General features: G+C 38.8%; 2 protein-coding genes across 12 annotated transcripts; one reads left to right on the top strand and one right to left on the bottom strand.

The window, feature by feature from the left end:
* Positions 1–41677: 41677 nt before the first annotated feature.
* On the bottom strand, positions 41678–121058 carry trv (trivet). 11 transcript variants are annotated; one of them, XM_068299161.1, is made up of 10 exons: positions 108760–108859; positions 102718–103715; positions 88716–88914; positions 59397–59484; positions 56930–57005; positions 56751–56847; positions 50923–51112; positions 50465–50860; positions 49924–50077; positions 41678–48680 (listed from the first exon to the last, which is right to left on the bottom strand). In XM_068299161.1, exons 2-10 carry the CDS (start codon positions 103633–103635, stop codon positions 48672–48674), a joined length of 2127 nt encoding a protein of 708 aa, XP_068155262.1. In that variant the 5' UTR covers positions 103636–103715; positions 108760–108859; the 3' UTR covers positions 41678–48671. The 11 variants fall into 11 exon arrangements, with proteins under 11 accessions (XP_068155262.1, XP_068155260.1, XP_068155261.1 ...); XM_068299159.1 differs by having other exon boundaries at positions 41678–46562; XM_068299160.1 differs by having other exon boundaries at positions 41678–48701; positions 108760–108857.
* Positions 121059–121700: 642 nt separating this feature from the next.
* LOC137583767 (uncharacterized) lies at positions 121701–122575 on the top strand. The gene is made up of 3 exons (XM_068298885.1): positions 121701–122172; positions 122227–122499; positions 122570–122575. Exons 1-3 carry the CDS (start codon positions 121750–121752, stop codon positions 122573–122575), a joined length of 702 nt encoding a protein of 233 aa, XP_068154986.1. The 5' UTR covers positions 121701–121749.
* The last annotated feature ends 13776 nt before the right edge of the window (positions 122576–136351 follow it).

Genomic DNA, 136351 nt, shown 5'->3' with positions numbered 1-136351 from the left:
TCTCTGTCTCCCTCTCTTTCTCACTCACTCTGCCTTCTCTTATGCCGCATACATCTTGATCGGAGCGAAGTAAATTTGCTTGCCACGCCCAGAATGAACTGCGCCAGCTGCTTGGGCTGCCAATTAAAATAACGCCAACAATGAACTGACTGAGTTACCCGCTATCAATCAATATTTCTGCTCGCTTCATTCTTTTTTTTTTGTTTTTGGTTAATTAAAAATATATGACGCTTTCATGTGTTGTAAGAAGAGCAATGCCCGCTGCTACCTATAGATAGGTATGGTACCCAATAACCAGGCCCCATAATTGGCTTAGCATTGGTCTCAGGCCCCTTTCAATTTTATGCGTGTGCAAATGAAAAGGAAATGTTATCGTTTAATTTTATTTTTGCCATTGGCGTCATTCCATAATGGCTGACAGACAGATTCAGAGAGGGTCGAGGCAAATGAGGCCATTCGACTTGGCTCGCGACACGTTGCATCGCATCGCATCTCATTGCGTCGCGTCTTTTGCACATAACTTGATCCTGCCCATCGAAAAAGTGGAGTCGCGTTTAAACATAATTAAAGATAAACAACTGCAGCAACCATCGAGGAGAGGAGCAATACCAAAGGAACACCATGTTCCGGATGCCGTATGTTGGCAATGGCAACGCATGAAAGCAAATATGGGCTATGACCGGATCAGGAGGCATACGGCTCACACGGACCATGGGAATCTTTGGCATGTAATGAAATGGTAACCCACAAATTTTGCGGCATATTTTTATGCAATTAATTAAAGCAACATCTAACGCCTTGCAGAAAAAGGATGTGAAACAGCAGCTTGGCCATGTTTTTACACTCTTTTGTATATTTTTCCAGAGCCTCGGATGAAAGGTGCTTTTCATTCAGATGTGTGACCATGTTTCAGCTGGGACCTTTTTCTTCTGATGCAATGAGGCAGCAATTTTGAACATCATTTTACTTTCATTATAGTTTTAACCTTGCAGTTTGATAGTAGCTGCAGCAGCTGACTGCCATGCGTCAATCTTTAGCTTACCCCTTTGATTCCCTTAGCCATACACAGCTGTGGGTGTGTGTATGTATGAGTTAAGGAAAACATTGCGTGGGCTTGAGCTGAAGCCGCCTATGTGGACTTCCGCTCGCTCGGGCAGCAAAACGAGCAGAAGTTGTTGTTCAATTTTCCATTTTTAGTTGGCAGCCGTTTTTCCCCCAGAGTAAAAGAGAAAACTGAGCACCATGTAAGATAATGGCAAACATGGCCAGAATGAGAATATGTAGAAGAGCAGTACGCATGTGTGTATGTCGGTGTGTGTTGAAAGCTATGCAAAAACTGCAAACAAACAGAATGCGGCTAAACACAAACACCTTTGATAGAGGCACACACCTCCATCTGTTATCATAGGTGTAGCCTCTCAGGACGAGGAGGAGCCAAGAACAAGCAAAATAGTACAGAGATAGTAAGGTTTTTTGACTACTTGAGATTCAAATGAAGGTACCTCCAAATTTATAAAATGGTCAAAGAAGGGCCAATCCCCTATTACTAAGCCCATGATACCTTATATTTTACCATAAAGAAGGGCGACGAGTGAGGTAAAGAGAGCCGGCATTTGTCTGTGTTTATAAAAGTCAGCCAAACACAGTGCCAGAGACTGAAACAGAGGCATAGAAACCACTTGGCGTGCCCCCAATACGCCAGCTGAACAACGTGGCTAACACCTAACCACCCACCCACCGACCCACTACCACCATCAGCTTCTCCTTGCCCACTCAAATGTTCAAAGTAAAAATTATATGCGATTTTTCCGCCATTCCCCTGTTACCTGTCGTTCTTTCTGCATGTCTCTTCTTTTTGCTCGCTCCCTCTCTATCTCTCCCTCACTCTCTCTTTCGCTCTTGTAAAACTGTGCCAACAAACCATAATTAATATACAATTTTTTTTTTGTTCTGTATTTCTTTTGCGAGCTACTTTTTTTCTTGTTTCGTTTTCTCTCTGTTTTATAGTTTGAATTTCGAAAAGCTTTTCCCTCTACCGCTTTGTCGACCATCTTGTTTAAGCTATATGCAATACGAATTCATATGTGTCTGTGTGTATATATTATGTATGTATGTGTTTTGCATTTGTGTGGGTGAATGTGTGTACTTATATACGATTGTGTTTGTGTTTGTATTTATGCTACAATGCATTCTATATAACTCAAACATGTTTAAGAGTTTAAGTGTTTGGTTTGATTTTCAATCAATGAGACCAGCGTAGCGGGAGAAAGAATAAGAGTAAGGGAGATAGAAACAGTGGTAGAGAAAGATAGAGAGAAGAAAGGGAGCGATAAATGAAAATCTGTTAAACCAATAAGTATGCTATGAATAATACCTACCGCACACTCACAAACCCACACACACACATCGAACAAGCATGTTGAATGGTGGATTTGCAATAAAGGAACTTTTATAAAGTGACTCGAATATTAATTATTTACTTAAATTCAATTATCTAATTTTGAATCGATGGCCAAATAACAAAATAATTTTGTCTTCTTTTAGAAAATTTGGAGCCCCGAACAGATAACTTCTAAGCCAACTAGCTTCAAGCGATGACAAATTTTCTAACCATTTTATTAACAGTTTTTAATTATTGAAAATCATAATTAATTTTGAAGAATTACGGAAGTGTTGAGATTTATTGTTCATCTGAAATTGTCTGTTGAGCCATGTGGGTAAATTTTTCGTTTGGCTTCCATTGCACACATTCATCGTGCTCTCCATTGTTCACAATAAACAACAACAAAAAAAATAGAACAAAAATTCTTCGTGCCCGCCAAGGCGTCGTACGCAAATGAAAGACAAACAGAAATCGGCTACGGCTACGGCTCCGGTACCATTCTGTTATCCCGCTGAATCAAGTGGACACGAACGGCTGCGTAAGCGTTGCAAACACACACATACAACAAAGTCAACAGCAGCCAAAAAAAAAAAAAAGAACTGACGGTAGTGACGGTTGCATGTATGCGGTCGTGAGAGGATCCCAATACCAACAAGAAGAGACCTCGTGAGCAGAGTAAGCAGAAGAGGAAGTGCAAATAAAGTTGCAAACGCCAACGTCAGCAATGTCAGCAGCAGCTCCACTACGAACAACAATAGCCAACAACAATATTGACTGACCTTCTACATTGGCCGCAGTAAATTGCGCTGGGTAATTTCCAGTATTTTTGCTTGCTACAAGAGCGAAAGCGAGAGCAATAGTCAAAAGAGCCAAAGCTAGTAGCAACGGCTACAATAACAATATTTCTGCATTTTTATTGATAAAGTCATAAATAAAGCTGCTGGACGGCAGCATAGATGGGCCACTCAAAATGGCTTACATATGCGTATGTCATACATAATCAAAAGATTAGAAACTCTAGCTCTTTCTAACTGCGGGGGCTCCGCAGTTTTGGCAAGTTTCTTTGCCAACAACAAGTGCAGGCAATAAAACGTTTGCAGAACACCAACACCAACAACAATATATAAAAGCATTCAGCTACAAATGCTCCACTTGGACAGGCATCAAGAAAAATGCGAAAGGAAGTTGCCGTCTGTTCCCCTTGAAATTGTAAGCGTCTGTGTGTGTGTGTCTGCCACAAACTGATGCAGCAACAATAAAACAATAAAGGACGCAGCCAGCCAAAACAGAATTCAAGTTGGCCAACATAACACAGAAGAAAATGGCAATGTCGCAAGTGGCAAAGAAATAGAAAGGAATGGTTGCCTTTGAATCTGAGAATGTGAAAGGCAATAGGGTGTCTTAAAAAGCAGCAGATCCTGCGTACATATCCTTAACTAACACACACACACACTCATTCGTACACTGAAACTCGCACTTTTCCGTTTGCAATGAAATTCGGTGCCAAATGTTGCATTTATTTTGTGAGTTTCCGCTTGCTGGGTAAACCAACCGACAGTCTGGCAACTCAATGTTAGAAAGGTAGTCATTTAATGCAACTTTCCACAAGACCTTGTCTAAGTGGTTTCAGTTTTGCCTTTGTTTCGATAATGAATATGACATTATTGTATATTGTTAAAGATAAATGTGATAAATAAATGGTGTTAACCTTTTTAATTGGTTTTCATTTGTCGTTAGTCTGTTTCATTATTTAATTTCATAGTTTAGAACTGAATTTTTCATTATTCTTATAAACTTGGATCAAACATACAGAAATAACCATGACATTTGGTCGAAGTGAGACGACACGTGTCCAAATGGATAAATATTTATAAACTTTGCCAACATCTAGCTTAGTAAAGCGATAAATTTACGGGGACATAATTTAGCAAAGTTATGCTGATAGCCAGCTGTCTTCGAAACAGAGCGGGATAGAGAGAGAGAGAGAGAGAGAGAGAGAGAGAAAAGACATCCCACATGTTCATCAAAGCGTCACGCGTTGACCTTAATGTGAATACTAGTATATATTACTATCTCTGAATTCAAGACTATCCGCTATCTGCACTTAATTTGCGCATTTCTTTAGCCATAGCAAAGACAATTACTGTAAGTGACCGAAATTTCTCCAATTGCTAGACAAGTTTCAATCTCCCGCACACTCCCCCCCGTTCGTCTTTTTCACACCCACGCACAATATCTTCATAAGAGCCTCCCCTTCGTCTCTGAAATAAGTGGCACACTTACACCCAAAAATTCCAGGCCGTTTCTAGTGTGGCTAAGGCACCTTAACCCTTCGTCGTTCGCCAAGCAGCAGCAGCAGCCTTCAGGCACTTTAACCACATGTGTTTTTCTTTGGCAAAGGAGTGAACTAACTTAGTCCGCTTCATGAGTAGCTGTTGTTTGTCCAAATGGTGGGCGAGACTTCATATAAGAAGGCCGAGTGTGAGGCCGGCAGTTAGAAATGGAGAGCGAGTAGGATAGAAACATAAAACGAAGAGTGAGAGAGAAAGAAACAGTTTTCTTTCACAGCCTTTCACTGACTTAACTGGCAGCATCTGGACCGAATGACTTTGTTAAGAGTTTTCGAAGCGCAATTTTCTTTACTCCAACTCTGACCTAATCCTACTTTTCTTACTCCCTGTTTTCTCATTTTCTCTCTACTTGGCTGCGTGTGTGTATTTGTGTGTAGACATTCTCACACTCTGCTAAGTACCTAACAGGACAATGGCATCAGGATGACGAATAAAAGTGTCACTTTCTATGGCAATTTCATAATTGCATAAGTGTAACTGGTCAAGTGCCTTGCAATAGTTTTTCGCCCCGCCTCTGTTCTCTGTCACCCTGGCTTTTGTTTGCTCGGCATAAATTTTTATTTAGTGCCCACTTTTCCTAAAAGTTACTTACAAAGTGAAGTTTTAGCTGCAGCACTCACACATTCTGTGGTCAATGCCATAAATTTCTTGTACTGCCTCTGTCAAGTTTGCCCATCTTTTTTCTCTCTTTACCAACCATCATATACTTCCACCCCCTCTGCAACTCCACCCATTGTGTCTGACGTTGTTCATCTCTTTTTGGGTAAAGTGCTTGGAAGTTTGCATGTCTGTGAGTTTTCTTAGTTTATGTACTGCCTGCTTTGGTTGTTGCTACCATTTTCCGGTTGCAAACTTAAAACTTGCCTACAATCTACAATTTTTATACGTTTTTGGCCTGCCACAGTTTCAATTAACCAGTTAGAGCTTCACCCAGAGGAATAAGTTGAAGACTGTCTGTCTAGGTTTTATGTTTGCAATTATCGACAGTGCACATAAAGATTTTTATATGCAATACCTCTAATCAATTCGCAAAAGAGTTTTGAATATATCTGCAATCAAAGGCATATCGCGATCACTGATGCGCTTTTGCATTGATGCCATTGATTGACACCTTTTGGAACCAACACTTATGAAATATTTGAAGCGACAAGAGAGCAGAAATCCATTTGGGAATGCAAACAGTTTTCAAAGTGTCCACCAGACACACCAATAGGAGAACAAATTGCAATTAACACATCCACAACACCCCTCTCCTCGTAGTGTTTGAGTGTGTTCTATAGATTGGATCCACACTTTTTTGCCTTTGGTCATCAAATGCCAAAAGTGTTCACTCATCGTCAAAGGACTTTGAGTTCCACGCTGAAAGCGATAAGGCAATTAGAAAATTCATCGCTGACCAGCCACGCAGGTGCATCCAAGCGATGTCAATTATTTGGGTTTCCCTTATTTTTCTGCCCCTTCCCAAGCCTTTTTTTTTTTTTTTTTTGGTTTTGGTGTTTGTGAATTTTTTGTCAATATTCCATCGCCGCCGCTGCCACCGCCTAATGGACCAACCGGCTCTGAAGATGACTTGCTGTCGTATCCCTATGTCTGGCCATTTTACTTCTTTGCCAGTTTTTATTTTCCTTCCCGTCTGTTTTTTCGCTGGATTTTTTTTTATTTTGTTTTGTCATTTGTCTTTCACTGATGTTCCGCTGTCGTTTTGTTTCGAGATGAATATGCAAATATTTTGGTAAAAGCAAAAAAACTGCCTTGTAAAACGGCAACAGAGCACGGCCATTTCGCGGCTAGGATGTTGTGCCGCAGGATGCGCATCATTTCCGCTTAAAATGCAGCATAAAACGGTTCTTTTTTTCTTCCAGCTTCACCAACAGCTCCGCAAATTGAAAAAGGGGAACGAACCACACATAATGACAACTAGATACGTGGTAGAGAAAAAAAAAGTTGGAGGCATGCAGAAAGCTTGTAATGGCCCTGCACTTGGTGCATTGGACATTTAATATGCGCCGCATCATTAAACGAAAAATCAAAAAAGACGTTGCAAAATATTTCAAATCGAATCGCGAGTCTTTCGCTAAAGGAGTTCCTATACTCTCTACTTCTGTCTGCCTTTTATGGCGGGGCAAGAATTGAAGTGCTGACCAAGCGACGACGAGCTGTGGCATCTTCTACTCAACCTTCGGCCGAGCTTGGATATGGTTTGAGTTTGTGTTTTTCTGTTGTTGCACGAATTAAATGGGCGCTTTGAATTTTTTACGATGCGCACTAAAAATCCAATTTAATGAACATTTAAAAGACACACTGGGCAACTGCCAAGACGATGCAGGAAGGCCACACGTAAGCCGGCATTGAGATTACTTATACGTAACGTGTGCGGGAAAAAGGGCTGCCGCTGCCTTATCCTTTTTAATGTAATTGCTTTTTAAGAAGTGCGGCGGTTGCCTCTGCTACTGCTTCTGATTCTACTCTTCCTCTTTACAAATATGCGATGATGATCATTGTGATGTTCACGACGATGCCTGCCATCTTACACTGAGCACCACGGATAATTGTTTCTAACAATTATTTAAAAGGTTATTTATTTACACCACTTTACGAGCGATTGGGTTCTCAGAGAGCTTCTGCCACATCATGTTTGTCTTGTTCTACATTCGATTCCACAATTATTATAAGCAGTTATTAACTAATATGTATAAGTAAGCTTTGTTTTATACATACAGGTAAATCTAATCTAAATATTGTTAATACATTTTATTGGGTTTGGGTTCTATAACTAGAATTTAAAGTGAAGGAAAAAACTAAAAAATTCTAAAACGAGACCGTTTCTGAAACGAACTATATGTAGACGTGAATTTCATGTAAGAATACAAACTGATGATCAAAAAGAATTCAATATATTTAATATACATATACAGGAAATATAATAAAACTTTCAATTAAATCTGAGTTTAATGATTTTTTAAAGCATTTCTAAAGTATTCTACAACGCATATGAATTCAATTTATGAGTTTTGTCACATAAACATACGTTTTTAAGAGGAACTTCGCCGTAGAAGGAAAACTTTACTGAAACAACAAAGATCCTAATATCCGATAATAGACAACAGAATTAGTTTTCCGAACTAAGACATGAATGAGTTTGGGAGTGACATAAATACCTTTCCAAGAAGATATTCCACCCACGACCTTTGAAATCTTGTTTTTCTGGCATTTTGATAATGGTTTTGCTGCACGGAAATTACTAGCGGATAAGTAGAAAACTTTTTATGATAATAATGGAAATGAATTGGGCAATGGGAACGAAGAATGCTGCAGCTGCTCCAGGGTCATTCGCATAGTCTGCTCTGTGGCAATTGAATGCAGCTGCAGCTATTTGAAAGCACACACACACACAAATTGATGTAGCCACATGTGGAAAGAGGTTTCATTTCGCAAACGGCATTTCCGCGGGCCAAGACGATTCTTGGCTAATAATTATGAGCCAACATTTGCTGTAGAATTATATGCAATTAGTTGGCACAGCTTTAAATGACTTTCGAGTGCGTGCGGATTGGTATTTAAAAGTTTTTGGCACTTTATTGAAAGTGTGGTCAAATTAGGTAGAGAATTGCAAATTGGAAACCGCAAATGGCATTTACCCAGCATCGAGTACAAGAGGCCATAGAGGAGAGTGGGGGCGAATGGGAAAGAGAATGGGATGGATGGGGTGCGTATCTTGTTCAAGTTAAAGGTCTCGACATAGGCCAGTCAATTAGCAGCTGCCTTTTCTCTTATTTGCTGTCACTGTAACAAGAAGCCAGCCTCTAAAATGAGATAAAATAAAACGCAAATTGGAATGTTGTCAGAGAATGTTGCACTTCAGTGTGTGTGTGTGTGTGTGTATATTATGCTTTGTGTGGGTCTGTACGTATGTGTGTGTATATACTGGGTGTACTGTCTTGTATTTACATGCAAATATGCAAAGCCTTCTACTGAGGAGAAAGCCAAGTGGACGACTGGAGAGGGCAAATGGCAACTGTGTGTACCTTTCACAGTTGTCAATATGCTTACTTAGCTGAAGCTTAAGCTGAAGTCCAAGCCTCTCCTAGGTTGAAGGTTGCTCTGCATCATTCGGCATGCACATACATATATATATATGTGTGTGTGTGTGTGTGTGTTAGTATGTGTATAACATTTTATAACGACATTGCGAAAAAGGGAATAAGATGACTAGAACAGTATTTCATTTCAAAATGTTGACTTAATGTGTTTGAAGCATCGAAAATATACAAAATAAATGTGTGTGTGCACCTGAAATGTATTTCTCTTTTTTTCTACTACATACTATTGATTTACAAACATCGATCGGTAGATTAAGCACTGTTCTGTTTTTTAAATAGGACTTACAAATCTCATTTGTTTGCCACTCTCTATCAAGCATGGAGCAACAACAGTGGCAAAATTAGCATGAGATATTTTTGTATATCCCTTGCGCAAATTTTGACACGTGCAGCCGCACACAGGTTGCCATTGATACACACACACACACATCCACATTTAAGAACATTGGAGCTGGAGGATACGTTTAGCCCACCAAAGTTAATGCCGAGGTCCCCCAATCTTATGGGTTTTCAAGTAGAATCCGCACACATGACGACCAGAAACCTGAATTCATTGAGAGCGTAGATCCTATGCCTGTCTCTCTCTCTACTTATTCGTCGCTTCCTTTTGGCTTGTGTGTGTTTGTGTGTATATGGATTTTTGTGTAATTTAAAACCTCGTAATGTACACTTTCGCCTTGGGCATTTTACTTACAATACACATGTAAACATAGCACTCACACATCCAACAGATGAAGAGGAGCACAAACGCGCGCAGGATTCACTTCGTGTCAGATATAGGCCGTTCCGCTCTGTATACAAAATTGTCAGCTGACGCTTGAGCTTTGCTTACCGAAAACCGGAGAAGATTCAAGCGAAGAAAACCAAAAAAAAACGAAAACCCGTGAAAGTAAACTGAACTGATTTTACCTCTTTGTTGTCATGCGGTAAGCGTAGTGAATATATATACACTGGAAAAGAAAGATTATCAAAGAGAGATGCTAGACCGTATTCTCTTCCCTTCAGCCTCGAATTAACACTTTAGTGTAACAGGCATTATAAATTATATGTAAATAGTAATCAAATAATAATATAGTACTAAATGAAAGTAAACAAAAAAAGGCCTTTTTTGTTTTACAGTGTAAAAGTGTCAATTCCATTGACTGTATGCCTCCATCAGGCTTAGGCAAACACTGCCGGCGACATTGACACCAGTCAACAGTGTTACCCGCAATATAGAGCCACCATAACACTCCATTGCGACCTCCATTTGGTTGATGTTCCTTTACCATCGAGCTGCAAAGAGAGCTAAGTGACGGCAAATATTCAAATATGTTTTTGATGTGATTTGTTGCCTTTCCCACTCAATTTGCTGCGACACTTTTAGGCTCTGGCTCTTCATTTTCATCTTCAGCTATATAGCTTGAGAGTGAGGTCTTTTATTGTTGTTGTTGTTGTTGTCAGCGGCAACACTTCAACCGCTGCCATTAGCGGCAGCTGCAGCCACCGCAGCAACAACAAAGCCAAAGTGGAGAACACTTTTGAAATCGAAGACATTTTGCTAGCCCCGCGGTCATGGTGAGTGGAGTGTTACTTTTCACTTTCCTAGCCGTAAATTGCCAAAGGGATATTACGCGGTTTGCCTTCATTTTATTATATGTATATATACACACGTACACACACTTCCTACATTTTTATCGATGCCGTTGTCGTTGCCCTTGCCGATCCTTTCTTCTGTGTCGTCCTGTCATTGTTTGCATAGCTTTTTTTTGTGGTTTTTTGTTGCCTTTGCTCCTAGGTGGCTGGCAGCCTGTATTTGTTTGGGTCTTCTCTCTTTCTCTCTCTCTCTCTCACTCAGTTTGAAGGTATTGTGTTTATTTTCTTTAACTTTTTTCACTCCTTTTATTTTAATTTTTTGTTTTTCTGTGTTGATTTTTTGTTTTGCCTGTTTCTGCTGTTCTTTGCTGGCTTTTAATTTCCATGCCACAATTACCATGGCCACCCCAAAATGCAGTGGCCGCAATTAATTACAGCGCTGATATCATGCCACTACCGCAGTTGCTCGTCGCTTCTAGTTCGTTCTCTTTTTGAGCCGCATGTCCCTCCGGCGCCCCGTGGATGTCGTAGACCTGCGATAAAACTTTCGCAAATGTAATTTTAACAAAACCGCATCGCCGCCTGCTCAAGACAGTGAATGTTGTCGACAAACGAACGAGCGGGCACCACGACTTGAAACCACCGCAACCTCAAAACAGACCCCGCCGAATGGAATGGAACATCTTGGCTAAATCAGCGCAAGTTTGTTTTAATTATAGCAATCGAGCACATGCAATTTCCGCCCGAAAACCCTATTCGATTCAATAATGAAGCCAGAGCTTAGGCCCCATCAGGATTAGCCGCACACACGCATAGATAGATAAAACCAAAGAATCTAAAGGAAATGGATTTCATAATTCCCGAATTAAGCACTTGCATTATTTCTGATGGATGTTTTACTGTGATTCCGTTCCAAAGTCATGTCAATATCTCTTATTTACGGTATATAGTCGCAATGCCTGATCTAAATGTCGTTTTAAGTTACACACACACACACACATTATATGTGTTCTTAATACCCTTTGAAATGCGGTCATTACATATTGCGTCTATATAACACATTGATAACTATTTCCTTTCTCCGGGCCTGCTGAAGCTAAGTATTTTTTCTCAATAGGCAGAAATCTTTTATTTGACTTTTACTCAAGAGTATCTACGAATCGGTGGGTTGAAAATTGCTATCACGAAACCTTCATGGTTTATATCATTGGTTTCTGCCAAGATATCTGTGAAATCTGTAAGTAAACTGACTTTGAATCAAAAATGGAGTTTCCATCAATTTCAGTCAACGAACCATCGATTTGACAGGGCATGGTTAAATCCTTTGGCCCGTCAATATGCCAGCACCGCGATTTGCGTGAGGCCACCCACTTAAGAGCTCCGTAAGTTGGCTTAAAGCACGGCAGCTTAATACACACACCTAACGGATACTTTATGGCCAAGAGTAGCAGCAGAGAGTAGAGGCAACAGCAGCAGCAGCAGCAGCAGAAGCTTAAGGGGTTGCTGGGGGAATCAAGGTCTTGTCCACCTAATGGAATGCGAGTCAGCTTAATGTGCTGCCAGCTTGTCGTTGATGTTGTTGAAATTGTTGTTGTTGTTCTTGGGCATTTGTAGGTTATGTATTTATTACAGTTGTTTCACACAACTTTGCCAGGAAATCTATGAGCGTGCGTGTTTTGTTGCAGATCGTATTTGTGTATACCCAAGTGGTAAAGGACTACAACAGGCAATACGTAATAATCATAATAATGAAAACACTTTTAGCTTCTAACTTATTATTAGCTTTATTTTACAGTTGTCAGCCAAAGCAACGCCCCCAGCATTTACAAAGAGCAACTTGAATGTGTATCCTTGCCAAGCTCAAGCTTAACCTGAACTTTGGAAGGGGGATCTATGTATGAATGTATGTAATATTGAAGTACCTGATGAAGGTGTGTTTGTTGTGTACGATGTGTGTGAATGTGTGCACGGGTCACGCCCACTTTTTACTGCATTTAATTCTCCAGTGAAGTATTTAATTTTATGACATGAGATCCTTGTGTGCGTACAGTAGCCTTATCCAAGGACCACCAGCAACAGACAGAGAGCGCAGTATACTGTGATAGAGAGAGAGGGAGTGAGAGTCAATGCGAGGGCATGGCCCTTGGAGTACAACAAATATGAAATGACTGTCATTTCTTGCATTTAGGGGCACTTTGGGGAGTACTTTGCAGCATGTAACACCCAATACTTACACACACACACACACCAACACAAACACACACAGCCACACCTGGTACATGCCTGGTTGGCTCTGCTTTAGCCTCGGCATCATTAGCGTTAGCGTTATGTCGCGTTATGTTATGTTCTGCATTGTTGTTATTGCTCCTGCTGTAGAAAGTGAGAGAAAGTTGCAGAAAGGGAAAGATGGAAACCGAGAGAAAAAGACGTGCTCTCACTCATGCCTGTGGCAGGGTTATCTAATAATTATGCAGCATATAAATGTTTTCTTTGTGCCACCATTTTGATTCTCACCCTTCAATCTGTCCCCCACCCTTAAACCCTTTTTATTAACATTCATATGCAAAAGTTTCATAACAATGCGGCAAGTGGGGGTACCATCTACCCCCAAAACCCACTCCAAGCTAAACTTTACTTCTTCTTCATTTCATTTCAGCCTGCGTTGTATCGCTCATTAGCTGTGTGCCTTGTTGAAATTTTTCGGTTTTGCGGCACTTTGAGGGGAGGAAAGGGCAAGGGGTCTTCTCATCGTGGCAACTTTCATTTCTTTGCCATAATTTGTTTCATGCTCGTAAATTTATTTCGATAATTGCCCCGCTGCTTGTGAGTTTCATAAAGGTGCAAATAGAGTTATTTGCAGGCAGTGTACAGACACTCGCTTCTATCCCCATTTGCCTCTTTCCTTGTATTTTATTCTCTTTTTCTGGCCAAGCCAAGCCGACAAAATTGTGTGAAAATATTAAAATAATAGTTGTAATTTATAACCAAATTGCCAAGAACATTAAAACTCTTCTTGCTCTTGTTTTTGTTGCTGTGGACCATTAAAAAAGTGTATGCTAATTAAATAGCTTGTGCCATTCGGTTAAGAAGAGAAGAAGGCTGCTAGACAAGCTACATAGATGGCAAAAAGGCAACAAACAATGCCAAGATAATGATATTATAAAAATTATATCATAATTTACGGGTAATATCCTCCATGTCTTCCATGCCGGGCGTATTGCTCTTAATTGAATTGAATTTGATCCAACTTCATAATGTTCTGGCTAAAAATTTACACATTTCTAATTTGCACTTAATTAAAACTTAAAGGCCAACAAAAAAAGGGCGAAAAATATCAAAGCGACACTCAACAAAGAAAAACGTAAAAAAAACCTCAATGAAGACTGACTCAAATGGAATTTCATTGCACTTGGCCAGCATCCAGAATGTAAGACCAACAAAATTTCATGAACAGAACAGAGCGTCCACCTCCTCCGCTCGCTGTCATAAATATTTATGCGGCAGAGTGTGGCACGGTATGGCCAAATGCAATGCAACGCTAAGCTTTGCCATGGCCCGGAAAAGTGAACAGCCGGAAACGTAAATGAAACTAAAATCAATTTGGAGGCTGCTGATAGCAATCGCTTAGATTGAGATTAAACAAGAAATACCCAAAAAAAAAAAGGGAAGAGAATCCCACGTTTCGTTTGGCCAAAAACAATCAGATTCCATAAGGCAAATATTTGCCAAGAAAGGCAGCAAAAATGAAAACCGAAAGAGCAAAAAGTAAAAAAATTGGTTTGGTTGATGTCCCTATGAGTCTATTGTTTGTATGTATCTTCATTTGGCAGCGTGAAAACGAAAACCTGTAAAAACACTTTACTCCAGCTCCAGATCCACTTCATCAGCTTCCATTTTTTCGGTGGGGCAGCCGTCGGGATAATGCATAAAATTATTTAAATATTCAGAAATTATCATTTAATTTCTAAAATTGTTTATGTTTATGCACGGTAATAAGCAACCAGCAGCCAGCAGCCAGCATCATCCCAGCATCAGCAACCTCATACCAAAATAAAAACCCACCCTCTTCGCACCGCTCTCAACATGGCTCTAGCCCTAGTTACCAGTATACAATTTCAACACACTTCAACTTAATTAAAAATTACTTTACAAACGCGAAATACTTTTAATTATTTTCGGTTCAACGAGAGAGGAATGCAGAAGAAGCTGTCCGGGCTAATGCCAAAGTGAGATAAATATTGTTATAGCTGATAGAGAACGGCCACACCCTCAACCTGGTGCCCACCCCACCCCCACGTTGCCCACAATAATATTATTGTTTTTGCATAGAATTTTCTGGACTACCCAAAACCGCCAAACGAAGCGTGCCACCTCCTCCATTTCCCCTCACTCCACGTCCTGACCAAATAAATAGATGTTTAAAAAAATATAGGAAAAAATTCATACTTTTTTGTTGTTTGAAAAAAAAACTGCATTACTAACTAGGGCTCGGAATTCGCTCTCTTTTGTATTATTTAGGCCATAAAGCAATTTATGAATAACGGAAAATAAAATAAGAAAACACAAAAAAAAGAAACTGTGTGGCTAAAGGGAGGAGGCAAATGCGGTGACGACGATGGCGGCAACAGCAATGGAAATCTCTAAGTGGAAACTCAGTTGATGGCTGGCTCCATTGATTTTCCATTCGATTTTACTCATTCGTTTTTATGATTTGCCTGCAAATCGAAACACTCAACTGAAATCGCGCTCGGTAATGGATGATTGCGCGATAGGGGCTATGCCCTTCATATCAACCGCGAGACCTCTTAGCCCCCCAACCCCCACCATTGATGTGCCCGAATGGGTCACAAGCTCACCAAATACGCCACGTGATTCGCATTATTTGCAATTTTTGGTTTTTACTTCATTTTCTTTTTCCTATTGTTTGCCCCTTTTTACGCGAAGACCCATAAAGACTGCGCGCCGTGACAAAAAAAGGGTCGCGTATTTACCATTGTTTAACCTTAACCGCAAAATGAGTAGCTACATCTACATGTACGATAAAATAAAGCAACTTCTAACAAAAGATGCAGGAAGCATTCTCATAACTTAACATTAAATCAATCAAAGATTGATTGTCAACTACTGTTCCAACTGCAAATCTTAATGAGATTATAATATAAATAAACGCTTTTAAATACAATATGGTGGTGGCTTATACTCATTTGAAAAAACTGCAACTTAAAAATGTTCTTATGGTTCTTGCTAAATGAAAAGCAGTGTGTTTATTCGTTGAAGAGATGTTTATCCAACAGAAATCATATGAAAGCAGAATTGAATTGCACAATACATTCCAATAATAAATAGTTCTAAAGATTTTTCTCTCTCTCTCGCACACTCTATGCCTTACTCTCTATTCAATTACATTAACGTGGGTGTAGAGAATGGCACAAAAGATGAGATCCACACATTGATGAGATAAGGCACACCGTTTTCTCTACTCTCATCGCCAATGTTGTGATTTATCTATATAACCCAACCGAAGACACATTTGCCCTTTCAGTTGTAATTGTATTGAGTGAAGAGGTCTTGTTCCTCTTTACTACTTATGCTCATAACAATTCCTTCATTTCTATTTTCTTATACTTATAGATTTAGTTGATCCGAAAAAGTGGCGCAAGTACAATTGAATTGCATGCAATTTCCGTTCATGCTGTTAGATTTAATAGATTTGATAAATACTAGCAGTGGTAGTGGAAGTAGTTTTGGCCAGAAAACTTGAAGCTCTGTCTCTGAAGCATCTGCGTTAAATGAAAAGCACTTCACACCTAGCTGCCAAAAAACAAAAAAACAAGCAAAATAATAAAAAGGAATATAAAATGGAAAGGGGAAAAGCCACAGAAGCCAAGGCCCGCCACTCACTCAGCTAGCCTGCTAGCTGGCCAAAAATGCTGTACGCTTTTAATTAAAAGTAATGTCATACAATTCCATTACACAAGACCCAAAAATGTGTGCGATACACATTTACATATCAAGCATCCAGAGCTTCAAGCTAGCTAGAAATATCAGGTTGTCGACCATATACTCCTCCAGTCACTGCTTGGGCCTGCTTTGCTATGTTCTGTCATTTGTATTTGTTTTATTTTCCTGCCGGCAGAGCGCACTTCAAATGTTGCCCACTGGCAAAGTGACAACGAAAGTAAATTAATGTGCGTGCATATGTCCCCTTAGACCTTCAGACCAGGAACTCAGAGCTCAACCTTCTGCTGCCTCAGGAAGACTCTGTATATGTGTGTGTATGTGGTTTTTGTCGTTGGCTTTTCAGGTAATTTATTGCGTTCAAACATAATGGAAAATATTTTTGCTACCCTTCTATTACGAGAGAACAGTCGACATAACAGACAAAACTCTAGCACTTTGATGACGATGACGATGACGAGGACAAGACATTAGCATTAGGTTTATATTCACACACAAACACACACATATACATCAACTGTCATCAGGTTGATCACCTGACACAAGTTCTGAAATAAAGGGGAGGGTAAAATACATACATATCGGGTATATTAGTTGACCCAAATATAAACAAATTGCCTGCTCATATGTTTTCATTTCGTCTGATGCATTTAGTTAGCAACAATGTGGTTTCTATTCCACATACTGCCCCTCTTACTACTCCTCCTCCGCTTCCTCGTCGTCCTCCACCGGTTTGAGTGGGCTCTCCCTTATCGATATCTTACTTAAAAACGAATTGACATTAATTGAAGGCATGCCAATGGCAAACAAAACTAAATAAATAACATCGCCTGGCCAAGGAATGTGTGGAACGTTGCTGCTCTATACGAGCACTCTGGTGCTCTGACATCTAGCATTGTTCTCCACTTCCCCACTTGGAGCAGATATCTCTTAGTGTCACTACTGACTGGAGGCTTTGAAGCAAACCAGATATTGCGGCGGCCTTCCAAGTTTCAACATGGCAAATTCAATTGTCGTTTGATGCGGCAGGAGCAAGCAGCCAAACCACAGCATAAGCAGACCACCTCTGTGCCCAACCACATCAAGGAGCAAAAGGTGGGCAGCAGCAACAGCAACAGCATATTTGTTCAATGTCCTGGCATTCACCTGATGAATTTATCACAGCGTATGCTTTCAGAAGACTCACTCACTTCTCCCGCTCTAACTCTTCTCAGCCCCCATTTTTGGACTTGGCGTCTCCATCTTCTGTTCAACGACTGTTGTCGTTGTCTGCTAAATTGGTTTTCTTTTTGTCAATTGGGGATTTCGATTGTTGCAAAAGGCCAAAGCGACGACATTGGTGTCGCCCTGGCCCTCATACCGTCGTGTCGTATAGTCCTAGTCGCTGGATTGGCAAAAGAAATGCCAACATAAGTATTAAGTAAAATAAAATCTGAGAAAAAATGGCTGGCAGGCATCGTAATGGCAACAAACAGAGCCAAGCTACCACGGCTAACGCTGAGACGAAGGCTCGAAGAGAGAAAGAGAGAGAGAGAGAGACAGAAAGTCCATTCTCCTCGACCAAGGCCCGTAGAGACAAACTGCCGGCAAGAAGTTAAGCGCACAAACATGAATGGGGTCAGCTAATGCTGGGCTACTCCACCACTGCAAACCGAATCCCAATACCAATACCAATCCCAAGACCGAGACCAAGACCAAGACCAAGACCAAGCTCAATTGAGAATTGATAAAGTTGAAGGCAGAGAAAATTTTATCCCGTTTCTTCGTGGCGATGGCCCCGAAGGCAATGAGTAAACAATGACATAATGACAAGTGGCGGAGAGTTTAAGTGATAAATAATTAATTGATTTTTGTTGCAACAAAAGCAGAGACATTGGCACTGTAAGGATGCGGTGCGGTGGGGCAATGTCGGTAGGGGGTGAGCAACCATCGAGGAAGAGAGAGAAAGCAGAACGAAGTTCGAATCCAACAACGAGATAAGTTAAAGGTAGATTAAGATAAATGGCAGCTCGTTCTACAAGTCTGTCGCAGCTGCCCAGGCAATGCTCATCCGCTCCCCTGCCACCACTTCCCCCATCTCTCCCGCCTATTGTAGTTGTGCTGTTATATTTGTTGTTGGTTTTTTTAAACACGAATTTGCTAGAATGCCTTGTTTGTTCCTTCGCTTGTTTCGCATAATAAAACAGCAGTCGGATGAGCATTGTAAGAAGAGTGGACAGAGAAAAAGAGAGAGGGAGAGAGAGAAGAGAGGCCGCCGTTTCAACCAGGCCGCTTTGGTCCAGCCTCTTGGGTGCGTTTGGCCAGTTGTGTCCTTTTTATTGGCCCAGAAGCGACACTGTCCGGAAGTTGTGCTGTTTATTTCCGCTAGCCTTTGATTTTGGAATTGGTATTTTTATGGACCTGGTCGTCGTTGTAGCTGCTCGTTTTAGCCTCTGCTCTGGCAGTAAAGGATTTGGCCAGTGCATAAAACATTAATGAACCAAGTTTAGTTTCGTTACGGATTAGAAGTTTACAGGTCGATGAGGTTGTGCTTTAATTATAGCAATGTCTTTTTTGTGCATAAAATATATCTATCTATCTATCTCTCCATCTAAATTCCTATTCATTATTTAGTTCACACTCTTTCCCTGTGCTCCCACTCCCCAAAAAGCAGTCTTTTTGAACCCTGTGAAGCGTGTCCTTAACTCCAAATCGATTTCCCATCACCCAACACTGGCTCACCCACTCACATGTCCCCTAGGACCAGAGCATTTCATAATCACAATAACTACACTCAAACACAATTTGTTGGTTGACACTATGGAAAAACCTTAAGCTTTCCCTACACTTTTTCCTATGGCCTAAATATACGATTTTTAGCTGGTATTATTAGTTTTCAGTTAAACTTTAATTTCAGTATTGCCGAATAGCTCTGTATTTCCAATGAAAACTAGCAGCTGATTGGAGAATTCAAAAAAACTGATCAATGGTAATATGGCTTCTATTGTTAGAGTAAAACAAGCGCTGATTGTTATCTCAATGTCGGCGAACGACAGTAACAAAAACCACGGGGTTTAAGTGAAGAGAGAGGGTGAGTCTCAGTAGGATTGGGGGAGGTGATAAGGGGAACGAAAAAAGGCAAATCGAAAATACAAAAGGCAAACACAAATACGCAGAGTCGGCGACATCTATGGCGAGGTGGAGTAGGCGGAGGAGGACATTTCATTAATTTTCAGCACGCAGGCAAAAAGCCTGAAAGCGTCACCAGACTATGGCTTTGGGAAGGGCGTGAGTACATGTACATACATATGTATGCATGTGTGTATGTGTGTAAGTAACACCTCTTCCCCACCTCCGCTTCACATCTGGTCATAGTCCCAGTCAGTGGCTTGGCCGCAAAGAGGCAAAAAGCCTCCTACACGTGTCTGTGCCAAAATCGGCTGAAGTGTAGTCCCAAGTGAATAATTTGTTATCAGCGCATAATCAACGAGACAGCCACAACACAAACACACACACATGCACACAAAGCACACATAACCGGGTGGAGCCGCTTAGCTAGCTCAGAGGGCACTGGGTCACCAAGTATTCCAGGTATAAAGCAGGCAAGGAAAAAAAGACACCCCTCCAAAAAAAAAGAAAAAAAGGTAAGGTCCTGGTCGTTTTACTTAACGCTGGCGCACACATACACTCTTTGTATTTGTACATATGAATGAATGTTTGTTGTTTGTGCGGTATAAAAAGGTTGCCGCCATCAAAATAATTACGATACAAGTTCAAAATACATGCTGATGTTGTGTTGTGTTGTAGCCCAAGCACCACCTCTTAACCAGTGGGTGAGTGAAGTGTGTGTGTGTGTGTGGTGCTGAGTGCGTTTGTGTGTAGCAATGCGTGTGCACAGCAACAAAAAGTCATTTAGTTAAAAACCCGACTTTTTATTTGCGCTGCGGGCTGCCCCCAAAGCCGACACACACACACCCATCCCCTTCGACACATCACACTCCAGACTTATATAACCTACACCAAATGCTCATGCTCCCATGCAGTGCCCCATGGAGCCAACCAGGCGTTGAACACTTCATCAACTCATCAGAGCGCGCCCTTTTTTGCATGTCCTTAACCATTTAACGGCGTAGGGCATACTCATGAGCTCCCATTTGTTGCCCCGGCTGCTTTTCGTATACAATTTTTGTTTGTTTTTCATGCATCATCCTGCTCCATACGCCGATCCCGCCCATTTGCCCATCCGCCCATCCCCTACTGCTGGTCGTATCACCTCTGACCCTACTCTTAACTCTCCCTTCCCACAACTCTGCTTCTTCCTCTCTCTCTCTCTCTCTCTGGCCTACACATGCATGAAACATAAAATACACAAAATTACTCTTATGAAAATTAATAAGTTAACTTTTTTCTACGCTTGAGTTCTCCAGGTCTCGCGTACTACATACATATATATATACATATTTGTATGTGCGTGTGTGTGTTTATATATTTTCTCTGTATTAATAATATTTTTCCTTTTTCTTTTTTATTCTTTTGGTTTTGTGTGTGTGTGTTTTTTTTCTTTTTGCGCTTCATTTGAACACATTTGCCCCCGTGTAATGAAAGTAATTGAAATTAAAAGTAAAGAAACGTGTTGCAGTGTCTGTGTATATGTATGTATATGTAAATGTCCGCATGTGTGTGTGTGTGTGTGTGTCTGTGCACTTCGTTAGCTGCTCCAAATTAATCCCTAAAGTAATTAGAAAAAAGAAAATTTCCAAATGAGTTCGAGTAGCAAACAGACATGGGAAAGGGGAAAAGTTACCGTTCGCATGGGGAAGGTGAGGTGGCAAAAAGGTTTCGTGCTAAGTGCATATTTTGCACGCGTTTTCCAAAACTTAAGTACCATGGCAACGGTTAATGGTGGCTGTGCTGGATTTGGCCAAGGCGTGGCAGGAATATTTTAATATTTCTAAAACAATCGTCAATGCCACACAGACGAGTGGCAATGATGACAACACGTCACAAGTTTCACAAACTCTGACTTAAGCTGAAATTCTTCAAGTAACCTATGAATACTATAAAGTTACAGGTAGGTAGATTCATATTAATCTTCAAATTATAATATGATTCTTAGACCCTGAAATGGCTTCTAAGAATGTCCTCGTTTCGTCAGGACACTTCTTCTTCACTTCTGCTTCTGGTACTTCTTTGAGGGATATACGAGAAATTTTCGTGGCATTTCGTTTACTTTACTTTATTAATGTCAATTGACAGTTGACATTCCCTGATTATGAGCCGATATCTTTGAAATTGAAGTAGGAAAAAGTGAAAGGTAATATTGCATGCAACAGACTGAGGCGTTGGCGGTGCATTTTAAAGGACCGCACACATACACATAAAAACGTCTGCGTTGCCGCATGTTTCCGGTTTATTTACTTTTGGAAAATGCAAAGTTTAACTGGCAAGCAGGCGAAAGTTGCATTGCTGCAACCAGTCCATACATTTCGGTTTTCCATTTTCAGGTTGCTCTTTTCCCTTTTAGTTCACTAACTGCCTTACCCCAAAAAGTCATAGTTTTTGGCATGCGCGTAACTTTTCGGGCAGCGGCAAAAAAGAAGAAAAAAAATCAGAAATGAAAGAAGAAAGTGGCCACAACGTCGGCAGTGGGAAAAAGTTATGACTGCCAGAGGAAACGGAAACGTTTTGGCAGCGTGTGAAATGCCGAGCCGAAAACTAAAATGTCGCGCTCAAAAAGTTATGACTGTCGTTAATTTTCGCCCCCTTTGCAATCTGCTAGTTTTAGAGTCAATGCTTGAACAAAGCCAACTTGAATGCAAAATGCAAGTGCAGCTCTTAGAGTATAATTCTCATTTAATTTCGATTTCCTCGATCACAGCTTGTGTGTGTGTGTGCTAAGGGTGTTAACAGAGAGTGGGTGCGGGTATTAGCATTGTAGTGACAAATAACCAAAGATTTTCATAGCATTTGGCAGTGTTTATCTGCTGCATTAGGCCACGCTATTGGCCGCTACCAATCCAATTCAGCTGGGTTCCTGGCCACGGCTCAAAGCCGTTTCTCACAATGGTCAAAACAATGCAAGAGGCCGAGAGAAGGCAATGGGGCAAAAGCATGGCGGATGGCGGATGCCATTGCCATTCAACGATAGCTCGCATATTCGCATATTGACGAGCCCCATTGCTTACCCTGAAGCTCACCCAGAACTGGGTGGTCTTACTGAAGAGAGTGCAGGGAGTTTTCAGTTGGTCGGTTAGACAGTTGGTGGCTTCCGCACACAACATTTATCATATTTCGCGTAAGGGTCGTATAGCGAACGATGCGCGTACGCTCGAGTCCAAAGTCCAACATTAAGTTCCAGGTATTTGCAACTCTTCGACAAAGGATTTTTGGCTGCAATCGCGACCATAAATTATCCGTTCACCATTGCGTCCCTGGTGCGTTTGTTGTTGTTATTGTTGGACTTGTAGTTGTTGCCGTAACTGTAGCTGTTGTAATGGTGTCTACTTAGCGCATAATTAGCTACATGAAGTTTGATAAAGGGAGGCGGGGCCATTGTGATGAGGTGCCTAAATTAGCTTTGGAGTGAACAGAACAGAAAAAAAAAGCATCTAACAGAACCTCTCGAAATGATGAATGTGGCAATAATGTTCAAGGAAGCGGAGCATTATTTATGGGGCTCCAAACAAAGGTCGATTTAATCCTCTTTAACTCACCCAAAGGCAAAACCAATTGCCACAAGTTTTCAAAATTAATCTCTCATCATGTAATCGAGCCTTTTTTTAAACCTCAACTAGAGCCGTATGACAGACTGAGTTAAGTACTGTATTAAACAGAATCTTATCAAAACAATATAACTCGATACCCTTTTCATTTCACATTTGCTATAAACTAGCCAACAACTTTAATAAACCGTCCATTTAAGACATTAACATTCTCTTAAAAAATATTACTTATTATTTTTGTTAAAAATTGTAGTTTCTTGGCCAAATAGATTAACCTATCAGATTAACCTATCCCATGGTTTAGCTGGTCATGGTGTTTTAATTTGATATTGTAATGAAATGTAAATCACAAAAATTCAAGAAGTTCAATTTTAACTTTTTGAAAATGATGAAAACTGAGCAGTTTCATTACGATACAGACCTTATATAAATACATAAATACCATAAAGAATCATTTAGGCAATAACGAATTGGGGGGATAAAAAAAAACTCTGTGTGGAGGAGCAAATTGTAAGGAATGAACAACAGAAAGGAAAACGGTAAACATATCCCTTCGATGGATGCTGTTGCCTGGCCACAGATTCGTATGCCATCATTTTGTAAATGTATCTTCTCATGTAACTGTGTGTGTGTGTGTGTATGTCTGGCTGTGTTTTTCTGTGGGTGCGTGTATCGTTTGGTTGTTTGCACTTGAAGGCATTAAAAAGTTTTTCCTTTGAATAAACGTGAATGAAGTCGTGTGAAATCAATTGTAAACAATGTATCAATGCAAACGCAAACACACCCTGTCTGTCGCTTATATTGTTAAAGCAAACACACAAAATATACATGCACACACACACACATATATATATTGGGGATAAAGAGCCGATAATCATAATCAGCTTGCGCTCTCCACGTCAATGTTGTGAATTTTTTTTTTTTGTCGAGTATCAAATGAAATCCGTTAAATGACACCATTTGTGACAATTAAAGCGAGCGTTGCACCTGTCATTAACCAAAGCCGAGGTGGTAATAATGCTGAATGGTTGCTTGGTTTGTTGGTGAGGTTGAGCCTCTGTAGGAATGCAAGTGCAATTGCAATTTCAACATGATATAAATAAAATGACTAGGGCTATAATTTTTAAAGACAAAGGCCATGGCCACAGTCACACAGTGTAGAACGCTTCCGTTTTGTTCTCTTTTATTCCTAGCCATAGCTGGAGCTGAAGCTGGTGCTGGAGCTGGCTCCAGTGTGTGACACACAAATATTGTAATCATAAATTTTCATAAACAATTTGCGCTCGCTTGCAGTCCGGCTGTGACTTTGGGACCACGACATTTATAATAATTAATTGTGCGCAAATATATGCCCGCAAATGGTCAGCGGAGGCAGTACAATCTCGTGCCTTCCGTTCCCGTTCTAATGAAAGGCGCCCGGGTGTCGGCCTCTGTGCAAGCTGTGAGTTATTTGTGTCGCTTTCACATCTCTGTCTCTTACTCTCTTTCTCTCTGTCTTACAACACACACACACACACACTTTTCCACATGCATTGCAATAGAATTTACAGCTCTCGTTTCGGTTGACCCTAGCCGCGTCAGCGGTCAGCAAAGGTGCGCCACGATGCTGTAAAGTCGAAAACGGATGGTAGAAACAACAACAAAAACATAGCATACTTTTGTGCGTGGCAGTGGAAACTGAATACTTCCTGGGGTGAACAGGATGAATTGGATGGAGTGAGAGGCTATCTAAGCAGCCATCTTTTTGGGGACCCGCTCAACGCAAAAACCAACAAATTGCAACATTTATTCTGCAAGATGAATGGATGCTTGACAATTTATATGTGTGGCCATAATTTTGGCCTTCCTGGGTTCTCGTTCTGTGCCTGCGGTATGAGACTCATTCCTGTGCACGCAATGGAGTTTATGTGAGTGTATGTGACACCAACTCTGACTCCAACTCAATTTCCTTACGGCCGTTTGTCGCTTCTCATAATAGCCAAAAATTAAAAACAGTAACCACCACAAGACACACGGCTCGCCAGGGAAATGCTAAAGGGAATGGAATGCTATGCCAAGGCTCGGGCAACGTGTGAAATAAATTGCTAAATAAAATAAACGAGCAAAACACACAACGACAGTTGAGCAAACCACCAAGAAAAAAAAACCAAAACAAACTGCCATCAAAATAATTGTAAGAAAAAAAAAACAAAACAGAAGAGAAAAGAAAATTAAACGCAATTAAAAGCGATAAAAGCAAATGGAAGTGCCTTTAATCGGCATGGCGACAGCATTTAATAGACATCAACAAAAGAGAATAGAGATTCGATGGACAAAAACAAGAAATTAAAGTCCTAAAGGTAGATCTTATTGACATTTGGACCAATTTTTTCCAATTAAATTTTCCACAATTGTCCCATAAGAAGTTAAGTTAGATTTAGCGATTATGTCAGAATCGAATTTTGGTTTTAGCAAAACGATCTGTAATTATAGGTTATTAAGTAATAGTCTCTTTTTGCCTTTCCCTTCAAGTTAATCTTTGAATTGAGATTTGAATTATCTCTATGAGCAATATTTCAAATGCTTGAAATCGACTGCCCTAAGATATGGAATTAAATAAACCTCCTTGTACCCTGTGGGTCTATTTTGAATTACATTTCCCTATAAGTACATAGATTCTATGTTCTATGTCCTGATTACGTTTACCTCTAATGTGTAATTAGTATAGAGTTTCCTATGTGGGTTTAGTTACTTGTGTGGTGTGAGTTATCATTTTCAGTTTCTGACGGCTCAATGGTTCACTAGAGGTAAAAAGAGCAAGTAAATATAGGTGAATTAGTTTAAAATTAACTGAAATAACGTTTGATATATTTAACTAAAAATGTATTAGAAGAGTTCTAAATGAAGATGTATCAGAATCATAACTTTCTCCTTCTGCAGAAGTAACTAAAGTGTTAGGAAACGGCTGATAATGTTTTTGGACCAAATTTCGATCGAACTGACAGTTTTGCTTTTAATAACAAAAAAGTTGTTTAGCCTTTATTAAACTTTTTACCTTAAAAGTGTTCATTATATTTTGTGTTGCTGCCTGTTTCTCTCTCTCTCTGTCTCTCTTTTTCTGCCCCATGGTAGGTCTTGCTTTGTCTTGCTTTCGGCCTGGCATTATTGCCATTTCGGCAGTTAATTTTGAATTGTCACTGAGCACGTTAGGTGTCGCTGTGCCGCTAAACAGCAGGACAGCCAATGGACTAAAGTGATGTGGAGATGGCAACGGGCATGGGGAATCGGAGAAGCAGAGGCATTGACTGTTCATTATTATCGCCGTGTTATGCACATTCCTCGACAATTAACACGCGAGGCACTTAAGCAAACAGCGACGACGATGGCAATGGCGACGGCGACGGCGACGACGACCAAGTGGCTGCATAAATGGGACCCACTTCGATAAAACGTTCGATATACCTGCCCCACACATACCTACATACATCCAAATGTATAAGTATAATGCCCTCCTGTTGGCAGTCCTGGCCGGGCATGCCGGCCTCTGTGCGTGCTGTTGTTGTTGTAAATGCTGGCGTTTGTCTGCTCATGGTTTGATTTATTTGTGTATTTTTTTTTTTAGGTTTTTCTGTTTGTTACGTTTACGTTTCCGTTTTTCCTTTCGTTTTGCTGCTTTTGTTAGCTAAGCCAGTCCTGTAAACCTGAACACCTGTTGTCCTCTTGAGTTAGTCCTGCGTGAGCTGGCGACTTTATTTGGCCTGGATTTTAATTGCCCTTTGTCGTTGTCGTTGTCGTTGGCGTTGTCGTTGCCGTTGTCGTTTGTACGGCTCATTTATTTACATTTTGTTAACATAAACAATGCGTAAAAGTTCGATGGCTTTGCCCAGCGGGGTTACTACTCGATTGAGAAGGCGGAAGGTGGCACCAGTTGTCCACGATAATTTTGATTGCCAGTGCTTTTTTCCCCGTGCGTGTTGGCCTGCTGCTAATAATCTGCTCAACTATTTCTATATCGCTTGGCCAGACGGCCAGGAAATTGGCCATTGTGGCGCCAAATGTGTGTGTGTGTGCGTGCGGCCCTCCCCCCTTCCCAAATGTGTATATAATTTATGCACGCCATGTAAATATTCAATATTGACGCGACTTTTTTGTACCTCCCCCCTAACCGCCCTTACTAACAAAAAAAAGTGCTTGAACGAATGTCAATTAAAATTAATTTGCATTGCTCAACACCCCAAAATGGTTGTGAGAGTCCCGCAAGTCGATGGTGCAATCATGAAATCCCGTTAAGGACAGTCTGTTCATTGGGGTGTAATTCCTGCTTTCTACTCCTTCCTAGTCAGGGACAGAATCCCCAATATGAAAAAAAGGAGTACAAAAGAAATTTGCTGAAAAATTTCGATTCAACTTTCTGTGGTGTTTACGCATCTAGAAAATTGCGCAATTTCCTATGCCTTCCAGATAGGCAAGAGAAATTTATGCGCAATACTTTTTGGCAGATTCATTAAATGTTCTCCCTACGCTGCGCTTGCAAATGCAAATAAAACATAAATTTAATATTAAAAGGCAAAGACGAAAAACTCCACAAGTCAGGGGAAATAAAGCATGTATCTATGTACGTTAGATTGCATTTTTATTGTAAATATATAACTCTACCTAAATATTTTCAATCTGACTGGACTAATTTCGTCTTGATGCACGAATTCAAACTAACAATGAGAAAACATGAAAGATATTCTATCCTAAATTATGTGAAATTTGTTGGTATCTCATTACAGGAAGAGTCTCTTGGGTTTATGTTTGTTAGTAAAATCGAAACGCATGGCAACAGCTCGAATTGGTCAATTTAAAGTTATTTGTAAATGCAACTAATTTAACAAAGACAAAGGGGACAAACTACTCCAGACCTTAATTATAAGCTCCGTTCTGCAAGGGTTCGGGTTCGCCTCCTTTGTTCCATGGAATTGCTTAGAAGGAAATGGAGAGAAAGAGACTGTAAACTAGTGCTCCGATTGAGAAAAATCGGCTTAATTAACAGGAAACTAGAGCAGGCAAATACAGTTTTGAATTTCGTTTGATGTTTTCAAAAGGCGAGCGAGCACAGTTGGCTTTTGTTTTGCTTAGCTGCTTTTGTTTATTTAATGTTATTAAGTACAAGGATGATGATTGCAAATGATGGAATCGAATAGCCAAAGCTGTAGAATGCAATTTCTTTAAGATGCTTTTTGTCACAACTTTCTCAATGCCTCGATCTAAACTATAAACCAAAAATCATCAGGAGACGCTGATAGAATGCAAATGAAAACGATTTGAAGAGGAAATACAGAAAGAGGGGCCAAAAGCGCAAGCGTCACAACGTTGCCAATGGTGGCAACCGCAACAACAACAACATCAGAAGCAAAAATAGCAGGCAAGGACCTTTTGCTTGTTACAGCAATTCGAGGTCTTTTCGAAATTCCTGTCCTTGTTTGCCGTTGTACTACTCGTTGTCGTCAATAAGTCAAAAGTTGGAATTTCATTATGCCCGCCTAAAAGTAGGCAACGCATTTTGGCATACAAACAGGCCGCAAGCTTGGCTATATGGAAGAAGGGAAAAGGATGGCGACGACGACGACGACTAACTGAAACTAAAACCAACTGCCGCGTTGCTATTGCCATTGGTTGATGAACCAACCGCTAAACTGCCTCACTGACTGCCTTACCATGTCAAAAGACCGAAGAGAGAGGGGCGGGCGAGAGCGAGAGATAATATGCGCTGCAAATTTGTCATTTTGCCAAACAGTAGTAGTCTGGGGTTTTGAGTTAGTAACCGACAACTGACTACATAGAAAAGGACGACAAGGCTAAAACCCAAGTCGCGCTGCTGCAACAATAAGCGACAAAAAATAAAACTGAATCAACTTTCAAAGCGGGAAGAAAATAAAAATTGAAAAGGCCTGACATTCGTTGCCAGTTAAATGATAAGGAATGGGGCAGAATGAGTGTAAAACAGATAGCTAAAGCGCATGAGGGCTATAGCGATTGGAAGTGTTTTCATGTTGAGAACGCAAGTGGAAAATTAAATTCTTGTTTCGCACGTCATTTAAATTCGACAAAGCCAATGTGTCAGTGTGTGTATCTGTGTGTGTATGGATAAGACAAGGCGTTTAATTTCATTTTGTGGCATTCTCTGTCTGTCATTCAATGCAGCAGCAACTACTAGCAATAGCAGCAGACGCCAGCACAACTTTACTCATTCTCCATTTGCCATTGCTATTGAGACAGGCCACAAGGCCATAATAGTTCGCGAAGGCTTCGAAATAAATGCAATCAGGCATAAGCTTGACGACAAGCAGCGCAGCGCGGCAAATGGCAAGAGAGACAAACAACTTATATACAATAATGATCAGTTGGGTTGGGCGGGAGGTCGGCTAATGCTGAGTGAGTTAGCGTTAACATTTAAAGTGCGCTTGACACGAAACTTCTTCAACCTCGAACTCTAGCTACCGCTCCACACAAATTGTATCGCTTGTTTTGTCGCAGTTGGCGCCTAAAAATGGCAACACAAAGCAATTATTTGGGTGGCTTGAATATCGCATGGTTTGGGCATCTTCTGATGTTCGGTCACTGCCACAATGATGAAGTCGTAAAGTCGTAAAAATTATTTTGTGACAAATCGTCCACGTACGTGAGCCTCATTTAAATGTGTGAGTCCCCAAAAAATGTTATTAACAATTCAACGAGCTATCCCAAACAGTAGTTCGTTGGTATAGACGGGACAGGGGATGATAGAGGGGGGAAATACATATCATCGTTGAGTGGAATAAAGTCCAATGGTGGATGTTGTTGGTTCAAAAGGCCAAGCCCAAGTCGAAACCGCTGAAAAGTGCGCATCAAACTATTTCAACTATTTTGCCACGCACATGTCGCCTGCCTGCCTGACTACTTTTCCCCTTCCAAGATCCTCTCGCTTCTTCTCCAACTCCTACTTCACTTAGGGAATGCTAACAACAACGTGACATGGCTGAAAAAAGGGCACGACTCAGAGTGAGAAGTGAGTTCCTTTTTTGGGGGAGGGGTCTTTGGGTTCTGATGCCATTGCTTGGGGATGAACTGGATTGGGTTCAGTCACTCAGTGAGTGATGTAATATGCGACTATGACGAGAACTTGCTTACAGTTTGCTAAGCTGTCGCCGTCGACGTAGCCGTCGCCTGCATGTGCCGTTGTGCATGTGATATGAGAATCGACTTGCCCCTTTTATCAGACCAAGAGGAAGGGGGTGTTGGAACGTTTTAAAATAGCGCACGCCACTAAGGCTCTTGCTATACACTCATACACACACTTTTCTGCCATAAGCGTCAAATTGCGTGCCATGGAAATTGTGCGTGAAATGTAAAATATATTCATCCCCACTATTGCCGCAATCCTCCAGCCCACAACTATATGTATATACTGTCCTGCTAAACGCAACCCCAACAGCAACACTGTCATTCACTGCCATTGCTGCATTGCTGGGCCATGGAGTCGGCTCTTGGTTATGTTGCCGCTAAAATAACACAGGGGAAGTTTGAGGCACTCCCTCCCTGCCCCTGTACACTGTATCAGTGGTAGTAGTATGCCAAAGTCCTTGGACATCACATGCACATACTAGACATAAACATACATCGTCCTTTTAAGTAAATTAAGCATAAAAACGTTAAGTGGAAGCCATTACGCGGCCGCCAGCCTTTGGTCAGACAGCATTTGCGTTGACATCTCAACGTTCTTTAGCAGCTCTTTAATTTATTTATCGTCTATTTTTACCATAAGGAAAGTTTTCAACACCCCAACTTTCTCTGTTTCTCATTTTTGTTATTTTATTTTCTGTTTATCTTTGCATTTAATGGGTTAATTTGTTTTTCTAATTGTGTGGATACATATCAATTTAGACTCTGGTTTGTTATTCTACTTTCCCAATCACAGCACAGCTGAGGTATTTGTCTGAAGTCTCGCAAGTCATTTGATTAAATTAACTAAAAATGTAATGAGCTCACAATAACTAATAACAACACCCCGGTAATTAATAGTTTAAGGTGTTTGCCTAAGAGATAAAGTAATGTTTACTTTACTAATATTAAAACCGGTTACCTTTTCTTTTGTGTGGTTATCCTAAATATAAAATGACTTACAAGTTATTTGATTAGGCTCAAGTGAATGTGGTCTAGACAATATTAAATAATCTGTTTGATTCGTCAAATTTATGTTAATGTTGTCTAGACTGAGAATGTTAATTAAAGTATTCAAAAAATGGCATGCATTTTTTGTAGTTAATTATTGTCCAACATTCGTTTCCATAAAAAATCGCATGTGTCTTTTATTCTATTTTCATTCAAGTAAACATTGAAGATAAACCTTGAAGACATAAAACAAAAGAGTATTGTTTTTATAAAATATATACACAACGTTTTCTTTAGACGATTGAGGACTATTTTTGGCCGCCAAAAATACCAATAGATTGCCCTTTTTCATCAAATTAACATATAACTTGAGACACTCAAAGTTAAAGAAAACGAAAGCTATAAAATCTTCGTATTATATATTCTCGTAAACGATTTTAATGAATAATTCATAATTAGGCATTCAGCTAATCCAAAACTCTATTTTAAACTATAAAACAAATAGATAAGTAGACTTCAATGATTTTCATTCATTTTATTTGCCATAAAAAAACGAACAAGTTATTGTCAGTGGCTGGTTTTATTGTCATTATTATTCAAGTTAATAACAAATGTTTAGCATATCTTGGTTGCTAGTCTTTCCACCTTTCCACTCACTAACAACTAACTTTTAGCTATAAATAATGATTATTTCATGACTTACGCCTAACCCTCTCAACTGTCGCACAGTTGATGCAAAAATTATGACCCCTTTCATTCAATGAAGCGTTGAGCATACCATCATAGATCAGGCCCTGTCATGGAACGGGAGGTAGGTAGGCAGGGGAAGGGGCTACTAAAAGTTGGACTAGTTGAGTCAGTCATAAAAACGACCATAAACTTTTTTTCCACTTGTTTCGGCAACTGTTTCAATGCTCATTTAATTTTTTCAACACGAATCGTTTTCCATATCGTGGTAAAAGACTATTAGCCATTGTAACCTACTCGTCCCGAACTGCCTGGCAAACGATGCGTAACGGAAGCTTGTCATTTGGCCAAAATGTTCAGAGTGAAAGAGAGAGGAAGGACTAGGTTCAAAAAAAAAAAAAAAAAAAAGCGGAAGGCGGCTAACGACGTCGACGTCGACGCCAACAAGGCATTGATTAGCGCGTGCCATTTGCCTATCATAAATGTCATAAATTGATTGTCGTAAAGAAATGTAAACGAAAGTTTATTTGTTTTATGCGTGGCGCGGGCATTGACAAAATCAACAAAACATTTTACAGTCACTAAAAATGAAATACAATACGCGACAGACAGGCAGACAGATATTCATACATACTACATACATACAAGTCTTGTTCAAGTAACTTGCGTAATGAGCAAGCAAGCAACTGACTGACTTTGGGGACCCATAAAACCGATTTTTACTGCACATCGACAATGGCGTACATACGCGATAAATGTGAGTATAAATCAATGAAAAATGCTTGACGCGCCTACATGTCGTATACGCAATTAAATGGCCACAAATATTGAACCGAAAATTGTGAAAATGGAAATCGACTATGGCGTGTGATAATACAAAGTGAGTGTGGAGGAGGGGTTGCTGGCGCAGTATGTTGGGGAGAAAATGAAGAAAAATCACCGGCAAAAGGTGGCAATGTTTCAAATTGTCACGCTAATTGTCTTACATGTAACCAGTTTTTGGTTGATTGATTTTGTCGGCTTCTTGGTAGCTGTCGCCCACAGAGGGGCAAAAACGGGGCGTGTCTATTGTATGTGCTATCCAAAGCATTTCGTGTTAGCAATGTTCCTTTGAAGGCAGGCGGCTGTCAGTTACATACCATGACACTTTGGTGACTTTAGTTCCTAATTGATTAACTTTGATTTCGAATTATTATTGGAATGTCTGAGACAGAGAATAGAGAGGGAGAGATAATGAAATAAGCAAAGACCAAACACTAAATCCAAACAAAACATAAAGACCAAAATTCGTAAAAGTATAAATACATTTTGTTGGCACATTTGAAATGCATAATTTTCACATGGACGAAATAATTCTCTAAATTTGAGAACTAAAGTCATAAATATTTGTATATTTCTCTCACATCAGGAATTATAAAGATGCCTTACGGCTTAGCAAAAGGGAATAGATATATGCATGTGTGCACATATAAAATACATACAAATATATTTTTGTATATGTATGTATGAATGTATGTTCTGTTATTGCAAAAAGAAGGTTTTGGGCCAAGGTAAAAGTTTTTAGCCAAATACGTTTTATTAATCAGTGTGAATGTAAATGTGAGAATGTGAGAGTGTATTCTTGTGCATGTTTGCCACTTGACTGCACACACACTCACACAAGGAAAGAGACAGAGAGAGAGACAAACACATGTATGTACATATATATAGGAGGGCAACAACACTGTCTTGACTGTGCTTAAACATATTTATAAATGCATAAATTGAAGGTAAATTCGCAAAGAAAACATTTCCCATCACTTTATATTAAAACTTTTGCGTCCGCCCATTTTGGTTGTTCATCTTTTTTCAACTGACTCTCTCGCTCGCTCGCTCTTTCTCGATCTATCTCTGCGCTTGGCTGTATCTGTATGTGTGTGAGTGTATTTTTCTTATGGCCATCTGCTGCTCCTCCCATCATATGCATGTATGTTTGTGTCCGTGTGTGCATGTGTGTGTGCCGGTTGCCAGCCTCCTCTGGTCTATGTTGTTTGCTTTTAATTTTCGAATTTTGAAATAATGCCTGCAGTTATTTGCTTAAGTGTGCGTATAAAAATCAAGTATACGCACTGATAACGTACCATTTTAGTCATATATGTAAGCTATACATATTTATTATACATACATATGTATATAAACAATGTGTGTGTGTGTGCGCGTGTGTGTGTCTGTGAGTGAAATATCATATCACTTGTCACTGGCTTAGGCTCGGTAAATCTAAACAAAAAAGGGGGTTTTTTCACTCTCTCTTTTCCAGTTCTATGCCACTGTCCATTCTAAGGATGAAACATTTGTGGGGGCAACTTTTTGGTAATCGACATGAGTAAATCACTTCAGACAAAAGGCTCTAGCATCTGCCATGATTCCCATTAAATTAATTAACAAGGCATCAAGGCTGGCAAAAAACAAAGAAAGAACGGAAAAAAATGCATCATGTACAATGCACAATGCCAATACCAAAATGCCAATTAAGTCAAGAATGGTCTGTAAATGTTGCGAATTGTGCTGTTTGTTAAACAAAGCGAAAGAAGCCAACAAACAGAAGTGCATTGACAAACAAGGATAAAACCAATTACTGCCAATATCTGCTAACAGTAAAGTCAAACCGATATGAGGAGCATAAAAACTAAAACCACAAATCCCAATATGAATGCCAATCATTTCTTAATGACAAGCAGAAAGTTTGCGCCAATTTGGCGAGAGCAAAAGGAATGCCAAATGCGCAGCTAACTAATCTAATTAGGCAAACACTTACACACACACTCACATATGTATATGCACACACAGAGATAGAGAGGGCTGTATGTGCGTGCGCCTCATAAAATTAATTTTATGACAATGCATAAAAATGTTGCATGAAATTAATGAGCAAAAACTAGATATGAATCAAAAGGGAATGAAAGAGATAGCCAAGGCTGACATTGAGGATGAGGCAACAACTACTTAAATATTCAATGACCGCAATTGACATTTATTTCGGAACAACAAAGGATAATGGAAATAAATGCAATTAATTGAATTTATTGTTGCATTTGTTGCCTTTCTGGCTGGCAATAAGCTTATGTGCGTCGTTAAAGTCAAAGACAAAGAGAAAGATAAGTAACTCGCATACACACATATGTACATACATACATATGTATGTACACATGCAACAAGGATAATAGCTAATTGGAACTGGGCCTTGGGGGAATAAAAGAGGATCTGTTTTTTTCTGCTTTCTCTCTCCCAATCACTCTGCGTGTGTGTACAAATTTATGGGCTTTAAATTACGCATGTCCTTTCACCATAAATCATAGTCAACTAGTCAGCCAGTCATCTGGTCATCTGGTTATCTGGTTATCTGGTTATCTGGTCAGACAGTCATCTAGTACATGATATGGAATGCCCATTGCCATTGGCCAAATGCAATATTCACATCTATTTCAAGTATTGCCCGCACACGGCAAGTGTTTGGGATACAAATGTAAATGGTGAAGGCAACAGCAAACATTAAAAGCATCATGCTCTAGACATACCAGACTCGAGAGGAGAGTATCACCAAGGGAATAAAAGAGTGAGAGAGGGATACTTTTGGCTTTATTCAGCTTTGCCATTGCCCGCTGACCATTCATCCGGATCCGGCTCTTCCACTTGCAAGTCTTAGTATTCCTTTCCTTTTGCTACCGTCATTGCACATTGTCACCGGAAGTGGCACACAACCGCATAGCAGGACACACATCAGCTCGCACATACGAATGCAAACACACAGATGGCCACAATCCTAGTGTCATTTAGCCGTTGACATGGCAACCCACCGACTTCCTATGGCTTTGGCTTCTTTAACTCCTGCTTGGGCCTTGGTTGCTTTTAGTTGTTGTTGTTGCCTCCATCTCATTGCCATTGCAAATTCTATGCAATTTCTTATTTTGTTTATGTGTCAGCCAACATTGGCATGCAACGCATGCGTGTGGCACATGCCACAGTCTTGGTCGTCTCTACTAGAGCAGGTCTCCTGCATTGTGGGTTATCATCGACGCACTTCTTTGCCTGCTCTTCCCAATCTCCTGAACTATGCCATGGCAAGCGATTAAAGCGGACCGATGAGCATCATCATTTTTAGATATAGCACAATGGCTCAGACCCAAGTTTTTATGGCACGAATTGCGAGAGCCCCATCAAAAGCTGCAAGGTCTGCCATAAAATGCATAAACGTGGCGCGCGGACTCAGACTTCACATTCATTGGTTGCACAATGTCATTACCATTACCGGCTCCAGCCTCTTCACCTGCCGCTGCTGCTGCTTCATCGGCGTCTTCATTCGCCTTTTGCTCACATTAGATGTCAGGCAGGTTTTTTGTTGTGGGACGTTGAATTTTTGCAGCGGTGATAAATTTCATTGTCTTCGCCGCAACCTTGCTAGAATATTTGACTCCACTTTTTTGTCCTTTCTCAGTCCATCTTCCAGCCATGTGTGTGTGTCTGTGTGTGGGCATCGGTTAAATCCAACAAACGACATAGAACTGCCAAACCAAAGCACAATCAGTGTCACTCGAGTTTCGTCGTTTCATCAAGCTCTGTTTTGTCCATCTCTCATTCTATATCCATTTCGCTTCTCCCATAGGGGTTTTTGTTTTTTGCTATTCTCTCTTCCCATTCCCAGCTGCGGGCCAACGAATTTTGACAGGTGCCATTATTAGTTCAACACTCTGGCCATTTTTTTTGTTTGCCGCTTGCTCTTGTTGTTGTTGTCGTTGTGGTGTAGCGGTTGAGTTTGGGTTTTTTTGCGGGTCCAGTGCGTTCTAGAATTTTATGGCCATAAGAGTTTTACTTCTCAGATGGATGACAGCAATAAAAGGACACACCGACACACACATATATGTAGGGAGAAACGAAACCTTGGCCGTTTTATCACACGAACACACATTGCTCATACGCAACGTTAGCCACAGGCTTCCTGTCTTCCCTTGGCCTCGCTGGCTGCACTAATTAAACTTGTGCTTGGCTGTTATTATGGCTGCATTGCATGGCATCGGTTAATGTGAGTTACACCGTCACACAGACATACATTTAGGACACGCCCACAGGCAGCCCACCTGTTTTTATGTCGTCGTTTTCGTCGTCGGCATTGTCTTTGAGGAGAAGCAGACTACTAACTAACCAGAAGCGAACTGGGGAGGCTGCGGTAAGAGCGTTAAGCATTTATGTGTGCGCGTCTAATTAAAATAAGTTCGCATGGCAATGACACTTCAAAGTCTAAATTGTCCTTATGGCTTATTTCGTTTCAGCTTTGGTCAGCCCCCGAGGGCCACAAAGAGTCAGTGAGAAAGAGAGTCACAGAGAGAGAGCGGGAATGAGCGGGAGGGAGACTCATGGGTAAGCGAAACAACATCAAGGGACAACATTAAAAGACCGTGTAATGTCTCTGGGCCTGCATCGTCTGACACACACAAGCACACACCTTAAAAGCAGATACGTAATTATAATATTTTTTATTGGCTTATCTGATATGCCAGCAACAAGGAAATGGCATAAATTCTCTGTGTCTCGTCCTTTTGGCCTTCGTTTCTCGTTTAGCTACAGAAAAAGCTTTGATTTGCCGCACTGGGAGAATAAAATGTAATGAAAACGGAAACATGAATGCTCTTGCTCTTGCTTTGCCTTGCCTTGTGAACCTAATAAAATATTATGTGGACTTTATTTTATATTCGTTTTGATAGTTTCTACGTATTTGCTTCCATTATCATTTACTACTACACACTACTTCATTTGTTGGGGGTATGCATGACATTTGGTTATCTAGGAGTATTATCAAATTTCATCGTCTAGTTAAGCAAAGGCGGGAACGGCAGCCGTTTTGACCAATTCAACATGCTTTCTTTCAGTTAATGGCTCATTTTGTAGTCTGTCCATTTGCAGCAATGGAATTGTCTCATTTTTATGAATTTTAATATACTAAGTATCCTTGTATGTTTCATTTTACTATAAGAAAACACGCCCAGCTATGCTCAGCTTTTCTTTTTGCCTTTTTTTGTCGTTTTATGCCTGACCCAGGTGGGCGCCACAGAGGGCCAGGACCAGAGCCAGAGCCACAGTCGAAGTCAGGCCTTCAGCTCGAGTCACAACAGTTGATAATATAAATGGAAAAACGAAAGGTCGACATTTATTGTAGGTCTTTATCTGCAAAGGACATTTGTTCTCTTTGGTGTTATGAGTCGGAGGACATTTTGGCTACTTATACCACAGTGCAGGACACAGATATTTGTCTGCAAAAAATTGTTCGCTTCATTATGTCCCATTGTTATTATTGTTGTTGCTGCTGGTCCATTGTCCTGTTTAGCTTGTGTTTTCCTTTTCGAGGGTGGCATCAGTATCAGTTTGGGGGCATCATAAGCGTCCGGTAATATGCCAAGCCAAAATATCGTTACACGTGTCTGCCCACTATAAAAAAGGCAGTAAGTATTGCCCAGCCTTACTCTCTAGACCCATAAATTGTTTCCCACAAGTACTTAATATGTTAATGATGGCTGCTAGTTGCCGAAATCTTGATGCTTGGCCAATTAGTGGGACATCTTTTGCAAAATTCACATCTTGGTCTATATGTCTTACCAGAAGAGCAATCGATACATTTTGTGTCTCATTTTCCCCAGTGCCTGGTAAGTGCCGTAGCTGGCCGACTTTGACGACGATGATCTGCCAGCCACTGCCACTGCATGTGGTCCCCGGTGGCCCGTCATGCTGTGTTCCATTTCGTGCTTTGTGTTGAGCTCAAAAATGCTGTTCAGTGCTTTGCTATTTGCGCATTTCCGGTTTCCGTTGCAACTGCACGTTCTCATTCTCCAAGTATCCTTTTATGCAGAGAATTCTTCCTGATTCCTCCCTCCCCCTCTCTCTCACTACTCTTCTTGTTTAAAATGCCAACTGCTGGCAGACAAAATTTTATTAGCTAAACATGTGACAAGACAAAGATGAAGAACTTAAAAAGGTTTATTCCTCATGATCCCAAGATGGATATTCATCCATATGCATTTGATTAGTTTTAGGTCTCACCTAGAATATGTCACTTTGCTTTCGTTTAACTCCATGATATGGCCTACACGAATTTAAATTTCACTTTTTATCCCTGAATGTGGGTCTATCTATAAAAAGAAATTCAAATCAACACATGTAAAAGCCGTCTATATGCATTGGGACAGGCGGGGCATGGGCGGAATGGCGCCTCAGTGAAATCAAAGTCAGATGTAAGTAAATAAAACATATTGTTTCTCTTATAGGAAGACATTTTGCAAAATTGCGTCGATTTGCAATGCAAATCAAACGTAGCACCATTATTTTGCTTACACGCACATACACACAAACAGACACCCATATCCACATTCACAGAGAAATGAAAGTAAAAACCTCGACGCATATGTTGTTTCAAAATGCAGCCATGGTACTGCGAGGGATCATGGGGGAAAAAGAGAGGGAGAGCGAGAGCCAGAACCAACCGAGAACAGATATACGAACATCTGCCCTGTTTGTATATGTTAGTGCTGGAAATCTTTGTGATAATAACGCACACACTCACTCACTCATACACACACACGCACACAGCCATAGAGAAACGCAGGTATACAATAAATATAAATGGTGGATAGGAGTGAGAGTACACGGGTGAGGGAACGACAAGAGTGCGGGCTTTAACCTGCGGCAAAATGCGAAACAAGAAAAACACACAAAGCAGCCGCGGCGCAAAAACAAGACACAATACAGCAACAGAAACGAGAAAATATATACATGGCTATATACTATATGTATGTAGGTATGTAGGTATAAAAAAGGAAAAAAAAGAAATTTGGCAACAAAAAAAATATGTTTTAAACATTTCTTGCTTTTTTATATTTTCTCCGCGTTTTGCATTTTTTTTTTTTTTTTTGCCATTTTCCTTTTTTGGTTATTGTTGTTGGCCTGTTTTTTTCTCGGTAGCATACAGTTGCCGGCAGGCTGGCATTTTGGCGTTTCTTTTTCTGTTTTTGTAAATTTTTGATTTGTTATTGTTGCACGTGTTGTCTTTTGCCTCTGTTATGACAATCCATCCCCCCAGCATCCATCTCAATGGGTAGGCAATGGCAAGAGCTGGTCGTGAGATTGCGAATGGAATGGGTAAGGATGTGGGCTGGGGATGCGGCATTGCGAGTAAGAATGGCATAAATGTTTTTAACGAACTCACCTGTAGGGCATACGCATAAGTAGCAGAACGGCTTCTTTACTGTGAATACTATCCGCGCCCACTACATCTCGCCATCATCATGTCAACTGTACAAAAATAACAACAACAGATGTCCATTGGAAATAAACCAGAGGCTCTGCTTTTATTTATCATCGAGTTGACGTTTTATGTACTTTACCAATTATTCTCTCTGAAATTGAAATTAAAAGTGGATGAAAGTTTTCAGATTTCCAAAAAATTATAACTAAATGGTTAAAAACAATTTTAAATGTTGGGAGTTGTTCTCACATACCTATTGACAGAGCAATCAAGAGTAGAATAGAAAGACTAGAATATTGTAGCCACGCTTACAAATTCTTAGTCCAAATTTTAGTCGGCTAATACTGAAAACTTGAAGTTTACCGCAAGCTTTATAAAAGAAAACCTCTATAAATAATAAAGCCATTTACCTTAAGATGTACTTTTTGAAGAAAAAAAGTATTGCATACTTATGAGCGAAAATGTTCCAAGTGTTCAAATCAATTCAAAAACTTCACCAATTTGCTTGGAGTAAACATTTTAAAATGTTAAAATACACAACGCAAATAGTAGAGAACATCAAATAGTAGAAAAATCTGTCTCCCCTTTTCGCGTATGTTTAGTGTTTAATAACCCATTAACTAAGTAAATGTAAAATGCATTTTTCTATTTTTACAAAATTTTTTTTTGGTTTCATTTATTTGTTTCTCTTCAATATATTTATGTATACATAATATAATTTTTGTTGTTTATTTGTTTGCTTATGTTTTGTTTGCATTTTCTTTTCGGTTTTTTTTTTTTACTGTTCTTTAAAATTATTTTTTTTTTTTTTATCATTGTGTTTTTGTTTTTCTCTGTTGTTGTTTTTATTGCAGTTGTTGTTGGTATTTCTGCTGCTGCTGCCACCAATTGGTGTGTTTTATCCCCTATTTAGTTATGTTTTGGTTTTCGTTTTTGTTTTTGTTTTGTATGTATGTATATTTTCTCTATGCACTTTGCAACTTTCTTGCTCTCTGCACATTTCGCTTACTGTTTGTATAATATTTTACTTGTTCTTATGATTTTGTTATTTTATTTTCTTTTTTTTTTTTTGTTTTTGTTATACATAATGTGTTTTTTTTGTTACTTTTGGCGCGTTGGTATACAAATACGCAACCAAAAAATTTTCTTTCACTTTTTTTCACTTTTAGCTATAAATTTGTTTCATTTTCCTTTTTTCATTTTTTTCTTGTTATTTGATTAACTTTTTATTTAATATTCGTTATTTTGTGTTTTGTTTTTCCCAGTGTTTTCTTATGCAAACGATAATGCCTATGTGTGTGTGTGTATGTGAGGGTAATGTTGATGTTGTTGTCTGTATCTGCCATATTTGTTATATTAATATTTAGTATTATATTTATATATATATATATATATTCTATATATATATATTCTTGTTCTTGCTTCTGTGTATATTTAATACTTAGCTTATGTATTAGGTTTCCAATTTTCGGCTTTATTTTTGTTGCTGTTTGCTTTATAATTCGCTACAATATCTTCGCATCATTTTTTTTCTTTATTCCTTTATCGTTTTGTTTACTCACGTGTTATGTATGTCTGTATGTAAGTATGTATGTATGTATGTAGTTCTTGTCCTAAAACACATTCAAACATGCTTAAATTTCTACAAAATATTTGCAATACTGCAGTCGATATCTATACTTTGTTTACTTTATTTATTTGCTATTTACTTAACATATTTTATGTCCGTATATAAACACATATCTATGTATATGTATGTACTATGTTTTTTGCTTCACTTCTCTATATTTCATTACAGGGAGTCACCAAAGTCATTGCACAGCAAAGCACTTTGATTCCAATGATAGGTTTAAAAAATTCTCAAATTTATATTGGAAATCACTTTTGTTAACAGAGAAAACTATTCTGCTAACAATAAATTTTAAAAAAGAGGTAATTTTGATTCCATTTTGAATGAAACTTAAATATTTTATTCAGATCTTTTGATAAGCTATTAATTTGGATACGACGAGAACACAATTCATTTTATTTTTGTCCCTAATAATTGTAGTCATAATTAAAAACCCAAAAACTATTTGAAATAAAGCGCTTGTGAAACAGTTTGTGTCACTTTTATACATCAGCATTGATGAATTGTTAAATTAGTTGGCAATAAGTTCACCAATTACAAGTCATTTCCAGTTATTAAAACCAAATTGCTCTGCTGTACGTGAACGAAATGGATCAACTGTATGAATGTATATATATTATATCGATATCTCTCTATATATGTTTCTGTGAGTGTCTGCGTGTATTCGTGTATGTGTGTGTGTTGCTGAGTGTTTTGTCGAATAGATTACTTTTAGCCAAAACATTTCGTTTTTGCTTTTTTTGTGTTTGTTTTGCTAGCAGTTTTTGGTTGTTTGCTCATCGTTTTGATTTTTCACATTTTCTACATTTGCATTTGATTTTGTTTACAATCTTACTGTAATTTTAATTGCATAATATGTGCACACACCTACACACTGAAACACTGTGTGTGCGTGTGTGAGTGGCATATGTATGCGTTTGTTTTGGTTTATTGCACAAAAATATGTTTTGGTTAAATTTTCAATTGCCATCATCCTATATATATAATATACATATATATTAATATATAGAATATGTATCTTTTAAGTTTATTTCTTTTGGTTTTGGTTTCGTCAATTTTGTCTGGCTTTTTGATTTGGTTCCAACGGTTCCCTAGCTTGGCTTATATGGCTAGTACATTAAGATCCATACACACATACATAAAGATGCATTTTCGCTTTTGTCTATGTGTATGTATATGTTTGTGTATCTATGTATATACTCACTATAGATTCGACAATGTCAAGCAAAATGCAAATTTCTTTAGTTTTTGCCATGTGAGTTCCTTTTTTAAACATACGAGAACACACACACTTAAAATTCTGGTTAATATTTCTATTTGATGTATAAATATATTATGTACCATGAAATTAATTCTACATACACATTCTGGTATGCAGAATTTTAGGTCTGAATGTATCTTGTGTTTGTGTGTGTGTGTGCGTATATATATTTATATATATATATATATGTATATTGCTGGAGCTTAAATAATACTTGTATTTGATTGATTTTCGGTTTTATTTTTGTAGTTTGTTTTCCTTTCATTCCATTTACGTTTTTCATTTTTAAAACTAACATTTTTTGGTTTTATTTCGTTTTAGTTAATTCAAGCTACACTTTCTTTTCCTCACTCACACAATGAGCTGTCTCTCTTTCTCTATCGTTATCTCGGGCGTGTCTCATAAATTTAGCTACACCTCAAATTGACTAATTCCTAATTGTAGTCTCTAATTGTAAACTATTGTACAATGTACCATGTAATTTAGTGTGTGCAAATTGATAACTAGAAATCATTCAATCGAGAAACTGACAAACGACTTTAAACGCTGAACAAATTAACTTTCATGGTAAGCACAATAATAATAATAATGGAGATGATAACGATGATGACATCGATAATGGTGATGATAACTAAAGATAATCACAATTGATGAAAAAGTGAACTGAATTGTCTAAACATATTGAGTTCAACTGGTTGACTGCATTTATTTTGCTTTATTATGCATACTCTTGCTATTATTCGATCACAAGTTACCAATTTAGTTAAGTGAAGCAAAGTCAATGAATTGGCGTTCTTGTTTCTCTTTGTTGTTAACGTCAATGGATAGTTTAATGAACGGACAACTAGATCATATTCTTTTTTAAGTCTTTTAAGCAAAATTTTACAAGGACTAGGCAAGAGTATGGCAACTGCGGCACAGCCGTTTCCAGTTTAGCTTTGGTTACCTCTTAATTAATATCCCCGGACTTCCTATTTACCTATTTTAAGTTGTCCGTTTTTACTTTTGTTTTGTTTATTGTATATAGACGACTATATGGTAATTATCTTGCATATTCTTTTGCCAAAGTGTATAAATACTTACATATGTATATAAATGTCTTAGCACACTCAAATATATATAAAGTTACACAACATAAATACACTCCTACATATATATACACATACATATATATGTATATATATACGTATGTGTGTATGCGAATATATATGTTTTTTTTTTTTTTTTGTTCGTTTTGTTTTCTTTGCTTAAATTAGTTTTCAACTCTTATCTAACAATTTAGCATTGATTGGTTTAGTTTTTTTTCTTTTCCACATGGTTTCTCTTTTCTTGCCTCCTGCTTCAAATAATCAACTCTTCACTAGATTCTATGTGCCAAACTACCCATTTAACTCTTTACTGATATGTAGCGCAAACATTAACAAACAAACCAATAATATCTTCTTTTTTTTGTGTTTTTGTATTTTTTTTTCTTTTTGAGTATTTCTTACGTTTTATTTTTGTTCTTAATCATAAATTTTGCTTTTGTAAATGTTAATTTTTAATTATAGCCAAATTCTTCATCTTCTTTCATTTTCTCTACAACTTTCAGTTTATCTTTTGGTTTTCTTTCTTTATAATATTTTTTCGTTCTTTGTTTTTTTATTTTTTTTTTTTTTTGCTTTGGTCAACAACGTTTTTAATCATTTTTTTTTTCATTTAGTGTTTTTTTTTTTTTTTGGTTTGTTCAACTTAAAGTTTTGAAATAACGAAAAGAAATAACATAAAAATGCAATTCTCTGCTCATACTTATCGATGAGTTTATGCCTCTTTGACTCTTTTTGTTTCTTTGTTTGTTTTTGTTTGTTTTGGTTAAAATCACACAATCTACATTACATCTAAGTCATTTTGTTGTGGTTAACACATACATATATACCTAATGTTTGTTTGTATGAGTGTATGTATTTTGTTTAATTATGCCTTTGCTTACCTATCTTTCTCTACTTTCATTTCCCGGTCCTTACCATCTTTCTCTGTGCTAAAAAATGTGTTAATATACATACAATACAATACGATCTGCGCCTAATCTCTACAGTTATGTCTGCGTTTAAAAATCTGTGAGCGTCCTAGACTGACGCTAGACAACATAAGAATATACATATATATATATCGCTAATCATAGACATAGTCATGTATGTGTATCCAATTTTTTGTTAAGGGGAATGCCTTTCTTTCTATTCAAATGTACATACAACTTCAAAGTGAAACGCAAAAATGTTTCTGGTTAACTATTTATAAGTAGATCCTATTTAGTTACTCATTACTCGTGACTGGTTTGTATGTGTGTAAGTGGGCGTTTATGTGTGTGTGTGTGTGTGTGGGGCCTGTATCGTTTTAATTGAGTTTGCTTTGAACATTTAATTGGAATTCATTATCCAACTCACATGTTACACATACAATGAATATAAATGATCTTTCTTGCCTTTTAATTTTTATACACGCATCTTTAAATGTGTGTGTGTGTGTGCTTAAATTTGTATGTGTGTGCATTTTTAACTCACGATTTTCTTTTTGTATTTTTTTAAACTTTTAGTTGTAGATTTTTATGACTAGTTTATGTTTCACATTCATGGTACTGTTTGGTTAGCTAACACTTATAGATGCCAGACAAAGATACTTATACACACAGACACATAAACACACAAACAGACACTCAAGGACACACACACACACACACACACACGCAAAGTGACTTGGCTAGTCATGATTTACGGGCGGGAAGGGCTCTTCTAGTGCTATAAGTACTACCAATGTTGTTTTTTTCTGCCATTATCGTTTATGTATATATTCCATAAGATACTTATTCAATTTGAATATTTATATATATATGTATCTATATATATGTATCTGTGTTGTATTGATTAATGTTTGATTGATGTGACTGATATTGAATGCATTCTGTTTCTATTTCTGAATCGGTTTTTGCTTACACAAGCTCTGGCTCCATGCTTCCTCTTTTGGTTAATTATGATTAACATTCCCCTGGCGTCTGTTGCATGTATGTATGTATGTATGTGTATGGTATCGGTGTATGGGTGTATGTATGTAACTACTATGTACTATTGCTTGTAGGTAACTATATAGTTGTGTGGTTGTGGTTATTATTATTGCTGTTGGACACGCTTTCAAGTGAATTTGTTGCTTTGCGGCATTCACATTTTTGAATATGGATAAGTTGGTTTTGCTTATATCTTAGTTAATGTACGAATATCATCTACTATATCCATTTGCTAATAATATCAATTAATATCATTCGATGGCATACATTGATTGTTTTCAATATTCATCATATATATATATATATATATATATATATATAAATACATACATATATAAGTATATAATTATAATTTCTTTTTGCTGAATATCAATTACTGTGTGTTTGTGTGTTTCATACGATTCATTTCGATTCTTTTCGAGTTTTTGGCCTAAACAAAGATAAACGAATTGAGAACTAACATAACAAATTTGCAGCTAACCATTCCTCTTCTGGCAACTGAAATTGAAAGGCATAAACGATTCATAGATATATATATAGAGTATATATAACTAAATAATTCGAGTATATATATGTATATGTATGTATGTATTGACTTTTGAAATACATGGTATGTATATATACAATATATATGTTTGTTTGTCGATTGGTTTTATTTGAAACATTTGAAATTTGAAACATTTTTTTTTTTTTTTTTTTTTTTTTGGTTTTCTTGCGGTTTATACATGTCTCTTATGAAGTTCGTTGGAAATTAAAGCGAAATCATAAACAAATTAGATACGAAACATGAAACAAATGAAAAGCTTTGTTGGCTGACTAACTGTCTGACTGCCGGCTGCTGCTTTTACTTATTACAAAGCCAGAAAAAGAGAGTGAGTTGTAAGTGTGTGAGTATTTAGTTTTTGTGTATTTTGTGGCTGGACTTTAGGCTAGTAGTTAGAATGGACTGCTGCTGCTTCTGCTGGTGGCAATTACATACAATATTACATATCATATTTCATATTTTCAGATACTTTTAAACTGCGAGTGCTGTGGCTATGAGTTATGTGTGTATGTTTTGTGTGGACTAGGAACCGATCCTTTAATTACTAAGCAATCACAAATCAAAGTTGCATATGAGTATGACTAATTTTTCTCTCTTTATATATATATAAATATACGTGTGTGTGTGTGTGTTGTCTAACGAGTTTTCAATTGCATTCTTGTTATAGGAAATTATAGGATAGGACTTGTGACATGGTTAGCCAATATTCTACACTTGGCATGGCAGTTCTCTAGGTGTGTGTATGTGTGTGTTTTGCAGTGCATTTTTAGATAGTTTAGGCTCAACTATTCACGTCACATCTTGACATCGTCCTCTTTAAGTTATAGGCACTAGTGCTAAATGGTGTGCTGACTGGGTAAGAAAGTGTTGCTGTTGCTGCTGCTGCTAAGCTAAGCTAAGCATCTATAAAAAAAACTGTGGCAATACAAAAATTATGGCCTACACTAAAGTAAGTATGTATTGATGGTGATGGTGGTGGTGGTGGGCATTTGAAGGGAGGAAGAATTGGGCGACGTTATTGCCATTAGGAAGTTAGCCATGTTTTGTGGCCCGTACACACTTTACACACAAACACAAACACACACACACACAGATACACAAACACATATATAAATATTTATATATACATATGTGTGTGTGCATGTTCGCGTAATTAATTTTAACGCATTTTTAATTATGTTTATTTTAATTTAATGCTGCGCTTATGTGGGTGAATGTGGTGTACGTGTATGGGTTTTGGGGGAATGAGTTTATGTTCGGCTGGGTTTTTAGGCTTTTTGCTTTTTCGCACAATACACACAGAGAACAACACACAACACATACTTAATTTATGTTTTCTTTCTACCAAATTGTATTTGCCTTTTATATTTATGTACGAAATTTTATATTTATATTTTTTTATTTTTGTTTCTCTCGTTACTCTCTATATCTTTTTCTGCTTTGCTTTGTTTTGCGCTGCTTTCGTCAATTAATTATTATTATTATTATTATTATTTCTTTTATTGATTTTTTTTTTTCAAATATGTACTTGGCATGCTCAACACATTTACATAAAGCATAAATTTATGTTTGCGGGAAACATCCCGTAGACATGTCAGTAGTATTTGTGTGTCTGTATCTGTGTGCGTGTGGCTGCTTGTGTGTGTGTGTATGTTTGCGTGTAAGCAATTAGGCATATACATACATAATAATTGATGGCCTCGCCACTTAGCTGGCGGTTGCTTTGCCCCTTTTTTTATGCAATACTTATTCAATGGCCTTTCATACATAAATATTTATGCTCTAGTTATATTATAGTTAATTAATCATTAGTTATAGATATATGTGAGTGTTTGTGTGTGTGTGTAAGTTGCATTTAGCATTTTGGATTTGGTTTGGGTATTTTTTTTTTGTTGCAAGGATGCAAAACGTCAACCTGACATCGTTTGCTTGCCCTCCTTTTTCACTTTCTCTATATAAGAATATTTACAGCTCGGATTGGTTTTGTTTCTGCTCAGAAGTTTAGCTGTACGTATAAATTTTGCATAATTTTTTTCTTTTTTCTTTTTTTGGTCTTATTTGGTTTACTGTGCCTGCAAAAGTAAAGGATAAACCTTAAAAAATAATATGGGTGTTAGTATAAATTGGAAAAAAGTAGTAGTCGAAAAAAACGTATTTTTGTAATGCAGTAAAAGCAATTCGCGGCATTCGCTTGCGAATAATCGAACAATTTGTGTCTTTGGTGCAAGAGATTAACAAATAAAACACATACATATAGAGTTAAAAGTTGCTTGTATAAATTGGCAGGCAATGTAAATTTAAGTATTTAATAGCAGGAAAGGAAACGAAACGTATCAACGGGTTATAAGCTTCACATTTCATTGACGATTTAAATTATAATAAATTTGGTTTTGATAGCTGCCAATGGAATTAATGTTAGCTCTTATTAAATTACAATTCTTGATATGTTAACTAACTTGAAAGACCGCAAAAGCTACGTAAAAGTAATTTAAATGAGATGATAAGGAGTAACTAACTCCGATAAATAATGGTTAATGGTTGACACATAGTCATATTCATATCAATACCTTGCCGCTTAAATAGCTTAAATCCAGCTATTAAAGCAGTCTCTTATATAAGCTAAAACAAACAAAATTGATTTCAATGACTTTGGAAGATTTTAAGCGAAGATTTTCCAAGAAGGGATAAACTGAAATTTTTTTCTCCATAAATAGATTTGGTGCCAATGGACACCTCCAAAGCCAAGAAAAACCAGAAACAAGTAAAAAACTTAAAAAGTAGAAAACGTTTTATTGCCCTTTGCCTACTTTTTTCTGAATCTTACTATGTAATTTAAGTACACAATCTAATTGACATGCATGTGAATAAACTATTCTGCACATATATTAGAAATATTGTACAAAATATTGTATCCAAACGCAAAAAAAAAAAAAACCATAAAAGCCTGAAAAAATGAAATAGTTGTGCAGTGGACCCCACCACACCCCATTTTTTGATGATTTGGCCAGAAACATATAAACTACGTATGTATGTACCTACGTCTATAAGGTATATAAATATATAGATGAAATATGAAATGAAATAGCAAACAAATAAATAAACAATTCAGCAAACTAACATACCAAATGAAACAAATCTAAAATGCATTCAAAAAACTTTCAACGAACGCACAGAGAAATGGACAAAAAAAAAAAAAATGTTTCAATGTTGACGAGTTGATGTTTATGTATGTGTAATGTATATCTATGTATGAGTATCTGTGTAAAATGAACGATATGGGCATTCGTATACGTATTGGTGTTGGCTTGAACATACCTGTGGGCTCACTTGGAACTGCTGTATGGGATAGGCAACAACACCGGCGGCCTGTGGTATGGCAGTGCCGGCCACGCCTGTTGCCAATTGTTGGGCCGGCGATATTTGAGCCTGTGTGACTCCTTGCCAGGTGGCTGGTATCTGAACCCCCATGCTGCAAATACAAAAAAAAGAGGCAGACACATCAGTAAAGAGTTGAAAAACAGTGCACTGATCTGCAGCTCTGCTAAATTCCCCTTTCCCCGTTTACCGCAGGACACTCTGCAATGGAGGTGTGAGAGGACAATGACAATGGCGGATGGTAAAACCAAAATTTACGCATCTGCCACATGGAAATGGCACGTAATGTTGACACATTCAAACGGTGGCATGTCTGTGTGTGTATGTGTGTGTGGAAAAGTTTTGCAATTAGCAAATGAATTCATTCATCCGTCATGCTGTCATTGCTGATCCCTGGTGGCGATTCCATCATAACCGTAGCCTTCGCCATCCACCAACTAATGCAATTACAATGGGCTAAAAATGTGTCTAGTTCACTTACCCCATGTATCCTTGCTGATATCCACCGTATTGACCGAAGTGATACCCTTGAATTCCCTGCAGGAATTGATTCTGCACAGCCGCTGCACTGGCCGCCGCTGGCGTTACAGCTGTAGCAGTTGCCGAGGACGTCGGATAAGTGGGTGTCGGTGAATACCAGCAGCCAGTGGCGGCCAATTGCTGGCCATAGGCGGCAGCAGCTGCAGCAGCAGCGCCCACGCCATACGGATATCCGGCAGCAGCGGCTGCAGCATTGCTTAGAGCTTGACTGGCAATTGTCTGGGCATTATTTGGGTCACCGCTCTCTTTGCCCCATGAGCATTTAACGGGTTGGGCATTGAGTTCTGTATTATGTACTCCAACGATGGCATGAGTGGCGGCCTCCTTGGTGGAAAAGCTGCACCGAAACAATAAAGATCAACTAAATTCGATCCGCTTCTAAGGCATATATAAACTTACCGCACAAAGGCATAACCCTTGTCCTTAAAGACGCGAATCTCCTGTATGGCACCATATGGGGTAAATGTCTTTTGAAGGATCTCCTCGCTGAGAGCTGTAAGGGCACTATTAACGCCGCCCACATAAACGGTACAATTGGAGGGACTGCTCTGATTATAGACTTCATCGAAGGTCAATGGTTTGACGTTCTCTGCAAAAAAAGTAACCAAAACGAAAAATGTTCATCTTTAGATCGATTACATTTTAATGTCGTTGCAGCCTCAGAAGGGCAATTTATGGACGGCATATATACATACACATAACTGTGGTGGTCTGTACACAATATTTTTGTTACCAACTGCATGATTAATATGCAAATTAATTAACGGATTTACCCCCCAAACAGCAACAGCGACAGCAACATCGAGTAAGCAACAGCAACAGCAACAACTGCAACAATGTGCCCATGGCAGCGTTTTCAACGTTTTGGTAATTAAAATAACCGCATGCACTTAGTCAATATGCTCGTATGTGTTGGTGTTGGTGTGTGTGTGTGTGTGTTTGGGGGGTATGGGGGTGTGGGGTTTATGTGTGCGACACCATTTACCGTTGCCGTTGCTGTTGCTGTTGCCGTTGCTATCGTTTTTGATATTGCTGTTGTTGGTGCATATTTAAAATTGTTGCGGTTGTTATTGCATTTTTTATTATACGTATTTTGTGGATATGCATTTTTCGTACGCCATTTTATTGTCGTTGCTCTTTTTGCAGCCACTGTTGCTGCTGCCCTGATTCGCTATTCACCATTGTCGTTGTCGTAGTTGGCCCTTTATTTCTTTCTTTTTTCTATATGGTATGTATGCACGTATTTGTATGCAAAAGTTACACTAATTACTTCCTTTGAGGTTAAAACAAAATTTGCACTTTTTAAAAGTAATGTCAGCTTTGCGTGTTTATGTCTTTGTTTAGTTCTGAACAATTTTCAGGTATTGTATGCGATATTTTTCGTTTTTTTTTTTTCTTTGGCGGTGTGGGTGGCTTTTATTTATACTTTTTTTTGAGAACGACGACAATAAAAATAGTTTTGGCCTAGTCTGTATCGATATTCTATTCAAACTGCACTTTTAATTCATTATGAAATCCATAGAGTTCAACAGCAATGGCTACCAAAAGTTAAAAGTGGTATAATTTTGCCCTTTTTTTAAAAGGATTTTTTTCTGGTTAACAAAATCTATTATTAAAGTGAATCCATTGAGCTTAAAAGAAGAATTATTGTGGTCTTAGCGGACCTGGTAAAAGCTTATTGAAATTCCAGATTCAGAAATTCTAGAAAAGTCATATCTGTTAACAGAGTTCATGCAACTGGAATCAAGGTAGTGTATAGTTCTGTTAAACATGGCCTGGTGTAGTGGTCCAATCAAGTCTCTTCCTCCTCACATCACTCTAAGCCCCTCATCATCATAATGAAAATGCCATTGTATAGCTTCTCTGGCCCCCATATACACACCCTAACTATTTTTCGCTCTTTTGGTTTACATTGCCCTTGCGGTTGTCTGAATTTGTGTAGCGCAACATGCCAAACAACAAAAAACACAAAAATATGGCTCAATGACATGCAACAGGATTGCGGCTGTACAGTACCAACAGCTGCAACAGCAGCGACAGCAGCAACAGAGGCAACAACAACAATCAAAAACCCATTGCGAGGGTGCACCAAAAACTAACAAGCTCGAAAATACTTTTGAAAGCTTTTGCCACAAATGTATGCGCTTTGGCCACGCACACACTCACACACAAACAACTCACGCATACACTCATGCATGCACTACGTTTCTCTAATTCGCACGATGCTTTATATTTGTATTCCTTTACACGTTTCTCTAATGTTTTCTTTCCTTTTATTTGTATACTCTTTCTAAAAGGATATACGCAATATAAGCTAAAGTTTATAGCTTGAAATTAAATTGCATTCTAAGGAGCAACATTTCTGTATTGCAACCTATAATCTATACAACTGCAGTAGAGCTTGAAAATGTTTTCTCAATATATATTTCTTGATGTTATAAATTTGAGTTATTTTTAAAATTATTTCAATTTTATTTCACATCTAATTAAGAAGATTAAAAAAGTCTAAGAGTATGCCAAGTTCTAATTCTTTGTCTACTTTATTTTTGTGTTTTTAACGCTTTTAAATACGTGTAATTAGATTTTGGAAAAAAAAAATTACGTACAAGGCGGCTAAGCGCATATTTTTGCACGTCCTAAGTCTTGGGTCATGCTATACTTGTTGTGGTTTGTGTTGACCCACCCAATCGACCATCCCATTGGCCTTACTCTTTTTTCCTTTTTGTGCTTTTGCCTCATTTCATGTTTACGTCAAATTAAGGCACTCAATTGTGCAATGTAAGAGAGTGGGACAAAAGCTGTAATTATCGCACATTTTTGTCTATGATAAAACTTACAACGAATGCATTTTAACAGCCAGAATAATTAATTAATGTCTGGCCAAGTAGTAGTTGGCATTATTCGTATATGATGTAAACCAGAAAAAAACCGAATTATCATCAATCGATTGTTGCAAATTAGAAAGGAAACTAAAGCCATTACTGTACATACACATATATAAATCAATAGAAGCCAAAATCAATGCAGACATGAAAATCACATCAAAAGACCAACTTTTCAACCCCATTAATAGGGGACAACGCCTTCTCTATGCATGTACATATGTATATATATGCATGTATACACCTGCTGTTCGTAAAGTGCTCCAATTTTTTAGTGTACAATTTGAAATTTTAATGAGCAATTACAGGCATGTAAAACGGAATCATGAAATAATCATAAAATCATTAACATAAATAATTGAAATATTTACACGTCGCAACAGCAATAAGAACATTAAGTGCCCGCAAGAACCTCGAGAATGCTTCAAGCACTCGGCTCAAAAACTTAAAAGTAATTAATATGCAGAAAATACAAATGCATACATATATGAGATGAATTTGGGGGCGTGGTTGTGTGTTAATTGAATAAAATTGCATTGCATCTCATTCCATTTTAGTTTATTTTCCGTTATTATTCCTTTTGTCGCACCTCCCAGCATTCCAAGCAACTCTCCCCTCCCTGTCATTCCAATTTCTTTATATTTCTGTATCTCTGTCTAAGTCCATTACCGTGTGCTACCTTCTTCATCTTCAGCGCATCGAGGCATTTAAACTTCGACTTAATTGTGCGCAACTCAGCATAAAATTTTGATTTATTGCGTCAGGTAGTAACTGAATGGCTGGCTGACTGGCTCCAACTGCCATGCACCACTCGCCCACAGTCAGGTAAATTGTTTGTTTCAAACTTGTTGCCTCCCTCTCTCTCTCTCTCCCCTTCTCTCTACTCTTGTGCCACAGTCAAAAGTCAAATAGTTTTGCCAAAGAAATTTGTCATACTACATTGTGAGGTCTTTGTTCTTGTCGTCGGCATATTGTTTCTGGTTAATTAAGTTATTACCATAATGAGCTTGTAGGTAGTAGGTAGCTCTGCTATTTTTGGCCTCTATTTATGGCCATGTATCTGCGACACACGGAAGCCATCGTGAAACCTCAACCACTGGTTAACAAAAGGCAAAAACTTTATGAGAACTTTTGCCACGCGCTTCAAAGCTATTGGCGATAAAAAAAAAGAGAAAGAAACAAAAAGAAAACTACACCAAATGCGTTTGTTATAAACCCGAGAAAAAAAAGGAGCAAAACTTTTGGCACAAAAAGGGAACAGAAACGGGTAAAGAAAAAGGCAACGAAATTGCAAAGCGACGCCAAAATTGTCACAACTGTAAAATGCGCAATTGCGCTGGCTCGTAAATCTTTCCTAACAATAGAAGTACACACACACATACACACACAACCACATATGGTATGGGTATGTGTATGGACGAGTGGCTCACTAAATGCGACTACGGACTGATTGCCGGGCCGTAAAATGTGCAGCCTGCTTAAAACATAAAAATGCCGTCTCGCTGCTCAGTTTCAAGAGCCAAAAGACTGAAGACTGAGCCAAAGTGGCTGCGTAAAACATCAAGTAATGTGAGTGCGAAATGCGAAATGAGTTGAGTGCTACAAATCGTAAAGTCTCCCCTTCCAAAAAAGCACAGGGAAAAAAAAAAACACAGAAGAAAAACGACTACAAGAGCAACTAGGCCAGGCCATAAAACCAACAACACAGATGTAACATGTAGTACACATACAAGCTCACACAGTTGCATATCGGTATGTGTGTGTGCGTAAACTCATTTTAAGAGCAAATCTGTATTTCCAGATCTGTCTGTATCTTCGATTTAGCTGCTGACTAAGCAGCTTTAAAAGACCGTTCTCTCTCAGTCTCTTTGATGGGAGTAACCATCAAAAAATCAAAATTATTTCGCTACCAAATTGCTAATAATAACTTGTATTACACTTGCTTCAACCACCTCCTCTCAGGCTTTACGTCCTCCTCGAGCATTGGCATTTCTGTCTACAGACAGAGCCGTGACATAGTCAAATAAACAATGAGACCAATAAAAATACGCTTAAGCTTTCATAGGCGTTTTTTATGACAACAATATAAATGCAAAAGGGAAAAATATCCCCTCCCGTTTTACTTCACCTTCCTTTACCTTCTTCCACATCACTATACAAGCAAACTTCAACCCTTGGCTCACTCTTGTAGTTTTTCGGATGTCCTCCGTAAACCCTTCAACATTTCAGCCCTTTGCACGATAAATTCCACCTTGACTCTTGGCTAGTTTCTGCGTCTCTCTCCCTTTATGCGGGGTAAAGGGGTTGGTGTGTGTGTGGGCCAAAGAATTCGAAATGTTTGTTCTATAACCATGAAATTTTCTGCTTATGCTAGGACAACTACAACAACTTGCCCCATCTGTGTATGAGTGTGTGTGTGTGCCTTTATGATAATAGTTTCGTGTTGGCAAAATTTATTTATCTGATTTACCCTAGCTCCAAATTCTATACCCTACTATCATCCTTAGTGCTTGCGTGTGTGTGTGTGTCTAACAAATAAAAATTATGTTAAAACATGCAAATATGCGTTAACTTTTCTGATTTATGAAAGACAAACGGCTTCAAGGAGTTGTACAAATGGACGGGCGCATGTTTGCCCGCTGTTAATAATGATTACGATGGAATCTGTATAGTTACGGCTACACACAGTTATATTTGCGGTTGACAAAGAGGAGGGAAACAAAAATAAATAAAAATAAAAGGAGATATGTACAACATACATAGGTAAGAGCGGTGGTGGGGGCAATAAATTTCACGCGGGCGTGTGGAAGCCAAATGAAAATTGATTTGTTGGGCCTAATTGAATGAGTCTCGTTTGCTTTTTTATTTTTGTTTTGGTTTTTTTCCGTGTTTTTTATATATATTTTTTTGTTGTATTTTTGGGTCGCTGTGTCGACTAATTGAAAAAGTTTAAACCAAATTTGGCACAGCCCATTACGGAAATTAAGCGCGTGCGGTTTCTCCCTTATTTTCACAGACTGAGAGAAGGGGAGAGAGAGAGAGTCACAGAGAAGAAAGGAAAAATATTAAGAAAACATAATCTGCCAGAAAATTTGTGCGACATTTATAAATAGAGAGATGGAGATGATGATGTAGCAAACGGTTGGTTGCCGGTTAACATCAACCCCGCCGGTTACCAGTAGCGACACTGCGACATGCCACCTTTGGCATTCATAGCCATAATTTCCTGTAATAAGACTGACGCTTCTGGGTCTCCGGGTCGGAAACTGGAGGCAGTTGAGGTGGGTGGTGGTGGTTTAATTTCTCTATAGTACCACATTTGGGTGACACTCATGATTTCCTTACCTTTACTCGCCGGCGGTTTCCGTGTGGCCCAATTCGTGCGAATTGAACGCGAACCCAGCCATTGGCCATTCATGGCCGTAATGGCGCTTTCAGCTTCCTGTATGGCGATAATAAAGACAGAGACAATGTTTAATAAAATGCAAAAATATGCATTTAAATGATAGCAGAGCAATTCTTACCGATTTCTTAATGAAGGACACAAAGCCATAGCCCTTCGATTTCAAGGTTTGTGGATCGCGTACCACGCGACAATCGCTGCAAAATAAAAAGACAGACGGAAGTATGCATTAATTTTCAAATGGAAATATAAAAAGGATTTCTCTATCTCGAAATCTGATCGAATGATGTTAAACACTAATTTATCATATAGTTTGCATGGTTAAACAAAGGGCAGTTAACTAGGGCAAAGCATAAAGGACACGCGATGATTTTACGCACAAGTAAACAAAAGTCTTCAATTCTGATTGTTGGAATTTTTTGCTAAGTTTTAATTGCATTTGAAAATTAAAGAGTTTCATTGAACTAAACTTTGTTCAGCTGTCAGCTGAGGAGGTTGCGTTCTGCTCATTTTAGGCCATTTAGACAAACGAACCACCCAATTTACGCAATTGCCCGGCTTCCGCCTCTCAAATTGATTTCCCACAGCTATTCTATGAGCTCCCATTTTGGCAATTGCGAGTCGCGCCTCAATAGCTCTAACCCCCTGCAAAAACTGAACCACATAAGCAAAGCTGCCAGCAAACTTTGGCAATTACCCCCAGTCCGGCAGTTTACTTTTCATTTATGAAACATAAACCATAGTGGCGGCGGCAACGGCGACGTTGGCGACCATGGCTGATAAGTTTTTTTCTTGTATATTTCGGCGGCGGTTTCTTTTTTTTCGTTTTCATGATTATTCCAAGCAAAATACCGGTCGACCGACCTGACTGGGGTCTGGTCTGTTTTGGTCTTAGGGGCTCCTAAGCCAGGCGACTTATTAAATATTCACACGCGCCGCGCATTTAACAAAACGAAACAAAAAACGCGCCTTGCCTTTAACATAATGCCAAAACCAGGCAACAACAGCAACAAACAACAATTGCAGAACCAGGCAGGGCAGGGGGCGAAGCAGAAACCTCAGTCAAACAAAAAAGAAAAGGAACAGAAAAAAAAAAAAAAGGGCAAACAACGAAGCACGCATAAAACTTTTGACAAAGAAGTCAGTCTAAGGGGAAGAGGAGCTGCTGATCCCTGCATGCCGCACGACTGAATCCTCGTCTCGTCTCGACCCACTCACTGTGTGTGTGTGTGTGTACGTTAAGCGTCTTGACATGTTGGCTACTGCCAAAGCAAACAAAAAACAAAAAACTGAAAGCCAAAAAGGCCAAATACGAAAAAGAAAGTTATTTAAGCCTGGAAAGCGACGCCAAGATAATCAGGGCGCGTCGTTGTGGGTTTCAGCCGTTTCCGGATGACATGTACGAGTATCGGTGATAATGATGTCAGTGATATGTATCGCGCAAGGTGCCAATCGATTGCTCAATAAGACATCAATTCGACAAGTGAAATGCGTGGGCATTGCCATTGTGAGACGGGAAAGCTGTCAATTGAGATGATTTTGTTATTGGAATGCCTTTGTTTGGATCGCACCCCGGAGGAGTGGGACTAAAGGTGAAATTGCTATCATTGATAAAATAATTAAACGACATGCGTCGCTCATTAGCAACTGTGAGAAAAGTTGAAAGTGCTAAAAGGCTTTTAGCCAAATCAGGGCCATAACCATTATGAGTTTGAAAATTATGAAAATTTAAATTCAGCCTTCATTGATAATGAGTTGAGTTGGAGAGGGCACGTTGGGTAGGCAAGGGGTTAACGGATTGCCATAGGGATGAGCAGATTGCCTGATTGACTGGCTGACTAACCGACGAGAGTGAGCCAAACAAGCGAGAAATCCAAAAATCAAATACTTTGGCCTAATTTTTGATAATCAGCCTGCGGCCAGGACTTCGTATCCCCTTTCCCCACAATGAGTATACCAGCTGACTGAAACTTTGCGCTTCAGCAGCAAGTTAATTAAGCCAAGTTTGCTGGCCTGCTTTTGCCTTTTTGTACCCAGCTCCATGCCCCCCCCCAAAAAAAAAAACCAACAACTTAAATATTTTAATGACTCCCCCATCGCCGTCGTCCGTCTGCAGCCTACATATTCTTAGTGAGCTGGCGTTATTGCCGTTGCTGTTGCCGTTGTTACTTTAAGCCAAGAAGACGCTAGCGGCGGCAGCTGCACAATGCCAACCAGAGCAAAAGAGTTCGACAAAGTGAAATTTGCATAAATTTATTTTTGTCGCGCAGTTATGAATTTTTTATGCCTTGCCTACCAAGCGGCTTATAGAGGAGACATCAGAGGAGGAACCTCTTTCCTCTTGCCCATGGTGTTGCCAATAATCAGCGACAGAGTGAGAATGTGAATGGGTGAGCCACCTTCACCTCCACCCTCCTTTAAAAAAAAGTATGACTGAAAAATTGTCACACGCCGAAAGTGCGGAAAAGAAATGTAAAGCGAAATAATAACGGGCTCTGCCAGGAGAGTGTATGGTATGTATGTGTATGTGTATATACAGCAATTTTAAGTTAACTGCCAAAATGGAAAATTTGCATTTTAATACTTACGAGATTTCGCCGAATGGTGTGAATGCTTCTCGCAATTGCTGAGTTTCAATTTCTGAACTCAAGTCACCGACAAAAATGTGGAATTGTTCTGCAATGAGAAAACGAGAGCACCCAGAAAGGGGTGTATAAATATAAATATCCAAAAAGTTATAGAAGGTATAAAGGGTTTTGTGTCATAAAATATGCGCATCCTATAAAAAAAACCAAGTAAAATGTGCAGTAAAAAGAACAACAAAGAAGAAAAACTCTATAAGGCAATATATATTTCATTTCTTACACTTAATGCAGATTTATATGCCAGATTCTTAAAATAAATGAAGTTAACTGATAAATACAAAGATAGAGAGAGAGAGAGAGAACGAGGCCCATGGTTACTGTGAATCATTCAAATATTTGCTTAACATTATCCCCACCCACCTATTTGGATCAAGCTTTGTATGCACATCTCAAGCCTTGCATTATGGGGCAAATCTTCTTTACATGCACGATGCGGTGAGTGCACATATTCAAAGCCATTCGCTGTCATTCGCTGGCTGCGCAAATACAAATACAAAATAGTGAGATGCATCTACTCACACGCACACTAAGTTACACACACACATACACATAGAACGCAATCATTTATTATTATTTTTGTGTGCTTTGTCTCTTTGGCACAGAAAAAGTCGCGATGTTGCAGTCAACGTTATCGTTGTCCTTCGTACGCCTTTGTGCCAGCTCAGCTCTGAGTTGGAGCTGAGCTGAAAGCTCTCAGCCAAGTAAAAGCGACGACAACGACGACGACGACAACGACAACGACAACGGCGATGACTATATGTGGGGTGAATGGATGATGGGCAAAGGGGTTAAGGGCCAATCCTGTGGGTTTTTTTTGGGGGGTCGTTTTCATATACACACACGCACACAGACTGAATTCTTACCCTAAATAATTAGCACTATTCAGCTGGGGTATAACAACAACAACAACAGCAAGAACTACGGCAATGACGACGACGACGACGACGACATGGCGACGCTTTGCTGATGGGCGCGGCTTTGACTTGCCTGAGACTGCTGCATGTGTCCTTCGTCCTTCGTGCTTGTTTCTTCATTGCCTGCTGACTGGTGCACGTGCAGAAATTAACATTTCCGGTAATTTTGCGAAAATGAAAAGCAAAGCGAAAAATTAACGGCAGTATTACCGACTACGACTACGGCTACGACTCTGAGACTGAGACGAATGCTACTGGAAAAGCAGAAAGCAGAATGCGGAAAGCTTTTTGTGTTAAATAAATATTAAAAGGAATTTCCCCGAGCAGCAGAGGCTGAAACGAATGACTGGGATGTTGGTTTTTCGTTTCTTTTTTTTTTTTTTTTTTTTAAAAGAGAAACAAACCAAACGAGTAAACTGCTTCTTGTTCATGTGTGCCCCCTCTACAACAAACTGAGGTTCCCGTTCCTCCCCCTTTCCCATTTACTTTGGTTGTGTGCGTGAACACTTTTTATTTAATTGGAAATTGCGTATACGCCACCGGTAATGAGCCCATTGTGGAAGGTTGGCAGGCAGAAGCGCGGCTTAGTTGGGTTGGTGGTTGCCATTTGGTTCGACTCGAGTCCCTTGTCCCAAGTAGTTGCCATTATTGTAAATCAATCGTCAGCATCGTGCTCGGTTTATTGCTTTCGCCCTTTTTTGCACAACGTCAACGTCAAAGCCAAAAGAGGTGGCAATCGAGGCATACACGCAACATGCGAAAGACCCACAGACGGTCGGACAGGCAGACAGAACGATTCGACGACTGACTAACTGACTGAGTGACTGACTGACTTGCGGCCTATGTAATATTCATGAAATGAAACTCGCACGCGCCATTTCCATCTCTTCCTTACACATATGGCACATAGCAAAGGAAGAAAGAGACAGACAAACTAGACGGCCACTAATTGCAGCCAAAGGCTGCTTTAAATTTTCCACCGTGGAAAAAAAAGAATACAGGCAATGTAGATTGGCAGTGCGACAACTCCATGTGGGATTCGGCTTGGGTGTCATCATGTCAAGAGTTTGCCATCGGTAAACGTGGAGGGTGGGTAGTGATAGTATTTCGTACACTTCTGGTTCGTCTTGCTTCATGTCAACTCGTTGGCTGATTAAAACGGTGCGTATGTAATGAGTTAATTAAGTTTTTGCTATTCGTTTCGTTAGTGGCTCGTTGTCGTTGGCTTTCTCTTTGCCAACGTTGCCACTGTTGTTGTCGCTTCTGTTGTATCACACAAACACACTTATACACACACCACGTGCACATAAATTAATCATAAATCTTTACCGGTGTATATATGTATGTATACCAAGTAGAGGTACAAGTGTTTTGTATATTTACGGAGGACGCTTCTGTCTCGTCTGCGATGACTACAACAAAGCGAAGTGGAAACGAGTCGACTATCCAAGTCACAACGAGCCTACTACAACAAGCGGCTAAAGTGTGTCAGCAGTGTTGCCCTGCCACGCCCACTTGTATCTTTTGATTAAAGACGGAAACTACTCCCGGACTCTCTCTGTGTGCGTCTGTGTGTATGTATGTACTTTATCCTCTCTCTACCTCTATTTTGTTGGTTTTAGTTGTTGTAAATTTTATGTTATCCGTTTTCATTGTTTGTATGCCTTTATTTATGTGCCGGCCCCGGTCTAGTATTAGTGTGTCTTCTTGTCTGAGTTTGTGTGTGTGTGTGTGTTTGTGTTCTGATTTGCCGTTGTTATTTATGCGTTTGTGCTAAACCTTATTTCCTGTTTGCCTTACATAAGCTGCAACGCTTAATTACACTCATTTTACCTAACTTCTACCCACCAAACAGGTGACGATGATATAAGCAACTAAACTTTGTTTATATATGTACATATATCTACATGGGCAAGGGAAAGAAAACTAAAGTAAAGCAACTTTTCGATTTCAGGGGAATTCCTTTCAGTGATTGAACTACAAAAACAACAAAGGCTATGGTTTAAATCTAAATATTTCAATCGATTCGGGATTCGTATCTATCTACATAATTGATGGGGGCATGCAGTCAAAATAAGGCCAATGGAAAATCGAAATATATATACATATATATGAGTTTAAATGTAAGTTTGAAATGTTTTCCCATCGATATTTAGGACTAAATTATGAACTAGCTAATATGCAATTGAATTGCATTTATAATAACGCTTTTATGACTGTGTGTGTGTCTCTCTCTCTCTGACCATTGACCCCGACCACAGGACGTATGCGTAATGGCAATTATGAACTCAATCTCTCTATTTCTCTCCCTCGCACCCACTCTGACTAAATAGCACTGCATTAAGGCTAAAAGCGTTTAGCGGCCAGTCGGAAAAACCACCAGCTGACCGACTGCTGGGACTGCCCGCTGTCGTATGAAAGCCCAAAACAAGCAAAACAATTTGACGCCAACAACCGCAAAACGTGCAGAGCAAAAGCGTTGGACCCAAACCCCAAAACCGAAAACCCAAACTCAAACTCGAACCCAAAACTGACATCTACTCGTAGCAACCAAACCGGAACCCGCCCACAGTTTAACCCGAAAAAATTGATGAATATGTAAGCAAATATACAAGACTAACACGCAGCAGGGGCCTTGTCCATATATACTATATGAAAAAAAAGGGATCAAAGTCCTGAGGCGCGTTAATTTTTCTAGACGTCAGCAAGAAAAAATAACGTAGTCCTAACAGACACACACACACACACATACACAGACACAAGAAGGAGCCACAAATTATATTGAAATGTTAATAATCCAGTTGCTTAGACGTGCTGAGCCTGAGCCACCACAAGGAAAGCAAAAAAAAGGACAACTTAACTGTAAAAGGATATTTACATGGAGATTTGTATGCCGCTGACTTATGACTTTGATCAATGCCGAGCACCCAATCAATTGGGTCCGCATTCCCTTCAACTGGCCCAACCACATTTATGTGCTTTTGAGAGTCACTTATGCCCACAATTTGGCAATGCGGTTATCTTGGGGATATTCTTCTGTCGATTCTCCTTTTGATATATGACACACACACTTACAACCACAATTTGCCTTTCTTTGACAGAGATATGGCATGTCATGGGTCCTGGCTTCGGTTTTGCAAATCTTTAAATTAAATTTTCTTAGCTCAAATCAGCGAGCATTATAAAGTATAATGTGCTTTTAATTTCATTCATTTGCATTCAGCGTTGGCCTCCTCTGCTAAATGAAACTAAAAAAATCTAATTAGCGTTGGCCAAAGCACGAGCATTGAGGCGACTAGCATCAACTTAAAGCAAACTTTCTACTTTAATTTCAACTTAATTACGCCCAGCCAAGTCCCCTACCATTCTTCCACGTCTTCTCTCTCTTTCTAGCTGTTTCTCTAATGCTGCAAAAACTGCAAATGCAGCAACTATTTGTTCCTGTTTGTTCGTAAAACTGAAAGCCAATCGACTCCAAGTGACTCTCTGTCGACTAATGAAACTGCAGTCACTTTAACGAATTTCAACTTTACTATTAGTTCGAAAAGTCAGTCATCCTCGTCGTTGTCGCTATTAGAGCACCAGCAGCCGCCTGGTTCATGATAATGCTAATGTTTAATGTTGATTTTCTCTCTCTTTTGTGAAAAGATGACTGGAGACAGCAGACACCAACAGCAACACGAATAGCAGCAACCATTTCCGCAAGTGTGCGTGGGACTAAAGTTCCTACTTAACTGTGTGGTAGTCTTGACATTTTCAACCATTTCTCCCCATCCATCCCCTATCCATCCACCTATATATCTATATTGTTGTTGCTGCTGGAGGCAACAACCTCTATTTTGTTTCGGTTGCCGTCGGCATCGTCTTCCCGTTGCCTCACCCACGTCAAGTAGTCGCGTCGCTCTAATCAAATGAAATTTTCATTGTGTTGTGTCGAGCTTTGGCGATACGCTACCTTTTCGTGCTTCTTTGCCGCAAAAACTTTTAGATTATTGTACGACTATATTGCACTACTATTCCTAGCTCCTTTACAATCTGAGTGTGTTTGTGTGCGTGTGCGCCATTCTCTTGTGAGTGTGTGTGTTTGTGTGTGTGTTGCCGGCGTCGTTGTTCCCGTCTCTGTCCCATTTCACGTTTCGCCTGTCTAACGTGTAAAACAATGACTCATTAAGACTCATCTAAATTCTAATGAGATTCAGTAACTATTAAAAACAAAACATGACAGAGGCAACAGCAGCAGCAGTAACAAACACAACAACAACAACAGCAGCAGCAGCAAGAACAACATCAGCAAATGCGGCAAAGGGTTGCTGTTGGTGCCCTGGGCAATATCCACACTCACATTCCCTTTTCGCATCCCTTGACTTGCTCCTTATCACCCCAAACCCTTCACAACAAAAAGGGCTTGGGTCACATTTTGTGCTGATTTTGCTTTTGCTTTTAGTTATAAAGTCTCTTAAAGTCTCTCTCTTGGCCCGAAAAAAAAATTTAAGTCATTTGTATGCAAGTCGTCTGCCCTGTCTTTAAACAAATGTCAATAATTTGATTTAAATTTGGCACAGTAAAGGATAAAGAGCAAGAAAGTGAGATAGAGATAGAGTAAGAGTGGGACCTTTGCTTATAATACAATCAGAACCTCACACGTTGCCTGCCTTTCTGGCCCATCCCCTTTTAGCCACAATGGCCCTTATTCTAGTTGCTGATCGCGTGCAAATTTCGCATTTAAATGCCAGTCATAGAAGCTTGTTTTCCAATTTTGTACGATTGAGGATGGGTAAAGTATGGTAGAGAAGTACAGGTTCGGCTTAGTTTGGTTGCCATTTGCATTTACTGTGTTGACAATTGTGTGAAAAGACAATGCAGTGGCAACAACAACATCATCAACAAAGGCAGGAACCGAGATGAAGACGGAGGAGACAACAAATTTGCGTAACAGAAATCGAAAAGAGGCCGCCCCAAAACCGGCGCACAGGCGGAACCCAAAGAATGCATTCAAAAGTTTTCCCAAGGCGAGCAAACGAACATGTTGGCTTATAAATTAGAAAGCACACAAATACACGCACAACTTCACATACAGACACACACACATGAGCACATGGAAAATGAAATGGAAATAGCGTTTGTTTGTCCAGGGCCGGAAAGCACTCAAGAATCTAACTCGATAAATGATTTTCTTTTTATTCTATTCTGAGAGGAAAGTTGTCTAAAGTTGCCTCTTTTGCAATCACAAGTTATTATTCGTCCTTTAGGCTTTTCTTTCAGTGCATTCGATCAACTCTCTCTAACTGAACATTTAAGCAAACCAGTTGTTGTTGTTGTTAATGACGGCAAGGAAGTTGGATTGGGTGGGTAACACATGTTAAAAGTAAAAAACGCATAGGGAAAATCCATTTTTACAAGCAACTATATACTCCCTCCCTCTTATTCCCGCCCATTCCATCCAATAGCGACACATGCAATCTGCATATTTGTCGGGCGCCACGAAATGTAAAGCAAGTAAAAACCTGGGTCAAATTGCGGTTACCGTTTTTATTCTCCATTTTCCATGCTTGTCATCTTTTTCTATTCCAATTATTGTCTCTGTTGCTCTCGCTCTCACTGTCGTGGGCGTATGTAACTGTAGGTGTTGATATATCCCAACACTTACAAACACATGAAAATGTAGGTAGTAGGTACATATATGTAGTTCCATTCGTGAAACTACTAAAGCGTTGCTATTGTTTTTCCTCTCTCTCTCTCTCTCTTCTTTCGTAATGTTACCGGTCCGTGTCATGACTTGTACATATGCGTTGTTAAAAGGGGCAGAGGGAATGCTCCTGGGCATTGGCTAGCTAATTGTAAAGAGTTTGGGTTAACTTTTTTTGTGTTTGGTAATTCCAACAGTGACTTCATTTACCTTCACACGTTTACAGCTAATTAATTTGAATGCCAAACAGAGGTATGAGATGGAATGGCCAACCGAAATTCCAAAAGTTCTAAGAACTGGTAAACTCTATATGTGTTTAGGTTAGGTCATTGTTCCCAAGTCTAGCCATATTTTGGTTTTGAAATTCTATTGAATATTCTGTCTCTCTCTAGAATCTGTCCACATGGGAACACTCAGCATCAATTGGCAAAAAATAACGCGAACACAAAATTTAAAACTGAATGGATTGTTGAAACAGCAGCAACCTTCGCAGTATTTCCCAGTTTGTTGCTCCTCCTAGCTTCTCTTGTTCTATCGTCTTTATTGTGCATTCTGTTAACGGGCAGTTTGTCCAACCTCTTTTAACTTTTCCCCCAACATTTACTTTTTGTTTTTGTATTTTACTCATTGTTTTTGACTGGGTATATAAAATACCCTAAAATGTATGCTATAGAAATTTATATAACGTATACGCAGAGTGATTACTTGCTATTACAAAAATGATCGTAAGGAAATAATTTTTAAAAATAATTAAGTGAATAATTTTGGATAAAGAAGTGTTTATGAAACTAACCAAATTAAAAATTTTACATTTGGATAGCATAGACTATTTATTTATTGTCTTGTTATTAAAATATCTTCAAACATTATTAAAAAATATTTTTCTGTTGCCCAAGTAGAGTTTTTTAAACCATTGTTGGGTATTTTACGTTCGAAATTGTTGCCGACTTTTTTGTATGGTTTACCAGACTCTTTTTTTGTTTCTGGCTATTTTTACTTTTCCAGCCGCGCAGCTGCTGCACTTTATTTCAGTCAGTTGTTTTATATGTCCTTTTTTTCTAGATTTCTTTTCTCCTGTTTTTGTTGGGGTAGTAGATGGGCTTGGAAGGGGTGAAAGAGACGAGGCAAGTGGCTTGTTTTTGCCATGTCCTCGTCTGTGTCGGTGTTGGTTTGTGTGTCTATGTTAGTATTTATGTGAGTGTGAGTGTGTGTGTTTGTGTGCTGCTGGTGCTGTATGCACCGCGCTTTTGTGTGCAAGTGTGGTCATTTAATTTCGATTTGTGTTTTAGATTGTTTTGCGTTGCATTTGTTGATTTTTGCCATTTAAATAGAAATTTTTATTTTGTACACGTTTTTGGCCACGGCCGGAGCGTAGCGTCGACTTTTTGTGCTTTCTTTTTTGTTAGCTTCTCCCTCTTTTACTTTTGTTTGATTCTTTGCTTTTTTATTAACGCATGTCTATGGGGCATGACCAGCGCCAGGCTGGCAAATTGGATTTCACTTTTTACTTTTTTTCTTTCATTTCGTACATTTGAAACTGACGAGCAGCTGACTGTGGCGAGGGGTGGATGGGGATGGATGAGGGCATAAAATATATGCAGTTGTTGGCCACCGTTTCTATTGGCTACACGCATTCATAAGAGCGGAAATTTAATCTATGCCGCAGTTGTATTTCCATTTTTTTGTTTTCTTTTTGCTTTTTTGTCAATTTAAAGCTGCCGGCAAATGCTATCAACTCGAAATGTTAGTTAAATATTTAAATTGGCGCAGAGCTAATGAAATAAAGCCAATGCGAAAGCGATGCGAGGCCAGCTCCCAAGTGATTTGGCTTGGTTTCAGTTGGGTTGGCTGGTGGGAGGGTTGGTTGTTTGGTTGGTGGGTTGCCAGCAATGTTGGCCATGCTATTTTTGTCATTTAACAAAATGCTTTACGCTGCCACATCCACTGGAGGGTGGGTAAAACACAATCGCAGAAGGGAGTTAGTCATGGGGATGGCACAGAAATAATACAGAAGGGATGAAATTTGAGATCCAAAAAGCCAAAAGACAGTGGTACAATAATATATATAATTTCTGCAACAATATTTGTGAATGAGTAGAAAAGAATCGTTATCTTTAAATCTTTTCTTAGGATAAGTGAATTTACATAATCTTTTCATTAATTTGCTAATATAGCTAAAGTTTTTTAAACTTTTATAGAAGTCCCTTTTGAAGCAAGCAAAGTTGTTATTTTATTTTTGTTAAATTTTTTACGTCAATTTTAAATCTAACTCGAACAGTTATAAATTGTTTTAGTTGTTGCTTTACAATTATATGTATATATAAACATTTTCTTCCACAATTTGGCATCGTTTAACCAATGTAAGTGAAGTTGGGTGGTTTTTGGCATGCGGCACACGTAGCATCTTGCTTTAAATGCTTAAATATAAGCAAGTACGCCAAAAAAGTATTCATCAACAAGAACGACAACAACAAACTAAAAACAATTCAGTATATATACACATACACATACACACATACTTTAATATATATACATATAAAATTGGCATAAATAAGTAAAAGCGGCTGCGGCGGCTTTAGTCTACGTCTCCGTTTTGCCATATTGCCCATATAGCTTTTCCTTTTGCTTGGGGTGTGCGTGTGTGTGTGTGCGAATGTCAGTGTGTTTGTATATTTACTCAACTCGTATACCCAAAGCGCACTTGAGTGTGTATCATCATCAACATCAGCTGCTCTTCAGCCCGACCAGAATCAGAACCAGGACCAGGACCACGACCAGGACCCAAACCAAGACCAAGAGCAGGGACAAGTCACAACTACCGTTCAAGTTGTAGAGAGTGCCGAGTGCTCCGGCTTCCCGCAAGCGCTAAAGATACAAAGCTTCAGATACAACCAGACGAGTCGACTGTGTGCGTGTTTATATATGTATGTATGCGGTGCGAGTGTGTTTGTGTGCATATACATGACCACTACAGTGACAGTATCTTTGGATGCTTAACAGCATTACAAGCTGACTTATGAAAGAGTCGGGAGCCCCACTCTTCTCTCCCCAACACAAAGCCGCTTCAGCATGCAGTTCGACTTGACTTTTACGTATCGTCAAGTACTTTTCTGGTTTTGCCCACTCGAGGGACATTTGTCAGTCAAGAGACAAATTTAATTTTTGCTATTTTTCGTACAAAGCCAGCGAAAGAGACGAAGAAACCAAGAGGAAAAAGTGGGGAACCTCCACGAGGTCTGCGTTTAGATATGAATTGCAATGAAAGTCATAGGCGTCATGTGTGACGAGCAAACGAGACTGACTCCCTGACTGCCTGTGTCCGTATTCTATGCCCTCCTGTCCCCTCTTCTGTGAAGTCCTGTGGCCTGTTCTATTCTGTGTGTAGGGCTGGTGCCTTCAGTGGGTAAGCTCGTTTTTAATATGCCGCCAGGCAGCGGGCGATACACACACGCAGTATGCGTAATTTTATTACAGACCGATGCAATGAATGGTTCGCAACTATTTTTGGCATGCCTTTGTCTGTGAAATGGGTACAGAATTCATTTCGCATTGCAATTGCCGTTCAGAGAGCAATTAGCTGAAATTATTGTTGCTACGTGTGCGTCGACACTTGAGTTAAGGGGCCATGAAAGGCGAAAAGGGCTGCCATTATTTAGCCACCAACAGCAAAAAGAAATAAAAACAGAAATGAGAGAAATAAAATGCTGATTTGCGGTCTGCCCACTGCTGTCGATGAAAACTAACCTCCCACAATTCACAATAATTTACTAAAGCCAAAAAAGCATCCCCCAATGAAGCAATTGGGAAACCGAAGGCAACTCCAAAAGAAACGAAATTATGCCAAAACAAATCAAGCAAATGAAAATAACACAGCCACAAAATCAAGGCAAAGCACACGCAGAGCCAGGCACAGCGGTAGATTCAGATTGACGGCAGCCAGGAGCAGTGTGTGTGTGTGTGTGAGTAGGCGTAGGGGTGGGCGGTAGCGGAGCAAGTGCGTTGGGGTGCCACAAATGCTGTGCTTAATAGGCATCAGCTGGGTATTAAGTTGTTTTTTGTCGTTGTCTACGCTGCGTCTTGGCAGCATGACAACCTTTTATTTTCACTTTCTTTTTTTTTTCTCTTGCGCTATTGTTATTTTTGTTGTTGTGCCTGTCTGCCTTATTTTTTTTTCGGTCCGCTTATATTCAACTAACAATTTGCGGAATGCCATTAGATGACGCCCTCACTCGAAATTATCTCTGTCTTGAAGTTTTCATTGAATGCTGGACCAAGTGAGATGAGAGCTGATTCAATTACATCAACTTTAGTTAAACTTATGCAAGCCAACGAGATCCAAACGAAAAAGAAATATTAAGCTTAAATATGATTTAATGACTTAAATCGATATTTAATTTGAAGTTTTTTGTTTTTATTAAAATAGAAGAACTTGATGAAATTTTCTAACTAGCTTAGCATTTACTTATTTAATCATTCTGCTTCGATACAAGTCCGTGAATATGAAAGAGCGAATCAATTCTCCAATCTCTTCTCATGGGTCTATTTGGTTTAATTGAAATTTCTACCAATATTGTTGCATGGAATTTTTAAATTGGATTCTCCCAAAAGTGTCACATTAATTTAAATTTGGTTGATTAAATAATAAACTGCGTACTATTCTTTAATCGCATTCATTGGTTAAAATTAATCATTAAACATCGATATTTGTCATATTTTCTATTAAATTTATCATTTTCGGATTAATACTTTTATCAGTTTTCGTGAATAAAGAGTTCTACAGAAATTCTCTTTATGAACGGTCAACTTAATAATATTTTAAACCGATTGTCGATTTATTATAGCATTCAACAATTGGCAGTATTAAGATATTGTATACTTTGTTGCTGCATGTTAAACACATTTGGTTTTCAACCGCGAGAACGTAATTGTTCACAAATACCACATGCTGCCAAATTATATTCAAAACTTTTACTTTTACTTTGTATCGGGCCTTCAAATATGCCACAAACTGTTGTAAAATTGAAACACAAATAAAAATGAAAAAAAAAACTAACGACTGCAACAACAAAAAAATTAAAAATTAATAGCAAACTAGCGAGTGCCAATAGAAACCAACAGCAACTGCAAAACAAAAACTAACCAACTAACACAAAGTGTAAAAAACTATTGAGTGCTTCAGATCCTCCCCTCCCCACTACTTTACCACAATCCCTTTAGCCTACTCTCTTATACCCATACCCATACCCATACCCATACCCAACCCTCCAGAGTCACCACCAACAAAAATTTCTAATTTAAAAGTTTTACCCCCCAACCGCCATCGAGCAACAACAGCAACAAACAGGCTAAAAAACACATTCACAACATTCATACACACACACTCACACAGAAGACAAAGCCAAAAAAAAAAAAAAATGAAAAGAGGGAAGAAAAAAGGAAAACAGCCGAAGCTGGAAAATAGAAAATAGCAACAAAGACGGGCGGCAAATAAAAACGCAACACACTGATAATGCAATTCCCTCCCAGAAAGAAAGTGGAGAAAGCAACTTGGCCAGCTGCAATTTTGTTGCTGCCATCGTCCTTCGTCCTGCATTCCCCTTTATCGTCATAGTCGTCGTCGTCGTCGTTGTTGTCGTCATCGTCGTGGTAGTAGGCGTTGTGTTGTTTTTGGCCACATCGTTAGCAAAGCGCATCGGCAACATTTCGTCAGCTTCCGCCAGGCTAGGCAGGCCAGGCCAGGCCAAGCAGCCAGCCAGCCAGTGAGGCATCTAGCTAGCCGGCGGTTGGAGGAGCCGCGTCATGCGCGTTGGCACTGCGTGGGTTGCAATCGTCAACCCGCTGGTGTCCCATCTCCTCCTCCACCATCGCCTGCATCTCTTAGCATTTTCTGTGAATGGAGGCAGTGAAAGGGTTGGAGCTAAGCTCGTCTACACTTCTTCACTCGTCGTCATCGTCGTTTGGCAATCGTTGGTTGCAACTATTTTTATATGCTGGCCCAGTCTCGTTTACTAACCCCCTCTTTTCTCCCCATATGCAATTCACGTCTGTGCCTCTGTCCCTACGACTCGAGGTTTTTTTTGGGGGCGTTTGTCATTGTGCATTACTTTTAGCATGCCACGCGGAGTATCCTATGAGGGCAACAATGTAGACGTTGCCATACCCTATTTCGGCTGCACCCATCTCTGGCATATTGTTGTAATTTGCTTGTTGTTGTTCGGTTCGTTGGCTTTGCCGGTTTTAGGGCGCATCGTATGAGGTTTTCCTTTTTTTGGTCTTTTTTTTTTTTTTCATCTTTTCTGTTTTCTCTTACAATTTTTACGATGATGTTCATATTCGAATCATGTGCTCTTTCCTCACACTCCCAAGCATGAGTGAATGTGAGTGTGTATCTGTGTGTGTGTGTGTTGCTTGCAAATCGAATTATATTTGCTGCCACAAAGTAGACAACAGACAAGACCACATTTCAATGCCTGCAGCTGGTTTGCTCCTTACTTCCTTTCTTCTTAGCCCCTCTTATGCCCACTCTCTCCCTCTTTCCCTCTCTCTCAGTCTATTCTTCATTGGTTTGGCTGCATTTTGGGGGGCATTGTTGTTATTGAGCTGCCTTTGGCCTTCGGCCTTTGGCTTTATGCACTTTGACCAACACTTTGGCTTTGGCTTGCGGTGCTTTTATGTCGTATCACAAAAATTACCTTTCACCCAAAAATTGGCTGCCAAAAAGTAAGCAACTCATACAATATTTTATGGCCAACCAGCTGCTAGCTGTGTGTGTGTCACTGTGTGTGTGTCGGTGTATAAAAGTCGAGGACCATATTTAAGACCCAGCCTCATATTTCGTATTTTACTCATTTTTCCATACCCTTGCCAGAGGCATAATAATTTTACTGAGATCTTTTCAACACAACAGAAAGCTAACACCCTAATCCAAGTCACAGAACGAAGGTTGAGCACATATATTGTACTCTAAGCAAACTTGTAGCAAAGTTTTAAAGGTTGTGTAAAGGGTATGTAAAGAAAAAAGTGCTTAAGGATTTATTTAAGACTCCAAATCCTGAAAATATTATAGGCATGATTCTGTGTTTTTGCAGAAAACTTAATATTATTAGAAAGACGTTTAAACAAACTTTATATAGACTTTATTGGTTAGAAATTTGAAAGGCCAATCTAATTTTAATTGAACTGCTTTCTATATGAAAACATTTGTCCTAACAAACTAAGAACAATTGCAGATTGCATTTTCCCAGTGTAATTGATGGTCAGAATTTTAAAAAGTGTATATAAAATTCGTTGTTTCATATTTGTCATAAATAAATATACATTTTTTGTGTGTGTTGTGTTTTGACAATTTTTAATATGCATTGTATTTTGTTGTGTATAATGTTGACATTTCGACGCGCTAATAAACATAATTTGCTCATAAAACACATTTTATTGCCGAAGATCCTTTATCCGGCCGATGGAATCTGCCATCATTTATGACTGACTGTGAGTGCAGGAGGGGGCAGTGAGGCGTGGGGCGAGAGTGTGTTGATGGCGGTAAGTATTTGTTCAGCTCCGGTGAGTTAATGTCAACTTCTCTTGCAGAAATGAGCACAGTTAATTTTTCGAGTACCACTTGAGTGGTCCCAACATCAAATTGAATGATGTATGATTAACTGAGATATGTACATATATGGAACAATCTTTACTATGTACGTGCATCGGTTAGAAAAGGAGTTCATTGAACTATTGAATACAGCCCTATAGATAGACAACTCTCGTTGGCTTCTCTGCATCTCGGATTCTCGTTGTGCACATGTAATTTAACCACATTTGCCATACTCATATTGCATAAATAATTAAGCAGCGAGATGGGTTACCCCCCCACAATGCCTGACACATGCCAACTCACCTGAAGCCTTCCCCACTGTTGGCCAATCAACTAAAAATCACATTTTCTCATTTTGCAGACACACACACACACAAAAAGATATACATATACGCGCGCAGGCAACTTCCATTCTCTTTTATGATACAATTTTTTGCTTCATGGGAAAGAGCAAAACATTTTTAAATATTTATTAGCAACAGCTTACAAGCATCATCTTATTTGCTGTTTGCTTTCATCGGTGACTTCCTTTGCTCCCTATCCAGTGATAAGTAATTTCGTTATGGGCGAAAACATGCGACCGCCGACCCACAAAGGATACCCCCCATTTTCGAGATACGCCTTTCGGTCGTCCTCGTCTCCTCCTTCTTGTCGTAATTTGCTCGTTCTTCTCCCACTGGCTTGTTGATGCCATTATCTTATTCAGCATCCTTGTCATCTTATAAAGGATGCCTATTATAAATTAATTTTTGCCAGCCAGGACGACCCTGCTCTCGATTTCTTCGTCGTTCTTTTAGCCGTTCGTTTGTCTGCTCGCTCTCTGCACATCAGTTTTATAACACAGAGTGGGAGGACCCGCACCTAAATACCAAACATGTTGCTCCTGTTCAACGTCTGAGTGGTGTGTGTGTACGTGTGCGCCTTTTCTCTGGCTATATGACTATATAATTTTTTGATTTAAGGCTGCTGCTGCTGTCGCAATTTTTCAAAAAACACCCTTATGCTTTTATTTTTGTTATTCTTCGTGTGCCGTAAAAGTTGGCATACTTCTTCTTGTCCCTCCTTCTTCCAATCCGCCAAACCTTGCACATGTGTGACATTGATGCCCTTGCTAGCTGCGCTGTTTTATTGTTATCATTAAACTGTAACACCTCCCAAACGTTTCCCGCCAAAAAAAAGACTCCGTCGACATGTTCTCTCTGTATCAGAATCTCTCGTCAAATGTACCGTCTCTTGTTGTCTCTTGTTCTCGATGCGGGCTCCTTGAGGCGCCCTCAACAAGTTTGACATGAACCCCATACTACTGATCCCATTATGATTAAAAATTGTTTTGCCAGTCTTATCTTTTGCGGCGGGCTGCAATCATTAATGAAGCAAAAAGTAATTTCTGGCCTTGAGAATCGAGCAAAAGAGAAAATGCTTCTGCTCTCTACCCTCGGGTCATGATTAATTGGTGCGCCATATCCAAAATCCGAATCGCTTTCACAAGCTGGCGCCAAAGCGACAAATCAAAAGCAAAGTCAAAGCGCTGACGCTTTTCGGGTGTTAACTGCATTACATTCATCAACGCTTGCTAACCGCAACCAGAGAGAGGGGGATGTGGCACAGGGGCTGGCTGTGCGGCAAAGAGTTGCCGCTACACAACACAGCTGCATTGGAAATTCAAATAAAATTTACCACAGTTTCTCGTAACTTTGTCAACGATGCGAAACGTGAGAAAGGAGACGCTGCCATCTAGACGTCTTCAGTGCCTTCACAAGGATGAGGATGCGGATGAGGAGGGTGCCTGCCAACGATTCGTGGCAACGAATTGCAATTTGCAATTTTATGGCAGCACTGCGAAAAATAGAAACTGAAGAAGCAGCCACAGAAGCAGCCGCAATACAAAACAAACCAATTTAAATTTTCAACGGTGTTGCGGTGACTCTGTCGCCATTGCCATCGTCGTCGTCGTCGCCGCTGCCGCCGCCAGAAGCAAACATTGTGAACGGTAGCTGGAGCTAGCTGGATTGGGAGCTGGCGAAAAGGGCAACAAAGCGTAGCTGACAGCATCGAACCGAGTGCAGGGTAAGAAGACAGTGAAAGAGAGAGTCAGAGAGAAATTTACAATGACAATGAGAAAGTCGCTTACGGAATCGGTTAACGGTGAGTCGAGAGAGCGGTTGCTGATGTTGTTATTGTTGCTGTGAACCGCGGTCTGTGCGACTGGCCAGGCACTCAATCAATAAATTATGCTGCCACGGAATATACAAATCAACGGACATGGCCAAAGGGATGGGAATGGGAACGAGTAGCGACAACTCTTGTTTGCGCGGTCACGCGGCATCTGTGGAACAAAGGCCATTCCCGTCGGGACACCCCGCGAGCCGAGACCGAGACCCGAGAACGAAGCACAGACGGATGTGGCTTGTGGGTTTTCTGTGCGACCGCTGCCTCTGTTACCGCAGCTGCTGTTAGTCATTTTAGGAATGGGCTTGGGTTTCACTCGGTATAATGTTGACGATTTCCATGGCCATGGCATGACCAAGATAGCCCAGCCATAGAAGAAGGCATAGATTCTATACAACTACAGTAGCAGCAGGAGAATCGTCGGCAGCGACAGCAATGACAATGTCAAATGCGTTGGTTGCATTGTCCAAATGTGGCTGTTGGCCATCAAAGACAAAGGCAAAAAGAGCTGCTGCACATTGCTGGCAGTGCCCCGAAATTGCAAAATGGCTGCCAGGCCCAAAAAAGGGAACAGCCACGCTCACGCTGTTGACCCCAAGCTGACCTCGAGGGGAGAGCGCGCCTTAAAGCTGCTGCTGCCAGACAATGCCACAGCATCGATTTTCCAAAAAACAAACATTTGCATATACATACATACATATAATGTGTATTTGTGTATATAAAGTGTGTCTGTGTGTGTATGTCTGACATTTAAAATTTTTTGTATACAAAATATTGATCATGATTGACGATTGCAGAATATCTAAGGAATGGAGATGTGGGGATATGGATGCTGTACCCGCAGGCAAGCAAACACAATGCCGTGCCGTACCGTCTCCGTACTTTTTCATGCGGCCCTGGCCTCGCCTCGCATTGCCTGACAACCCCTCAGTTTGTTATGATGCGCCACCCAAAACATTTTATCTCTGACCGCAGCGCTTAAAAGTATGCAACGCTTTTGGCCAAATGCTTGCTTTTTATTTTCGTTCACCAGACCTTTTACGTTTTCCTCTTCCTCCCTCTCTCTCCCTCTCACTGTCACTCTTTCATGAGGGAAACAAGGACATATGTGAAGTTGGGATGCTGCGGTTGGGTTGCCTGCAGCTAAAGTGAAAATATATAAAAGGATCCGCCATATTTTTCTTTTTTGTTTTTTGATTGTTTTTGTTTTTTTTTTTTTTTTTGTTTTCTTTAATGTCGTGAACATTTGCCTTGTGTGGCTTTAACTTTTTTGAATAGCTCTTTCAGACTAGCATTCATCCCAAGACCAAGTGCTGAACCCAAAAGTCCATCTAGCTGGCATCATTGTGACTTTCACATGAAGTCCGACTAAGCGGAAGCTGTAGGTATTTAGCAACGCTTAAAGTTTAATGCTTGGTACAACAATTTTCATTCTTTCTGCTTTATACTCGAGTCAGTGTATACATGCATTGTGTGTATGTGTGAGACAGATTTTTTACTGCCTTCACTGTCGTCTGTTGTTCCTGTCCAGTCGCCTGCCTTGTTACCCACTCCAATTGAACCTAATCCGGCTGCTAAAGTATTAGCTACGTAGTTGTGTACTCATCCTGAGCGACCAAACTGCCTTATGCTGCTTTTGTTGTTTGCTGGCATTTAAGAAAAAAACAGAACAAGAAATTGACAAAAAAAAAAAAACAAAAGAATAAAGAGAAGAAGAACTAACGAGAATGCATAGCATTTGAAGTACCCTTTACTACAACAGAAACTGAATAGTTTATTTAACTATTTATAGATATTTCTTCAATGAACTTTATAATAATTTATCTGATAACCTTCAAACAGATTACAATACACCATTACGATTAATTGTTTAACTTTCTCTCTTTAGTATCATATGAGGGTCAACATTATTCTTGTGCAATTAGTGTAGAGATCCTTACCACAAAACTATAGTACCCTGTACAGTAGAAAGACAATAGAGCGAAAAATAGGAAAAAATAGAACGAAAGAAAAAATTGTTTGTAAAAAGTTTGTCCCTCCGTCAGAGAGGGTCTGTGTTTGAGATGAGTCGGAATCTGCAGCTTCTTGCCCTAACTACTCGTTATCGTTGAACGTCATACTGGAATGAACGAGCCATCACTTGGCGGGGCTTCTGAGAGGCATACTAATCTGTCGGCCACTCGGCTCTGTTGGCCTTTCTGTAAATTAAGTGCCCAGCTTTTAGTGTTCGGCAATCATACAACCGAATTGTCCTTTTCTCTCTTTCGCTCTCTGCCTCTTTCTGTACATATATACGTACAGATATATATATAGTTGAGATAAGCTGCATTCTATATAGCAGCACGGCAAAGTGGACAGCGAATGGACAGCCCGACAAAGACGCTAATGACAGCCAACAGCAATGAGTTTAATATCGTTGCTGGTTTTGTGTGTAAGCGGAGACAGGTAAAGCAATGTCAACATGGCGTATGATTGATTTTCAAGTCGTAAACTATAAAAGAGCGAGCGAAAGAGCTGTGAGCTCTGAACTGTGCATGAACTGAGTTCGACCAGATAAGTGCGGCTAATATTAAAGAGCGAATAAGCTTGGAAAATAATAAAAGTTATAAATCTTCTTGCATTGCCTGCGGACGATGGCAAGGGCAAGCAAAAGGACAACGACATGCTGCAATGTGGCGATAATAACAATTTATTGCACACGCACACAAAGCAAAATAAGCAGCAACGCATACACATACAGAGTCAACGCACACACAAGCAGAGTAGGACTTATGTGCCGAGTTGCCAAGTGGCCGGAAAATGCCGCGAGACACAAATGCAACAACAACAACGACAAGAACAACAATGATAAAGCTCAAAAGGCGAACACAAGAAACCATACAATAATAAAAATGAACAATGACAGGTTAATAGCAAATAAATGAAAGCCCATAAGAAAGCGCAACAGCAACACCAACATCAGAGCCAGCAACAACCGCCACAACAGAATACGAAAATGGTAAACGCAAGGACTGCATCCTGGACAACAAACTACTCCCAACCAACCCTTCCCCCCATTTGGCGCAACGAACCTCGCATTTCCCCCATTGTCTACAGACCATTGATATATGGCTTTCAATTTTAAAATCCATTGAGCAGCTGCTGCCATCATCTCTGGAGAGCAGGAAACAAGAAAAAAAAAAAAAACCAAAAAAAAAAAAAAGATGCCAAGCAAAGACGTAGAGAACAATGTTGGCATATTTAAGGAAAGGCATAACTACACACACACAAACACATAAGGACCGACCTTAGAGGAAGATTCGTGATGCTGAGCAGGCAAAGATAATGGCTGCAAACGTACTTAACGGCTACCATAATGACGATAATGGGTAACGAGTTGGCATAGTCGGGATGCTTCAATGAACAGGTTGACAAAACGCATTCGCCATGCAATGCCAATAACCATCATCACCAGCATTATGGCCATGATGAGAGCCAGACTGTGGCAGCAGTCTCTTTTGCTAGTGCTATCGGCAATAGATATATTACAACTGTAGTCAGGAGCGGACTTTGCGAACGTAGTTAGATATTTCTTTTCCTAAAATAATAAGCCTTACTACATACATTACTCCTACCTATTTGCTTATCTTATCAAAACTTTCTTTACTTAAATAGTATTTCTATAGTATGGTATTATGGTTATCTTTTGCATAACTTGGCGCTATTCTAAAAAAATGTTTCTTAATTAACAATCACAAGAATTGGGAATAAATTGGAATAAAGTTAGAGATAATTAAATGCATTTCATTTCCATTAAATAGTTATGAAATTTTTTGGTTCAAATTATACATTTTGTGTATAATACTGCTTCAGTTTTAATTGTTCCAACATTGCCAAATGTTTTGCAGGTGCCAAAAAATTGCAATATTCATTTGCATTTCAATTTTAATTTTCTAACTCCTTTTTTTCATAATCACATTCAGATCATTGAAAAATTCATTTAAATTTCACAATTTATTGTTACAATTGCTGTTCTATACAAACATTTAAAATGCTTATTTATTCAATCAAACACGAAACGATAACAGGGCTAAAAACAAAAAAAATACATAAACCGAAACACAATTTGCACACGCAAAAAATAGAGCAACTTTTAGCCAAATGCAACTATGAATATGCAAATCGTTTGGACGGGTGGAGGGTATGGAAGTATATTTCAGGGAGTTTTCGATAAATAGCCATAATGTGTTGACTATTTATTTGATAGATTTAAATGTACATATAGCATAATAAATAAAGGCATTTTAGGTGTCGCAAGCCGCCTGCAAGCGGATTAAAGTCATCTTAAATTCACGCAAAACAAAAAAATAAATTTATTAAATTTGCACAAAATTCGCCCAACTGACAAAGAGAAAAATCGATCACCTGTTTAAAGTTTACTTGCAGGCGGGAATGGTGGAGCAGCAACTTGGCAGCTGTGCCAGAATAGCCTGGCGAACGCATCAGTCAACGTCCTTACAGTTTAACAAAGGACGACATTTGCCGGCTACACAACTCGAAGAGTGAGAGAGAGAGAAATAAAGGGAAACAGAAACCAATAGGGCGAAACTTTGGCAGAGCGAGTGAGAGAGAAAGAGCGGGGCCACTTTATAAGCCAAATTCAACGCCCCTTGTGCCTTTGTCTGTTTGCTGCTTTCAGGAACTACAACGACGACTACGACGACAACTTCTTTTATTCTTTTCGCTTTCCCTTGCCACGCATTTGGCAATTTGTTTCTGCATCTAACAACGAATTCAATTGAAAATTTCAACAGACACTCGCTGCAAATTTAACAACAGCAGCAGCAGCACCAACTTTTTGCCAAAAGAAAGAGAAAACTTTTCGATTTTCAATTCTCACAGCTTTTTGGCTTTCAACTGGTCAAGTGTGGACGTGCGTTAAATGTACGTTACGTATACGCCATGCTATTCAGCTTGGAGTGCACTTCAGTGTCTCGTCATCGTCTTGGTCTTCGTCTACGTCTACGTCTTTGCCCGCCGTCTGCATCTCGGTGTGGCCGTCAACTGTTTGCCTAGTGCAATTTTCATTGTGGGCGTGGGCACAGAAACAACAGCAACTAAAACTACAACAATAACAGGCAAAGGCGGGCCCCCAATACGCCCGATATTTGCTTTAGCCTCCCACGCTTCTTACTGTCTATATGTGTGTATATACGTTTGTTTGCTTCACAAGGCATTGGCATGTGGGTGAGAGTATTCGTCTGTGTGTGGGTGTGTGTACATGTTGTGTGTGTTTGTTTGCCTTTCGTTTAGTCACAATGCCAACTATGACAAAATCAGAATCCAAATCGAATCGACTTGCTGAGCCAATGCCAATGTGGAAATTGTCAATAATTTCAAATTGATTTCTATTTGATTTAACACAACAACAAAAACAAAGACGGAAACAGAAACAGATAGAGGGTTTGAGTAGAAGAGTGGGAAAAAGAGGGGAGAGAGAAAGTAAGAGATTGATACAGGGGACAGGGGAGGGTTAGACACCTACATTTCTTTAGCTATATATAATTGTACTAGCCATATATATTTATACATATATATTGGGCGGGCGTGTAAGTGGAAAAGTAAACTTTGACAAACACGCGGGCCTCGTTTTGAGGCCAAATAACATTAGACAGCTATTAGAGGCTTGGCCGACTTTTACGATGGATCTATAAAAACCATTACTTGAACTGTGTGCGGCAAGCCAAGCCAGCTACTCGTAAAACTCGAGAAATTTGTAAGGCAAAACACAGTGTAGAGGATAATAAAAAAAACAACAACAGGCAATCGATAAGTGGCCAAAGTGTTGAAAGTTCCCCATAAACAATTTTCATGATATTTTCGTTAACTTCTCTTAAATTTATAGGGTATACATACATATGTATGCCATTTATACATATAAAGACTTACCCTGCTTGGGAGAAATGCTTAGGATCTGCTGCTGAGGTGATTGCTGCTGCGAATGGATTTGATATTGCTGCTGCTGCTGCTGAACCACAACTGCCTGCTGCTGAGCAGCACAGACTGCCGCGGCCACGGCCTGTTGCTGCTGATGGTGGGCAGCAGCTGCAGCTGCTGCTGCTGCCACTGCAGCTGCTTGCTGTGATTGCTGCTGTTGGTGCGGTGACTGAGATTGCGAATGCGAATGCTGCTGTTGTTGCTGCTGCTGCTGTTGCTGCTGATGTTGCTGCTGCTGCGTGGTAACAATTGTCATTTGCTGAGTCTGCTGCTGTTGGGACTGCTTGCCATTTGGTGCCTGCTGCTGCTGCGAAGCGGTTACCTGCTGCTGTTGTTGCTGCTGTTGTAAGTGCGTCTGATGGATAGCCAGCAGCTTCGTCTCATACGGTTTACCATGGGCGGTGGCCACAGATAGGGGCTGACTGCTGAGCGTCATCTGTGCAGTGGCTGGCATCATCAGCGTGGGCATGGCCAACATTTTTTCACAGTTTTTTTTCGGGTTGTGCACTTGTTGTGTGTTGCAGTTGCTGCGGTGTGGAATTTGCACGTTCTGCGGTTACACGCAACTTGCTTTGATGTTTAATGAAGTGCCCGCTGCTCTGCCTCGCAGTTGATGATGATACAAATTGTGTTATAATTTGGCAAAATAAATTGTCGAGCTTCCCTTTTTTTTATGTATATATTTTTGTTGGTTTCGTCTGTTTTTTTTCGGTATTTATTTTCGTTTTGTTTTGTGTGAAACCGCACTTTTGTTTGTGGAGTTTTATGTGCAAATCATTTGATGCGTTAAATAATTTCTACAATTTTGCTAATTTGAAAAAGTTGCCTTTTTGCGGTTTCTCTTTGCTTTCGTTGCAATCCTTGTTTTTTTTTATTATTTAGTTGTTCAATTTTTTATTAGTTTTTTTTTTTTTGCTTTCTTATTATGACTCTTTGTGTTTTTCGCGTTTTTGTTGTTGTTGTTGTCGGTTTTGTTATGTTTTGATTTTATTAAAAATTTAGCTTGACCTTCAGTATCACAGACCAATGAAATTTGTGTTGAAAAAGTTCATTTAATATTATAATTATTATGATTTGCTTAAATTTTTTATATATTCTCCTCCGTTGTTCACACACACAATGCAAAATAATGCAGTCACCCTTAGGTTTTTATATTAGTTCAGATTTATCTTTTTTTTGAGAATAAACATTATAGATTTTGATTAAATTTATGTAAATTTAAAGACTTCTTTTAGTTTTAGCTCAAGTGGAATGGAAAACGCATAGAACCCGTTTCAGTGAAACCCCAAAGTTTAAGGCAGACGTTAGACCTTCTTATTAAATGGGAATTCAAACATTCTTCAACTCCACAATAGAACAAACAAAAGTGTAATCAATGCAATTTGTAAATTTTCAACTCCATTAAATATTTCAAACTCATCACATTTGCATGAAAAAATGTACGCCAGTCACTTTCTCTCTGCCAACATTAATTTGAAGATATAAGTATAATTACATTTTCCCCAATCGCTTCACGTCTTACGGTTTACATTCCTCTTCTTTTTTTTTGCTCCATCTTGAGCTACAAAACAACCATTATCATATATCAAGCCTAAGCCATTCACACATCATTTGAAAAATTAAATTTAATATTTTACGATTTGTGTATATCTTCTGCTCGCTGGCTCCTGAGTTGTCATGGCGAATTCCCTTTGCATACCGAAAATCCACACACAAAAAAACAAAACAGGGCGAACTGAGTGGCAAAAAAAATGAGAAACAAACAAACAATGAAAAATAAAATGTTATGCCAGAGACGTAGCAAGTACGTGTAACGCAAATGCGTAAGTGCTACAAACAGCAGCAGTAGCAACAGCAACAACGCCAACCGTAAAAGGCGAAAAAAAAATTATAACAATAATAATAAAAGCAGCCGAATACAAGTGCCAGCCAGCCACAAAAGGAGAGTAAAAACTCATTGGGGTTTACGAGACGACACAACGAAAAACGACTGTGGATGGAAAAAAAAAGAAAAAGGAAACCCAAGCCAAGTGTTGGCAAGTGTCAGGATCAGACGCAGCTTCATTCAGCCGCCTTGTCAGTCAAACGCTTCCTGGGTTTTTTTTTATAGCGCCAAACTTATGCAGACCCCAAAGACAGGCCAGACAGACAGACACATGTTATGTAGAAGTATAAATTTATATTTTTATTTCTCTGATCCAGAAGACATTGCATGCATGTGGAGCCCCAAAAAGTGGACTACCCATTGAGTTCCCTTGCAATCTAAAGTGTGCATGATACACACAAACACACACAACACTCACTCATTCTAACACAAAGACACAATGCTGCATTGGCCCTTCTCATATAGCCAAAGCCTTCGTTGACTGTTGGCTGAAAGTATTTATTGGCTGGCTCGTTGTCGGTTTATGTGCCACATAAACCGAAGTGGCAAAATCTCTTCTTCTTGCCATTGCTGTGTTTGTTGTTGTTATTGTTCGTTGTATATAATATAACCAAAAATACACAACAGAGACAAGGCAAGGCAAAGCAATATACATGCACGCAAAATTGTTGTCATTGTCTGCACAGTGGAAAATATATAACTGAAATCGATGACAAGAACATTGACAAAAAAAATGGAATCAAATTTTATTTCATTCAATTTTTTTTTTAAATTTCCATTTCGTTAGGGTTAAAACTCTGTTCGTATTCTATATTCACATGCTCACATTGAACACAAGCTAAAACTATATAAATTGGCACACAAATGAAACCAAATTTGAAATTTGTTTTTAAAAATGTTGTTTGATGTTAGGTAAAGTTTGTTTAGATTTATATTTAATTGTTTTCTGAAGTTTGGTTTATTTAAATGTTTTTTTTTTTTTTTTTTTTTTTTGGTTTTGATAAGTTTTTATTTTGATCTTACTTTTTGTTTATTTTATTTATTAATTTATTTATGTTTTTGGTTTTTTGTTTATATTCTCTATCAAGTTGTTGGCATTTGGTTTGCTTTGCTTTGATTGGGTTTTTGCTTTTGGGTTTTTTGTTTTATTTTCTTTTTACTTTTTCTTTCTTCCTTCCTTTTGCTTTTTATTTTTTTTTTTTTTTTTTTTTTGGTTTGAGAAATTATAATAACAACTTAATAACAATGTAACGAATATCCTTTCTTTACGAGGACACAATTCAAACTGAAGGCGAAGCGCCTTCGTTCGCCTCACAAATAGTCAACACATCGTTGGCATACCGTTATTCTGCCGGCGTAGAAGTCGACTGCGCTGCCTCAGCTCCGAATCCTTTTGGGAAAAACGAGTTGGGCCTTTCCCCGACGTTGGCCAACAAGGCAACCGAACACCAAACGAATATTCCTCCTCATTACTCTCTCAGGCATGCGCTGTAAATAATTTCGAACTCCTGGTTCTTGTCCTGGCTGTTTTCGATGGAATCCTTCACGTTCGTGTATAGCAAAAGACCATAGAGGAAATTTTCCCACTATCTTTGTAATTTTTATGGCAGCATTTCTTACTCAAGTGTTATACTCGGTTATTAAGTGCATTCGTTTCGTCTATGTTAGAAGCATCAGATGGCTCTTACATACATACGTATGTACGCCGGCATCTGTCTTACTTTTATCAGCTCCAGCTGTATGTGATAAAACATGATATTGTGGTTGGCCTCATGGTGGTGGCTCAAACACCCACACATGCTTTGTATGTATTGTTTATGTCCTCAAGGGCCAATAATCCACTCTCGTTTCATATCGTTCCCTTTTGCCAAGCAACAACTTGGAGCCGTCAAGCAGCAACCACCATTCCGGCCTGGCTCATCTCGTGCCATGGTGTGGTGTAACCATTGCTGCTATTCAGCCACAACTTGCTTTGCTTGCTTTGCCTTTGGTCTTTGCCCTTACCCGCCACCACTTAGTTTCTACTTGATTTGTCGCTTAAGAAAACTAATTGTCTGCCTTTTGTTGAGCGTGAAAACAATAGAAAACATTTTAGCAACTGTTACTTTGGCCAAAAGCGTATTAGAAGCAGGCAAAGGCTAAACCGAAGAAACCGAGAAACGAAAACGAAGACACTGAATGGTTAGGGGACAAGAACAACAACAATTACGAATCGCGGTGGGTATGCAAGGGCGGTAGGGAAACTCTTTGCAACAATTTGGAAAGTGTCTAAGGAGATGGCTGGCAAGCAACTTATTCCTAAATGGCTCAGCTCTTGTCGAACAAGAGATGCGCTGTTGATAGTTGGTTTTGTTTTTGTCGATTTGGTCAGATGTTCAAGGTCATTTGAGCAAGCATCTGAAGCACTTAAAATATTCACTTTATTCATTATTTCCTTAAGAAGTTACGGTTTTCTTGAATATGAATATTGAAGATATTACTGAAAAAAGCTCTGCTACGGTTGAGGATAGAAGTTTCGTATTGAATTCAATTTAAATGAAAGCTATTTATTCATATTTTTGTTTTGAAATCTTTTCTACAAGACTTGGTAGGATTATATTAAAATCTGCAGATCATTTTCATTCAGATCAGGCTCTACAGTTATTCATAATAAGTTGCTGAACATCTAGACAACAATCGTCGTATTCGGGCCCTTCTAGTTTAAAACTATTTTAAGTTTTAACCAGGTTAACCTCTTTTAGAGAAAATATTCATCTTTTAAGTAGAAAGAATTGAATTTCCATGGATCCTTTTAAAATTTTTTTAAACTAATTACATAATTTAGAACCTTTTTGTCGACATTTGTGACCAACAGAATACCGTTAACGATAACCTTTAGGACTCTTAGTTCATGTGTAGAGTAACCCGGTTTCTAATTGATTTCGTTTTTGCATTGTAAATGCTAAAGTCCCTTCAACCTGTGTATGCATCATCATAGTCGATGACGATAGCAACATGGCGACACATTATCCGCTAGCGACTAAATATGTAAAAAATGAAACACAACAGCAACAACAAAGTCAACACAAACACATTGAAGCAACACAAGCAAAGGACTCACGTGAGCGATTAAAATCTGAAGGAAAGAATTTCTGTTTTTCTTTTTTCCTTTTTTTTTTTCATTTTGTTTTACTTTTTTCCCCCTTTCTATATACCAATACCTGGCACACTGTTCAGGGTTGTTGCCGTTGCCATTGCTGTTGCTGTTTCTGTTGCTGCCGTCGCCAGCTGAGGTGTAAATGAGTCCGCGCTGAGCGCGGAAAAGCGTTAGGGAAAGGGTTGCTTGGCAGCAACGTAGGCAGCGACGTGTAATTGGAGGCGAGTGTGTCGTGTAAAATGTAAAACTTGCGCCGTAAATAAATCAAAACTTTCTGACTGAACAAACATTCAGGTGAGCGAAAAAATGCAGCAGCGCCAACAGCAACGGCAACGCCAGCAGCCCGAAGTAGCAACAGCAGCAACATGAGCGTTGCCGTTGCGAGGGGGGAGCCCTCGAAAGGTAGAGAAGGCCTTTACATTTTACCTATTGACAAGTGTTTCATAGGGTGGAGGTTGGTGAGGGTAACTCAAGCACTGGGGCAACTCAGACCCGTACATGAAAGAGGTTTGGTGGGGTTATTTACGCTTAAAATTGGAACAGCTGCAAAGTGAAGCGCTTACAGCTGCTGCTGCTGCTGCCGCAGTTGATGTTGCTGCTGCCCATGGGCTTTGGCGACTTTCTTGGATTTCTGTTACTGGCATAATTTGCATTTATATGCTTTAATTTACTTTGTATTTTTTTACCCTGCAGATATTAATATAAATAGTTTAGCCTTCACGCAAAATATTTTCGCTCTTTTTTCCCCATTTTCAAGAGTATTTTCTTTAGAGAGATTCCCCTCGTTTTGGGTTTTTTTTTTTTAGAATAGTATCCTTGGTCATATGTAGTAGTAGTATATTTCATTCATATTGATTTATTACACAACATGTTAAACTAACTGTTGACCCCCGTGTGCAGGGCGTGGCGTAAAAGTTTTTTGTTGTGATTTATTTATTCATTATTTTGTCATATTTCTTTTGTTCTTTTCGCTGGTAAAGCGTAAAGTGAAATGTAAGTGGTTCTTGGACTGGGCCAACACAGTAAGAGAGGATAGATAATAACTATATACATATGTATGTATTTGTGTATAAAGAGCGTTTAAGTTGTGGCCAAAAGTTTTGCCCACAATCCGGATGGCTAAAGGTAGTCACACAACTTGGCCAGAAGCAGCCACAGCTATAGTCACATTTGTAGTCATAATAAAATGATAAAAATATTAATATAAATAAACAGCGAGTAAAAGAGATCTTGGAACCATTTTGCCAGCTTTGTTTGCAGCCCAGGCCAGCAAGAAAAACTTTCGTGATATCATCTTTAGCACAAACGAATACAAAAGTCTTGTAAAGGGAGAGAAAAGTTTGCCATAAGTTGACAATTTTTTGCCGTTTTGCTTGGATTCATTCTGGTATCCCACTCTCTGGTTCTAAATATATATTAGGGCTGAAAACTTTGGCTATTGCTGGGCGCCCAGCTGCCCAGCTTAGAGTCAAGCTTGTCCCATAATTGATGGTCACCGTTTAACTTAATTGTATATAGAATGTGTGTTTGTATTTGTGTGTGCAGAATCAGGTTTTGAGTTGTTGTCAGAGTGAGTAGTGGTCTGTGTCTCTGTCTCTGTCTCGGTGGCATGCTGATTGTGTCAAGATATCATTTCAATTTGCGCCGCGATAAGGCTCCGAGACATAAAAGTAAATTGAAACGCCTGACGCTGACATGGCCTTCAACTGGCCGTTCAGAGTCTGGGTACCAGTCTCGTACAATTCACTTGCAGACTCATCCCATACCATCCCATCTCATCCCATCCCGTCCCGTAGTTTCCTGTAGTTCGAGTGCGTCACGCACGTGCAGGTGGCGCAGTTTCAAAAATTTTTAATTGAATTTGCCACTGGCCAGAAGAATATGTCCAGTGTCGGTAAAAGTACTCACTATGCAATGGCGGCATGTACTCCATTTCCGAATCGCTGCTGTCTTCCATGTCCAATACACCTCTCGTGCATGCTGTTGCTCCTCCTGATCCTTCTGCTTTCGATGATGCTGCTGCCGTTGCTGTTATTGCAAAGGAGTTGGTGCGTAGTGCCATTTCCATGGCACGCAATGCGGGCAGGTTTCTGGGCAATTTGCCATTCTGCAATGAAGTTAAGTGGTGGCATATGAAAATTAAACATAAATAGATAAAACAAAACGAATTGAGAGTAAACCAAAATAACAAAAAACGACAAAAAGAAGACACGTGCCATGTGCCAGATATAGAGTTCTCTCTGCTACTGAAAGTTTGCTTCTAATTGAAGCATTTAACTTGATTATGGCGTACAATTGTCTAACACTGGTGTGAAAATCATGAGGAAGGATTACAGGCAGTAAACTTGGGAATAGAAATAAATGCGTTTCACCTGACATATGTAGGTTTGAGTTACCTTTTCTTCTTTTGGGACCTGCTCGGAAGGTCTGGGTTTTGGACAGTTCAAAAGCAAAAACGATGTGACGACAACAATAACAACTAAACAGAATACAGAGTGAAAGACACCAAGAGAGACAGGGAGAGAAAGAGAATAAGCCAAAATCCAATTTCAGCAAGTAGCACGACATAAATTTCTTTCCTCCACACATTCACACACTCACACACGCAATGGGGTTGCTGTGTATATGTTGTGTGTGTCCATGTCCTGCAAATGAATTCTGTTAATGCAGACATTACTCGAGCATATTAAAAGTCCAAATGGTCATTTCGTACAGAATTTTATAGCAACTAGCCACACAAGCCGGAGCTACTACTACCGGAGCAACCGCTGCTCTATCAGCAGACACCGGGGCTACAAATAGGCACATTTGTTCCGCCACCCCCCCGAAAAAAATGGAGAAACCCCATCACCATCATGAACCATCCCCAACCCCTTAACATCCCTATTCCCATTTCGGTTGCAGCCAATGGGCAAGGTTGTTAGCATGGGCATATACGCATATTTGTTTACCTTGCCACGACAATTGTGGTTGACAACAACAACAGTAGCAATAACGACAGCAACAACTACATACAACGACGACAGTTGCTGAAGGGAAATCGACCTTTTCAACCCCCGTATGCCACCTTTTTGCTGAACCGGACATTTAGTTTATTTGATGTTGCGAAATGAAAATTGTGACATAAAAGGGACTAAGAACATAATTAAGTAGTGTCCAAATGTGCAAATCCAAAGGAATAAAAAACAAGGCAAACCAAACCAACAACTCGGGAAAAAAAAGAACGAAAACGAATCTCCATTTGCAGATGACGATGACCAAATATCCATCCAAATGTTGCAGGACGCCGAATGACACTTAAAGGATTTGCCTGGGCTAGCTTTAAATATGCTCAGCGTTATGGGACAACATACATATTAACGCAAAAAGCAGCAACCAGGATCAAGGAGGGGTATTCACAGAGAAACGGAGAGACCGAGAGATGGAATCAGAAAAGAAAAACAAGAACAAAAAGAAAAACACACAATTCTACGGCCGACTGCAACCCACAGAGCGCACATTATTTGCTGTCCCCCGTTTGTGGCAATAATTTGCTCCAGTTCGGCTTTCTGTTTTTCGCCTTATTTTTTTTTCCTTTTGCTTTTGCGCACGTGTCGTCCACAAAGGGTCATGATTAGTTTGGTTAATAACGGATATAGTTCTATAGAGCTGAATAAAAGACATGCAAAAAAAAAAAAAAAAAAAATTTCCCCATAACAATTTCAACGCCTCGCCGAACCTTACACAAATTTGAAGTGATCTGACCCTTGGTAAATTATTCGCCACCAAATTGCGACGTCACATAGTATTTATGCTTTTTCTTTTTTATCTTCCTTAGTCTGCACTTAACTTTAAGGCAAATTAAACTAGCCAAGGCAGATATCCTTACTAAAATATCGCTATGCTATAGATAGTCACTTGACACTTTTATGCTAATAATTTTGTTTTTTTTTTTTTCAGTTAATGCAACAAAACTTTTAAAATCTCTCTTAAATCTAAAGGTGCCTTTTGGTATAACTATTGTGATATCTGCTCAATGTCCTTAACTACAGTCTTTGTATTTGTTTTAGAGACTTTTGCAAAAAATGTTAGTTGTTTGACTTTAAAATAAATCTTTAATCTTTTGTCTTTCTTCATAAAATAATCAATCGCATAAATTGAATGTTTCATATACAATTTAAGATAGTAAAAGAAATTTGTGAGTGAGTAAAAGAAATTTGATAGGATGAAATTCATAAATGACTTTTCATCCCAATTGTACATTTTGGCTCGAATTTGTTGTTCTTTTAATAAAATATACAGACATTCAGAGCCGTTTGTTTGTTTGTACGTATGTATGTATGTACTGTGCTTAGTTATATCTTGGTTGTACTTTATTTGCTCATTTTTCGAGTATTTGATTTCATTTCTTTCATTTTCTACGCTTTGCGTTTTACTCATTCTTCCTCTCTTTTTCCCTCTCTCTCTCTCTGTCTCCTGCCTTATCATTCTAGTTCTCTTTCCCGCTCCACGACTCTGTAGCACACACAGTTTTTTAATAAAACAAATTCAGCGGGCGGCCTGCGGCGAACATGGCAGGCAAAATTAAATTATTTCGCTGTTTTGTGCGATATGGCTGAGCGGACTGGGAAAAGCTGGACGCCAGCGTTTTATCATTTGCCGTTGATGTTGACAGGAATATGTGCGTCAACAGCAATCTGACGAAGAGTGAGGAGGTACGCCCGGGGAGAGCAGGGTATTTGTCGAGGGGTTGGCATTTGACAAGCCTGTCAGACCGGAAACGAAATATGCCTTCGGATTTGCGCTATTTTATAATTTAATGACCATCATACAGACTTATCGAGTTATAGCGTATACTCACTCATACAATCATTTCATATTTTCCTGTTTTGCAATATATATTTTTTCTCAAAATACAATAATAGAGACTGTATACCATTCTGTATAACTTGCTTCCATCTGCTTTGGTGTACCGTTCGTGTATCAATTACAAAACAAAAATGAGATTGATTTTTTCAGTTTGAGGTGCTCAAAAGTATGCTCCACTTTTTATTTCATATTACTCATACGACATGTGCCAGAGTTGAAACTTTTTTGCGAATAAAAAGAAAAATAATTTTAATCATAATAAAGTAAGATGAAAATTGCCCCATTTATTTAACATAACATAACAAACATTTCCAATCTTAAAGTACCACATCATTCATTTTTTAGAGCTTTTTTGCTTTTAAATGTGGTGCAGAAATAAAATTTGTAGTCTTCAATGGTAGAATACATATAGTTATTTCTTTAATAAAAAGGTAAATGAAATTGTATGCATTTCTCTCCTTTTGCCAGATTTGCTCTGTGCGTGTTGTTCTTATTGCAAGTTGTGCGGCACAACTTCCGTTTCCTGTTGCAGTTCTTTCTGCATATAATAGACATTGATTAATGATACGTCGTTCTTTCAGGTGAGGCGTAAGCAACTAAAGGCAAACCATCTAGCCAACCGACAGTGGGCATAGTATTTTATGTATGTTTATTTATGAGAAGAAGGCGCATAATTAGCAAATCACAAGACGGTCGGGGCCAATCATCAGTTTAATACCATGAAATTTTCGCAAAAGCCTTGCTTTGACAATGCAATCTGGCAATGTGGAGCAAATAGGCCGAGACTATAAACTAGATTCTTCGTCCCTATTTGCTTTAGGCAAGCAGCAGCAAGAGAGAGTAGTGTCCCACACCAAAGGCATGCCAAAGGCATCAATCGTTAAAAGTGCTGCTTGTCGAGGCGAGCGTTCTGTAAAGGGAAGTGGCTTGGCAGCCAGTCCGGAAAGACACGCAACATTGCATATTGGGACCACACGTCGCATAACCCAAGCCAAATGTTGCCAATGGATGAAGCAACGTCATTCCAACAACGACGAGGGGCTAACTGGCTGCGATATCGCTCATAATTTCCAGTTCTCATATTGCAGCCTGCAGGCACAAACTCAAAGTCAACCAACCCACAGTCAACCAACCAGCCAGCCAAACAAACCAACATGCAAACAAACAATGATTGAGCCAGCAACCGTATTGTCTCAGCTGCATTTTGCATATCCTGTGCTGAATACTGTCCTTGCTGCTGTCGCCTTTTGGTCTTTGGACGATTGCGGCCTGTTGTTTTATAGCGTCGTAAAACTTTCATATACAATTTTCTCATATCAATTTCAATGAATTTATTAGAATTCAGGTACAGGCAACTTTTGCCTGTACTTTACATTTGCATTTATCTTCTTAGTAATCAGTTGCAAGGCTCACAAAAATGCAGGCATGACATTTGTTTGGCCATTAAGCCTAAGACACATCCATGTGCGCCTGGTTATCGTTTGGGTGTGGTGAAACTAAAGTATAAATCAAGATGAACTAACTAAGGCCATCTGCAATTGGCCGAACTATTGCAATTATTTGGTTCAATCTGTGCCAATTCTTCTTTTATTAAATTCGTTTGTTTTGTTGGACATAAATTTCAGTCAATCTTTATATTTTTTGTGTTTACTAAAGCCAATATGCTTAATCGTTGACAGGAACTGCAAAAGCAGCTGCCATTTTTATTGAAGCCAAAACTAATTGCCTTATAATTGACAGTTTGACTGCTTTGGTAATTTGTTTTTGCATGTTATGCTGTCAAAAAGTTTTCCCACCATTTCAAATACCCTCTCAAAGGCTACCATTATTTATGCCAAAGATTTGGTAACTTGGTATTACTTAAACTAAAAAATAACATTTGCTGTACCCACTTAATTCGTAATAAGAGTTATTGTTAATTATGCTCTCATGATTGAACTGGGAAACATTAAGTGTATATAAAGTACGGCTAGCAAATTCTTTTAACGTGTTTTTTAATGCCCCAAGCTTCATCTTCTTATTCTGCTTCTTGTTTGTGGAACCGCCAAAAATGGGTGAATTTAATGAATGTGGGTAGTACTATGCTCATAGCCAACTCACGAACACAATATCAGCAACAAGTCAAGAGTTGATTTGGCAAGTTATTTAGTTAACTTTTCGAAACTTTTTGTTGAGTGTTTAGACTGCATTTCGCGTGACCCTCTTCATTAATTTCCTGGCTCGCTCTTTGACTATTCTAATTTTATCAAGTCAAAGTTAATTTAATCCGACAATATTCATATTTTGCGTTCGAACGAAAATAGAATCTATATTTAGAAGCAAAACACTGACCTTTGGTGTCCCATCTTTATTGGCTGAACAATGAAATTTTACTCCTTTCAACAGCTTTTACCGTAAAAATTGCATTTAGCCAGTTTATTGTTTGTTGTGAAATGCATGTTATCTTCTATTTGCAGCTGCACTAACGTCAATGCGTTGTTCGTGTGACACAAAGGAGTCCAAGCAGTAGCAAATACCTTATGAATGGCTTTGTGAAAAATAAAGTAAATGAGAATCTGCTTTCTAACAGCTTTCAAATCCCCAAGTTCTGAATACATTTCCTTAATGAAAATTCAAAAGAACTTCTAGTTGGTTGGCTCAAGATAAATTAACTGAAAAAAAAAAAACATTTCTCCTCCTAATCTGTTCAAAATTGATCAATTTATGGCCTTACAGTGTATCTTTAATACACATAAGTCAAATGTTAGTCTTTTTTCACAACCAAAACGAACAAACAAACAAACAAAGGTGTTCTTTTGGTTCTTGTCCTTTTTTTTTTTTTTTTGGGCACCTGTTTGTCTTCCCACTACCTCGCATTGCCGACTCTGTGAAATTCCACCCCGAAAACTGCCCCCACCCCACACCAACGGCCTTTCAATGGGCGTATTTAATACTCTTCATTGAAATAAAATATCTACAGGCAGTGCCTAATTTATGTAAAAGGAAAATAAATCAATTAATGTCAAACAACCTGTAGCCAAAAAACAAAACATACCGCCAAAGCTAATTTATGGACACCGCATTTTGTATACCCTAAAGGAAAAGACAAATATGAATGAGTATAAATCAAAAGTGATTCTTAACTGATTATTTTCATCCTGAATACTGGATTAATGTACTACATTTACCTATGATAATCTGATTTATGTATGCGTACATGACTTTTTCCAATGGGTAACACACATTAACACACATAATCAAAATACCCTGACATAGCTAGAGCTACTGCAGGCTTTCTATGTTCGTTAGCCTAATAATAATTAGAGGCTAACTGACATTTTGAGTTGAAGGCAAATATAATTAATTATGTACCACAAAACACAAGGCCAACAAATTTTAGCTGGACAAGAGCAATGAATTGTGGAAGCAGCATAAATATCAAAATCAGCCCGGTGCTTGCTGTATCAATAGTCGGCGAACAAAAACTTTGCCATTTGCTTTGAGTATTTTCTAATGTCTTGCTACAAAGCGAGCTTCTATACATATATATGTGTACAACATAATGAGTTAGATGCTGGAGAAGGAATACTAAGAAAAAGCCGCCATAACAACAATAACAACTCCAATCAATTATACGGCCAATTAAATGGGCAAAAAAGCAACGGAAATACCGAAAAATGTAATGAAGTCGTTGTGAATCGTCTAATATACAGCCTTAGACCACAAGGTTGGGGGAGGACGACAGTTCTTTGAGCCAAAGACTCGTGCCTGCTATTTGTTTAATGTTCAAGTGTATTTGTTATTGAAAGCAAAGATGTCCTGGCACGTTTACGAAAGATAAACAGAAAACACAAAACCGCCCAGGAGCACAAAGCTTGCAAACAATTTTGTAATGAGACAGAAACAAGACAAGAGATCTTTTGTCAAAGTTACCAACCTCTGACTCACACATACGCACACGTGCTCACACCGTAAACTCACACATTAATTTCCAAAAAGAATTGACCACTTGGTAATATCTCTCTTAAAGTTTCAATACCTGTCCATTAGTTGCATTTTAATTATCTTCATACTTAGTTAGTGACCACCAATGACATGCAAATTAATTGACCAACAAAATGAAACTATAAGGATATGCCAGCAATATCGAGCAGTATCCTGGTTGCAACTTCATTTTGCGCATCACTCACTTTTATTTATGCTCTTCGACTACTTACGAGCATGTTTGTGCCAAGACAGGGCCAGCAGCTAGCTGGCCAGCCAACTGAAGTTATGTGAGCTATTTTCCATTGAATAAATTTTAAAATAAGCCTCGAAAGAATTTCAACAAATATTTACAGAAGCAACTCCAGAATACAGGCAGTTAAACAGAGGAGCAGGCAAATACATAAAACATTCAAGTAGTAATGTGTATCGAACGGTGTTTTGTGCTCTGCCATTTGAAAATTCATCCAAAACACTTAGAACAGGGACGGAATCAACAGTAGTTGTGTGGATAGTTGTTGATAACGGAAGGGTATATCTTTTTAATAAAAAAGTATAATCGTTTAACTATTAAAACAGCTGAAAACATTAAAAACTCAATGACGGAATTTTCAAAATACCAAATTTCTTTACGAGAAGGAAATATCAAATCAGATCACAAAACACATTGATATAAAATTGGAGATTGATAAATGAAACTGTTTGGAGAAATATATTTCGCACCTGATAATATTGCATCTATATATATACATTTATATCCATATGTATATGCAGGATTTTCAAACAAATTTGTGGTATCGTTGTTGTTATACCATACACCCATAGGGTGAAATGGTATATTAAAGTCGCCAAAATGTATGTAACAGGCAGAAGGAAGCTTCTCCGACCCTATAAAGTATATATATTCTTGATCAGGATGAATAGCCGAGTCGATCTAGCCATGTCCGTCTGTCCGTCCGTCCGTCCGTCCGTCCGTCCGTCCGTCCGTCCGTCCGTATGAACACGCAGATCTCGGAGACTATAAGAGCTAGAGCCACCAAATTTGGTATGTATACTCGTGTAGTATGCACATGTTCAGAGTTAATTGGAATTTCGGCCACGCCCCCTTACGCCCCCAGGAATCACATAAAACTGTTTTTCTTAAAAAGTATAACAGCTAGACACATCAAATTTGGTTTATATACTCGTTTAGTTGGCGCGCAGAAACTAATTGTTTAAACTTTTTGCCACGCCCCCTTCCGCCCCCGGAATTTACATAAAACTGATTTTCTTAAAAACTATGAAAGCTACCGACATCAAATTTGGTATGCAGACTAGTTTAATAGACGCGCAGAAACTGGCTATTTAAAAATTTTGCCACGCCCACTTCCGCCCCCGCAAATCAAACAAAACTGATTTTATCAAAAACAAACAAAGCTAAAGTCACCAAATTTAGTATGTATACTGGCTTAGTATTCGCGCAGAGTATATATATTTTCATATTTTGCCACGCCCACTTCCGCCTCCATAATTAAGAAAAAACCGATTTTCTCCTGTAGTTTTTTGACTATCGCATTCAAATTCGGCAGACTAATTAATCTTATCTATTTCTACAAAACTACCAAATTTTATTGAAATCGGACTAGAAACATGCAAAATATGCGTATGAACGTATTATACTACGCGGTCCACAAGGCCAGAATTGGCCGTTGGCTAGTAGCGGCGCTAGAGTGCTCGTGTGTTCGTAGAGTGAGCGAGATAGCACATACTATGAAACATGTAAAAACAATTTAATAGACATACATATGTACATTTGGTTTTCGAAATTTAAAAAAATTTGTTTCACCTGGTGTATGGTATACCCGAGTCGACGAGTCGACTTACTTGCTTCATTTTTCTTTTTGAACATAGACCAGCTCTGCGTATTGGTGAATAGTTTAGTATATGTGTGTAAGCTGCTAAATGTTAATTTAAACAATGCTTCGGCATTTCAATTACACATTGAACACACATAAACACAACACATAGGAGTTGCATTTCTCATTTTGGCAATCACTTAACCATGCGTAAAATAGATAAGATGCAAACTTCGTTTACTTTAACACATTCGATTTGGACCAATGGCTCAACAAATCACCAAACTGATGATTTACGGTGTGAGCTAATTATAATTAACAATCAAATGCATAGAAATTTGTATAGAATATAGGTTGCATAGATTTAATCACAAATACAAGCAGTATAAAAGAGAGAATAATTAAGTTTCATTAGCAATCATCAAAATGCAGCTGAGCAAACTGTCTGTTAATATTGAGTAATTATATATTCATTACAATTTGCTTGCCATCAATGGCATCGATTCATCAATTAAACTTCGAAATGATTTAGTTTAGCCATTATTATTATTATATAATACTGATTGACTGACTTAATAAATCGCACTCAAGGCTTTGGACCTGTCTCCCAAGTCCTAACTCTTTCAACAAAGTTGCGCGCGCCTTGTTGCTACGCTTTTTGCCTCTAATTTGACAGCCGTGGCTTGGCATTGTCGTTCCGTTTACGTGTTGTCTATCTTTGTCAGCGACACGCCCCCTTGGCCAGCACTAGCGATTTCTTTCTTGCTCACATTCGGCAACAATTTCTTTGTCAGTTGTGTTTGGTTGCATTTTATTGTGTTACAACAGAGTTTGGTTTTACTTCTATTTGATTTAACACCCTTTCATATACGAGGCATAATTGCAATGTGATGGTTTTTAGCATATTGCAAAGCCTTCAATATTATGTGGATCTAAAAGTCCCTATTTCTACGCCTATTCGGATGTGCCACCAATTTAAATTAGTTTAATTTAAAATTAAAGAATCAGTAGAGTATATTAATTTCGTTCTGACCAAGAAGGATTGCCGCCTGCTTTGGGTTTTTCTGTATTTTCTGGTATTGCAATTGTGTTGCTAGCACGGCATTTGGGGATTTCGCTTGACAGCTTGCTTGAAATTACAACTGTCAATTGCATTTAATTCGGTTTTGACCTTACTAGAGCGCAAAAACAAAAAGAATGCGAGAACTAAGTTTGCGGCAAATTAAATTAGTAGAGCAAATAGTTGTTGTTGGGTTTAGTTTGGGAAATGCTTAACTTGGGGCATATGTTGTGGCATATATGTATATATATATATACGTAGATATTTTATATTTTTAACATTGACAAGTTGAAGGGGCCTGGGGACTACTATTGAAATTGAAGCGGCCGATATCGTTTCCCCTTTCAAAGGTCGCGTCGAGTGTTGAGCAAAATAAACTGTTTGGTTGGTTGCGACAACAAAAAAAGCTTTTGCACGAATGCTTTTGAAATTTGGCGCCCTCGCGCACAGAGACACAGCATCAATGGGCAACAAAAGAAGCACTTGACAAGCCCACACACAGACACACACACAAATATATAAATATATGTATATAGAGGCTCTCACACTGGGACACTGGCAATGTGGTAAAAGCTTTCAAGTGCCAGCACACACACAAGAGCAGTAACGCGAAGCTGACTCTCTGCCTCAGCTGTTGGCAACGTCAGCGTCGTCCTTAAGAAGACTTTTTGGTAACTCAATGCGTCAGCAACACATTCACACGCACACATACACACACAAACACGCATACACTTTCGCACTCAGTTGGATGCGGTGAAATTCACGATATTCAACACCAGAGATTGCATTAACGCTAACGCCACCTCGCGGCCAGTCCGCAGATTAAATTAACAGTGCGCTGTGAAGCAAATGATTCCCATGGTGAGGTTCAGAATGGAGACGACACGGATTTGGGTCCAAGCGAAAAGCCCTTAAGGCTAACTGAAAGTAGAGAAAGTCACCACAGTAGCTAAGCTGTTAAGGCTGTCCATCTCTTATCCTTGCCCATAATAAGAATGCTACAAAGTTGTGCAAGATTTTCAAGGTATCTGATTTTGTTTTGAATTTCGGTTTCTTTTTTTGCCACTGTCACTGACATCTCTCTCTTTCTCTCTGCCATGCTCGTGTCCAATTTACCAGTTTTAACTGTCAACAATTTTACTCTGGTATTCTTTCCGCCTGTCGCTGGTGCTGGCCACAAAGCAAGCCTTTGATATTGCATCCTTTGGCGCAAATATCAAATTTCTCTTTGCTCAAAATGTAACCAACATTTCTTGAATTTCTATTCGACAGTGACGGCTACCATTTTTAAGTATCAGTTTCAGATTTCCACATCTTTAAGCAAAGCTAAAACCAGTTAAAGACCGCAGTGATACTTTTCTAGTTTGAGCAAACGAACTCAACGATACAGCGAACCTATGAGAATGCGTTCTGCAACAAAAAAAATCCTGTGCACTTTGTGTGTCTGCTCTTTTTGTTGACATGTTAACGCAATATATGAAATATGAATTCACTTACGCATCACACTTTGGCTCCCGAGGCCATTAAGGCAGCGCACATCCTCAGCCAAATGGAGACTTGTCCTTTGCCATATCACCCAGCCCACTCCACATTTCAACTATATGTTTTTTTGTCTCTACTTTTTGAACCACTCTCGGGCCAACAATAATACGAGTGTCCTGGCACTTCGACTCCCTACAAAAAGTGCTACGTTGGAAGTGTTGTCAAAGGAAAAATTTCCCCTTTCCATCTTTTGCATCGTATAAACAAGTAAATCAACATATTCTTGCTCAATTAGGGTTTGGAAAAGCTACCAATAAGTTATTTGTATTATCTTGCGTCGAAAAAACGTTTCAGTTCATAACAACTTTAAAACTTAAAAGATAATCAGAATGTGCCTTAAAAATGTGGTGAACATTTCAACTAAACTCTAAAACCTAATACCGGTTTTGTAATAAAAGCTAATGCAGTTCATTCATTGTACACTTTACCTAGTGTTAAGTTTACCCTCAGAAAACATTAAGAGCAAACAAAACAAAAATTCAAACTCTAAAAACGAAATCCGCTTTCGAATGCTCCATAAGTGCACATGGAATATGAGAGAAGAACAATTATTAGATGGCAACCAACTGTTATTTCAGTATAATGCAAAGTGGTAAATGGAAGTGGAAGCTGCCGCAGCAACAGTAGCATCCCAGGACTATGAAGACTATGAAGGCATCATGTGATTTGCAATGCAACAAGCAGCAAGTAGACAAAAAAAAAAAAAAAGCAAATACACAACAAACTTTTGATGCATTGTAGTTGCCTCTGCACCCAATAATATTTTTGTGAGGTTTATACCACACACACAGACACCGACACATGTATGTATATGTATCTACATACATACATATGTTCTATATATGGTATACTGTGTATATGGGAGTACATTATAACAATGGCCAAGTGGAAGCATTAAAGTGAGTATATAAAATGCTTTCTTTGTGCATGATAGCGCGTCCAGTTTGACAGAGGATGAAGCCAGCAAGGAGAAAGAGGTGAAGCAAAAACAAGCTATAGCCATAGAGAAGATGAAGGCATTGCTAAGTTGTAAGAAGACCACAAAATATGCACACACACACACAAACACATCCTTTTGAGATATGCCAGATATGGACAAATAAACTCAGAGTTAGAGAGACAGAGATGGCCGACTAACAAAAAAGAAAACATTTCATGAAAGATTTAACATTCAAATGTGCAGAAAAGGGCGAACTTTCCTCTGCTTTTTGCAGCTAAATAAAACTACTTAAGCACATGTGAATGAGCAGCAGCACAAAAGGATACAATCTACCACTATTCTCCATATATATATATACATATATGTAGGTAGCACTTGAATTTATTTAAAATGCAAAATATAAAATATATTTTATTCAGGCAACTGAGAGGAGAGAGCTACCTGAAATTACTGTAAGGAACCCTATGAATTTTCATATTGTAATTTGGTATGCCAAATCCTTAGCGTGAACGATAGTGTGTATGTGTGTGTGTGTTATATGTATGTAAACTGACCACTTGGGCAACAATAACAAAAAATTTGACATCCATTCAGTTAAAATATCGAATACAAGATACTCTCAAAAACAACTTTGGAAATATGTGTAATAGATGACTATTGCATCTCCATTTAGTTTGATTAGTTAAGAGTTGTGATTTGGGGCGTAGGATACAAAAAATTCACTATAAAACTCAGTCTTAGTCTTTCACAAATGTATGTATATATACATATGTATGTACGTATGTATATATGTGTTTGTAGATTCTTAATCAGGACGAACTTATCTAGAATGCACAAGTAGAGCAACAGCAACAGCAGTAGTTGGGGCTGTCAAATAAACGAAGCATCGGACACTGTAAGGTAGCAAGAAAGAGAAAACTGCAAAAAAAAAAAAAAGAAACACAACAAATGGACAGCAGACACTATCTCTTTGTCCTTGTTGCGGAGAGCCTTTACCTGTAAAAATCTGCAGGCAACAACGTAATTTAAAAGAACTACAAACTGTGCTTTGCATGTCGCTGGGCCGAAAACCCCTGTACCTCACTACACACCCCCCGTTGAACCCATCTCAATCCTTAAGTCCAGCTCACATTTCAGTTCGTCTTATGTTGCTCTAGTTGTTGTCCTGCTGCGCTTCTTTACTCATATTAAATGCAAAAGTCATTGAGCGTAGGACAACAACGCGAATGCGGCTGCAAGAGTGCCAAACGATGGTTTGGTGGGGTGGATTTTTGGGCTACAAAAACGACGAGTTTATATCTACATCCTTGGACATGAGTTTGCTGTAAAATTTCGTGTTGATGATCTTACTAGGTTATGCATTAGTTTTTTGTGTAACGCCCCGAAACCTTCTACTCTTCTTTCGCTTGCTTCCCTCCTGTCATTTCTCTGTTATCTCCGTTGAGCTTTCACTTCCGTTTTCTACCTTTTTGCATTTCCTCTTTGGTCGTTGTAACTTTGATTTTTTGTGTGCTGTCGCTGCGTTAAATCTTAGCCAACATGCATACATATTCTCTAGCTTAACTTGTGTGTGTATGTGAGTTTATTTTGTTGCATGTCCTTTATGTTTATGTAAATTGAAGTTTTTGCTTTGTTGCCATTGGGGCCATAAATATTAAGCATGCACATGGTGTGCACTCTCGGATTGGAATTATTTTTCATTTTTCGACATTTTCAACTCACCTTCTGATATGCACTGATGGCATGAGAAGCCACTGATTTCAGTGATTGCACTCGTCCACCCGTCGTTAATTGTGGTGCTGGTGGTGGTGATGGATTCCGCGCTGAATTTGCTTCAGTGGTGGGTAATTGACAGGATACAAGCATTTGGGGCATAGGCGGCGGTGGCATTAGCGGCTGAACCTGAACTGGTACTTGATACTGGCAGGACAGAGTTAAAGGTGCCGGCGGACGAGGTGGTTGTGGTGGTGGCGGTACATTTTTGGAATAGATCGGAGTTTTTGAATCACCGCCGCCAGTCGAAGATTGCGGTAAAGTTGGTAACGTAAAGGGCAGAAAAAACATCGGTGTTCCTTGACCCTGGCAGGTCATTGCAGGTGTTGTCATGTGGCCGCTGTTACTTTTACTGCTGTTGTCTTGTCCATTGCAACTAGGATAACAATGATGTGACGGTGGCACATTGCTCATGTACGTAGTTCGTGTTGTTGTTGTTTCCGGCATGGCCAAACAGTTGACATTTCCCCCAGGCAACTGCTGCATCTGTTGTGTTGTTGTTGTTGTCTGCTGAAGAGTCGTTATACAGTTGACCTGTTGCTGTTGCTTGTGCTGGCGATATTGATGCAACGGCGGTGGTGGCTGTTGATGCTTTAGCCGAGGAACAGGCAAATGCTCATAGCTCTGCTTACAGCAGCGACACTCTTGACAACAACTAGCAGGCGACGTCGTCTCATGATTGCCAGCATCGTTGCAGCAATTGGTTTCATTGATGGAAGACATCGCTGGATATGGTTGCCCGCTCGAACGAGCCGCATTGCCGTAGCTAATCAGCTTGGGAGCTTTACCAGTTGACAGTGTAGGGGGCGGCGCCGAAGGCTGTTGCTGCCACTGTAAGGTACAGGGCAGGATGCCAACAAAGCGCATTCCCGCACCGGAATTGTCTGTCTGTCTGGCACTTAGATTGTCTATCTTGGCGGCTTGTCTATGTTCGGTCAGCAGCTTAGCTGTAAAATATAGGAAAAAGAGAGAGACAATAGGAACGTGTTGAGTTTTCCACTTCGGCGACCCATTTTCATTTGTTTACCGTAAATTATGAATTATTTTGTGTGCGCGGAAGCGGAGATCTCTGCTCGGCACGCTTGATTACAAATTTGGAGTTTTTTGAAAGAAATGTATATACACATTTATTATTGTTATTTTTTTTAGAATAACAATGGGCAAGATATTTTACTGCTGCTTCTACTGTGTTTCTCTTACTGTTCCTTCACAAAATGATAACATTTGTTGTGGACTGGCGTTACGCCTTCTGCTTGTTGCTGTCGCCCCATTCTGGTGAAGGTCTGGCACCCGTTAGAGGCTTTCAGAAATCACTCAAAGTTTGTCAAGAACGAGAAAACCAATTTTTCAGCTGAGTGCATTTTAATTTCGTATACGCCCCGTGTGCTCCCCATTGAGTTTTGTTAGTCAGGTTCATGGGCGCGCACTTGGGTTGCGGTGGCCGGGAGGGGTTTGAAAAAGTAGAAGACTATGGGGTGGTTTAAGAGATGTAAAGGGGGGAAATGGAGTGCGAAAAGCAACCAACTCGCCTCTATTGCCCTGCCACATTGAAAAAGTTTGCTTTTCATTGCAACACGCTTGAAATGGCAACTTGGACAAACAGCAGAAGAACAGCAAAAACAACTACAGCTGGAAAAAGTTGCCTGCCTGCCTGCCAGCTCTTCCTTGGCCTCCTGCTATTTTTCTGTTTTTCTGCTCCTTCTCTCTTCTGACAAAATGCAAGAAAAATTGGTTGTGCCCATTCTCTAGGCCTTTTTTCACTTCTCTGGCATACTTCACCCTTCGCCAACCTGATGTATCCCTGCAGCTTTCTATAACCAATTTGCATGCCTCTTTCAACCGAGCATTGTTGACTTCTCGTTCGCAACTCCCCCTTGCCCGGCTCACCGAGTTCATGCGTCCTACGAGCACGCATTTTGTCCAAAAACCTATCCGTACAGAGAGAACCAATACAAACAATAGAATTTTAGATGTGACAAAACAGGTACAGGTTCCCGTTTTTACTGCACCCAGCCGATTGACCATAATCATGATCATGTTAAATTGTCAGTCAGTATATACAAAATTTTTCAGCTTGGTGATAACCGAATTTTTTTTCATCCAATCAATCAATCAGTGAGACATTTGGTACAAATACGTTTACAACATTCAACTAATAACTTATTGAAAGAAAAATAAAGTAGAGCCTAAAACATGGTTACAAACCATTTATATCCATCGTTCTGTTACTGAAATCTCTGGGTAATACCAAATACTTCAGACTTAAACTCCATTGCCAACTAGCAATAGTACATAGAAAAACAAAAGATGTTTTTTATTATGGCTATTCCCTTTTTACAGTTCGTGAAATAAACTTGCAAAGAAGAAACTATCCAACCATAGAGCGTTGATACCGATGGTTTAAGACTTGCCATTTCACATTATTAAAAGAAAAATCAATAAAATAAAGAGAAGAGCTAACTTTGAATCTTTTTAGAGGCAAAATCTCTCCACCCACTGGCACACAAAGTGAAATATTTTCCATATAATTCATCCTAATTCCATAAATACTTCAGCCGCATAATGAAAAATATTTGCAGAAAAAGAAAGTACAAAGCATGTTCGCTCGCAGCTCAAGATCAAAAGTTTGCCATACGCACAGAAAGAGAGAGAGAGAGAGCACAGAAATAGTTTTGTGATACAAGACAGCAGCAGCAACAGCAGCAAAAAACAAACTTTTTGACTCTCGCCTGGCGATTAAGTTGCCAGCAGACTCGAAACTTTTGTTTGCACAACAATTTTCCAGCGTGTTCAATTTAAAATTTTTCCAAAAATATCTTAGAGATACGAAGCAAATGCATGCAAGTTTAGTGTGTCGAGCTTAATTACAAAACCAAAAGGAGCTAAGTCCGAAAGTAATCAGTGACAAGGACACACATACACACACATACTTACAAACACTAGCACACAAACAATTCAAGTCCTTTGTCGGTTGGTTTGGTATCTGTGGGATACGCACCGACTGACCAAAAAAAAAAAAAAAAAGAAAAGCGCAAACCCAAAAACGACAAAGTACAAAGAAACTTTGCAAAAAGAATTTGGTAGTATCAAAGCAAAAATTTTTAATGAATTTCTTGCCAGCAAACGTAAGCCTCCAAAAACGCACTGCACGCAAATGCAAAAAGGGACCCAGAACATCAGCAAATGGGCATGAGGTCGGGGTCAAAGGTCCAGGTTCAGGTCCAGGTCCTGGCTTCAGCCCAGATATACCAACAACTCACTTTCCCCTTTGGACGATGGCTCGGAAATCGTGTTGCCTCGTTGGTGGCCTTAATTAAATTTAAATATTTTATCACTGAAAAATTGCTAGGCGGCAACAACTGCAGAGCAACACCAACAGCATGGCCCATGAAAAGGGTGCAGAAATGTTGGCACTCTGTGTGTGTGTGAGAGTGTGTCCATGTTTGTGTATACGAGTGCAGACAGCCGAAAAATACTGATGTGGGTGTATTTTTCATTATTTGCCCAGCGTTGCAACTTTTTTTTACCCGAGTGTTCAGCTCCTGGTCCTTCGTCTCCTCCTCCTATTTCCTGCCTTGTCCCTCATCCCCTGCCGTAGCCACACTTCATATTCAATTGTGTTGAATAATTGCCATACGGTTTTTTGACCAACGGTTTTTGACACTTTCCTAAAAGGACACACGCGCTCCCTCAAGTGCCGTAGCCATAGCCCGCTACTCCCCGTCCGACCTTATCCTGTCGAGTCCCGCTTTGCCGCCCTTTTTGCCGCATTTGAAGTTGAATTTCCTTTTTTTTTTGTGTTGTTGGGTTTTCAACCAAAAAATGAGCAAGCACTCTAGAAACTGCGGACCTTTGGACATACAGCAACAACACCAACGACAACAAAAAGAAGCAAAAAAAAAAAACAAAACAAAAAACAACAACATGCCAAAAGCGTTTTTTGAAATATCTTTGTAAATATTTAAAATGTTCTGTACATGCGGGTGCTTCAATCAAACCGAGTAGTCTCCATCGGGCGGCAGCAACAGCTAAGGGCGAACTCATGGATGGGGGCCGAGGGGTGGATAGAAACGGTGCCTGTGGACAGGACTGGTGAGTTCGGTCAGCCAAGAGATGGGGCAATCAACCCCTGTAGTTAGTTGGGTGTAAGTTTTAAATAGTTTTTGTTGGCAAATGTCAAAATGCAATTTCGTATTCATAAATTAATGAAGTGCCCTTGCCAAACAAATGAAAAGTAGAAAACAAAATAAAAAAACAAAACCAACAAAAAACAAAATCTGTTCAGATTAAAAACTTTCTACATAAATTATGTGGGTGTGTTTCGGAAGCTTTCACTAATGCCGAACCATTGGCATCCGATTTAAATCAGATTGGTATTTATACATGAAGTGTATGTAATCCTAATGTGATGAGCGAAATGAACCTGGTAAGGGAATGTAATATGGAAATTTTAGGCATAAAAAGAGTTTTTAACTAACCTTAATTGGCCTTAACATATTTCACACTGAAAAAGGACTAACCACACTTCAATAGTTAGCCATTGCGGTTTAGGTTAAATCACATAGAAAGAAAACTGATTCGTTAATTACCACGAATTGTGAGATCATAACATTTTATTGAAAATCTTTGCAATAGGGTACATAATTCTTTAATACTTTAAAGAAATATTCGTAGATTTAATGTGTAAGATCTTTTAATTTCAAATAGACATGCGATAACAAACCAATGCTTTGATAGTATTTTTGTGAAATATCCTAATGGCAAAAGGCAAGCATATTAGTCAGACAGATAACAACTTTTTGTTTTTTTCATATCTTGCGCTTCAAGCCTTATCACATCAATGACAGAATTAAAACAAACTTATATTTCAGTGAATATTTTTCAACTGAGTTTATAACGCTTTGAGATATTCCCTTGGTCAAGGGTAAAAGTTCTGGCAGCTTCTTAAAGTTTGTTTTATAAATCTCATATTCCCGTTCTTCTTTCTGGTATTTTAGGCAAAAGTTTATTGACAATTGTGATAATAGTCAACAAATCTCAAACAACAAGCTGGTTGAAAGCCTTAGTAAATCAATTGAGAAATTGCATAATCCAATCGCTAAAATTCACGAATTCATTACTTTAACAACTATCAAGCAGAAATTAGAAACAGAAAAGGGAGCTAAAGATCATGAAGACTTAAGAAACAACTACAGTAAAGTTTGAAAAGAGAAATTAGAAAGTTAAAAGAAAAGAGAATCTCAGCAAAGAAGAAGGGTGATCCCAAAACAAAGGTGATCATGATTGAATAAATTGCTAGAGCCATCGAAACTCATAAATAGCAATGAAATTATAGAATTAAATTCTCAAATATCTCTCATTTAGCAACAATTGAAACAATCCCAGACTCAGTTGACTAATTAGAATAATTTACTTGGAAGGATAATTATGCATACAGGTATCAAAAAATCAATTGGCAAACTCATGAACTATAAGTACAATTTTAAGATTCTGATGGAAGTTTTTAATTTGAGTGACCAACAGACGGATATGGCTATATAGATTCAGTTTCGTAGGCTGATCAAGAATATACATATATGTATGTATATACTTTATGGGGTGAAAAACGGTCTGCGTAACATACATCTGTCCAATTTTATAACACCCTCTGCAAGGGTAAACAAATATCTACACACATTTTTTATCATAGAAGAAATACGCTCTAACATTTTATTTATTATTGGATTGAATAGGAGATACGGCGGATTTATGCGCATTATCTTTAGCCTATGCCAGCCTTTTTTTAAAAAATAAATAAAAACCCAACGGCAAAAATTCATAGAAACAAACTATATGGACATGCGCACGTTATGATTTTGGGCCGAATTCCTTCTTCCGTGTTGTTGTGGTCACAACAAACCATAAACAAGGCCGAAACCAGTGAAAAAAAATACCAAACAGGCAAAACAACAAGAAAAGAGAGTCAACTGCTGCATCTGCATTGTTACTCACACTCTCAGTTGCAGAGGCCAAGGCGTTGTTCACACACACACTCACACAAATCCGCTTGAATTGGCACACTTTGAGTTGTATCGAATTTGTTTCTTCTTTTTTTGTTTCGTGTGTTCGCGGGGATATACAACAACAACTATAACGACACTGACAAATAAAAACAAGAACAACAACAATTATTAACTCACTGAAGAGCACGTGGCATGCGTAGAATTACGCACTGGGACACCGTCTAGAAGGGCAATTGCTTAAGATGTTAACGATGACTTTTTAGGGAAACACAGCGCCTCGTGTCGACGAATTAACACTGAAGAGCCAAGTCGGCGATAGTCGGCACAAGCTAACACAGCTGGCGTCGTCCACCGGCAGAGGCAGAGGCAAAGGCAGAGCTGCACTACCACCAAAAAATATAAAAAGAGACTAAAAAACACAAACGCAGACACACACACATTCATCTACTTCTATATATGTAAAGAGGACACCAATGCAGGCCACGCAAAGCAAAGCAGCCCAGGCAAAAGGGACAAAAAAACCCTTTTCAAGTCAGTCCACCAGGCGGCTCCAAAGGCGCGCTCTGTGGTTGACATTATCATGTGCAACTAAATCGCACACAAATACTCACACAAACACGCACACTCACACACACACAGATGCAGACGTCGAGATGTCTCTCATACCGCTGCCTCTCATCGCACCGCCCCCTTTCATGTGCTCATTCGTCTGTTCAATGCGGCGTATGAGTAACAATGCACACGTATGTACAAGTAGGTGTGTGTGTGTTTGTCCGTGTGTCACGCCTCCCGCTTGCCTGTCGTAAACGCCAGTTATGGCATTTGATATGCTAATTTTCACATATTCACAGAAGATTGCTTTCTCTGAGAGCAAAGTCAAAAGGAAAGCAACCACCGGGACACCCAGGGACAGGCGGCATTAATGCCATCTTCGTCCAGTCGCCAGTTACCAGCTGCCAGTTACAGTACAAAAGTGTCGCATGAGAGTCTCTTCTCACTCAACGAAATGAGTTATGTGCGCTCTATTCTGATGGCTCTCCATTTGGTTTAGCATTTGGCAAACGGCCTTTTGATATAAAATATGCACTACAAGTAATAACCTGAATGACTGCAAAAAACAAAAAATGCTTATAAATGATTAACTATGAGTAAATGATAAAAAAAAAAAACTGACTGGACTATAGGAAAATGCTGAAAACTAAAAAAAAACCTGGTCTTAGGTCTTAGGGACACCAATCCATTTATCAAGTCTATTTATGTGCTTCATTTATTTAAAAAACATCTTTTTGAGTGGTTGAAGTTAAAATATTAGCATTTAGACTATTTCTTCACATAAATTATATTGTTATAATAAACATTTAATATTCAAGAAGCAGGTTATACAAATTGGTAGTTAATTGTGGGCAAAATAAGAAAAAGTTCTTTAAAGTCTGCTTTAAAATTTCTATTGAAATTTATAGTTTGTTATTATATTGTTTAAATATTTAATGTTTCGAAACTGTAAGTTCTGCAAGTTTTTATATCTCGACATTGCTATAGTTTCCTTCATTTAGTTTTTACGATAAAAGATAAAGATTTAATTTTACTGTTTCTTAGAATACTAAAAGCTTTAGCAAGATCGTTGTTTGTGTTTTTATTTGTGTTTGTGTATTTTAAAAGGGAATATCTTGCTAAGACTGTTTATTATCTTATAAGTCTGAATGCTGTCATGTGTAGGGCATTGATGAAATTCGTCTATATTCAAGCATGTAGCCGCATACAGACAATCCACCACCAACGTTAAGGCGAGCACAAAATTTCGCTCTCTCTCTCTGACTCTCTCTCTGGAAATTTTCTGCAAACTGCAGAAACATTTACCAATACATGTGCAACAGGAGCCCAGTAGAATGGCAGCAACAATCCGCCACGTGGAACGCATATACCACACAGAGGCGGAGTCTGAATGTTGAATATGTATAAGCTCTTGTTGTATATAGGAAAAATGGGAGGTGCTTTCCATTCTGTTATGTACATTAAAATGTTCGATAGACTTGACAAAATGGCGGACATCTTTGGTTGAATTTATTTGTTTGATACATAATTTTATTTATAAATATGGATCAAAAACCTGTTAATGAACGACGCCTCTGGTTTTTGTTTACGACTTGTTTAGGAGGGAAATTCAAGACAACAACAGCAACAAGAGGCGGCTGAAAAGCATAAACACGATACAACTCACGAGGCTGGGAATGCCGCTCACCGAGAGCGAAAGTTGTTTCGGCATTGTATCGCAGTTTACCCAGAGATGTCTCCGATTGCGCTCTCGGCTGCAAAAATGTCGATACAATGCAACAAAAGCAACAGCTTCAACTGCTTCGAGCTGGCTGAGAGGTCCCTCCATCCTGTTGAGTGTGAAATAACGAAGCATCTGGAACAGCTGACAAAGCCTGTCTTGACACCTGCTCAATGGCAGCTTGCAAGCAACCGGCGTCCATTTTGACAGCTTTCGGACACTATCGCCCTAGTCCACCCTGGACAAGAGGATATGTGACATTATCTCAATGGCAAAACTTTGTCCGGCAAAAGAAAAAAAACCAAGAAAAAAATATGGAAAACAGAATGAACCTAAAAAGAAAACCTATGAATAATATTTTGACTTTATCGGGGTAGACAGTCAACGGTTTTCTTTCGCACCCCACCAATACCGAAAGCACTTCACTCTGGGGCTTCTTTGGCAAATTATGCAAATTTCAGATTTCCAAAGTAAACATTTACTTTACTTTTCAGCACAGACATGACCGGGGGGCTATGCCATCCGCGCCGGCATCCCATTTGACATTCGTTAAGTTTTCTTATCGCGCTCTTTCATTAGCGGACCGGCCAGAGACCTTCTAATTGTCTTGCAAATTAGTCGCCAGTGAATACCAACAAGAGAGAGCAGAAAAAAAAACCAAAATAAAAAAAGTCGACCCTAAAAAATGTGAATGACGGAGATTCCCCCCAAATGTTGCTTCTCATTGATACACACTCAGGATGAGAAGCATGTGGCAGCTGCTAAAGGAAATGAAAAATAAACAAAGTTGCCCAACAACAACAACAACCACATTGGGCAGCATGTGTGTCGCGTCCTGTTCCTCCATCGCCTATCTTCTAACGCCTCCTGAACAACGTAATTTCTGAACGGCGACTTCCGTTGACTAAGAGAACGTGCCAGTTGAGGATTATCCCCAGACATAGACCAGACATCGGCTGGGCATAAAGTAGGCAGCTGTTTGGTGTCACTTGCTACACCGTAAACGCACAACAGACGACAGGTTTTCCATTTTCCCATCTACTGTGAATTTTTACCATTCTTTAAAGACTTTTTCCACTCAATTCAAAATCGATTAACTGCCAAGGGCAAAGTGAATAAGTGTCTTTAAACTAGCTATATTTTAACCAAGTGATTGAAGAGTCTCAAATACATATTAGTTAACTACAATTAATATTATTTATTGAGAGAAAAATTTGGGCTAAGTAAGGATAAAGTCCAGCCTAATGAATCTTTAGTTACTTGGCGGAAAGAGCAACAAATCTTTTGTGATTAGACTAGAGATCTAATCCAATCGATCATTGAATGGAATTTTATCTTCTTTATAAATATAGGCTTAAACAAATTGTTGCACGTTACTTTAGTAAAGTTTTTAAACTTTGATCTGTCAATGTTTTTCTCTAAACATTTCTTGATTTCATTAAATCCAACCATCTCTTTTTGCAGTCTCTAATCTCATTTGAGTTTTAGCTAATTTCTTTGCCTGATGTCTGTAATAAAGTCAATGTGCTGTCATTAACATAATTTACAAATACTTGAAAGCTTGGCCTTCTTACCCAGCATTCAGTCATCCAGACGACGGACCATCTCACTGGAGGCCCACTAAATGTCTGTTAATTTTGTGAGCCATCAAGAGTCTTTGCCTGGTCATAGCAACATTTCATTTATTACTGCAAGGAGCAGGCAAAATGCTGGTTCGTTTAATTGAAAAATTATTGTGCCATAAAATATGTAAACCCCATAAAGAATATGTCTGTTGATGGCTACACAGAGAGAGAAGAAGCGAAGTTTTAACATTTTTGGGCTGAGGAGTATAAAAACGCCAACGCGAGTTTAATTAGCTGCAAAAGTTTTAAGTACTTGCTGCTTTTGAAATAGTTGTGCGAATTACATAAGATATTCACAAATTTCTAATGACATTTGATGACTGCGCCGTAAATCTTATCAAAATCTTCAAGTTAAAGATGTGCGTTCCAGAAATCTAGCATAATTCGAAATATACAAAAATATAAACAAAACTTATTTATGCCATTTCCATTTTTATAATGAAATTCTCCAAAGTCTGTTGGGGATACCCAGCAAAAGCTGCTTCGTCCTATTACTGAATGGTGGAGAGCGAGAGTCGAAAGCAAAAGAGTAGAAACATTTTGCAAAATTACCCTTAAAACAAAAATGCATTATTGTCATCTAAAATGCAAGCATGCATTATCCTGTCACAGGTCCTTTGAGAGTTGGCTCTTTTTTCTTGTTTCTATTTTGGTTGTCGTAGCTCCGGCTGACGCTTGCCTCTATTGCGGGAACGGCTTCGACTGCGACTTGGGGTTGTCTCTTTGTATAGGAACGTTTATTATCTGGGCGACATCTTCTCCTTCTTTCCGTCCTTTTTTTACCCGCCTAACATGGCTGTGACTTTGCCCAAAGTTGTGTCCGTGTCCTTCATAAGCCAGTGAACTGGGATCAATTTGCCAGCAGCCAGAAACCATTTTAGTTGCGCATGCAAATATGACAAATACACACACACACCCAACCACACATAGGCAGCTAGCCACTCTTTGCCAATCTTCTGGCCCTTTGGCCAACTGCGTCTGGTGCTAATGCCACATTCTTAGGGGAAATTATCACTGTCGGAGAGTTGCACAGTTGCCCAATTCTAGTTCTGCATTTGGCAAAAATTTGAATTTTGCCAAATTACATATTGAAATATTATTGCAGTGCGCCCAAAAATTGTATTGTGTCCCAGGCAAAGTGCGAATTTGACAGTTTTCTTTTTTTTTCCCCAATATATAGACAGACACATACACACAGGAGATAGAGAGAGTGGAAAGCGTATAAAGTAAATGGGGGCAAGAGACATTTGGCGTTAGAAATTGCTTTCAAATTATTTTGTCAGATGCGGCAACGTGACGCTTCTCACTTGTGTGCAATTTGTGGCCAAGGCGAGAGTGGATATTGCGCAAAAAAAAGAAAGAAATAAACGTAACAATTGCCTATTTTTGCATTCGTTGCGAGTTCGCCACGGCATCAGATTACAGTCATAAACGCTGAACGAGGGAAATCACTAGGCATGTGCACTGGGGCCCGGACAAATACTAATGAAAGCCTGCGCCTCAAAGGCAAACCAAAATCATAACCTACACGACAGAATCTACGACACGACATAATAGTCATAGGCCAAGGACATACCCTGTCATTATTAATACCTAATTGTAGGTATTAATATCTACTACAGGAAACTTAACAAAATTCATTGCCTACTTTTGTGGGACTTAAATTATGTTCTCAGCTCTTAGCTTATCGTCTTGGTAATCATTTGCAAAATATCTATACAATAAAATGCAATATTTCAAGCTGAATTTTAAGGCAATTATTAATAAAATAAAAAGTTACTTAACTGGAATGGTAAAACAAACAGAATTGTAGCTAAATTTTTTTTTTAGATATTTGAAATATTAACTAAATATTTAAATATTGGAATCGAATTTTTCAAGGGTATTTCACCGAATGAGCTTAACATCAAATTGTCTAAAACCACAGCCGCAAATTGAAAGACAATAAATGTGCGCAGCCATATGGAAAATTGTGATATTCACACAATTTAATTAACATGAATAAATATTGTTACAAGCAAACGGGTGTGGTGGGTTAGTTGTGCGGTTGGTTGGTTGGTTCGTGGATATCTGGAGTCAGGCTTGGTAAAACAATGGCACAAAACCAGCTAACGAGCGGTCCAACATGGCGTATGAGTAACAGCGAACATTTGATTGTCTGTGGATACCGAAGTAACAACAACAAGAACAACAACCACAAACAAAGAGCAAACAAATCGAAAGACATGCCAAGTTGAGAGACAAAAGGCCTGACAGAAAATCCAGTTACATACCCAAACTCTTGCAACATCATAAATCCCTAAAACCTTGCTTGTTATTGTTTGAAACTGGAGCTCATCAGCGGCAGCTGGCAAGGATTGTCCTCAGACACACACAAACACACACATTGACATAGCCTTCAATTGCGAGACAGAATTCAGTTGAGGCTAATCACAACATTTTCCAGGAGTTAAGCGGCAAATGTCGCGGCATTTGCAACGTTGTCAAACTCTTCGCTCGGGTACTTCATTTGTCGTTTTAAGGCCGAGATTTGGCAACTGAATTGGCTTTGGCATTGAAATGGAGCAACGTGTCAGAATGTGGACAAATCTGTGCTTGTTACAAGGGTTCTATTCCTCTTCACATACCTTCATACCTTTCAAAAAGGCAAAATAAAACAGTTGTTATCACAAAATGGGTCGATAGGATAAAAATAAACAAATTAAATAACTTTTAATCAACATAAGGTAAATAGAGCGAAAATTAATACTAATTCGCATCACAACAATTTCATCAAGAAATTTTCAATTAGTTGCACAATTGAATCGACAAGATGTTTACAACTTTTTCCACCACCCCGTGACCCTGTCGTGCCTGGTAGTCTTCCGTTTCTATGCCTCTAGCGGGGGGAGGGTATAAAAATCAATTGTTAAATCAGTAAAATGAAAGAAAATGGAAAAATGAAAGTCAAGTTTTCACGATTCACGATTGAAATCTTTTACAGCCAACACAAAATTATGAGAATATTCAATTTTAGTCTTCCAGCAAAAACGGAAAAGCAACAGAGCGTGACACAAAAGTAAAACAAACTTTGCGCTTACAATTTCATGAGCAAGCAAAGGCAAGCAACTCGAAATATCTCCCTCTTCTCTTTGCCGTTTTGGCATTGGTGTTGAAGACATCGACGATTTGCCCCCGCCAATAACAAAACGCATAACAATAACAATAACTTGACTGCAAACATTTCAATATGAAGCAAACGCAGCCACGTTTCGATTGTAGCCAAGCAGCACTGAAGAGGCCATACAATTCGTCCTTCTTACTTAGAGAGAGTTTTTGTAAAAGTTTCGAAACATTATGAAAATAAAATGATAAATTTTTAATGTTCCCTGTGCATTGTAACAAACCCATCGATAGTTGCAATGCCAAATGTTAGCCACGATATAAGTAAACACAAGAGATACTTTCCTAGTTCATACCCAACTACTTCAACTTCTATCTGAACCAACTGCGAATTTGGATAAGGAGTTGAAAATTCCGGGGACCGTTATCAATGTGACACAAATATCTGTAAAGTAGGATTTGAAACAAATTCTCGACAATATTAATAATTCATTTAACAGCATAATATAAGGGCACTTAAATATAGATAGAAATGGTGTTTACAATTCCTCTTTCTGGGCCCTTGAGTTTCTGGAAAACTTTTACGCCAGACCTCTTGCTATATAGACAGATGGCTAGATGGCAAAGAAAACCAACCGGTTCACAAGTCAAGTATCCAGGAGGAAGACACAAAAAAAAAAAAAAGAAAGTCGATTGTTCAAGTTAAAGAAAAAACTTTTTCAAGAAGTTTGTTCCAAGATATTTGCCAGCGGGGGAAGGACAGTCAGCCAATGGTTTTCTGCCTTTGCTTCGTGTCTTTATCGCGGGTGTTTCTAGCCCCCAAATCTCTGTGGCTGTGGCTGGAGCTGTCTCTGTGTCTTTGTGTCTGCTACTGGTTGAGGAGTCACCGCCTCCCACATTGGCAACAAATTGCCATTGACACGTTAACTTTGCAATTGCAAAGGCCTGTCTTCCCGCTAAAGATGGCTATTCCTCCATAGCCTCCACCAGCACCAGCCTCAGTCCATTTAAGCGAGCGGTGTCTGCTGCTAAACGCAGTTTTTCCGCTTTGTTTCCCTTCAACCGTGCGTCCTGTGTAGACAACGCCTGTCGTTGCGTGCCTTATCTGTAAGTTGCCACAACTTTTTCTTTTGACTGACCAAATTATCGTCTGAAAATTAAAGCTAAATTCCCTGCACGCAAAATTTTGTACTACAGATTCGCTTTCCGCTACTATATGCATAAGTATATATCAAATTTAAACTTTATGTTTATATTTTGGCTAATGTTTTCTATTTTCTAGAGCTGGGTTATCCGACAAAAACAACAACACAAAAATGAAAGATGGGATAAAAATGGGAGCAAACCACTTTTGAGTTTGACACCAGCTGGTTCCTGCCTGTGGTTAGACCCCTCGCTCGATTCTTGCAAACCTCTCTCTTTATCCCTCTCCGTCCCTACATACATATTTTGCTTCCCTTAGCCAGCTTACCCCTAACTGCTGTCTGCTGCCTGAAGTGGCCGTAAAAGCTTTCAGCATTAATAGCTTGAGTGAGTTTCAATACATATTGTCAATATGGCCATGGGCCAAACGCACTCCACACACACACACTGACACTGCACACACACACACATGGTAGATGGTAGGGCAACAGAGTCGCCAAATTGATGACAGTTTGCCAGTTGCAAAAGCCGCAGTAGCATCCATATGGGGTGATATGCATATGTGTCGGTGTATGTGTGTGTGTGTGGGTGACTCTGACTAAATACATTGAAATAGCTTTGGCTATTTGTTTTTTGGGTTAGGGTTTGGTTTTTTTTTTTGGCCATTGGGTTAAAAGCTAGATGGTGCTAGATGGTGGGGGATATTGTTATGGCTTGTGCCATTTTGGCACTTTGTAATTGCCTTGTTTGCCCCGTTGTTTTTTGGCCTACAGTTGTTGTTGTTGGTTTCCTAGTCGTTGATACTGCCATTTATTTATGTATTTTTGTTTTTTTTTGCGGTAAGTTTTTTGGTTTGTTTTCTTTTTTCTTTTCTTCTTTTTTTTTTTTGCTAAATCTATGCCATAAGCCATGTTTTTATATTTCAATATTTGTACAACTTTGTCTATGGTAAATGAGAAAATCTACAATATATACAATACGCTTGCAATGTTTGGGATTTCATATACATCCATTACCATTCTAAATCTGAATAGTTGAACAAACATTAATCGTTTATTGTTATAATAAATATCATTTATAAATTCGATGCTGTGAATGTGTTCGAACGGTTGATTAAGACTTTCCTTTTAAAATAAAATTCATAATGGATATGTTTTAACTATAAAATGTGCTATGTGTCAGATGACTAAGTTAATACAATATCAACTAGAAGATAATGATTGGAGTTTGTTTTACTATCTGTTGAACCCTTTTTCTCTATTGGATTGTTGACTCCTAAGCATATTATTCCCTTAATGTTAAAAATTTGTGATTTTAAATTTATATTTTACCATATACATAAATTGTATTTAGACTTTTATGCAGATGATTCTTTTTGTAAAGGTTATTCAAGGTTATTGCAAAAAAAGAAGAGACACATTGATTGATTTAGGTTCTATTCAATCAATTTAATCCAGAAAATATTTCAATCACCAAATAAACAAAGTCAGCGGAACGTACTTCTAATCGTTTTTCTACAATAAAACATATATTAAATAATTGTTTGTTAACCATGTTCCATTCAATTGAAATGCATTCATGGTGAATTCCACCATCTGATGCCTTATGGTTTCCCTTTTTCGATGTTTAAACCCCACAAATACTTTGGCGACAAAATGCATTTTAGAATTTATGTGGCACTTGTCGTCCGAAATACGCTATGAATTTATATCTTGCATACTGTGACCGCTGACCATTGGCCACCGGCAGGGACACAACGACCCACAATCCTTACCCAAGCCCCTCGTCATGTATCCACAAATTGGTACCCTTTGGCAATGGTAAGCGAGCTTAAGAATATTTTTCAATGTGTGTGTGTGGGCATCGTTTGTTTTATTGTTATTGTGCAGTCATGACTTAAAAATTTGTCGCGCCCTTTATAGTGCAGGCCCAGGAACTGCAGGAACAACAACAACAAAAGGAAAAGCAATTTCCGTTGGTGAAGCGTTGCTTTTATTTGGGCCATTTATTTGGTTGGGGCTGTCTTTTCGCTTGTCGCGTTTATTTGTCAGCATTGCCCTGGGCTCGACTTCAAGCTGCCGTCTGATACACACGGATTTGTCTATAGCCCGCTTCCTAGGGATCTAGGGACCTGAGAGCTCACAGCTTTGAGCTGGGTGAGATGCACTCTTCACATATGCGCGCAAGGCAAATTTATCGTTTTTAATTTAGCCGCAAAGAAACAGCAACAAAAATAAAACAAAAACAAAAAGAAAAAAAAACATAGTCAACGCTAAAAAGTGGGCACAATCAGTTGGATCCACTGAATGGTGGTGGATAGTTGGATGGCTCCGGGGTCAGGGACTCGATTTCGGTAGGTTTGGAGAAAAATGGCAGCCGCGTAATGCCCTTAATCGTTTTTTGCATACCCCCCATTTCACATACTCGAGCATTGTTCGCTTTGCGGCAACTTATTGAAACCGATAAATAAAGATTTCGCGTGACAAGTTGCACGACGACTACGTCGAATGGGGCAACAAAGTCATTTTATCCCATTCCACTGGAGAAGAGGCATTTGCAACCGCAGAAGAGATGTAATGATTATGCGGTTAACATAAATTTGTTGGGCAAATTTGATTAACTTTTAGCATTTTCCTATACTCTTTGAGCTAATAAGCAAACGGCCGTATAAATTTTTCGAACTGGCCGCATAACTATCCTCTCCTTTGGTGGGAGCAAGCCTTTTAACTTTACAGAAATGAATGTATGGGCCTGTTGGGGCAATCAAATGTTCTTGAATGACTGCAGTTGCAGTTTAGTTTAACTACTCCAGGGTAGAATGCAATTTATACACAGCGACGCCGTAGCGAATAAATTTTAGGGGTCATGCAGAGCATAACAAAAATAGTTACCCGGAATCGAGGCGAATGCCACAATACCCTTAACACAAGCAAACTACTGATGAACCTAGACACTAGTTCAGTTTGGAATTTGCCTGTGTTATCTACTGTGTGGTCTTTTGTAATATTGAATTATCTATAAAGATATCAGAGCTCAAATATATGCGAATATATGTTAGAAAAGACTTGGTTTTAAACTCTTATTGCGTTTTCAAACAAAATTTCTTAGATTTGTTGTATATTTTGGGTTTGCTTTGGACGAAATGTTTCAGTCAATCTGCATGACCAAAAAGCTTTTAGTGTACAGTTGACGTTAAATTTATGTTATAGCCAAAACTTTACAAAACTCAATTAATTAACTTTTGTTCTACAACTCCGAAACAACAACAACAGCAGCAATCCAAACATGAAACTCGCGCACCAAAACAATAACAATAACTAATACAAATATTTCGGTTGCACAAAAAAAAAAAAAAAAAACTCAACCAAAGCAAAGAAAAACAAACATTTCACAAAAAACAAAAAACAAGACAAACATGCAGAGAAACAAGCCAACTTAACTAACAGAAACAGAACAGAAAAAAAAATTCCGAAACAAAATAACAAAATAATAATAAAATTTCACAAAACTAAAATTATTTGCGTTGAAAGTCCTCTGAAAATCATTGCAGTGAGTAGTCATTTTATCATTTTCAGCAATTCCCTATCCCTATTTCGGTTTGTAGGTTGGGCACATACGCCCCGTGGACAAATCGCTTGCCCATCGCTCATACGCCGCTTTACTTTGTGGCACCCGCTGCCCGTCCATCATTGGGACTGACTTTTTTAGAACCCATGTTTTCCAGTTGCTGGGGATTGCATGTTTTGCAGTTGGTCGTGTTATATAAAAAATTAAACCCAGCTTGCAAAACATAAACCCCTTGATGTTGTTTACTTAAAATTCTTTTTATCTAATAATTAAACATAAAAATTTTAACGGTTAGGGAATGTAACTGGAATCCAATTGGTTACATTGGTATATATCCAATTGGATTCCTGTTCAAAACGTGCACATCTGGTCACACTACCAATAAGTCTGCGGAAGCAACTGGCAAAAATGGAAACTTATTCCCATGTCTATCCATGTCTATATTGTGGTTTTTTATGTATATATGTATGTACATATGTACTTACCAAAGACCAGATTTTATTATTCCGATGCAGCTTTAGCCAACGATGTCTTTCAGTATGTTTAAAGAGGGAATCCATTTCATCTGAGGCGTCTCTCGACCTGTTGCGAAGTTATTCTGATTATATATACATACATACATGTACATAATAATAGCTTTTGGGACTTACATGTATTCTACAGGTGTTTTAGGTGATTACTGATGAGAAACTTTGTATTTTTGTTTAAGTTACAGTTTTTCGTAAATAATTAAATTTTTTATCCACTTTTGGCACGCGCTTGCTGCGTAAATGTTATAAAATGCAGCCCTGCGCACTAAGGAACTAGTTCATGAACTAAAAGTTTTTTTCGTTTTAGTTCCGATATTAAATTATCAAATGCTGAAATAATTGTATATAATTGCTAAAACAAATTGTTATTACATATGCGTTTAAAATTTTCCATTTATGTACCCTATCATGTGTATTCTCCTTTTTTGTGAGATTTATAAAGTATAATAAATTAAATATATAAAATTATGTAAGATTTACTTTTAAATAAGTACTCTGTATATATTGTTAAGTTTATTTTTAAATATTAAAACACAGCCTGGCCAGTTAAGTAAATCTACATGGATCATTACAAAAATAAAAAGCAAAATAACAAAAGTGTTGCCTTATCCAACACTCTAATTCGATTACATTTGCCCCGCTTCACTCACGAAGCAGCTCTGTATATCGATATTTACCGATAAGACGCTAACGGATTAGCTTTTATTTATTATGTTGTTTAACTTTAACTCCCTTTGAAAATGGATTTAACAGTGAATTCAGGAATCTTTACCTTCGGAATTGCTGCCTCGGCTGCATCGACACCAAATCAAAATCAAAGAGAAATACACAAGCAGCTGCTACACTATGCCACGACGTCCACTCGGCTTTTCTACATCCATGACGCCTCCGCCTGGAACGACTTTGTCACCGATCTTCCATCTTACAGAGATCTTACCTCTCACGAGTTACGCAATATATTTCTAACAGATGTCCTGCCAAAGGTGTTTCTGTATCCCATGCCGCAAGCAATTGAAAAGCGGTTGGAGATATTGGATTTACATCCGTGCTTTCGTCGTTCGTCCCAGGGGTATCAGTATGTGCCCGGAAGCCATGGATCGATTAACGTGCAATTAACACTCAAGCCAAATAGAGACTACTGTCTTCTCAACGAAGTTTCCCTAGTGAGTTGTTGTACCATTCTTATTTATTTTCTTCTTACACGATTTCTTTTACAGTCTAGACCATGTCAAACGATCCTTGTTGACACCAATGGCCTGCAAAAGAATCCCAATGGTGCTTCTAATCTTCAGCTGAGCCCACAGACTTTGGCTTTGTTTTCGTCTTTACTATCAACCGATACAGAGTTACTCATGTGTCAATTGCATAGTCTTGGCCAGATACACCAGCATTTGCGTAAAGCCAAGAAATCGTTTGAAAATAATGGTACCAGTGCACCTTATCGCAGCAATATAAATGATTTATCGAAATATTTGGAAATATTTGTCATGGTGAGAAAAAAGTTTGCCAAATATTGTCAGATTTTTAAACACTTATTATTAAGCCATACCATTTACTTAGACTTGACATCACTCAAAGATTTCGATAGAAGGCTTTGCCAAAAAACTCATTTTAGAAAATAATTCGATTTATAAAAATAATTTTTAATTTAGCGATTATTTAAACCTATTTGTATATCACATTTCAAGCGTTTTAACAATAAAAATATGTGTAATTTTCCTTAAGAATACAAATACGTATTCAAAGCCTTTTATCGAAATTCGATTAGTTTTCTAATTTTAAACCTTCTATCCAAATGTTGATTGGTTTCCTAGCTAATTCCGTAACAATCTTTACTTTGTAATTTTAGTATCATTAAATCATTTTATTTGTATCTGTAAAAACGTCTTTGTTTTGGCCTGAAACGTTGAAACACACATAAAAGGCATATCAAAACATTTTTAAAGCTTTTAGAACCTTAGAAATAGTTTATAAATTCCAAATTTTCCATAATCACGTTTATAATATAGAATACATGTAGTTATTAATTTTAATGGTCACTCCAAAAACTTAATACTGATGATCAGAAATTTCTTAGTTAAGTAAATAAAAAGTTGATAAAATTTGCAACTTTTAATGATTTAGGTCAACTGCAAAACAGACAGTTGTGTTTCTATCCTCCCTCTCCGTTACAGTTCTAAGGACTATTATTTTCCAATTAATTCTTTTGTCTTTAGGTTGACCCATATATTAGAAATATTATAAAATGCCTTATTCTTGTCCGGTTAAAATAATTAAAATTCAAGTAGGCAAGGCATACACAAAAAAAAAAAAAAAAACGGTGTTTTCATAGCCGAACAATATACAAAATATGAAGATAATTAAATGAAGACGAAATGTTATTTAAAATTTTGTTATTTTTTTGCTTGAGAGAGAGAGAGTCAATATGAAAGGCATGAAATTGAAAATTCTTTAGTCAATTAATTGATGGAAATTTTAGCAGTTTGTTGCCTTGTGTACCACACTCAGATAAAATTCTGGAAATTCTATTCTCCCATGGTTCACCATCATGGTGCTCAATGAACTGTGTGATGCGGACTATGGATGATGTGAAGGGAAAATTCAATTTGGACTTTTTGTATTTCTAAGGCTGAAAACCAACCACAAGATGCGCTTCAAGTGCAAAAATTTTGTGTTTCACTCACACACCATCAGTGGATGGCTTTTGGCCTCTCGATATATGTGGGCGGTGATGGGCGTGTTAAACCAAGTAACCAGCAAGTTTCACACGCGCCCAAACACATGGAAAATGTTTGTGTTTGCCCCGGTATGCGAATATGGAGAGATGGGGGCGTTAATTTTCACAATATGTTGTATCCTGGAGCCAAAAGTTAATTAAAAACCAACAAAAGTCGAAGCTGCACACACACACACACACATCCTTACTAGTTGCCCAGAAACAACTGAAGCATTCACATGGCAAAATAGTTGCCAGGCAACAGGAGAAGCAACAGTCAGTCATTTTTGCCCCTCGTTAGCTTCTTCGAGCCAAATTGAAGCCAAATGTTATGGGTTACCCTTGCCCTTGCCCTCGCCACCGCGTATGTTGCAAGGGGAGTGGAAGTGGGAGACGCTGCATTTGTTTATGCCCTATGGAAATTTTACGTAAGACATGTACCACAAAACTCTTCATCTGTTGTTGGTGCCCCTCCCCCTTAGCTGCTCTTTGTTTGTTTGTCTCCCGCCATACCCCATCACATTTAAAAACGCAATTTGCACATTTTGATTAGCAGCCGCAACAACGCGAAATTTGATTTTGCTAAGCTGTTGGGTCAGTCAGCACGTAGCAAGGGTGGTGCTCCAGGATATCCAATGGAGCCACCAATTTGCGCAAACATTTTTACGCATATGGCGCTGGCGAATAAACATACAAACAAACAAACAAACCAACAAACAACCAGCTCGCATTTGCTCTGCCAAGGAAATGGAATTTTTAATCCAATTAAATTGCCATGCAAAAGGCAAAAAACAGCAAAGAAAGAAAAACCAAGACCAACAAGAAGAAAAAAAGAGTGTCAGCATAGCAAGGAAGCATTTTTTATTTTGGTTATCCTTTTTGTTTTTGTTGGGTTGTTGTTTTTTAATAAATAAATTGGCTGCTTACACATAGTTGTTGGTCCATATTAGTTCTTGTTGTTGTTATTTTGCGTATGTTTTTTTTAGTTAGCAAACTTCTTTAGCGGCATTAGAACAAAGCAGCTAACAGGCGTCACATATTTTTAAGGTTCCTTCATGCCACACAACAAAACACAATGGCCAAACACCAAATGGATGCAGGAGGTGGTGGCAGAGGGGGGAAACGTTGCACTTTGTTGATTAAATTTCATGCTTGGCTCCACCTTTTTGGGGAGCAGCGAGTGCGTCTAGCGCCAGACGAGCAGCGAGAGACCCCCAAAAATTGTACTGCTTAGTTGCAGGCTATTAAATCTAAATTTAATTTTTGCTCCAACGCTGTCAGCTGAACAGCCAAGGACAAAGCCAACAAAAAAGAAAACCCGGCGAAAGGAGCTAAGAGAAAAAGAAAAAAAAATGATACCAAGAACTGGAGGAAACAAGCAAAACTCGTTGACATTGCTTGGTAACTTTGTTTCATCTGGCTTTGCGAAACCTTTCAGCTGGAATAGCACACAAGTCGAGCAAGGAGCGCGCAAAAAGAATCAAGGATTTTGTGTACCATGACACGAGGGTCAAACATCACAGGAGCAAATGAACTTTTCCTCAATGTAATTTTAAAAAATATATATCTAATATAACCCTCTCTCTCTCTATCTTATACTCACAGTTATGAAAGAAGCGCAGAGGAAAAGTATTAATTCATCTTATCATATTCATCCATGCGAAGAGCATATCTAAAGATGATAGAGACTACTTAGGAAATGTTTATACACATTCGATTAACTGGTTCTGGTTAAACATCGATGGAAGGGACTTTGAATTCAGGTGCTACGAGAAGTAATGGGCCAAAAGAAAGATCAAGAACCAGGTAAATTAGTTGTATAAATTTATTTTTCAAATATCTATATATATAGATATGTATATCGAATCTGAATTTAGTGATTATTAGTACTTTGGAAAGCTCTACAAAGTTGACTCTATGTCATGTTAAGACTAGACTTAACTGCCTTTAAATAAAATCAGATTGAGATCGGATTTTATATCCTCCTTTTTAAGCCATTACAGTTTATGTTTGGCCTATTATGCGGAATAATTATCAAGTTTTGCATTTCCAATCTGATTTCAGGAATAACAACAGGAAGTAACAGGTTGAAACATTCCAGACTTATTTCCTTTTACAACAGAATGATAAAGTGATGTTTAAATAATATTTATAGAGTTTTTAAAGTTGATAATTAAAGCTTTTTTGTACGAATTCATACGATTTTGATCAACTAACATCCGATTAAGAGTTTGCAGACGAATTTCTGGTTAATATTTAGTACTAGTAAGTTAAACTCTTTTTTAAACAAGCCGACAAACGCTTTCACCACTCATTTTGAGGTTCGTTGAACGCTCTGTGTCTTCTTTTGAATGTCTCCCAGGATTCTGTGTGTCCCGTTTACCATATGCAAAAGAGTGAATCTCGTAAATCAGTGCAAATATATCCCTGCTCAGGCTTATTGCGGCAGCTTATCTGCTTATGACAGCTTTCCGCCTGGTAAAAAAAACATAAAGAACCAAAAAAGCACACATACAGTAACTGAGATAGACAGACGGACAGGCAGACGGAGAGACTTGGCGAGATGGGTTGAAGTAAAAATTCTAACCGAAATGAAAGAGACCAGACACAGACAGATAGACAGACACGACATATATAAAACAAACGTCCAGAGACTCCGCGACAAAGCCAAAAGGACAAAAATAAAAACCCAAAAGAATCAACCGCAACACACCAAGCGAAGTGGCCATAAAAAAAAACTTGTACCAGGTTTTCGTTTCTGTCCCACAGATACATAGGTTGACACCACAGCACACCTAAGGGGAAAGGGGAGAATGGATATGGCAAAAACTTTTTTTGGAGCTGCTGCTGCGGTTGGAGCCTTCATCACGTTGGATAAACACAACAACGCGTGAAAATTTCATTGTCAGCTATGACTCGGCCTGGTCGTGAGCCTGAGCATGAGCCTGTCTTGTCCCTGGCCACGTGCACGGGTTAACTGTCAACGACATCTTATTATGAATTAGTGTTAAATGCCACGCTGATAGCGTTGATAGCACTTTACAGCCATTTCGCATTAAACTGTGGCAGGCGAAAGAAACTTCATAAATATTTGAGACTTCAATTTCTCCATTTCTCTTTGTTACTTGGTTTCTCCATCTTCTTCTTCAGTTGCTGCTTTTTCCTTGGATGTAGTAGATTTATTTTTATGATTCTCCCATTTATTTTCTGCTGTTTTGGGCTACTTCTTCGTCTTCTTCATTTTTGGTTGAAATCAGAGCCAAGGCACAAACTTGTTAATAATGTTTGGAAAGTGGCCAGGGGGAATCCCGGTGTGCCGCATTTTCGACACTTTCCAAAACAGTCACGTAACCACGTCAGTAATAATCACTAAAGTTTCAGTTACACCACACCAGCTCCTTACTCCTCCTGTAGGCAGCTGCATGTTGTTGTTGTTAAGACGAAACTCATAAATATTTGATGTGCGGCTGGACCCCCAAAATGCCACCAATAACAAAGGTGTATGTGTGTGAGTGTGTCCATTGTGGTTTTAGCTCAGTTTTTTCTCTATCTAAATTATTGAACATCAAAACATGATGATCAGCAGCAAACTGATTTTCTAACTGCAGCATATTCCTCGTCCCCCTACTTCTTCTTAACTCTAGAGTCTCTAGGCTCTATGTTTCGTAGTGCCACTTATTTACATTTCGTGCGCATCGCGAACTGTGATTTACATTTGCGGCTTAATTCCATCTCCAGACATTATTTGTGCGCCATGCGTCGTTTATCTTGGCCGTTAAGCACTCGACGCCCGTTGACTTAACCATAGCTGCTGGCTTCTTATTTTCCGCTTTTGATAAAGAAACTTATGCAATTGCACGTGCCGCCTCTTCTTGGAGCGTAGGGCGTGAGGTGGCTCTTTATGACCCTAGATGTTCATGTTTGCTCTGCCAGCGCTAAATTACCGTAAATTTATAGTTAATGTGTCTGCCTGTCTCTCTTTTGCCACTTTTTGGCAAATACATACCTACACAGACAGAGGCAGACAGACCAGGCCAAGTCAAAGTCATTGCTCTAGCCAAGACTCTGCTAATTGATTATGGACCCCTAGTCCATGGAGCAGATCCATTGAAGCATCATCAACTGGTGCATAAATCAAGCAAATGTCTACATAAATGTATAAATTTATATGTTTTTTTTTTGTATTCGCAACCAACCAACCTTTGGAGGAATCTGACAATAAAATTGATCAATTGCTTTTTCAATGCATAAATTAAGCATTTTTTATAGAACTCATAACTATAGACAACATTACGTATACTTGATATACTTACATTGTCTATGATGTTTCAATTCAAAACCTTTTTCTTACTTAGAGAGATCCCTTCTAATGGAGTACTGGAGTAAATGTCATTTCAAATGACAAAATGAACAGAACACAAAGTTCAAAAACCAAAAAATCAAGAGGCAACAGTGAAACAAAGAAAAAAAACAATTTCTATTGTCATTCCATTGGTCATTCGGACAAATACAGCAGCTACCCAACACTCACATGAAAAAAGCTGCGAAATGCTCTTATTTCTAAGTGCAACAACGTTCCGTTATGTCCATTATGAGCTTCTATCTGCCTTGGACAATGCAACCGGGAGTAAACAACAAAAAAAACAACAAAAAAAAGAAAGGCGAAGAACATGGTACGCCAATGTAGGAAAAAGTTGCGAAAAATCTGAAAGGCCGTCAACGAGGCACAAAACAAAACCGGCAACAACCTAAAACCACGAAAAGAAGCAACTACCCAAGTATGGAGAGGGAGGCGCAGGAGAAGAAGTAAAGCGTACAAGTGGAGCTTGGGAAAAAACTAAAACGGATGTGCTCACAGTTGTTGAAGAAAACAAAGATTCGCGGCGCTAAGCAGTCGTGCGTGAAGTGCGTGGATGTCGATGCGATTGTGTGTGTGTGCGAGTGTGCGGGCTTGCCGGAAGCCATTAGACAAAAACGTACAGCTGCAACGGCAACGGCTGCGGCAGCGGCAGCGCAGGAATTGCGCATTGTTGGCACTGCCCAAAAGTGGACACAATGTGGGCTGTTCCCTGCGTGCGTCTAGTTTTGTGATCCTATTTTAGGCAAAGGCATTTTACTCCTTTTGCTTTTCATTTGCGTTAACCAGCAAAGATTTTATAATGGTTACCCCAATTTGTTATGCCCAATTTTCAACCGAAATATCAGTTTTTTCCCATCGAAATTATGAACTGCAAATTGTTCAGGTTAGAGTCCTATTTGTGCCTTCTATTTCTATCTGGCTATTAATTAGTTGGCTCAGAAAACAGAATTCGCCTTTTGACTTGTTTAATTCTTATGGGTCATTTATCTAACAACCATTTGCCAAATGCTTTAGGATTAGAAGACAAAGTTTATTTCCGTTTTTTGGTCAGTTTTATGGCCTTTCTAATTTTGTTGTTGCTGCTGCTGTTGTTGTGGATGATGATGCTTGATAGCTGCTTTTTGATAGCATAAATTTTAATTAACTCGTATTTTTATGGGACTTTTCAATTTTTAATGATATTTGTCGTTGGATAATTAAAAACATTTAGCATTTTAATTGTTGCATTTTTAATCAAAATAAACCTAATAAGCTAATCAATGCAGTACCCAAAAAAAAAAGAAACTGACAAAAAAAATGTAATTTCCTGCTTGCAACTGGAAACGAAATAAAAAAAAAAATAATAAAACATTTTTAATTAAAAATTGTTACGCTTTTGGAGCTGATAATTGCAGAACAAATGTTTCCATTAATAATCTAATTGCGCATAATGCACACAAAATTAGCACTAAATTAGTTACGGCCAATGCATTGTTATATATGAAGTGCCCTGGCCTGGCCGGGTTGCCCGATCAAAAATTCAATTTGTAAACAACAAACACGACCAACAAACACAACAACAACAACAACAGCAGCAACAAACAATGTGGCTACAGAACTGTACATAATTTACGAAAGTTAAATTAACCAAAATACACGTTCAACAACATCAAGAAGCCAGGCCAGCCGGAAACGCATGCAAAAAACAACAACAACAACAATAACAAACCCCATCAACTGAGGAACAAAACGAAATGCAATTACATGCACTGCATACTTTTAGGCAACTCGAGTTGCTGCCGCAAAAAAGGCTCAAAGGTTTATTAGATTTGCGCTTTTATTAAGCGTTAAATTATTTCGTAAAATTGTTTGCAGTCGAGAGGGCAAAGCAAATAAACATGAAGATGCATTCATGCCCTTGTCCTTGTTGTTCCCTATCTCTGTGTCTGTCCCAGTCATTGGGTCTGCCACTGCTTCTGTTATTAGATGTGCTACAGCATCTCAGCCACTTTTCTCCATTCTTTGATTCACTAGTGTTGTAGCCTCAATGAACCAGATTAAACCAACTGGTTCCTAATAATATGAAATATGTTTCGTTGGACTATATATAAGATATTATGATATTTAATTCAAGTCTATGGTCCTATTCTGCTCAGTTAGGTAATACTTTTTACGATGGCCCCATAATATACCCTGTGTCCTTGAATGTGTTTCGACTACTTTTATAGTCAATTATTGAGATATACACAAGAAAGAAAGAAGAATCATTTTGGTTCCTTCTATAAATCAAATATAAAAGTAATCATTTTTTATTTAACAAGAGGAAAAAAGGACTCAAAAAGTGATTTTTTGTTGAATCAATCTTTTAAGTTTGTGTTGGATTAGTTTAAGAGAAAATTTATATTGTCATAGGTTAAAAGTTTTCAGCAAACGGGAACTGTGGTTAAAGGACATCCATACTCTTTTCATTTAGTTGTATTTATTTATGTCTTGTTTTTACTTGTATTTACTTATTGTTAGTTAAACAACCCAAAGGAAGAGAGTCCAAATCCAAAGTTAGTAGTATCTTTTGTTAGCCTATTAATATTAAACTTATTAATCAATCAAAGTCAACTTGTGACGTAATTATAAGTAATTATCTTCCAAAAAGACTTCTAAAAGTAGGTATAACAAATAATGATTTAGTCAGAAAGAACTAGCTATAGCTGGTGATTCTCTGCACTGACTTCATTTCAGTTATCATTTGCATAGTAAGAACCAAGAAGGGTAGCGCCCTGCGGTGCTTTAATTAATTGTTTGACTGGGCGAAGGGGTTGGATGATGGTTTGGTCTCTTGTTTCTAGATTCTGGTCGCCGATCCTATTTTTTTTTTTTTTTTTTTTTTGGTTTCTGCCTTATTGTGAAACTACTTACACAAAAAGCCAGGCGAGTGGTATATGGTAAATGGCAAGCAATGTACAACAAAAAGGCGATTAGCTGGACCGCTCAACCTCTCAACTGCCACGCCCAGGCGGCATAAAGAGACGGTACACGGTGGTGTTGCCTTTGTTGATGTTGGGGCTTTTGTGTGTTTTGAACAACTTTGCGCCAGGCTTCACAGATAAATAACTAAATGAATAAAATGCATAAATGTATACAACACACACACACACATACACGCATGAACGAGGACGAGGAAAAGGACATGGACAATAGTTGCCTTTGACGCCTATGTGCCTTTTGTTGGTGTTGGTATTTTTTTAGTGTTGCTGTGCACTTTGCCGCGCCTATTTGCATAGAAAACAAAGGAGGCAAAGTTAGAAAATGGAACCCCACATAGAACTAGAAACTGGGAGAAAAGGTCTACCCCACCATATTCTTGTTCTGTCCCTGTCATATTCATGAGGTCGAGAGTAAAACTTTAAAATGTCATAAATTTAAATTTTTTGGACTACACAATTCCAATTTGAGTGAGTTCGTAATGGAGAGGAGAGTCAAACGTTAATGGCAAACTGACAAGCTAAAAATTATTTCCTGGCCCCAAACACACACACACACACTCACACACCAAAAAAGAAATAAATGAAAGAACTCTACACAGAAAAAAAAAGCAAGCACAACAATAACAACTACCGGATGCTCATCCATCGCCGTGTACATGGCGTCTATTTTATAAGCTTTGCCAAATCTTTTCGAGTTGATTAAAAACAATAAAAACAGCGTGTTTCTTATGGCCAAAAGCTGAGCCATAAATAAGCAATTTATTGTGCGCTTCCGCCGTGTTTTCCCATTGTTGTGTGCCGGGGCCACAACCAGAGTCAGTGGCGCAGCATGCGGCCACTCTTTTGACTCTTCCACTTCTGCCATGCCCTTCCTGCCCATGTTCCTTTCGTTCCCTGGTTGTTGGCTGCGCTCGACTGGGTTGCCATTTTGGCCATGGCTGGAGCTGGTAGCTGGAGCTTGGGAACTGACACTGACTCTGACCAGTTTGGCATTCGGATGGCTTTCGATGTTTATTGCAACATTTGGAGTGAAAGGCACGAAGCAATTTCCGCTGCCGTGAGAGCTTAGCAATATTAACAAACTCACAAACACAAGTGAAAAAAATCTTCTACACACAATTTCAACTCTGTCTCTCTCCCTCTCTCTCCTGTTAATATAGTTCATATTTGTAGCACTTTGCCATCGTTCTGGGACTAAGCTGAAGCATTAGTTGATGATATATAATGGACACACACACAAAAACATTTACAGCCATATATATTCATGTGATTTAGGTTTGATTAGGATAAAGGTGATTCTAAACTAAGGATCATTTTTTTGAAATGGTTGAAAAGAGTGAAAAGGAGAATACACTAGCCATGAGATTGAATGGTGAATGAAAGTGATCGGAAAGTGTTTTTCACCATTGAGTACAGTAACCTAAAGGCGATCTGTAACATATTCCCACATACTTTATCAGATTTTTTAACACATTTGCGCCAAATCCCCTCATTAAGACATCAGTCTATCTTGGATCCATTGAAAGACACCTGTGTCCCTTTGAGATTCTATAGTCTTTGTTCAGATTATGAAAATTCAAAGAAGGCACAGCAAAATCCATTTGCTTGACCTTTGTTTAACTTCACATACAGGAACAGAATGTATCCTTTTTAACTGCTTCTTGAAACCACACTTCCCTTCAATTCTGACGTAACAATTGTAAATTCTGAAACATATTTTGGTCAGCTCTACTTATGATTACTTTTCGCTAATCGCTGCGCATTATTTCCTTTCAATTTGTGTTTTTTTTTTTTTACGTGCAGTTCAGCGAAATGCTGACCATACACACACACAAACACACACACAAACACACACACATCACGTTCCTGGCTGGGCACGTAGCAAAATTATTTGGGTGTTACGAATTGCAGTGGTTGAAAGATTTCAAGCTTCTCCCCTAGCACGTGACATCACAAATAGTTTTCCAATAGTTAGGATATTTTTTACTTTTTTTCTATTTGTTATTTTATTTTGCCAATTTTGTTGAATTTTAGAAATTTCGAATAGTTGAAAATAGTTTGTTGTTGTTCTTGTTGTTGCTCTTGTTGTTTTCAATGCATTTTTGACATTTTCCTTTTGGCCACTAAATCCATTAAAATTATATTTTATATATATATGTATGTATGTATATGTACATATATATATATATATATCGGCGTATGCTTTTGATGTGCTTCTCTAATTTCATTTTATTTACTTGCAGTTTTTTATTTTGCTTTTGTTTCTTTCCCTCCGTATGTCAAAATAAATTGAAGTTATTTTGGGGCCGAACAAACGGAAGGAGTATCCACAAATTGGAAATATCTGGCATATCCTGTGATACGTGCATATCCTGCTCAATTCTAACCCGAAAATTCTGGCCACAACAATTTTCTAATTAAATTCGATTTTCGCCATGCATGTGGCATAAATTGTTTTTGTCATTTTATGTCCATTGTATGTATCGAATGTATTTGTGTGTACCCATGTATATGTGTGTGCACACACATCTTATATAAAATATGCTTTTGCTTGCCTCCTTATCAATGGCATTGGCAGTTTCTTTTTTTTTCATTTTTGGTTTACTCTCATCTTCAGGCAACAAACTTGTATATACATTTGAGATTAGCAAAAATTGAAAATCTTTTACCCGGGGCTAAAAAAATGTTCTACATTCCTGCTGTGTGTATGTGTTAGGGTGTGTGCATGTATAAGAAAAATAATAACCTTTATAATTGGTGTACATGCCAAACATTCGCCAAGGTAGATCGAAAGACCTGCTTCCACCCTGAATAAAAACTCATATTCCATCGTTTTCTCCCAACCAAGTGCTCAATTGTCCTCTGGCATTCCATTTTCCTTTGTGTGTGTGTGCTACATACGTTCTTTTTGTTTCATGTTTTTGAATTCACATATCGTTGGCATGTTTTATTTAAAGGTAAGGCATTTTTTTAACCACAAACCATTCAACCATCGTCAGTCATTCAGTCAGTTAGCCAGTCAGCCGTTCAGTTAGTTTGTCGAACATTACCAGCTTCAATTACCAATTTCATTTAGCTAGGTTGCTGCCTTATTATTTTCTCTTGTTTATCCCACCAACTGCTACCCATTTGCCATGTTCCAGAAATTTGTTAATGCAGCTGCTGTACTTAGAAACTGGAACTTAAATTTTGAAGCATTTTCCAAGTGGTTCAGTGTCAGCAATTTGAACTAATCTCCAATGTGCCCATCTTCAGTCGTTCAATAACGTTGATCCGCATACAAAGTAAGCACAAATCTCCACCTCATGGCACCTGATGAAAATTAAATTGAATATTGTAAAAATATGTTGGACATAATGCTGCTCCTGTTGCTCCTGCTCTTGCTGTTGCATCTTTACGAGAGCTATTAAATATTTGCCCTTGTTGTTGGCAACGAGAAACGATGCCAGGCGATGTCCTCGCCGATATCGTTCTCTAAATATCCATCGTCTCATCGATGGTATAACAACCAGAGGAGAAGGAGGAGGAGCAGCAGCAGCAGCGACAACATTTCACTCAATTCAATTACCTTAAGAGTGTCGCCATCAAGTGTCTGGCTCTGGCGACGAGCAGGAAGAGAAGAGCAAGACTTGAACCAGAACATTGCCAGCCAATAGACGGTTGCATTTAACGTTGTTGTTGCTGTTGTCTTTGGCATTTTAAATCCCACATTTGATGTGCTTAGAGTTGGCAGCATTTCGTTGACTGTCTAAGAGAGTAGGTCCCCCTTCTCTGTCTCCTTCTTGTAGTGTGAGGATGTGACATTGCCGGTTGCCAGTTGCTACCGTTGCCTCTTACCTTTGAAAGCTGACAATTTTCTTTGGCTTTACCTGTAAACTCAACTTGATTTATTACCCTGCCAAAGGTATGGCAAGGTATGTCCCCCACCGCCATTTGGGGACATGGCGTGTAATAAAATTTTAATCGATGTCGTACATTTACATGCCAATTGCAGACAGTTTCCAGTCACATGCATATAAAAACCGAATGCCAAGGAATGGCAAAAGAAATATATAGGCAAAAAGGACTTCCAAAGAGTTCCCAACTGTAATTTGGTTCGCATTTGCATAAATAATGCCACTACATAAATGCAACTAAATGCTGCAACTGCACCAAGGCAACATAATTATTATGTGACTATGATCAACGGACCGACCAGCCAACCAAGAGTAGGACTCAAGAACAAGACGCAGGTCCTAGTCGGATTTCCACTCTCAGCCCCGAGACCAAATGGAATGAAAACTTTTTTATTCCTTTCCTGCCGTTGCAAAAATATGAATATAAATTTGTATTATTCTTAAATTAACAACGGAAATGAAAACGAAAATTGAAAATTGTTTTGCAGCCATTCTTTTTTAGCCAGCTCGCGGATGTTGCCAGGATTGGCGGCACATTGGGTAAGGCGATGGGGGAATGGGGTTTCGGGGGGCCAGTAAATTAAATGCAAAAAAATATATGTAAGTATATAATGGAAAGAAATCCTTTTGCGGTGGCTGTCGCATAATGAAAAAACTTAAATGGAATATAAATATGCAGTAACTCTCGCACAACAAGGTGAGTTTCGACTGGAAAAAGCCAAAGGGAGAGCAGAAACATCTACTTAATAAATGAAATATGCAGGCAGACAGATGTTGGAGCTAACAAATTCCTGAAATTACAAAGCATAAAGACACATTGTGTGAATAAGACAGAACCAGAGGACTTACAAATTGTGTGTCCTGGAGGGTTTTTTTTTTCGTATTTAAAGTTCAAGATATAATCAAAAAGAAAGAAAATTGTCAACAAAGTTGCTGAGTTAAACCATTTTTATTTCAACATATTTATGGTAGTTAAATATAGACTCAAGATTAACATCGACGATCAAATAGTTTGCCATAGATAAAGAAATGTAAGTGTTTAAAAGTTAACAAAGGCTTAATCAACTAAATTGTCTTCACGGCTTTAAATTTCCATTGGGAATGTCACCAATTGGTTCTCACTAATTGCTTATATAGAGTAAGCCATTAAGTTAGCATTTGCTGACCATAAAATACATTAATGCCTTGCTTTGGTCACTCCCCCGTGCTTTGCTGTCACAGCAATTATGGCTAAGCTCCGTCAAGTGTCAAACATAATGCGTCGATTGCAACAAGCAAACAAACAAAGCAGCAACAAACAAATAACAACAATAAACAGTTGTCACAGTTGTGAGCCCATTAAGACGCTGTCCAAATTGCTGACAATGGCCGAAAAGTCAAAGGGACAAATCTTTTTAATAACCCCCCCGT

Source organism: Drosophila tropicalis, unplaced genomic scaffold, assembly GCF_018151085.1.
Source record: "Drosophila tropicalis isolate 14030-0801.00 unplaced genomic scaffold, ASM1815108v1 contig_878, whole genome shotgun sequence".
Taxonomy (NCBI): Eukaryota; Metazoa; Arthropoda; class Insecta; order Diptera; family Drosophilidae; genus Drosophila; species Drosophila tropicalis.
Note: the sequence above shows the minus strand (reverse complement) of the source record. Positions and strands in the feature narration are given on the sequence as shown.

Excerpts from the sequence above, each read along its gene's own strand:
- trv (XM_068299159.1), bottom strand. The coding sequence starts at position 103,635 with ATGCGCTTTGTTGGCATCCTGCCCTGTACCTTACAGTGGCAGCAACAG. Across the intron at positions 57,006-59,396 it reads ACACCATTCGGCGAAATCTC|CGATTGTCGCGTGGTACGCG; the intron begins GTAAGTATTAAA and ends TTTATTTTGCAG. Across the intron at positions 46,563-49,923 it reads AGTTCCAAGTGAGCCCACAG|TTGCCAGAAGAGGAATGGTT; the intron begins GTATGTTCAAGC and ends TTTCAATTTCAG.
- LOC137583767 (XM_068298885.1), top strand. The coding sequence starts at position 121,750 with ATGGATTTAACAGTGAATTCAGGAATCTTTACCTTCGGAATTGCTGCC. Across the intron at positions 122,173-122,226 it reads TTCTCAACGAAGTTTCCCTA|TCTAGACCATGTCAAACGAT; the intron begins GTGAGTTGTTGT and ends TTTCTTTTACAG.